The sequence below is a fragment of the Thamnophis elegans genome, chromosome 5 (genome assembly GCF_009769535.1).
Source record: "Thamnophis elegans isolate rThaEle1 chromosome 5, rThaEle1.pri, whole genome shotgun sequence".
In the NCBI taxonomy this organism is placed as follows: domain Eukaryota; kingdom Metazoa; phylum Chordata; class Lepidosauria; order Squamata; family Colubridae; genus Thamnophis; species Thamnophis elegans.
In genome coordinates, this window is record NC_045545.1 from 54328056 (window position 1) to 54472234 (window position 144179).

General features: G+C 40.2%; 1 protein-coding gene and 1 non-coding gene across 2 annotated transcripts; one reads left to right on the plus strand and one right to left on the minus strand.

Moving 5' to 3' along the window:
• Positions 1-10342: 10342 nt before the first annotated feature.
• On the minus strand, positions 10343-10415 carry TRNAK-UUU. The gene has a single exon. It is a non-coding gene; the product is annotated as a tRNA-Lys (tRNA).
• A 12376-nt stretch (positions 10416-22791) lies between these two features.
• CDK18 (cyclin dependent kinase 18) lies at positions 22792-118156 on the plus strand. Its single transcript, XM_032218893.1, has 16 exons — positions 22792-23086; positions 89269-89423; positions 99401-99540; positions 100398-100523; positions 102281-102337; positions 103284-103398; positions 103668-103762; positions 106471-106533; positions 106785-106908; positions 108069-108189; positions 108642-108739; positions 109804-109909; positions 110541-110583; positions 115012-115102; positions 116077-116154; positions 117252-118156. The coding sequence occupies exons 2-16, from the start codon at positions 89300-89302 to the stop codon at positions 117284-117286; spliced, it is 1416 nt and encodes a 471-aa protein (XP_032074784.1). The 5' UTR covers positions 22792-23086; positions 89269-89299; the 3' UTR covers positions 117287-118156.
• The last annotated feature ends 26023 nt before the right edge of the window (positions 118157-144179 follow it).

Here is a 144179-nt window from a genome sequence, read left to right on the forward strand (position 1 = left end):
GTGGGACCACCCCCAGGACCGTCTCCAAGCCGTTTGGATGTTACGACCGCGGACCGCGTGGATCCTGGCGGTTCCAGCGGTCTCCGTGCTGTTTCGCCCATATCAGCTGTTCGGCGGCGAGGAGAGGAACCTCAGCTCGGTGGCAGCGGCGTCGTTCGTTGGCGGCCTTATCGTCTGCCCCACTTCCCTACTCTGTCTGCCTGCAGTGGGGACGAGGAACGGGGGAGACCACCCTTGGACTTTACAGACCTGGATGACCCCATTGGCTCTAGGGATTCCGGTGGTTCTCGGGCTGCCTCGGCCATTTAACACTGAGGGAGCAAGTTCCATCTTGAGAACAGCGATGGTGTCCCCTGGCAATTACAACGCCTGTTCCATCTTTTTACCCTATTTATTTTTAGTGGTGTGCCTTTGGGAATTCCTTGGAGTGGTTTTACCCCCTGAAGGAAAACTTTGGACCTGGGCTGCGGGTGGACAGATGATGGCAGCATTGTGTGTTCGCACTGAACCCCCGCAGGACCTTTTGACCAACAAATTTACAGAAGAAGAGAGGGGCTATAAGACACTCCCCCATATATTCCATCTGAACTATAATTGGTCCCTAGCCACTTCAACTCTGAACATTAAGAGCCAATTTTGCCATCTGAACTCGCACCTTAAATTTTAATCAACTGCGCAATTATTTTAGTTTCTTTCTTTTCTTTCATCTTTCTCTTCTTTCTTTGTATGGGATATGCATGAGATACGTATGAGATGAATGAATGTCCCACTTTTTATTATTATATTGTTGTAAATTTCTGTGTTTTAACTCTTACGTGGGGACTGTTTGGGGGAGTGCATGGGTATGTATGATTCGGAGGACCTGCCGGGAGATGCGGGGGCCATGGGGGTGGTTGAGGGGACCAGAGACGCGGGAGAGGGTCGGGGTATTACGGTCGTAACAGGGAGGGGCAGATATGGCGGGGACTTTAGGGCAGGCCATTACCGGGGAAGGAGGGTTCCCTACATTACAGAGATCCCTCCTTCCGGCCCTATGAGTCCCACTCCGAGACCAGATGGCGCAAGTAGTCAGGACCCTGGACTCAGGCTGCTGTCGCTAAATGCCAGGTCTGTGGTACATAAAGCTCCTCTCGTCCGCGACTTAATTTTAGACGAGAGGGCAGACCTGGCATGTATTACTGAAACCTGGCTGGGCCCAGAGGGAGGAGTCCCCCTTGTAGAGCTGTGCCCAGAAGGATTTCAGGTGCTACACCAGCCGAGAGCCCAGGGAAGGGGTGGGGGTGTGGCCATTGTTATCCAGGAGTCGTTAGTTCCTCGTAGGGTCCCTGCTCCGGAGCTTGTCGGGTGTGAGTCTCTGCTGATAAAGTTGGACCTCAAGGGTCAAGTGGGTCTGCTGTTAATGTACCTGCCTCCCAACAGCGTTGCAGCAGCCCTCCCCTCGCTCCTCGAGTCGGTAGCCGAGCTGGCAATTGAGTTCCCTAGGTTGATGGTCCTGGGGGACTTTAACTTGCCATCGCTCGGTGAAAACTCTGATGGGGCGCAGGAGTTCATGGCTTCCATGACAGCCATGGGCTTGACCCAAGTAATCCGGGGCCCAACCCACTCAGCGGGTCACATGCTCGACCTCGTATTCCTCTCGGAGCAGTGGATTTGTGATCTTGGTCTGAGGGGTAACGACATCATACCCCTGTCGTGGTCAGACCACTGCCTACTGAGGCTCGACTTCCGGAGACCAAACCCCCACTGTAGGGAGGAGGAACCGACCAGGTGGTTCCGCCCCAGGCGACTTATGGAACCGTTAAGGTTCCAGACGGAGCTTGGGGTCATTCCTGATACTTTCGCCCACAGTCCGGTAGAGACTCTGGTTGCTGCTTGGCACTCGGCGGCATCGGAGGCCCTCGACCGGATTGCGCCACTACGGCCCCTCCGAGGCGGCGGATCCCGGAGACCTCCTTGGTTCACCAAGGAACTCCGGGAGATGAAGCGCCGGAGGAGATGCCTAGAGCACCGATGGAGGTCCGATAAGTCCGAATCGAACCGAGCAATGGTAACCACCAGCACCAAGGAATACACCAGGGCACTTAGGGCAGCGAAAAGATCTCACATAGCCACCTTGGTTGCGTCCGCTGAGTCCCGCCCAGCCGCCCTGTTTAGGATAACCCGCTCCCTACTAAATAAAAGGGAAGCGGGGGAACCCTTGCAGGGCAGAGCTGAGGATTATGCCCAATTCTTAGCGGACAAAATTGCTCGGTTTCGGTCGGACTTGGACTCCATCCCCGCAGTTCCAGCCGAGGCACAAGAGGATCAAGTAGACCATCTCTGGGTTGAGTTTCAGGATGTTACCCCCGGGGATGTGGACAAGGCCATGAGGGCTGTAAGTGCCTCCACCTGTGTACTGGACCCGTGTCCCTCATGGCTGGTTACTAACAGCAGTGAGGTGACACGAGGCTGGATCCAGGCGGTTGTTACCGCCTCTCTTCGGGAGGGGAACTTCCCCGCCGCACTGAAAGCGGCGGTGGTGAGACCCCTCCTAAAGAAGCCATCTCTGGATCCAGCTGTTCTTAATAACTATCGCCCAGTCTCCAACCTTCCCTTCCTTGGGAAGGTTGTTGAGAAGGTGGTGGCCTTCCAGCTCCAGTGGTCCTTGGAGGAAGCAAGCTATCTCGACCCCTTCCAGTCAGGCTTCAGACCCGGTTACAGCACAGAAACCGCTTTGGTCGCATTGACCGATGATCTCTGGAGAGCCAGAGATGGAGGACATCCCTCCATCCTGGTTCTCCTTGACCTCTCAGCGGCTTTCGATACCATCGACCATGGTATCCTTCTGCGACGACTGCGGGAGGTGGGAGTGGGAGGCACCGTGTTGCGGTGGTTCTCCTCCTACCTCTCGGACAGGTCGCAGTCGGTGTTAGTGGGGGGGCAGAGATCGTCCCCTAGGCCCCTAACATATGGGATGCCTCAGGGTTCGGTCTTATCCCCCCTACTATTCAACATCTACATGAAACCGCTGGGAGAGATCATCCGCAGGCACGGGATAAGATACCATCAATATGCAGACGATACCCAGTTGTATCTGTCCGCCCCGTGCCAACTCAATGAAGCGGCAGACGTGATGAACCGAGGCCTTGAGGCCGTTATGGACTGGATGGGGGTTAACAAGCTTGTACTCAACCCAGAAAAGACCGAGTGGCTGTTGTGCTTCCCTCCCAAAGATTCGACCAATATTCCATCACTCAGGCTGGGGGGTCAAATTTTACACCCCTCAGAGAGGGTTCGCAACTTGGGAGTCCTCCTGGATCCACAGCTATCTTTTGACCACCACCTGACGGCTGTGACCAGGGGGGCATTCGCCCAGGTTCGCCTGGTGCGCCAGTTGCGACCCTACCTGAATCGGGAGGCTCTCACAACAGTCACTCGGGCCCTTGTGACCTCTAGGCTGGAATACTGCAATGTGCTCTACATGGGGCTGCCCTTGAAGAGCATCCGGCGACTTCAGCTAGTCCAGAACGCGGCCGCGCGAGTGATTGTGGGTGCACCTCGGTTCACCCACATAACACCTATCCTCCGCGAGCTGCGCTGGCTACCTGTCGATCTCCGGATGCGCTTCAAGGTGCTACTAGTCACCCATAAAGCCCTGCATGGTAGTGGATCTGCGTACTTGAGAGACCGCCTTCTGCCAATTACCTCCCTGCGACCAATTAGATCTCATAGATTGGGCCTCCTCCGAATTCCATCGGCCAGCCAGTGCCGGCTGGCAACTACAAGGAGGAGGGCCTTCTCAGTAGTAGCCCCGACCCTTTGGAACGAGCTCCCCGTGGAGATTCGTACCCTCACCACCGTCCAGGCCTTCCGCACAGCCCTTAAGAACTGGCTAGCCCGTCAGGCCTGGGGACAAGGATAGCCGCCCCTCCCGAATGATGAATGAATGTTGCTTATTACTTTTATTATATGTGTCTACGTCATTGTTTGTATTCCCCTTCCTGATTTTATGTGAGCCGCCCTGAGTCCCCTCAGGGAAAAGGGCGGCCTACAAATGTTAATAAACATTCCAAACAAACAAACAAACAAACAAACATCCGGGTATGACTTGGACTGTTTGATGGACTCTGATACCTCTATTTCCACAAAAGTAAAAGCCTATTTAAACTACAGTGTTTCTGTATGCTGGTTTGTGTGTTCTCCAACACAACTCTCACAACATTTCACTGAACGTACTCACTCTCCCAATGGGGAGCTTACTTAACAACCTCCATTCTGGGTCATACGTTTGCTAAACATGCCTGATCTTCTAAAACATTTTAATTAGGTAGAAAATACTCATTATATTTTTAATATATGATTTGTTTTTAATCACATTTAGTTTCATTGTTTATTTAATGTATTAAAATGTGGAAGCCATTACAAAGAAGAAAATGTCAGTGAAGGCATTGAGGGTGGGGAAGGAAAGAAAAAAAACAGTTTATGCTTCAACACTCTGTCAATTATAACATCACATCTAAAGATAGAGGCCATAAAAGCATTAAATGCAGAACTGAAAAAGGTGCAGCATCATTCAGAGATTTGAAAAGTTAACAGATCTGCACCATGATAAGAATGGCAATGTATCTTGCCTTTATTCATGTGAATTGGCTACTTAAATGTACGTGCAAGAAACATGACATAACCACAAAGAAGTGATTTGCTATACTTTTGAAATACTTGCGGCTTTAATTGTGAAACCACAAGTAAGGAAATCATTCTTTGTACCAAAAGGGTATTTCCAGAAGTAGAAATCAACATGGATTTTCAGTGTTGACAGACAATATTAAAATGAGTTTATATTGTGAGGTATAAAGCATCCAGTTTATTTTGCATTACAAGGAGTAAGGGTGAGCATATATCAGAGTAGCAATAGTAATAGCACTTACATGCCACTTCATAGTTCTCTCTAAACTGTTTATTGACTCAGCATATTTTAGTGACCTTAGAAGGATGGAAGGCTGAGTCAACCTTGAACCAGTCAGAATCAAACTCCTGGCAGTGGCAGCAAGTTAGCCTGCAATGCTGCATTCTAACCACTGTGCCACCACTGCTCCTAGAATAACTCACCTCTTACTGCTTTTAATCCATAGGTTTAGACAGCAGGAAGTATGGCAGTGTCAACCATTCTAGTCCAAGTTTTCCTCCCAAAAGAAAAATGAAGGGGCCCAGAAGACAAGTATGGGCATCTAGCAAGGGAGAGGGATAAAAGAGACACTATTTCCGGCAATTTCAGAGGAGACAGTGTTGGCTTTTTTCAACAAGGACAAAAATTGCCACAACTGTTTATCAAACAAGGCATGCTCATTTTTTTCTCTGCGTGCTAGATACTAATTATTGCAAGCCCTAACAAAGCTTTGAAGGCTGTTTCACTTCAATGAAGCTTTATGTGAAGGACCCATTCATAAGCTATGTCACTGACAAAGCACTCTTCTGGGTTTTATTATATTCACCCTTCTGGGACCTGCATTCAGCCACTGGAAGCATAGGATGCTGATGTGAAATTCACTAAAGAGTTTTATTTCCCTACATGAAAAACCCCATCAAAAGAAAATTCAGCTGCTCACAGAAGTATATCTATGCTTAATTCCTGAAAGTCTGTTGTAAATAGTTTCCTATTTCTTCTTTGGGCAGTCTTCGCTTAGATCTCAGCTAATTATCAACTTGCAATTTTGTGTGTCTGTGTGAGTGTGTCTGTGTCTGTGTGTGTGTGCAATTGCAATTGATAATTAGCTAAGATAAATATTAATAATATTTAATTTATTTTCCGTTTGTAGAACAAAAGCAAAGTTTAAGTCTTATTGTTTATTGTGCCTTCAAAAGTCTCTGATTGTTCTGTAAGGGTCTGGATTCAGTCTCTCTCTAAAGCAGTTTGTCAACTTCACCATGTTTAAGATGTGTGCATTTTAACTTCCAGAATTTCCTAGCCAGAAGAAGTTGAAATCCATGTGCCTTAAAGTTGCTGAGGTTGAAAAACACTTCTCCCAAGGAATTAACATCTAAAACAAACAGATGGGTGGATGGATAGGTGGGTGGGGTGGGAGGATATATGTGTTTATGTATTTTAGATGTCACGGGAAGATAATTTTTGAACTGTTATTAATGGATGCTATGAAAAATCATTACAAAGAAATAATTATTTAAAAGGGTTCAATGATCGTTAAGTACTTTATGTGACATTAATTATTTTCCCCCAAATGTAATTTATAACATTCTGCAATAATTGTTTGAAAAGATTTCAAACAATATAGTTCATTTTAAAATTTGTTAGTGCATAGTTTATTAATTTAATGTCAAATTGAAGTTAAATTCTTGAATCCCATTTTGTGTGTAATTAAAATGCTCATTGTGAGTAAGATGTAGGAAAGGAAAGTTAATCATTTTTATTTGTGATACCAATCTTCTTTCCTGTAAGGGCTTTCTTTCACCTGTGCAGGATTATAGAACAGCAATCTGAATGGTTGAATTTTATCAGCTGTTGCAATATACTTTTCCTCTGGCTGTGTTTCCAAAACATGTTAAGCAACTACTGCTTTGTGTTCATGAAAACTAGAACTCATTATTTACAATAAAAATTGGATTCAGATTCTGCTTTCTGGAAAATCCAAACAACAGCTTCAGTAGATCTGTATGAATAGAGAAGCATACAACTTTGGCTAATGAGCCATGTGTATGATATAAAATAGTGGCAGGGAATGGTATATGATACCAAAATAGACTGGCTTTTAAGTCTGGGGAAAGGTTTTATGACCATTTTCATCAAATGCTTAGTCAATAGATGCAAATGTAGATACAGATATTTTGCTAGTATAACCTCTGGATTTTGCAAATATAATATACTGTATATGTTTTGTTTGCTCATTTAGAATAAGTTTGCAAGTGAGAGTTGTTGAACACCTGCATTGATTCATTAGCAAGTGCTGAAGAAAAGAAGAAAATAATGAACTGCAGAAAACTCCACTTACTATTATAACACTTAATCCCATGGAATTATGTAGGTAATGAAAGTAAAATATGTGTAGGCAGCAGAGAATGAATCATGGCTGCTGGTAGATTTACCTAGAGACTACATGCACTCCTGGATATCTAGTTATTACTTTCTAAATTAAGAAAGGTGTTAAATCTGCCTGCCAGCCATACTTTCTGGCTGAAATTTTGCACCATCATTCCTACAGATGTGTGGAACATGATAAGAAAAGAAACAATTTCTTTTTAGCACTGCAGATGTTTCAGGTTGATAGTTTATAATAAGTTATATAAGCTTATATAATATTTTAACTAGTTTGATTTTTTAAAAATTTTCTGGATGTAGGACTTTCAATAACGACAGCATATACTGAATAATTATCTACAACTTTTATTGGAAGTCCAGAGAACATAGCATATATATTTATTCTGCATATGCTTCTTTAGACTAGAAAGTAGAAGAAATGTAAATTGAGATTATAAAGAGTACCTCAAGATCTAGTATAAACTTGGAGAGGAAAAAAGGCACCATAATATTGCATGGAGGGTTTGTGACATCAAAGGAAAGAAGCCACCAATATCTTGCAGCTTGAGATCCAACAATACATTACATAGAATGATAAACATATACATCACAATTGGCTTTAGTAGTCCACTCCAGTAAATATTCTAGTTTATAATGGAAGTGGGTGGCTGATGATAAGTACAGGTAAGTCGTCTGTTTTCCCAAAAAAACTCAAAACAAAAGAATGAGTAAAGTCTGTTTGCGTAGCAAGAAAACAGTGTTTGCTAGACTTAGATAGGAACAGTAGGCATAGAAATGACTTTGCTTTCTGCAGAATTTTCTACAGTTCTAGATTTCTTATGGGGAAAAGAAATTGTTGAACTATAAATATTATAATCAGTTCCTTAAGCTGTATATCATATCCAGTAATACTTTTCCAAGTAAACAGATTTATTTAAGGTTCTGGTTTATTTTTCACTGCTTGGAAGTGATGTTGTTTTATTTTTTAAAAAAACCCAGAGAGGTATCTTGAATAACAGAAACAATGGGAATGGGAAACAGCTGTTGTTACCCACCTGTGGTATATTGTTCAATGGAGTCCATAGAACCTCTAAATAGGCATGGCCCTAATTGATAACACATCCACATAATCTACAATCTGTCATTTTACACATTGCAATTATCAAATCATAGTTCAAATTGCAGATATTCTGTTATAAATTTCTACCAAATGAATGAATATTCTCTTACATTTTAAATCATCAGACATTTGGAAGTATATTAATAAAGTAAATTAATAAGGCATACTGGAAGTGGTATAGAAACAATGGGTAGTAGTTTGTAGATACTGGGCAGAGACAGATTGTAAGAGTTATTTTTATCTGAAATGTTTGATGATATTTGAATAGTTGGCTATTTCTTCTGCCTTCCAGTAAATCATTCTTCCAAGCACTTTAGTTGATCATCCAAGAAAGCCCTATATGATTATTCAATTATATGAGCAAAGCACATCCTGGCTCTCCAAGAAAATTTGTTGTGTATAAGATCTAATATATTCTACATATATGTCCATACATATGTATAGAGATTCTCCATACACTGTTCTTGTCCTCCTAAGGAAAACCTACGTCTTGTTTTGTGTTGTTTTGTGTTGTTAATGTTTTCAACCATTTGTAAACTCCACAGAGTAACTGGGAATGAGATGCCATATAAATGTAATTTATTATGCTTTGTTTTGCAGTCAGCTACTACATTAAAAGTAATGCCTGTGCAAGGTTAAGAAAACCAGACACTTTGAAGGATTGGTTAAAATGATCCATTCTGGAATAATAACCAGTGTGATGAACTAATTATATTTCTCCTTTGGCACGATGAAAACAGGATGGTGGAGTTTTGAAGTCTGATGCTGTGCACATTTTTTTCACAAATAAGTTCCTGCGAACCCAACTCAGCCAATTGATGGCCAAATTTTAATGTGCACCTTTAAGCAATGTACTACAGAACAGACCACACAGAGAGTCCAGCTTTGCAGCATTATGATTAAAGAAAAATATAAAAGGCACTTCCAGTCAGTAAAACAAACACTTTTGCTAATTAGACTGAATCTTCTATGTTTCATTTAACAATCATGACTAAAGGACATAGAAAAAAACTTTAAGTTAAAAAGCAGTTATGTGATGGACTCATCCTCATGTTCCACAAACCATGGCATGAAGAGACTTTGCTAACGTTGTATTTTCAAAAGAGATGTTGTTATCTTCATGACAGTACTACAATCAGTTCAGTGGTGGGTTCCGGATCCCGTTCCAACCAGTATGGTTAGAATAGGCCCGGCGGCATCCACATGGACGCGCACAATATGCGTGCATGCATCTTACAGCCTCTGCGAGCCTCCGCGACGCTACAGCTGCTCAGCAGAGCGTGACGCAGGTGCTATATTCGCTGTGTGCATGCATGGAAGCGTGGAAGACTTAAAAGACTGGTAAGGAGCTCAGGTAAGCGGGTGGGCCCTCCAGAGCACCGTACCAGAACGGTATCCGGTGCTCCGGGCAGGCTCCAGGACGCCTGTACCGGGGCGTATCACCTGCAACCCACCACTGCATCAGTTCCACAGCCCACAAATGAGGCAGCTTAAATTTGTTTTCAGCTGCTCCAATTTTAAAAGAGCATTTTGCCTTTTCTCAATACAGATCTTGCTGTAGCTCACTGACTGTGCTGGGAATGACACATCTGCCCCATTCCTATAGACCACACAATGTGCCATAGTCATTTTGTCCTGTGCTGCAAGGGAGGTCAGCTATATGACTAAATGAACATTATTAAGTTTTATGTGTGCTCTTTATATACTTACGTTTATTGTGTTTTGAAACAGGCTAGTCCTGTTTGTTCAATCCAGGTTTAATGGTGGTTTGAAAGGCCACTAGTTTGGCCTTTAAGAATGGACCAATATTCCCTAGAAAGATTCAGATGTGTGATGCAAGATCTATTGTAAATAAAGTTTCTGGCAGGAAAGGGTTTGGAATAGGGATGGGGATGGGGATGGGATGGGACAGGACAGGACAGGACAGAAGAGTTGGAAGGAACCTTGGAGGTCTTCTAGTCCAACCCCCATCTCAGGCAGGAAACCCTATAATATCATTTCAGACAAATGGTTGTCCAGTCTCTTCTTAAGAACTTGGAACATTCACAACTTCTGGAGGCAAGTTGTTCCACTGATTAATTGTCAGAAAATTTCTTTTTAGTTCTAGGCTGAAAAAAAAACTGGATTTCATTTATTCTTTTCTAATTTTTCCTTTGAAAGGATGTATTTTTGTGCAAGATTTTTGGTGCAATTTTCTATTAAAAAATCATTCTCGCCCGAACAGGGACTTGAACCCTGGACCCTCAGATTAAAAGTCTGATGCTCTACCAACTGAGCTACCCAGGCACTCTGATGTTTGCATAGCCATACTTTCTGCCTTTTCTTTATTTTGTGGAGAGAATGGTACTATTTTGGTCACAGCCATTCATTAGCAGCATTACCATGACGTTAATATAGATTTGGGATATTCATTTTGGAAGAAGCTGAGTTCTGCCTGTTTCTCCTTTCAGCCTAAGTGATATATGTTTTATATTGCACAATTGCACATGGTGAAACAGGAGGAGATGTCTGATGGTCCACAAAACTCCCTCGCCACATTGATGATCCATCATTTGGTCTATTTCCAATTATAGATCTACCTGACTTCTGCAAAAGTGCTAAATCCATCTCCCAAAATAGCCAGCTAAAAGGTCACAGAGAGGAACATAAGGAACATGGGAATGGAAGATTCTGTTTTTACCATAGTTATAGCATTAGGACACCCGTTTTTTGCTTCCTTGATCTCATGCATCTGGTTGGGACTTGACACTTTCCCAGGAACCAGCTAGAACAAACAGAGCTCAGCCATCAGGCCAGCACAATTTATGTTGGAATACTTCTGTGCAGACTCAAGGACTCGAGGAATATAGCCACAGAAAGAATCCTGTCTTCAATAGCTGTCATAACAATCTGTGGATTCTGAAGGTATTTTCCATGCAGTAATTTGATGAGTTGCAACCATATGTAATAAAGAATGATTAAATCATGACCATTTTGATTGAAGCCTTGAAGTCAATACATAGTTATGTATGTTTGTGTGCATTTGTGTCATATTTCTTAGCATAATTCCTGGGCTTACCACATAATAAATTGATCATTAGGCTTTTATTTTGCACACAGTACCTATAATGAGTGAGAGTAGCCATTGTGTAAATTAACTTTCAATAGATAGATAATGTTCGTACTTGTGCACTGTGCTCAGATTAAGAATGCTTGAATAAGGTTTTGTTAGGGAAAATGTTAGCTATGATGTTAATTGATTGAAAGTAATTGGTGTTAATACACAATAATATATTACAAACCAAAAACCAATTTTAAAAAAATCCAGGGATGGATAGGGGTAATACAAGTAGTCCTCATCTTATGACAATATTTATGTTGCTAAGGAAGACATTTATTAAATTAGTTTTGTCCCATTTTACAACTTTTCTTGCCACAGTTAACTGAATCACTTCAGTTGTTAACAGCAATAACAATAGCACTTAGATTTATATATCGCTTCATGGTGCTTTTACAGCCCTCTCTAAGTGGTTTACAGAGTCAGAATATTGCCCCCAACAATCTGGATCCTCATTTTACCCACCTCGGAAGGATGGAAGGCTGAGTCAACCTTGAGCCTGGTGAGATTTGAACTGCCAAACTGCTGGCAGCCAGTGATCAGCACAAATAGCTTGCAGTACTGCACTCTAACCACTATGCCATCTCAGCTCTTAAATTAGTAACATGGTTGTTAAGTAAATCTGGCTTCCCCTTTGACTTTGCTTGTCAGGTCGCAAAAGGTGATCACATGACTTGGGACACTGCAACAGTAGCCAAGTGCCTGAATTTTTTTAAAAAATATTTTTTATTTTTAAACAAACAAAAACAGACAAAAACATAAAACACATACAACTTTCTTCCATTTCATATAGTGTTTAGTTTGGTTAAAAGATTTTGAGCGTCTTTTCCATGGTCACCACTTACAGTTATATATCGAATCACAAATTGTTCATTAGGTAAACATAAATGCATTATTGTTATATATCAATTTTTCAACTGTAATTATTATTCCTTAATTTTAAGCAAGATATTATAAATATTAAATCCATACGTACATCATTTTGCATCAATAGTTCGACTCCTGTTATTATTCCTACATTTTAAACAAAATATTTTATATATTGAAATCATACATACAACATCATTCCATTACATCATTCTAATCTGTTTAACAGTGCTAAATCCTTATGGTATTGCATATATATTCTATTTTTAGAATATAAAAAATTCTTCCACTTTTTCTATTACCATGATTTTTTATCTAATCATTGATAAAACAAATCCCAAACTTTGTAGAATTGTTCATCTTCTTGTTCTCTAATTTCAAATGTCAATTTACTCATTTCTGTACATTCCATAATTTGTTGAATAAAATCCTCCTGAATTGGTATTTTCTCATTTTTCCAGTTTTTTGCAAATACAATTCTAGCTGCTGTTAAAACATTTACAATCAAATATTTCAAGTCTCTATTATATATTTCTAGTATGATTCCCAATAACAAAATCTCTGGTTTAAAGTCTATATGTTTGTGTCTCATTTTCTCCAACCACCTGTGACTTTTAGTCCAATATCTTTTAGCTTCTGTGCAAGTCCACCACATGTTGTAATATGAACCCGGTGTCTGATGACATTTCCAACACTTTTCTGATTTATTTTTGAACATTCTTGCTATTCTCATTGGGGGTAGATGCCATCTGTAAAACATCTTATACAAATTTTCCTTATATGCTGTTGACATTGTCATTTTATAATTTTGAGACCACAATTTCTGCCACTTTTCTAATTCAATCCCGTGCCTACAGTTTTCCCCCCATGCTATCATAGGTTCTTTAACTTCTTCTTCTAGCTTAACCGCTAGTAAATGTCCATATAATTTTTACATTACTTTTTCATCAGTACCTGTTAAAATTTTATCTAGCTCAGTCATTTTGTCATAAAAACCTTCCTCTTTACAACCTTTATCATATCTAGATTGTATTTGCACATATGAAAACCAATTCATCCTTATTCCTTCTTGTTCCAACTCTTGCTTAGATTTAAGTTCACCCTCTGCATTCAATATTTCACCATATCTAACTGTTTGTTCCTTTTTGTATATTATTGGGTATGAAAAAGCTTCAATAGTTGATAGCCAGACTGGAATTTTTAAATAATATTGCTTTTTGATCTTTTCCCAATTTAATAGCAATGCATCCCTTAAGTAATGTCTTCTTAAATACCCCTGTTTTTTAGTTCCCTTATACCATAAAAAAGCATGCCAACCCAACAATAAGTCATGACCTTCTATAGTCAATAGTCTAGAATTCCTTAGTGTCATCCATTCTTTAAGCCACATCAAACTTGCTGCCTGGTAATATAATTCCCAATTGGGCAAGCCCATTCCTTCTCTTATTCTTGCATCTTGTAGTGATTTTAAGTTTATTCTTGCTTTTTTCCCCTGCCAAAGGTACTTCAGCACCATTTTGTTTAGACATTTGAAGTATTCTTTCCCTAATCTGATTGGAATTGTCTGGAACAAATATAGGATTCTGGGTAGAATGTTCATTTTGATTGTAGATATTCTCCCTATCATTGATAGTTGTAAATTTTCCCATTTCTTTAAATCATTCGCAATCTCTTGTTTAAGTTTATAATAATTGTTCTCTTTAAGTGCACTACATCTTGCTGTTAAATATATCCCCAAGTATTTAACCTTGTTTGTGACTTGTATCTCCAAGATTTCCGCTAATTCTTCCTTTTTTCTTGTTGATATATTCTTTGTCAAGATCTTCATTTTATCTTTGTTTATTTTCAATCCGGCTATTTTCCCACATTTCTCTATTTTTTCTATTAGTTTGAGATCTGTTTCCAATGGATCTTCAAGTCATCTGCAAATGCTTGTAATTTATATTCTTCCTTTTTAATTTTCATTCCTTTTATTTTCTTTTTTTCTCTAATATTTCTGTTTAAGATTTCTAATGTTAAGACAAAAAGTAGGGGTGATAATGGACAACCTTGTCTCATCCCTTTTTATTTCAATAGGATCTGTCGGCTCTCCATTTATCATTATCTTTGCTGATTGCTTGTGGTATATAGTTTGTATAGTTTGAGTAAATTTCTTGCCAAAACACATCTGTTCCAGTTCTAACAGCCTAAAACACCAATTCACATTGTCGAATGCTTTCTGTGCATCTAAGAACATCAGAGCCATTTGCTTTTCGGGGTGTGCCTCATAGTATTCCAAAGTGTCTAGAATTATTGTCATATTGTCTTTAATTTGTCTCTTTGGTAGAAATCAATTTTGATCAGGATGAATAAAACAGTTTAAGTATTTTTTAAGTCATTCTGCCAGTATTGAAGCAAACAATTTGTAATCTAAGTTTAGCAAAGAAATAGATCTATAGTTCTTAATTTGTAGTAGGTCAGCTTCCTCTCTTGGTAAAAGAGTTATATATGCTCTGACCAGGATTTAGGTATCTTCCTCTCTAACATCACCTCATTCATGACCTCTAGCACTGGAAGTGACAAAGATTCCTGCGGAGTCTTATAAAATTCAACTGGTAACCCCTCTGGTCCAGGAGCCTTTCCATTCTTATGTTTTTTGAGTGCTTCCGTTAGCTCCATCATAGTTATTTTACCTTCTAACATTGTTACAGTTTCTTTGGGGATCTGAGGTAAATTCGGTTCCTGCAGATATTGTCTTACTCCTGCCTCTTCTATATTCCCTTGCTCATATAGTTTACCATAATACTGTTACCATAATTTTCATCTCTTCATTTCCATAGCAAATTTGACCTTGGACATCTATTAATTGTAGTATCTTCTTATATTCTCTCGCCTTTCTCAATTTATACGCCAACTATCTGCCTGGTTTGTTTGCATTTTCAAAATAGTTCTGTTTTGCACCCCTAAATTTTTGAGCTAGTTCTTCCTTTTCCATTAACCCCATTCTGTACTCAATCATGTACATTTTTGCTTTAATATCCTTTTTTTGTGGGGCTTTCTGTAATTCTTTTTCAAGACCCTTATAATCATTGTCTAGCTCTTTAAACATTTGTCTCTTTTTTATGTTTCTCTTCCTTGTATAGTCTATTATCAGGCGTAAGCCTTCATTGTATCCCAGAGGTTCTGCATTGAAGTATCTTCCTTTCTGCTGACTTTAAAAAAGAAGGCCAATTCCTTTTCCATTTTCTGTATAAATTCTTTCTCTTTTAATATGGTGTTGCTTAACGTCCATCTAGATCTTTTCCTTTGTCCTTTCCATTTAATTATCAATGGATTGTGGTTTGCCCAAGTACTTGCTTCAATCTCAATTTCCTGTATGTCACAGGCCAGTTCTGTCGTAACCCATATCATATCAATTCTAGAGCAGGATAAATGTCTATTTGAATAAAAAGTATATTGTTTTTAGTGGGGTTTCTTTCTCTCCAAACATCTTTTAGATCTACTTTGTCCAACATTTTAAAAAAGGATTTTGGAAGGGGTTTTCTATTTATTTTGGGGTTTTTTGTGTGTTTTATCATCTTTATTCTGGTCAACAATTCCATTAAAATCTCCCATCATGCAGATATTTGCATAGTCCAAATCAATTATTTTCCTGTGTAGTTTTCTATAAAAGTCATCTTGTTTATCATTGGGAGCATAAATTGCTACTAAAAGTATTTTCTTGTTGTCAATAATTCCCACCATTAAAATTCTTCCCTCATCGTCTGTATAAATTTGTTTCACTGGGGATGTATGTTTAATATAGAAAACCACTCCTCTTTTCTTACAACTTGACAGTGAAATAAATATTTTCCCCAATTTTGGCTGTGCCAGTAGGTGCTCATATTGCTTTTGAATGTGCACTTCTTGCAGACAAATTATATCCAATTTTATTTTTTCTAATTTATGGAATATTTTCTTTCTCTTATTTGGTGAGTTAAGTTTGTTTATATTAATTGTAATCATTTTTTTCTCTTCCATGATTATATTTTATACATATGATTTATTGTTCTAGTAGATCTTGGTTCTCGTATTTCTCTGATGTCAACACCGCCTACAACTCCTTCTTCTATCACAATCCCACCTATGGCTCCTTGTTCTTTTTCAGTCTCAACTATGGGTGCCACTTGAAGTTCTGTCATTGTATCTTCTTTTCCAGCCTCATCAGCCTTCCCTCTCAGACGTTCTTCAAAGAATACTTCTGCTTTCTCAGTTGTGTCTATTCTGTGTCTTTGTCCTTGCCATACAAACATAAGACCTTCTGGTATGAGCCATCTGTAATTAACACCTTTTTAAAGTAGAATTTTAGTCAAAAATTGATATCCTCTTCTAATCTCTCTCACTTTTCTTGGAATTTGCTTCAAGACTATAATTTCTTTGCCTTTATACTCCAGCTTCCTATCTCTTGCTTTTAGCAGTATTTGTGTCTTAATTGCTTTCTTAGTGAATCTTACATGGACTTCCCTTGGGAGATTATATCGCGCTGCATATCTTGTATAAACTTGAAATTTCTTGTCTATAGTGTCTGCCATTTTCTCTTGAGTTATCTTCAAAACATCTGTCAGGATTTCTGTCATTATTTTTAGCAGATTCCCTCCTTTTTCTTATTCTATGTTTTGGAATCTTAAAAAGAATTCTGACCTTTCCATCTCTCAAACCAATATTCCAATGTTGTCTTTTTCCACCACACTCAGCCTGTTGTCCATCTCCATTTTCATATATCTTTGTTCATCTTTTTCCTTAATTTTTTTGTAGTTTATCTTCATATTTTATCATCATTTGTTGGATAGTATCAATTTTTCCATCGTTTTCAGCTGCTTTTTGCTCCATGTTTTCCGTTCTCTTTTCAATGTTCTCTGCTCTTACTTGTAACTTCTGGATTCCCTGCATAATCATCTCTAATGTGACTCCCTTTTCCTTTTCCTGCTGCAACATCGTCTGTATTGATCTTTGCCTCCTGCTGGTGAGGAGGAAGGTGTTGTCGTTGCAGAACCAGTGGTTATTACTTTTTTACTCATCTTCAAATTCTTCTGTGCTCTAATCCTAGGTATGGGAATCAATTGTCCAAGATGATCATAAAATGGTCAAAAAATATGAAATAGGGGGAAAAAATTCAAAAAAGAGACAATAATAAAAAAGATCCCAAAAAAGAAAAAACAGAGGTAGAGAAGGTCAAAGAAGGGGAAAAAGGAAAAAGAAAAAACACACTGTAAATGACTTTATCCAGTTAGATCCAATTTAAAGAAAGAAAAATATGAAAAACTATAAGGGTAGAGAAAAAGCAATTAAAAACAATCTCCAAATAAAAGAATCACAATATGAAAAAGCAAAAATTGTACATAAAAAAATATTTAGAATCCCCCTTTGTCCAATTCAATGGAGAACAAAATAGCTGGTGTCTCCCAAAAAGATGAAAGGAAACAGAAAGGAAAAAATAGCCAAAACAAAACAGAGAAGCACAACTTTCACAGGGAGAAATAGACACTGCCACCAAAAAAAGGAGAATGAAAGTTCCAAGGCTTTTCTGAGATACAATAAAATGAAGTGGGAACCTTTTCCAGCTCACACCAGGCTTTCTCAAAGTTGTTTGTCTTATTCTTTCCAAACACAATTCCAGGCACTGAGGATTTCAAAGTAAACACCTGTAGAAACAATCCTGTTCTTTTCACTATCAGTTCTTCACTTAGTAGTGTGTCCTTGAAGGAAACAACTTATCTCCAAACTTTTCATACAAGAATAAAAACAAAGTATCAAGCCTCTAGATGGCAGTGTTACTATTTTCCCACTTTCTTCTCTGCGTCTTACTTTCTACTAAAAATAAATAAAATATCCAGTAGAGAAAAAAAATACAACAATCCTTTAAGCAAAAATAAAGGTAGATGAAATTCTTAAATGCTGTATTTTAATTGTCCAAAGAGTTCAAATAAAAAGAAAGAAAGAAAGAAAGAAAGAAAGAAAGAAAGAAAGAAAGACATAAGCTATATCCGTTTAAGAAATGAACTACATTGAAAGTCCAGTCAAGCTTCCAGCAGTAAAAAGGAGAAAAAAAGAGGAAACTTTCACTTTGATTAAACATTAAATTCGCCGCTTACTCTCTTGCCAGTCAGCTTTTTAACTTAATTTTCTTCACTTAGGGTGTTCTTTCAAATAGAAGAAAAAAGTAACACTCTCACCAAAAACGACATGCTTCTCTCCTTCTCTTTACGTAGCAGAGCTGTCTGCAGTTTCAGCAACCTTCTGGCTGCCTCTTAGACACCGGCAAAGGGAGCTTTTCCTGGATCACCGGAGACTTTGAGGGGGCTCCATGATTGACAGGATATGCCCCTTCCTGTCACCGTCTCTTCGGGATGGTTTAAGCCCAGATTAGACCACCCAGTGACAAACATTCAGTGGCAGTCCTGGAGTGCAAGGAATGTCCGTCATCTCACTGCGATGCCAAACATCTCTTCCCCAAGCGCCTGAATTTTGACCATGGGGATGCTACGAAGATTGGAGGTGTGAAAAATTATCATGTCACGTTTTTCAGTAATGTTGTAATTTTGAACAGTCACTAAATGAACTGCTGTAAGTCAAGGACTATCTATAGTACCCTGTTTTTGTGTTTTGCTTGTTTTAATGGTATATACATACACACATATTGTCACATTCCAGCATTCACGTTGAATGCAAACAGAGAGTCAGTTTGTTTGGTGAAAAACTTTTATCTCTATCTAATAAACTACATGATAACCAGCACTAAATGACAATGATACAAAGGTAATCAAATCCAAGTCAGTTCTAACCAAGTTAACACCATCACCCATATATATAATCCATTACCCCACCCAGCTCCACCCACAACTCCACCCAGATGACACCCACCCACCATCACCAATCACCATGACCTCAGCCACACCCCCACTCAGTGTCATCATAGCCTCCTTCCTGGTTAGCCACATCCAAGCAAAAGAGTTACATCAGAGTAGGCAGTCGCACCCGAGTAGAAGAGTTACTTTTGAGCAGGCAGTTGCACCCAAATAGAAGAGTTAATCTGCAGAGTGGTGAGGAAAGCCTTACAGAGCCACATGCAGCTACAGGCTCCGCCAACATCAGATAGTCAACATCAACGTGGCAGCATTGGTGGCATGTAAGCATGGCAAAGAGGGCATGGCAATGGATGGGCTCCCCGGTGAATGGCAGCCTGAGGGCTGACACATATACTTTACTGTTCTGACCCCCCGGCCTGTGAATAAACCAGAACACAGGCTTGGCTGTTTGCCACTGTTCAATTACTGAGAATAACTCGTCAATAACTAATCCTTTGGCTGAGGGCCCAGGCAACTTACGTTCAATAGAGTAGCTGTGCAGCAAACCCAGATATTTCAAACAAAGCAACGCAGATAGTCCAAACGAACAGACACGGCTAGATTACACAGATTTTCTTAACTACTAATTCGAACGGTTGTTTTCTGCAAATGTCCCCTCCCAACGCCTCACTTATAATCTCTCTTGGGAGGGGCCAATCAACAACCACCTGTGCTTAATCATCTTCTGTGAGTCTGCCTAGGGAGTTGCTGCTTCCGTTTCTCAGCCCTTCTCAATTTAGCATCAGGGACAAACTGCCTTTGATCCTCCCCACTGCTCCATGCCTCAGGCGCCTCTTGGTGGCCAACCAGCCTCTCTGGTTCCTGCTTTGAGTCTGAACCCTGCCCAGGGTCCGCCACATCATCCAGGGCAGACTCATATGGTTCCTCGCTATCCGAGTCCATCAGCAGCTCAACCGGATCCTGCTGGGCCACAACAGTTTGCCATTCAGAATATCTCCTCAAACCACTGGTCACTGAATTTAGAGGGAAATTTCTTCTGAACTTAGAAAGTCATTTTTGCAGATTTGAAATGCTTTGTCCCAGCTGCCTGTTGTTTGGATACTGTTTGTTTTATCAAACATTTACAACTGATATTTGTATTCATATCGTTTCTTGTTTGGTCTTATTTATATAAGTATTCATTTCTATATATGATTGGCCCAACATTTTGTATGAGTAATTTGATATCCAAACTCTCCCAGCTGTGGGATATTATTTTTATTTATTTATTTCTCTGTATTTATTTAGCAGTCGAAGCTTACAGTGCCTTTAAATCCCGTAATCCAAAGCTGCCTTCATTTTTAGCTCTTCTCTCCAAGATGTTTTTGAACACACTCCTTTTTGTGTGAGTCTGCAAGTTCCTTTGTCTCTTGTACCTTTGCATCCATTCTTTCCAAATTATAGTCTCAAACTACCATTTCAGAGGGTGAAGATTGCTATAATTTCTAATTTCTGATTAGTAGTTTGGGCCAAAATCATTTCCTGTGACAAACTCACAAAATGTATGCCCAAACTTGTTAATGCCTTGTAGAATTACTTGTCTTAGGCTGCTTCCCGGAAATTGACTATTTTAAGTGAAACCTTTCACTTATAGCAACGTTAAGTTTTCCTGGGTAATTCATAGTGATGTTCCTGAAAGAGTTCTTGCCACATACCTCTATACAAGACCAAGGTTGGTGTAAGTTGTTAAGGCACCAGGGTAGAAATCGGGAGGTGGTGAATTTCCATGCACACACATACAAACAGAAAGGGAGGGAGGGAGAGACAGAGAGAAATGCATTTTCTTTGTTCTTGTTCATCTTAACAAGATTTAATATTAGAGAGAACAGAGCTTTCTTGTTCATGTATTCTTCTATCTTAAGACATTTTTTAGACATTTTATTAAGATTTATAGGCCGCCCTTCTCCCTGAAGGGACTCAGGGCGGCTTACAATCACAGGGAAAGGGGTGCAATACCAAAAGACAAACAGTGAGTGAGCAAAATAAAATAATAAAACACAACTTGCATTCAACAGTCAACACTCGGGCGGGTAAATTAAGAACCTATCCCCAGGCCTGCTGGGAGAGCCAGATCTTAAGGGCCGTGCGGAAGGTCTGGATGGTGGTGGGGGTACGAATCTCGACGGGGAGATCGTTCCACAGGGTCGGAGCTGCAACAGAAAAGGCTCTCCTCCGTGTAGTCGCCAGTCGACATTGACTGGCAGATGGGATCCGGAGGAGGCCCAGTCTGTGCGATCTAATTGGTCGAAGGGAGGTAATCGGCAGAAGGCGGTCTCTCAATAGCTTCTACCCTATTCCTCCAATTCAAAATGAATTTAGCAGAATTATTCTGGTACAGAAAGAAAACACTCCATTTCCTTGAGAGTAGTAACTGGCTGAAAGGTATCAGCCAAACATTTTTGATTTTAACTCTACTGATTTCTCAACTTAGTGCTTTAGATATCTTGCCATTTGAGGCAAAGGATAAAATGCCCCAACTACTACCTAATAGTAGTTTACACACACACACACACACACACACACATACACACACACACACACACAAACTTTCACATACATGAATTGAACCAATTCTATTTCAGCATTCTTCCCTATATTCTGAGTTTAGGGTACCCATGCCAACAAGCAGCATTCTCCAATACCTGGTCACAACTGAGCCCATCCATCAGACTGTACATTCTCATTCTTATTAATGAGAATCATTTTGATTCATGAGAGATTTTTATACCAATCTCTGAAAAGACTTCAGTATTGCAACTTTCAGGGTAATAAACAGGTCCTCGTGTAGTACTGGTGATGTTTTGAGTTTTGTACCCCTTTCTAATAGATGCAAATATGTTGTAAGCTGTCCAGAGTTGCTCAAGATGGGTGGCCATATAAATGTTGTAAATAAACAAACAAACAAACAAACAAACAACTAAATAAGGTCAACTGAATGTAGGTAGGCATCTTTCAAGCAAAGTTAGATAAATTAACTGGAAAGGGAATAGCAACAAAAACTGTTCTTGTGACTCAAAGTAATCCATGTGGGCTTTGATCACTCACATTCTAATTATTATTGTACTGGAGATCCTGTATCCAAATTAGGCAAGATAGCTATAGATTGGTAGTAAAGGGTTCAGATCTTTTTCTACTGTTAAGTGTGGACAGGTAAATGCCTACGGAAGTTCTCGGTCATCCAGGTCATGGTTACCCAAAGATGCTTTTTTTTTAAAGGCAACTGGGCTTTCTTAATTCTTCTTTTCCTTGAAGACCTTTCATTTCTCAACCAAGAAGCTTCTTCAGTTCTAATTAACTGGTGGGGAACGGAAATGATTTATAATCGTTGCAGCCGGTCAGTCATTAACACTCTGAGGTTCCTGGAAACCATTTGGAGGATAAATCTGTGTCCTCAAATTACCTGTCAGAGGTAGGAGAACAGGGAAAGCTCCCTTGAGACTGCATACTTCGATAAAGTGAAAGCAACCGATCTAAATCGGAGTCTGTTTAATGAAGCTCAAGGACGAGTACCTAGTTGAATCTGGGTAATTTTTTTTATCGCTTTCCATCATGATCGCTGATTAAATTACCGCCCCCTTTTCTCTAATTCGTTTTACACCACTGGGTACCATGGCATTGCTTTCCACGGCTACAGCCCTTGGAAGGCTGCATCTGTTGAATTCCTGACTTTTCTTCCCACAGCAAAACATGGCACCGTTGACACCGGAGGACAAATCCCGCGCCATCCACGCCCCCAGGCCCTTCCGCCCTCCCTGCCTCCCACCTCAGGCCACGGCGGAGAGGAGGAACCAGCGCCGCGTGAAGCCCTCTGGCCCTCTGCGGGAGGTGGCGGCAGGGTCGCTCCTCCCTCCCGAAGCGCCAGGCTCAGGTTGTGCTTGGAAACCAGAAGCCTCCAGTTCTTCTTTCTGCCCGGATGGGACCTGGCCAGGGAGCGTCATGAATTTCTGCCGGGAGGCGTGAACGTGGGACTTCGCTTCTTCTTTTTAACGCCAAAGGGGCGAGGAGGGGGGCAAAAAGCCGGCGAGGCGACTGAGAGCCCCTCTCGTCCAGTAAAGCGAGCACAGCCGCGGCTGCTTCCGCGGGGCTGTTTCCTTTCCTTTCCACGGGGTTTCGGTGTAAACCGAGCGAAGGTAAGGCGAAACGCAGCGTGAATGTAGGGGAAGAGAGGGAGGGAGGGAGAAGAGGGAGAGAGGAAGGGACTCCGTTTTCTCCGGGGCCCTCGTCGTCCCCCCGGCTTCCCCTTTGCTCCTCAGCCGTTCTTGCAAAGGAAAGTTCGGCCAAACGGGCGGCTTTAGAAAAAGCGTGGCGACCAAAAAAAACCAACAACAACTCTTGCGGCTCGACGACATCCGCGTAGCCTGGACGGACCCCTCTCGTTCTGATGAATGGTAATTCCGTGCCCCTGTTGTTGCGCCCCAGAGCTAGGTAAGAGGACCTGGGCGTGATTTTCTGTGAAAGAGAGGGAAAGATCCCCGCGTGCAGAAAGCTAGTGCGTCAGGGAGATTGTACTGGAAACTTCACCCAGGCAGCTTGTTTTCTGTGTGCATCAGAATCCTTCAAGAAATCCACTTATTAAAAACTTCAACGTTTAATCACTGCATCCCTTATGAGAACAAGATAGCACTGCTGGGTTTATCCTTAGATGTTCTGCTTTGTTCAAATCATTTCTGCCATAGAAAGAAGCCAATGGGCCTTCAGACTATGAAGATGAACTTTGTGTAGCACTGGATCTCATTTTCACCTTGCACCACCCCTCTTCCCCCCTCCCTCTGATATATTACCTGGCCTATGATTCCTTTAACCCCCCCCCCCTGGACTTTTATCAGTTTTGTACTTTGACCTTCTATAGAGGAAGCTAGCAAGGAAGGGGAAGGGAGAAAATCTTTGGGAATGTAATTAATTCAGTCGTTATTTCCCTTTTTTACCTGCTACCTGTCATATCCTAGCAGGGGATAATCCGCTGGATTTTAGTATAAGGTTTTGATCATGTAAACAATTGGCATGGCTCTAGCATCAACAGCGCCAGTATTATTATTTTTCCTGAGTAAATGAAAAATCTGTGTTTAAAATATTTATTTGACACAGTTGTTCTTCGTCATATTTGACAGGCTCCCCAAATTGGATGAGCTCCTGCATATTAGAAAGTCCTGAGCTGTCAGACTAAAACTGAAGCCAGCCAAGGATGCTTAAAGCATCTCCTTACTCCCAGAAACAAAGGAGAGTGTGAATGTTGCACATATATGAGGACAATGGTGGCATTAATTGTGAAAAGCAATGCAGAGTATCCTCCAGACTATGGGCATCAATTTTTATTTGTGGTTTTATTTATTGTTTAGTTTTATTTGTGGTGAAGTGAATTGGAACAACTGGCATGTCGCTCTGAGAGTGATGAAGTAGCTACTATGAGGATTTGAGGCTCTAATAAAGTTGAAGAGAAATATATCAGGAACCATATTTGGTATAGAGAAGACAGTGGAGCAGAGAAATATATCAGCAACCATATTTGGTGTGAAGCTTAGAAGGCAATTTTAGGGGCCCTGTAAGATACTAAAACATATAGTTACACACAATTAATTCAGAAGGTATATAGGACTACTATACAAAAATCAGAACAACAACTAGATGGCAGCAAAGAGTTAAACATTCACTGTGTCCTTTGCCATCAAACATGCTACATATTTTCTAGTCACATTTGTAATGTCCTGAACAGCAGTGTTTTTTTTTATTATTTATAAATTAGACAGCAAACCTTTTTTTCCTAAACATTTTGCTTGGTGATTTTTCAAAAACCAAGATGTTATATAGTGTTCTCTGCCTTCTTTGGAGATCAAAGAAGCAATTCTACTATTCAGAGATGATGATCTGATATAATTTGGCTTTAAACTTTGCCTTTATTTCAATCAAAATGTAAATCCAAATAAAGACGTGCTTGCTCGTATGTTTGTTTGGTTCTGTTAGTCTAGCCATTATGGCTTATAGGCCATGGTTTATGGTTTATAAGCCATAATGAGTTTATTTAAGAATCCAGTTAACTGGACTTTTTAAACAAATAGTGTAGTATAATGTATTAACTAGATCATAATAGTCCTTTTAAGACTCTGCTATCCCTCTTTATGCTTTGCAGAAATAGACATAGGCTGCAACTTTGTATATACCATTTGGAAGTAAGTTCTTTGAAACCAGTAGTGATTGCTCAAATCTAGACATGTATAGAATTGTACTTCAAAAAAGAAAGCCCTCCCTTCTTTTGTTGAAGCCCTCTTACACATGGTAGCAAATGCTGAACAGGAAGTGTTTAGTGCATGAAGAGAAGCTTGTTCCATTTGCTCAAGTATTTCATGATGGTTTGACTCGTATCCTGTCTCACTTTTCACTCTAGACTAGAGCGCATTGGATCCGATATTCTGAATGCATTTAATCTCTCCTTGAGTCCAATTAATGGAAAACTACGTAACATTTTTACATAATTGTATAATGTATTGATAAGTAGCAGCAGCCACAGTTGTACTTTGTATCTGTGAGCAGGATACCGGTACTTGAAAGATCCTGAGTGTGTCCAACATAAAAAGAAAAGCAGAATTATTAGCATTAGATCTTGGACATATGCTGATAAATAAAGGCTTATTTGTGTATTTTAATATGAAAGGTTGTTACTGTAGAATTGTTATTCTGGGGTTGGTGTTCTGACACAATAGCCCCCGTCTGCATAAAAAGATAATTCCTGTTGATCCAGCATATCATCCTTCTGACTTACTTGACTAATTCACAGGCTTTTGTGTTCCTGTTTGGGACTTTGAATTCTACATGCAATCATAGTCTTGCTTACATAATCATTGGGCGAAAGAAAAGATTTTGCCAGGGAATATGGATTCTTTTCCAACTCATTTCAATCTTTCATTCATTTCCTAAACTTATTTACAGAAGTGAAAATAACTAAATTAGAGGCTTGTTATTCTTGGCCTGGGCCTAGGATAATTAATTCTACCATCTAGGCAACTTTTGAGGCTTCAGATGTTGCTGAACTACAAATAGGATCTCAAATCGTCAGCCATGCTGACTGTTGGGCTGCTGGGAATTATAGTTCAGTTCACATCTGTTATGCTATAAGCTGCTTATATCTGCTACAGATTACTATTACTTGATGCTTTCTTTAGCATACATTTAAACATTTAAGCTATCTTTTTGTTAATGACCTGTTTGCCTTACATACACTTTCTGCTTCAATAAACTCGTGAGTTATCCCTGTAGTTATTCTCAAATACTTGTAAAGTGTTTGTGTTTCTTAGCCAATATTAGTTTCAGAGCCCCAAGAGAAAGTTGCTATCCTGAACAAATTCAGAACCAGGCTGAAATGCATAATATATCAGCAGGCAGCTTTGTACTAGCATATCTTCTGTGCAAAATACATTGAACATTCACTCTGGGGGCCACTATGCTGCCTGTGTTACAGCCAGTTAAAGTCATTTGTTCTATATTTATAGCATTATGCTTTACAAATCCATATGAGTATACACAACAGCTATTTGGGCTTTTTTTCCCTTTCATATCTGTTTGACTTCATTTTTTGCATTTTATTTACTTGGATGCAAATGGTTTAAGGATTGCAGTTAGAGGTCCCACAGCTCATTCAGAGTCCCGTTATAGTAGTTAGCGAAGTCGTTCATATGCTGTAAATAACAAAACAAGGTAACTACATGCAGTTTAAAAGGAAGGTTCAGAAATATAAGGATTTGCCAGAGGTTCCAAGCAGAGTTTTAAAATAGAAGTTGATGCTTAGGAATCAGATCTATCTTCATTCAATTCTTACTTTATTTTATTTTATTTTACCAGTGAGCGGTCAAAGGCTTTGTTACCCATTACAGTCTTTGGGAAAAAAACCATCAGAATGACAAAAATATGCATCCTCTATAAGAGAAGGCTTCTTATCCAGGCATCTAACAACTGAAATTCAAAAGCCTCTGATCCTTATATCCCTTTCAGGGTGTCTGCTGAAAACTGAAAGCCACATTTCCCACCGTTTTTAAAGTAGGAAACAAACAAAACTGCAGTGCTAATCCTACCATAAATAATTCATAGCTGTTAATTTTTTTTTTTAAAGGATAATTCCCCTACATTGAACTTCATAGCCAAAGTTTAGTGCAGCTCTTGCTCATCAAGGATGTTTACCCTCTGCTATAGCCCCTTTTGCAGTAAAAAAAAATGGTGTTAATTTACAACCTGTCTATGATAAATGGCTTATTTTTCTTGACAATGAAAGATCCCATTGAAAATACTACTGCGGCCTTGTCATTGCCTTTAGCTTTGTCAAGGCTATGCTATAAGAAGCTGGGCTTTGGTCAGCTAAGAATGCAAATAGGGGACTACATAAAAAATATATCAGCAACAGGAAGACTTTATTGTTCCAATTATTTTCCGGGCCAAATTGTCCTTCCAAATAGTACAAAAGTCCACTCACCACTATAAGTAGATCCAGTCAGTCATTAATTTAAAAATGTTTCAATCCGTAAAATATTCCATGTTGTATTGGATTGTCACCGGGGACACCTGGGTTCAAATCCTCCCTCAGTGACAGAAAGTCATTAAATGACTTTGAGTCAGCTGTTTTCTCTCAGCCCAGCCTACTTCACAGAACTGTTAGCAAAGCACTGGAGAAGAAAACACTCTATAAACAAGTTTCAGCTCCTGAACAGAAGGTAGGATATAAACGTATTAAATCGATAATTATCAGGGAGGCCCAGTTACTACAGGTTAGAAATTCCTGAATCTTTATCAACATATTTAAAGACCCAGGAAGCAAAGAAAAAATTGAGAGGGATTTCTTTCTTCCCCTTTGGGAAGATTGAGTTCCTTTTGACCTTCTCTTTTATTGAAGGGGGGGAAAAGAATTAAAAATAAAGTTTTCCCCCAAATTCATTTCTGTCTCAGCCTTCATCCCTAACATACAATACTTTCAGTGAACAATAGAACACATGTTGTGTCTGTCGTTAATCCACAAGGGTATCATAAAAATCTATAGCAAAAAAAAAAAAGGAATCTTCCTTTCATGCCTCATAAGGCTGGGTACCCTCTAACACTTTCTTGAATCCACATTTTATTTAATATTTATTTAGTAGATATATGAAAAGAGAGGGGAAGGGAGGGAGGCAGAGATGTTAGGGAGAGAACCAAGTGATAGATAATCTGTCCATATACTCAGTGAATCTGCTTCCTCAGATTTCCTTACAATGCTCTACCCTTTCTTTTGCAAAAGGAAATGAAAAACAGAATGTCTGCTCTTGATGTTGCACAGTATGTTGATTTTAGTCCTGCAAACAATTAGGTTTTGCAGAGCTATCAGTTCACTAATCAGATGCAGTATTTTTCAAAAAATTCCAAGCAAAATTCCTTTTAAGGTAGCCTTTCTCTAATTCTTGTTACTGGTGCAAATCTTACAGACTCTGTTCCAAGGCACTTGGAAACAGAAGAGAAGCTGAACATGGTTACTACTTATAAAAGACTAAATTTTAGAAGAATGAGATTGAATGGAATATCCTAGAAGGTAGCATGGATGGTCAATTAGTAAACGGGGGGGGGGGGGAACCCACCTCCATATTAAAAGATTTTGTTGAAGGACTGCTCATTAAGAACTAATTTGGGTTGGGGTGTAATGTTTAGATCTATTTCTTGTAACATAGTTTCATAATAATGTATATTAAATGCAATCAATATGAATACGTCTAGCATAAGAAGGTTAATATTGGGTGCCTTCATCAGTTGTTGCATTTTGGGGAACAAATGGAAGATAAAATTTTGAGGATTGTTTGAGGTAGAAAAGCCCTTCTCATGGAGCTCACCATCTAGAATTCCTTAGTTGGTGGGATCACAGTAGGCCCCTTCTGGCAACACAAGTGGGATGGTCCACTCCCATTGGAGAAAGACTGGTTCCACAGATATCCTGGAGCCATGGCATAAAGGGCTGATCTTCCTATATCGCAAACGCTGTCATAGATCTCATGATGCTAAAGCTTGTTAGTCCAAAGACTGCCATCATCTACCTAAATCAAAGAGTGCAATCCAGAATGATAAGGGCTATTAAACCAATATGGTTATACTGCTATCTGGGTTTCTGTGAACGATAAAAATTAATATTTATAATGATCACAGGTGCTTTATTTTTTTCAGGAATGGGACAGTAATTAAGGTCTTTAAAAGTGATGCAGTTTACTTGTCGCTATGCCACCTGCCTCACTTTATAAATGCCAATTATTTATAGAACATCACTGGAAGTAGCCATGCTTGGTGAGGCCAAATTGTGATAGTTAGTGTTCCAGTGGCCCGAGGAGAAAAAATTGTGTGGAGTTATAAAATGAGTACGAAGCAAAGGAAATAGATCGTTTTTATAGTTAAATTCCCATTTCTGCACATCTTGAAGCACCCACTTTCCTTCAATAAGACTGACATTAATTAAAAAGCACTGTAAAGAAATCATGAACAAAAGATCAAAGGGAAGACTTTGATTTAATGTTTTAAATAAAATAGAAGGAGGAATGAGCATGTGGTTCAGTAGGGTGAAAGCCATGAAATGTATCAACTAAAACACAATTTAGAATATTCTTAAGCAAAAAATATAAGGTATTAGACAAAAGAAAACAGAATGAATGGGGATACCTGCATAAAAAGAACCACTTAGAAAAAAATGACTGTTACTGTCTATCTGTCAGTAGCCATAGTAGAATATCTACACCATTGACATTGCACCAGGCTACAATCTATCAAGATATGAGAAGGCTGTGTTTGTTATTCACATGTTCCCTGTTTATGTGTACAGGAAAGAAAGAGAATTAAAATAAATAACTTCAGAGGACCAAAATGTTTAAGGGGAGCACCTAACACTCCTTTCTCCTTCCTTGCACAGATAGTTCTCAACTAACAACAGTTCATTAGTGACAGTTTGAAGTTAGAAGGGCACTTAAAAAGCAAGTTATGACCATTTTTCACACTTTTGTGTGCAGCATCCCCATGGATGACCCATGGTCATTTGATCAAAATTCAGATGCTTAGCCAACTGATTCATATTTATGACAGTTGCAGAGTCCCAGGTCATGTGATCTTTTTTGTGACGTTCTTACAAGCTAAGTCAGTGGGGAAGCCAGATTCACTTAACAACGGTGTTACTAACATCAAAACTGCAGTTATTACTTAACAATTGTGGGCAAAATTCAATTAACAACTGTCTCACCAAACAACAGAAATTTTGGGCTTAAATTTGGTCATAGGTTGAAGCCTGCTTGTACCAATAAAAGGAAGAGAAACTTTGGAAAGAGAAATGCCAGAAAGCCCTATATTTCAGAATTAGAGAAGGGTTCAGTATCTAACAAGTGGGTCCATTTTGGTCTCAAACAGATTCAACCTTTGTTTGAATAAGAGCAACCACTATCATCTGTTTGAGCATATCTCATTTGCTTCTGATGGATCTGCAGGAATTCTATGCAGGGCCATTATTTCAATGGTGATGGAGAGGGCAACAGTGATTACATTGGAGGATAGAGGTTGTTGTGCCATGCCTTCCTTGTATCCTCTGTGATGCAAGTGCTTTAGTAAATTAGTCCAATCTGTTTCAAAAGGTGGTGTCAGAGTTCCAAGTAATAGATCCACCATAAGCAAAAAAATCCAAGACAGATGCATTCCTCAAATAATAGCTTTACTGGAAATATCATTGGCACATATCTGATGAAAACCAACTCTGAGGGTGCCTTAGTTTTTACCTAATTAAAAGTAAAAGTTTTTCCTTCAATCCCAAACAATCACTCACATGGTCTAATCAAGGCAGCATCTGCTTGTCTGGTGACATCACTCCTCCTTCTTCCGGTCAGGTGTGAGAACGTCCTTGGTTCCCAAGAGAAAGCATTTTATTTTGACTACAAACTCCAACTATCTCTAATCCCTCCTCCCTATCCCTCGCTCCAGTGTAGCAGCCCTGAAGCCTCAAGGCGGCTTCAGCCAGATCAGCTTCAGGGTTGACAGGTGGATTGACTGAAAGTGCCATCTTGTCGTTCACATCAAAGAGCAAATTATCTTAGGGTACCCTTGTTTGAGCTGTGTATTGCTAACTGTCCTAAAACTTGCATTTCACAGCCTAGAAATACAAACTCAGCAGAATTTCCAGTGCTGTACTATGGTCACTCAAGGGAGATACTTCAGCACAATGTATTTTCACTCAAACTGTTCCCTCTCCCTTTCGTCAAAAATCAGCATGAAGCTTCTGCCAGCTTTAGAACACTGAGAACAGGCCAGGAACACTAGGAGACCATCTGTCCTTCCTCCAAATGAGCAGGAGGAGACTTCCCAAAAAATGGAACTGGAACAGTAATCTCGCACCTGAGCTGCTGAGCTGGAGTTACAAAAAAGATCTTTGTCCCCACTTCACACACATACAAGAAAATAAAGATCTCATCCCTTGTTCCTATCCAAATGTTCAGCACATGCTGCACGTTATATCATTGGTGAAGGAAAGCAACACTGTGCAAAGGCTCTATTTGTTCTCTTTCTACTGTCTATGATGCAGGAAAGATAATTATCTTTGTCTACGATGCAGGAAAGATAATGCAATGACATTTTTGCAAGAAGGTGCTTTTCACAGTAGCTCTAACCATAACTGTAGTTTGTGGTGAAGACTGTCTCTGTGTGGGTGTTGAGTATGGGAATATAATTCTGTAGCTTGCATGAGCTGAGATGCAGCATCTCAGACCGGGTTCAGTGAAAATTCAAGACAGCTTTTTTTTCCGCAAAAATTATGAAATTGATTAGAGATTGGATTTGTTAATAAGATTGCCTATATTATTTCCACAGCATAATTATTTCCTCTTAGCCAGGAACTAGGAGGTAACAAAGCAAGAGCAAAGCCAATGGAAAAAGAGACTGCCCACAATACCCAAAATTGCATGGACAAAAGTCTAATGTTATTGTTTCAGATACAGTAAACTGCTAGCCTTCACAGTAAACTAATATCATAAGAATGGCAAATCCAGGGGCAATTCAAAGAAGGGATAGAGAAAGAAAATTATTTCAGGAGTACAATTTAAATAAAGTACTCACCACTGTCTGCTATAGCAATATAGCTGATAGTAGATCACTGTGGATAGCACTAAATTTTTCCTCTTCAAGAGTTATTTTATAACCCTAACTTGTGCTTCTTTTTTTTAAAAAAAAAAGTGCATATTTTTCTCTGGGTTTTGATGTGGTTGGTGGAGCATCTTAGCTTTTAGCGTTTGTCATATTGTAGACAGTAGATATTTCATTGCTTTCAATTTCATTTTAGTGGACTATCTTGATCTTTATTTAATTGCTGTTGTCAGGCACTAAGAATTTTCATCATTATGTACAATTATAATAACTCTTATTGTGTGAGGCATTACATTGTGCTAAATGGTTTAAGGTTTGTTGTTTTTTTAATCCATCTTAAAATTTTCATGAAAGGCTGAAATAAAAAAAGCTATGAATCCTGACATGGTTAAAAACATATTCTAACAGATCTATTGAAATTACAACTGTAGAATTTCCAGATAGAATGGCCCAATTGTAATTCTGGACTATCTGAAGAGGACCGTGTCAGGGAAGACTGTTCTAACACCATCTTTTAACATAATAATTCAGAATAATTTCTGAAAAGATTAGACACTGTTTGTTTTTTTTAAATTAGGGCTAGCATTTCTATATATAGATGAATAACCTCCTTATCCAAATAGGTGAAGCTGGGAAAGCCTGCAGTCTCTGCTTCTGGAATTCTTGTTAGTACATTCCTAAAAGCTCTTTTCTGAATCTCATGGCCAGATAGAAGGCAGACATAAGAAAGGTCCACAAGTAGCATTGCAGAGCTACTATCAAACTTCCTTGAAAGGGATGCATTGGGGGATTTCCCCCCCCCCCCCCCAGAGCTTCTTTCTTTGCAGCCTCTGGCCAGAGGTGACCCATTTTCAGAATGATGTTTCTCTTGTCAGATCTCCCATGGTATCAAAGTTGGTTCCACTCTGTTCTGTTTTCAGAAAGTTATCATGGTGACAAACAGGAAGAGACAATTCAGACTTGAATTGTTTATTTATTTTGCTAGTCTAATCATATCTGAGCAACTTACAGACATACAATCAGTAGTAAGATTAAAACAATATAAAATAACTCCATAACAACAATTAGAACAAAATCCTCATCACTGAGAACTAACCTGCAGAAATGCCATCCAGAATTGCTTAGATGATATGGACAGAGTATAAATATAATCCATAAATTAAAAAAAAACCTTACATATTCAACCTCAGGAGGATGCAAGATAAATGGCACTGGATAGAACTCTGAGGATGTGAGAAGGGAAGAAGATGGTGTTTGGGTGGTTTTTTTTAAAACCTCTTATTATTGTGGTTTGGCTTGGTCCTGTTACTCAGTTCTTAGAACTGAAGTTGTTCTTGGATGAAAAGTGAAACATCTTCAAGAAAAAAAACAAAAGTCCAAATTGCCTTTTGAAAAAACACTTTTGGGACAACCATGACCTGGATGACTGAGAATCTCCATAGACAAGAGCAGCAATTACATAATTTATTTCAAAGATTCCACAGGATTGAGGAAAATGTGCTCAATATCCCATGAACTGCTCAATTCATTCATTTCATTTATAGAAAGGATTTCAAAGCTTACATTTTACACTGCAGAAGTTCCACTTACTATAAGAGGAAAATTATTTTCATACTGTCCTAACTCCTTGTGTTTTCCATTCAGTGTATCGTGAAATTTTGGTATGAAAGAGGTATGAATTTTGGGGTTAGCCTTATGTATATTACCATAATTATATATATTTTAGAACTGGTTTCTATGGCTATAATCATGAAAATCTATAATGAAGAAAATGGTTTAGATTTCTCATTCCACAACGTGTATTTAAAGAAGTGTGTTAGGAAGCAGCCATAATATAAATCAAGTCTTTTGGGTAAGATGGTCCTCACTAAATGACCACTCCTTCAATAACCATTCAAACTTACAATGGCACAGATTAAGTAGTACTTATGACCAGTCCTCAGAATTCTGGCTGTTGCAATATTCTTGAGGTCATGGGATAATCATTTGCAACCTTCTTTGCTGGTTTCCTATGAGCAAAGGTGATGAGGAAGCCATCAGGAGGTTCCAAATGGCAACCACATTATATCTTTGTTTAATGGTCAGTGGTTATTTCCTTAATGCCAACTGGAAGTGCCAGAATTTCCATCGCTAAGTGAAATAGCCATGTAACATTGTGCTTTACAACCATGGAAATCCCAGTCCCAGTTAGACTTTATTATGGAGTAACAGATGCAAACTGAAAATAAATGCTAAAAAGGTAGAGCAAGCAGATAAATTAATGCACTTTTGGGAAATGTTTAATAGAGATAGGAAAACAAATGGAAAGTTTTATCATGCAAATGCTAGAAGAAAGTAGTGGATAATCTGTGGTGTCTTGTAATGAAATAATGTATGTGGAAAGAAGTGAAAATCGTTGGCTGTTAAAGTTTTGAAAGATCCTTAAGTAGAAAAAACAATGACTAGAAAACAAGCTCTGGGACTAACATGATGGAGTTTAAAAGTAAGATTGTTAAAAGTTCAGAAAAGAATACGGAGTTGGCTTATTTGATCAAGGTCAAAATAGAAAATCTTTTTTCTCTTGCTGGACTTTTGCAGATAAAAAACAAATGCTGAGGTTTTGGGCTTTTGTTTTTGTTAAGAGATAAGTTATCAATTTGCTGGTGTCTAGGGGTGAGGAGATTATTTGTGTTAGGAGATGTGATAAGATATTAAAATTGCTTTTACTTGCTGAGACGAAGGGGAAATTGCTACTTTTTTCTTTTTCTTTTTTCTCTTTTCTATCCTTTTTGCTTTTTTGCTTTTTTCTTTTTTTTAGTCCTTTATTTTTGCAGTTTGTAGAGGTTTTTTTTTCTATTTGCAGTTCTTAAGAAAATTATTTTTAGAAACAAGTGGATAGGGGATATGGAACATGAGCATGAACACAGGACAACTCAGCATGGTAAAAGATGAGGTGAATCAATGCACATTGATATCCTAGGTATCAGCAAATTGAAATAGACTGGAATTGGACACATTCAGTTAAAAGATCATACCTTGCACTGTTTAGGACACACACAAAAAGCAAAGGAGTGTTGTTGTTTTCATAGTCAACGAGGATATAGGAAGGACAGTGCAATGAAGTTTAAGATCAAGCCACTGATTCAGCAGAAATGGGAAGGTTGATTAATTATATAGTCAAGTTAAATCTGCGATTAAAAGAAGAATAAGATGTTGCTCAGTGAAATGCAGCCAGAGATTTCTTATCAGTAAGGTTGTGCTAAATGCAGGATGAGTTTATCTGCTCTATTTACAATCTGCCCCATGGCTTTATTTGCCACCCAACACACACAAACCAGCTACCCTTCATATCAGATTCCTTTATTTTAATTATTATCCCAATACATAGAAGATTCTAATGCAACATTGCCTCAGTTCTCAAGCATTAAGGGAAAATGCCCTGTACTTTCACATGGTTTGAAAAGCGGGAGGGGGGCGGGGAGTGATGTTAAAATAATTAAGCAAATTTAACTATAATATATTTTACACAAATCTTCTCTAGACATTATTTTATTAAAAAAAACATTTGACAGTTGTAACAGTGAAAATTACTCTCAGAAGCATCATTACAGTATTTATTTTTCCAAAGTTTACCTTGATATATAACAGATTGCATGTTTATTTATAAACTCCTTTATTGGAACATAATTATTTTGTTTATAAATTTGTCAATTTTTTCATTTTGAATTTTCCCAATGTTGTTATTTCTTTGTTTCATTGTGCAGGAACAGTTATAATTGTCTTCACTTGTTATAGAGGAATGAAGAAATAATGTAGGCAAAGGTATACATGAACTATAGCAGAACTGTTAAGAGATTATAAATGAGAAAGTAAAAGGCAACTCAGTCCCGGGAAATGAGGAAGCATGAGAAAGAGACTCAAAATAATCATGTCTTGATTCTGTATTTTATAAGAGGGGGACAAAGGAACATTCTGCCTGGTTTTCAACATTTTATACCCTATAACCATGATGGCGAACCTATGGCACATGTGCCACAGGTGGCACGCAGAGCCATATTTGCCAGCACAGCAGCCCTCAGCTCCGACCTGTGCGCCAGCCAGCTAATTTTCGGCCTTCTGGAGGGCCTCTGGGGAGGGGCTATTTTTGCCCTCCAGAGCCTGGGTAGGGCAAAAACTCCCAACCCATCCAAGGGGGTTATGCGCGCATGCACGGGGGGTTGCATACACATGCGCAGATGAATGAGCCATGCATGTGCATGATGTGGCACATGCACACGTGCAATAGTGCGCATACACACAATTTTGGAATGCCTTTAGAAAAAGGTTAGCCATTACTGCCCTATAACAATGTTTCTGAACCTCAGCAAATTTAACCTGTGTGGATTTCACCTCCTTGAATTCCAAACCCAAATGATCAGTCACATGACCCAATGGCAGCATCCGCAGGTCTGGTGACATCACTCCTCCTTCCTCCGGCCAGGTGTGAGAACATCCTTGGTTCCCAGGGGAAAGTATTTTATTTTGACTACACAGCCCCAACTATTTCTAATCCCCCACCCTATTCCTCACTCCAGTGTGGCAACACTGAAAGTCCAAGGTGGCTTCAGCCAGGTCAGCTTCAGGGTTGGCACACTGACCTGTTGCTTTTCTCTCCAAAGAGATCACTGAATGGATGAGTAGAAAGTGAACATGCACTGGGACAAGCTAGAGGTCTTGTCCATATGCCCAGTTGCTTTATAATCAACATGCTGATTAAGCATTGAGTGCAACCGGTGTCCACAATTGCTTCAACTTCCCCTTTCATCCCCGTTTCGGATACTTGGAGGTTGACTTGGAAGGCGAAGGGGCGGATGGGTGCACTAACCACGTTTTCTGAAAAGAGAAACGTGGCGCTCCCAACAGAAACTTGGCACTCCCAACAGACCAGTGGCTCAGCACTAACCAGGATATCCTAACGATGGGAAATGCATTAGCCTGGAAGGGGTCAAAACTGTACGTCCCCGCAGGATTGAGGCTGGAAGTTCTACAGCAAAGCCATGATGCGAAACTAGGTGACCACTTTGGATTCCTAAAAATGCTCCACCTTGCCAGGCGTCAATTTTAGTGGCCAAGGATGAAATCAGAGGTGAAGATTATGTAAAAAGCTGTGCTACTTGCGCAATGATGAAAACACGACCGGGGAAGCCACCTGCACTACTACAACGAGTGGCCAGTCCTAGCCGACCATGGGAAGATATTGCAATGGACCTCATCGTCGAACTCCCAGACAGGAGTGGAAATAGAGTAATCTGGGCAGTTAATGATTTGTTTTCCAAGCAGGCACATTTCATTGCTTGCTCAGGGCTGCCGTCCGCAAAAAAATTAGCGAAAATGTTTGTGAAACACATTTATCGCCTGCACGGGGTGCCTAAGAGGATCATTTCAGACCACGGAGTTCAGTTCACCCCCAAGTTCTGGAGAGAGTTCCTGAGATCCATCAGGTCCACACAAGGACTCAGCTCAATGTTTCATCCCAGCACCAACGGTGCAGCGCAGAAGGCCAATGTGATGGTGGAACAATACATCCAGTGTTATGTGGACTATCAGCAAGACAACTGGTCGGACTTGCTACCCTTTATCAAAGGGTAAAGGAAGGGAAAACACACTTGTAATTCTCTGGATAAATTTAATAAGTTCTCAGAATTCTCAGTGGGAGGAAAGAAGGAGCTGTGTCATCATATCATGTTATTAAGTACTAATAGTGCTATTAAGATACTGTCTCTTCAGATAATTTACATGGTCATGGAAAGCAGTGAAGTTGCACTGATTGGTCCTCCAGCAATCTAGCCTTTAATTTCTAAGATTGTCTTTAGGCCCATAAGTAGCATTTTTGTTGTTTTGAAGTCTGTCACAAATGTACAAACCCAATGAAAAAAACATGCAATACATCGAGAGCAGGCTTCCCCAGCTGACATTTTCTAGTTGTACTAGAAATATAACCCAGAGAAGATACCATAACCATGCTGGCTGGTATTGTATTTGGATTTTTGGATTTTATTACATTTATATGCCGCCCTTTTCCCCAAGGGGACTCAGGGCAGCTCACAATTCAAATCAGGGGGAAGGGGGTACAGACAAAAAATAAAAGACGGAACATAATAATACATAATTTAAAAACACACAGCAGTCATACCATTCGAGACGGGGGGCAACAGCTCTTTAGCCCCAGGCCTGTCGGAACAGCCAGGTTTTAAGGGCTTTGCGGAAGGCCTGGAAGGTGGTGAGGGTTCGAATCTCCACGGGGAGCTCGTTCCAGAGGGTCGGAGCAGCCACAGAGAAGGCTCTCCTCCGGGTAGTCGCCAGTCGGCATTGGCCGGCGGATGGAATTCGGAGGAGGCCTAATCTGTGGGATCTAATCAGTCTATTGGAGGTAATTGGCAGCAGGTGGTCTCTCAAGTACCCAGGTCCAATACCATGAAGGGCTTTATAAGTGATGACTAGCGCCGTAGAAATACTATTAGAAGAGAATATATGTAATGTAGGGTTGAACTGCGGAGTCCTTGGTACCCTCTAAGCTTGATTATTTGCTTGCAGATAATAAGCAGAAAACAATACCCTAATCAAGAAACTACCAAAGAGAAAACAATATCTCCACTGGTACTGACAGGGCAAACTACGGTCTATAAGCAGAGTGCAATCCCCACTCCCTTCTAGTGCTGAAGGGAGTCAGTTCAACTCCACAGTTCAACTCTGAGCTACATATATTCTCTTCTACTGATATTTTCTACAAATTGTAAAGGTTGCAGTCCCAACATTTTTGAGGAAATTGAAGAAAACTACACTGCAGCAACCTTTTTATCTGTAGACTACTTTAAATAACTTTTGGTCATATACATTTTCTGGTAAAGGTCCATATTTTAAAACATTGTCAGCCTCCAATAAGTCATGCAGGACATTTCTGATGCTATGTGCAAGGGCAAACCCATTCAGCTATTCCCTCTGGCAGCGTGAGGGAAGTTTCTCATATGAATAGGTGCTTTGTCATCTCTTGGAAGTAAAATGATATCAATATGAAATGTTGGTGGCATGATCTGGGGATGTTGAGGATCTTGAGAATGCAGAGATGTGCTTAGGAGCCATATGGGGTCTGGAAACCATGAATCACCACCTCTGGAAACCATGGATCACCACTTTTTGGAAGGCAGTAATTTCCATGTACCCAGTAGGTATGAAAAAACATCCTACAATTCAGTAATAATACTGCTTATATTATACTCATTAGAAGTCACTCTCCTCCTGTATAAAGCCTTTGGGAATAACTGAGCAGTATGCAATTATCTAGTCTACATGAAGATAGCAACTAAGATCTTAGCACATTATCACAACACCACTAATTATATAAATTAATCACTCATAATAGGGGGTAGGGCGGATTAAGAATTTAACACAAAATCAATACTGGCTGCATTGTAAGTTCTTCAAATTGGTTTTCCTCATGTACGTTTTCATAAGGCTGAAAATGCTCCCAAGAGATCTTCCAACATTTCAAAATTGAGAAAAGGCATCTATTTTCAAATACTGTCTCTCCTCCTACAGCACCATTATTTGATGGATCCAGTGGCTTCTCTAGTCACCAGCTTTACAAACCAAGGACTGAGGCAAGAACACAGGGGAGGTATTAATTTACCTTCCCTACCGGTTCGCAAATGCGAGCACAAACGCTGGAAGGCTCACTTAGCTCGCATGTGTCACGCATGCACATGCACATGCATTTTGCCTAAAAAGGGGGCCTAAATGGGATGCCTTAGAGCCAGGGTAAGTGGGCGGGGCCACCCGCAATTTCCGCTATTGGTTCAGACAAACCGGTAAGAACTGACAGAATGTCACCTCTGCAACAACGGCTGCGGACAGTAGTAGGAAAGGTGCAGTAATGCTCTTGCCCAAAGGCCCCCAAAAGAAATTTCATTTCAAACTGGGGAAAATGGTATTTTCTGATAGGAATCGTTTTCTTTCCCTAAAGATAAAAAATGGTTTGGATAAAAGCATTTCCTTTTTTTTTAAATCCAAAATTATTTTTAAAAAAGACAGACCATCCTTTCTGACTCTCATTCACAAGATTAGTCAAACTTTGGGACTTGAGGTTGTATAGAATAAATAGCTTAATTTTGTTCCACAAAAAGGAAGCTCTTGTCCTCAGTTATTTAAACACGACTTTCCAGTCCTGCAGCTTTCTGTTTGCTGTGCCTTTGCACTTCCCTTTGGCTAAAAAAGCCTAGGATTAAAACAAACATTTCAGTTTTCATCACAGGCCAGTCAAGGTTCTGCCCTACTATCACCACAATCTCTGTCAAGGATTATACAGATTACTGAGAAGTTGAGTTTATTTCATGCCTCCTCCTTTGAAGTCTTGTGAGGAAATCAACTCAGCAGGGGCAGAACAAATAATGTTAATTAGGCTTTTCTTTCTTAAAGACCTAGGGAGATTTTTAAAAATGTACTTTTTTCTGACTTTCTTCCAAGAATCTCAAGGTACTAAAAATGCTTTTGAGAATGCAATCATAAAATTAGAACTCAACGATATAAAGCATAAAAAATAAAAGTGATACTCATTTCAGTATATAAAGCACAAATAAACTTTAATAAAATCATGGGAACAGATTGAATCTTAGGTTAGTCAGAAGCACGCTGCATTCTTATCATATAAATAAGGAAAACAATATATAGTGATCTTTCAGTACTTAATTTGTTTATTTAGAAAATGTATATACAAGCAGTCCTTGACTTACAACAGTGTGTTTAGTGACTGTTCAAAGTTAACCATTTTTCACGCTATTGCAGCATTTCTGTGGTCACAAGATCAAAATTTGGACATTTGGCAACTGATTTATATTTATGACAATTGCAGTGTTCCGGGGATATGTGATCATTTTTTGCGACCTTCTGACAAGCAAAGTCAATGGGAAGTGAGTTTCATTTTATAACCATGTTACTAACTTAATAACTGCAGTGAGAAACTTAAAAACTGTCAAGAAAGGTCATAAAATGGGGCAAAACTCACTTAACAGATATCTCGCTTAGCAACAGAAGTGTTGGGCTCAATTGTGGTCGTTAGCCAAGGACTACCTATAGACACCTCTAACTCTGAGCAACAAACAATCCATACCAAAAGAATGTTAAAACACCCTCATAAATCAATGGGAGTAATACAATGGAAGCAAAGATAATAATTCGTTAAAAACAAACACAGATATATTGAAATCCCTAACATCCCGGTTCAATTTAAATATCCTAGGCTGGATTTCACAAACGGGATTTCAAGATGGGTTGGATTAAAATAACATAATGCTCAGCCAGCACTAAATTGATGAAAAATCAGGAAGACGTCACCTTGGGGAGACCTATTACATTAGTTACAATGTAACTTCTAAATTATTCTTTAAAATAAAGTATTAATGAATAAAATAACCAAAGGGGGGGAAGAATCATCTTTCTTCATTGCTCATCATAGAGCAGTGGTTCCCAAACTTGGCAACTTTAAGACTTGTGGACTTCAACTCCCAGAGCAAAGTTGCTACAAAATGATTGGTCTGAATGGTTAAAATTAGAAAATTCAAGAATAATTGTGGCAACAGTACTTAAGTTTGCTAATTGTATATGTAAACAACATTGAATCAGCTTTTGAAAACAACACATTGATCAGTAGAATTCTGGGAGTTGAAGTCCACAAGTCTTAAAGTTGCCAAGTTTGGAAACCACTGTCATAGAGCATCTGTAGTACAACACTAAGAACATTCCAGAAGTAGATGTCGTCAGTCACATTAAAGAGCAATGTGATACCCTTTAATCCTGCATACCACCTATTTAAGAATTACCTACCTAAAAGTAGATCCAAACAAGCATAGATGAGCTTAATTTAAGCTAAACATGCATAGGGTAACAAGTCCAGATGCCTTGAAAAAAATTTTTTAATTCCTTCTGCATTAAAAATCCCATTGGCAGCAGTGAAGGTAGATTGGAATTTTGGTACCAAGGTTACAATCTGATGCTTTTTCCAAAGCTTCTAAGTATGCTTATCATAGCTGGGGTAGTAGCTTAAATCTGGAAAGAGGGCATTATAGTCTAACCAGGAATCAGCAACCTGTGGCTCTGGAGCCACATGTGGCTCTTTGATCCCTCTGCTGTGGCTCCCTGCCACTGGTCGGCTCCATAATTGATAGGGCTTTCGGTTAGGACAGGAAGGATGCCACGCTAGGAGGAGACTCTATGGTAGGAGAACCAGACTTCCAGTCAGCAGAGGAAAAAGGATGCTGCGCCAGGAGGAGACTATGATCGGGGAACCGGACTTCCGGTTGGCTCAAGAATTGAACAGTGGGGAGCTTCTGGTTAGGACCTTTGTGGCTCTTTCAGTGTTTAAGGTTGCCAACCCCTGGTCTAAACAAAGTGCATACTTTTGAAGTGTATGAACTAAAATTTCATCATAAAGGCACTTCCATGCCAGCTTTCTTTCCACTCTGGAGATGTAACCAAAATTCAAAACCTTCAAACTGCACAACAAAGGAAAAAAGAACTACAAACTGCAAGCCCTCTAGTGCTTAGCACATGCTCCTTCTTTGGCAGAGAGAAGGACAAAGCAGACAGAACGCTTGTCAATTTCATTTCTGCAAAGAATGGACAAGGCTGCGCATGACACTGCCTTTCACTATTCTTTTCCTCTCTTTCCCTTCTTCCTATATTTCTTGCTGTGCTTGCAGAATATACAGAAATCTCCGGCTGCTGTGACTGCCAAAAAGATCTTGAGGTGAAACACAGCTGCCTTGCAAATATCCTAATATTTTCTTTTTCTTTTTGGGTGTTTTGTTAATATTTACTAATCATCAAGGCATCTTTATGTGTAACCATCTATATTAACCAGGGATGGTATTCACTTACCTTCCCTACCAGTTCGCAAACCGTCTCTACGCATGCGCTCAGCCTTCTACTCATGTGCTTTTAGCTAAAAAAGGGCCTAAATGGGATGTCATAGAACCTAGGTGGGCGCGGCCACCAACGATTTCCACTTCTGGTTCAGGCAAATCGGTCCGAACTGATAAAATTCCACCTCTGATATTAACCCCGACAAGACCGAGTGGCTATTGATGCTCCCTCCCAAAGATGGTCCAGCTATTCCATCCCTCAGCCTGGGGGGTGAAATTATATGCCCCTCACAGAGGGCTCGCAATTTGGAGGTCCTCCTGGATCCACAGCTGACTTTAGAACATCATCTGTTGGCTGTGACCAGGGGGACCTTTGCCCAGGTTCACCTGGTGCACCAATTGCGGTCCTACCTGGACTGGGAGGCCCTTCGGATAGTCACTCACGCCCTCGTCACCTCAAGACTGGATTACTGTAACACGCTCTACATGGGGCTGCCCTTGAAGAGTGTTCAAAGACTTCAGCTTGTCTAGAACGCAGCCACGCGAGCGATTGTGGGTGCACCTCGGTACACCCACGTTACACCTATCCTCCGCGAGCTGCACTGGCTGCCTATTGGTCTCCGGACACTCTTCAAGGTGTTAGTCGTTACTTTTAAAGCCCTACATGGTAATGGACCTGGGTACTTGAGAGACCGCCTCCTGCCAGTTACCTCCCAAAGACCTATTAAATCCCACAGATTAGGCCTCCTCCAAATTCCATCTGCCGGCCAATGTCGGCTGGCGACCCCTCGGGGGAGGGCCTTCTCTGTGGCTGCTCCGGCCCTCTGGAACGATCTCCCCGTGGAGATCCGGACCCTTACCACCCTTCCGGCCTTCCGAAAAGCAGTTAAGACCTGGCTGTTCCGGCAGGCCTGGGGCTGTTGAACTATCCAGCCCCATTCGAGGTAATGGCTATTGTAGAATTTTAAAATTGTTGTTTTTATTTTATTTTTTGTATCCCCTCCCTTTTTTATTGTGAGCCGCCCTGAGTCTCTCGGGAATAGGGCGGCATACAAACTCAATAAAACTAAAAACTAACTAACTAACTGTTCAATCCATCTTCATTTCAATTGATTATGTGTCATTAAATTGATATCACCTATTAATACAATTTTTTTTCTGGGATGAACCTTCCTCAGACTGGTCTTTCAGGTCTTCTAATAGTGCACCCATAATTTCTGAGTTGACTTCAACATCTTGCTGCTGGTTATTTTCTTTTTCCCTTTCCTAATATTAGAGATATCCCAAAGGAGTTAGGCCTTTGCATAATGTGATAATTTGATCCTGTTCATTTGGACCTCACATGAGAACTCTGGGTTGATCGGTTTCGGTTATCCATTTGTTTTTTGTTTGTTGGTTGGTTTGCTAGCTATGATATTTTCAGGACTCTTCTCAAAACCATAAATACCTTTTCTATCCTGCTTTTCAAAATCTAATTTTCACATCCATAGCAAAAACCACTCCTAACTTCATCCTGATCTTTGTGGCCATGGACACATCAGACATCCAAATATTTTGCAAGACCTTTATTACTATTTTACCAAGAAAGATGCTAGACTGCAGCATCTTTCTTGACTACTAATTGTTTTAGTGTTTTAGTGAATCCTAAAAGGCAGAAGCTATCCACCACTTCAGTGTCTTCATCATCAGTTTTAACACTGGTTGCTAGAACTTCTGTCATTACATTGTTCTTCTGTATATTTAATCTTACTCACCTTTTTCATTGTGACCCTTGCCTTTACTACTACAGTTTGCAGATAGTTTATATTTTCAGTTATAACAGTAGTATCATCAGCATGCTAGGATTCATTATTGATCTTATTCCTCCAGTTTTAAAAAACAAGACCGTCTTTTCCAAGCCAGCTTCTCTCACTATAGATTCAAGATATAGGGAATCTATATACAAATAAGGGGAGAGTCTTCAGCTTTGCCTCATTCTTTTGCCAACCAAGTATCAGTATGTTTCACCATATTCTGTCCAGGGTTTCTAAATTGGGATTTGTCATAGTTATTGTCAGCCTCACCTATACGCATATTAATTATCTGTATTGTGTTATTGTATTCTATACAATAGAATAAGACTTCTACAATAAAACTTCACATAGACTATAAGAAGGAGACATAACCTAGGAAATAAATATATATATTGGAATATATACAGTATTAGTGTACTTGTAATAACACCATCACAATATATGAATTAAATGCATTGTAATCCAGCTCTTAAAGAAACATGAACTGACAGATTATTTGAAGTCATTATTGACCTACTCTTAGGCTATTGTGGAGAACCCTGTGCTGAATGCAATTAAAGTATTGCTGACACAACTCATTCAGAGAAGGTCACCTCCAATAATTGGTTCCACTATCAAATTGTTCTTATTTTTTTTCTAGCATTACATTCATGTAACTGAAATCCATTATACTGTGTCCTGTTCTCTGGGATGATAAAGGACAGGTATTGACTTTCTTCTATGTGACATTTATTAAGGTGCTTGGAAACTGCCCTCATCTCTTCCTTCAGTTCTCTTTTCTTAGATTTTAATATCAAGATAGGTATCACTCATTTGCCTGTATATCATATGCCCACACATTTTATTTTTTTCCCCTACATGAAGAACTTTGCCTTTATTCACATTAAATTTTGCCCTCCCCAGGCTCCAAGAAAGCCATGCACGCATGCACAGGGCAGCAGGGAGGGTCACACATGCATGTATTAAATTATGGGGGTCGGCATGTGTGCATGCTTTTGGCACCCGAAGTGGAAAGGTTTGCCATCACTGGCATATAGCAACAGCATTTATACACCACTTCACAGTGTTTTTACAACTCTCTCTGAGCAGTTTACAGAGCCAGCATGTTGTCCCCAACAACAATCTGGATCCTCATTTTACCCACCTTGGAAGGGTGGAAGGCTGAGCCTTTGCAGGCAGCCAGCAAGCAGCAGGCAGCAGAAGTAGCCTGCAGTACTGCATTCCAACCACTGCACCACCGTGGCTCTTGTAATATGAAAAATTAGTACCAAAATATGAATAAGAGTGTACCATCACATCGTTAGATTCAAATCCTGGTATTAAATGTACATGGCCCAGGCCCTAAGAGAGTATTAGAATAATACAGTAGTACAGAGAAAGTGATCAGCTGAATGCAGTGTCATCTGAACACAAAAACTCATTTAACATCAGTTTTTGGAATATGGATTGTAACAGCATACAGTGTCTATTCTTTCACACAAAATAGTGTTGGTCATGCCAAGATTAATCAGATTTCAGGAGTATTCAAGAATTGTGGGTAAATGGAAATACTAGAAGAGTTCATTTGAAGAAACGATTTATTCTGCCATGATAACTTTTTTAATCAGCCTTAAAATGGTTTTAAGTTTCAATCAGGCAACAGCAATGTGAGAGATGCTTGAACTTTGTTTCTTCTAGTTTATATAGTTGTTATTTACCTAGCTACCTTGTTTGCTCTCAATGTAACCGATGCTAGAAGTCTGATTTTGAAAGCAGCTATGGCAGTTATTTTCCAGCTGACAAAAGAACAGATCATTTACTTCCTCTTCAGGAGGTTAATGCAGTCAATCAGGAATAAAAGTTTCTCCAGGGATAATTAAAAATGATCCTCCTAGATTGTCCATCCAGCACAGTGTAGCTGTGTCTCCATGGAATTATTAGCCAAAACTAATGGAACAACTATTGTAAATTGAATTAGATAGAAAGAGCTTTAATTTATGATGTGGCCCGTATTTGATAAGCTATAGTTTTTTATGCTGCTCAGTGGTGGAAATATTTCATATATTGTTATTATCACTATATTTTTATCCCACTTTTTAAAAAATTATTTTGGCCAACTCAAGACAGCAAAAATGCATAATATTCCTGCCTCTGATTTTTCCCACAACAACAGCCCTGTGAAGTACGTGGAGTGACTGGCCCAAAGTCATCCAATTGGTTTCATACCTAAAGGAAGTTTAGAACTCACCATCTCCTAGTTTCTAAGTCAGCACCTATATTTGCTACTTGATGATTACAACCTTAAGGAGTAAAGGTAAAGGTAAAGGTTCCCCTAACACATATGTGCTAGTTGTTCCTGATTCTGGGAGGCAATGCTCATCTCTGTTTCAAACCCAAAGAGTGAGCACTGTCCAAAGATGTCTCCATGGTCATGTGGCCAGTATGACTAAATGGCGAAGGTGCATGGAACGCTGTTACCTTCCCACCAAAGGTGGTTCCTATTTTTCTACTTGCATTTTTATGTGCTTTCAAACTGCTAGGTTGGCAGAAGCTGGGACTAGTAATGGGAGCTAACTCTGCTACCTGGTGCTAGGGATTTGAACTGTCGAACTGTAGACCTTTCAGATCGACAAGGTCAGCGTCTTAGCCACTGAGCCACCATGTCCCTATTCCTTTAAGGAATAGTACTTCCTTAATATCTCACTGCATGTCAAATAGCACAAAAGCAGACAAATAGAGGACATTAATCAGGCATTATCTGTGTATATTGAAGAGAGTAAAATTGCACTTATTAAGCAAGTTCTGTATAATAATTTGAACCTATACTTTAAAAGAATATAAACCATGCCAGGGATTTGAAACAGACAGAATATCAGTCACACCTAATCTCTACATAATCAGCACATTAGTTTCCTTAGACACTATTTTATTATGGCAATTAGCATTTGTAAAGTTATATTTGCTCTAGTGTTAAAAGACCTTTGATCTTTCAGTACCATCTGTCTTTCGATTAGGGCACTATATTTTTATTTATTTGCTTAGTATAGTTATCTTTTACCTTTCTTCCTTCATGAAACTGAAAATTATCAGTATCAGAAGTCTAGGGTCAAATTTGCTTTTAGCTTCATTGAGATGGATGCTTTGTGGTCTGTTGTGATCCATATTTTGTTCTATTAACAGCCTTTGAGATAAATTCAAATCATTTTAAATATGCCAGCTTTCCTTTCGTTTCCCTTTATGCAGTTTATCCCCCACCTCATTCCAGATGGTCTCTAGAGTAGGGATCGCCAACCTTGTCAAGTTTAAGACTTGTGGACTTCAACTCCCAAAGCTTCAACTCCAAGCTTTGCTGGCTGAGGAATTGTGGGAGTTGAAGTCCACAAATCTTAAACTTGCCAAGGTTGGAGACCCCCGGTCTAGACAGTTTATATATACTTCCTTCTTATAGTCAATACAACAGGATATTCTGCATTCTTATGACAAATGTAGAATATGCTTGGTTGGAATTTCTCATCAGTAAAACGTATTCCATAAACTTTAACATAAATAATGGCACTATTGTTATTACAAAATCCAATAGAGTACAAAGAAGGTGGTGGAAATGCAGTGTGCTCATAGGAAAAGTAATATTCATGCCATGATCTTGGAGTGAGGAAAAGGTGAGTAAGTACATCAGAACATTCCTGTTTCAGTTGTATAATAATTGGAGAGTTCAATGTTGTGATGCTTCCTGGTGGTGGTAATATACTTACTTTTTAGGGGAGCAAAAAGTAAGCTGTGCACAAGGAACCAAGTTATTTATCTGGAGATTATGTCATGCTTCTTCCCGTATTGCTTTTCAAGAATATTCTTAGTGCTCAAATATTCTTTCTCTCTTATATTCTGCAAAAGCTTTAGCAATATTATCAGGTTATTAAAAATCAGTTTGGCCCTAAATGGTAAATCCTACATTGTTTATCTTTCTACAATTTTAAAGTTTATTTTAAAAAATCATACAAATAAAAATTCTTTGCTGCTTGTTGGCTCTGTTATGCATCCTGTTTTCAAAACTCTGTGCCTTCTTATTGTACAAGAAAGTCACTTTTTAAATGGTCCATTTGAGGGGCTGTATAATCTAAGTCATGCTAAGAAATGTAAGAAACCAGACAAGCAGAGGACTTAAACATTTTTCATCAATATTGTCTCTACTAAAATGAGATATATTTAAATTGCATATGTATAAATATGTACCCACAGATATTTGCTTGTTTTAAAATTTCCCATAAACTTTAACATAAACAACAGCATTATTATTATCATCTCATATGTCAGTGATCATCTGACTCTTCAAACATCTCGTAATATAACAACCATTGTCCAGATGTTACTTAAACAGATTTCCTCTATTTGAGAAACTATCTGAAAATACAGACATAGATGCAGGGTATCTCAGGGTATGCTGAGTATACTCAGTAAAGGTTAAATGAAAGAGTATCTGAGTCTTAATTTCTTTTATTTGCTTGCTTTACATCATTTGATTCCACTGCAGTTTGAAATAACACAGACAGAGCTTCACCACAATGGGATTTAGATGGCTGTCCTTTTGGTTACTGCACCAGCCTATGAAAAAAATGTATTATTTCTTCCTTGGTTGCAAATCTGGTTAATTTACCCATGACAAACAATATTTTACTACAATTCTTGCAGTTTGGTTTACACTAACACAGTGGGTCTCAACCTTCCTAATGCCGCGACCCTTTAATACAGTTCCTCATGTTGTGGTGACCCCCAACCATAACATTATTTTATGTTTTCTGTATTTTCCCCAAATATATGTGTTTTCCGATGGTCTTAGGCAACCCCTGTGAAAGGGTTGTTCGACCCCCCCAAAGGGGTGTCGACTCACAGGTTGAGAACCACTGCACTAACATCACAATGCGTTTTCAACCTTTGGCCTTTAATGGAAGATCAGGATTAATGATTCCTTGCTTGCAGGTGAGACTACTCCCATCTTTCCTGGAAGCACTGAGCAAAATGCCACATTGCAGACAAGAATATAAATATTGAAAATCTGGGATATCTTCCTTAAATGTCTATTCCTTGCCCAGCTCAATGACTGCAGCATTTTTCCAGGGGGCAGAAATACTTACAAATGACTCCTTTGCTTCCAGTAATTTATTGAGCATCTTCTTTTCTTTCAAAATACACTAAGGAATTCAGCCATTTTTCTTTCTTTTAAACTTTGAACATAATAGAATCCATCTGTACAAACGGGAGATTCTCACAGCCTCATTTAATATACAATATATGGTATGATATTGTTTCAATGGATATGTGTGAGAGGGGAAACGAGGTTATACTAGTAGGTTTTGTCTCCTGACCTTTAAACAGGAGAAAAGGCTTTTTAGATAGAGAATCTTGCTAACTTCTACTTCCACGCATTTCCTGTTTTCTTCCACAAAGAGCAGAGCCAGGAGAGGATCATTAAGTTGCAGGAAATACAGTACAATGTGTTTTTAACATAAGGATAGTTACCAATAATTTTCTTTTGTTTCTTTCTCTATTAAAAGTAATACTTAAGTATTAAACAAAAAATACAGCCAAGTGGCAGCCTAGTCATAAATGCCAAGTGAAGGCTGAACCACTTCCTATACTAGATATTGAGCACTCTTGAAATCTCAAGACAGCTAAGAGCATCAAGAGGCTCACTGTGTTGTAAGTGCTTATGCTGTTTCCATTTCTGTTTTGTGAATTATATCATCTGGCTAACAAGGCACTCAGGCTGAAATGGTCATAATAAGTATTTGGTGAGGAATTCCTGTTTCTGTGATGGAGGTAGAAATGCATATATATGGAGAAGGAGGTGTGTAATCTCCCTAACAGCATTTGGGAACTGGAAATATAGGGACTGATTTGTGTCAAAATGTGTTTCATAATTCTGTATGTGCATGTATGTATATGCACAATCCAAGTTAGAAGAGGGAACAGCCCTAAATTTTAGCTAGCATATAATAAGCAAAGCAATTGTTGTTTCTGGTCTGCTGCTATTTATCATCGCAAAAGATTTGTCAAAGCTTTGATGAATAATAGAGATCAATAACTGTTGGCCCATCTGATAATGACCATGGTGTATGTAAGATTGTAGGAGAAGTGAAATATAAAGACCATAATTTACAAATGATAAGAATGAAAGAAAAATAGGCATGCTGCTATATGTCTGAGGAAGTAAGACAAAGGAAAAATATAATAGATGTGAATGCCAAAAAAGTTGAATAGGTGTCATTTAGGTTGCTGTAACTTCGCATGTAAGTTGGATTCAATATGTTAATGATAGTTGCATAATGATTATGTCAAGTATTCTGTAATTTTTTGAATAAATGTAAAAGTATTTTATTTTACATGATTGGATAAATGTGAACAAGACCAGAAAAAGTGATTGAGTGGAGACCAAATAATAAAGTAGAAAAATGTGGGATAGACAGCATCACCACCAGGTGGATTCGTAACTGGCTGACCAACCGCACTCAACGTGTAGTCCTTAATGGAACTGCATCTACATGGAGGGAAATATGCAGGGGACTACCCCAAAGCTCTGTTTTAGGCCCAGTACTCTTCAACATCTTGCATCAATGATTTGGATGAGGGAATAAATGGGAAACTCATCAAATTTGCAGATGACACCAAGCTGGCAGGAATAGACAACACTCCAGAAGATAGGCTTAAGATACAGAAGGTTTTTGACAAACTTGAACATTGGGCACTATCTAATAAAATGAAATTCATTGGTGAAAAGAGTAAGGTTCTACATTTAGGCAAGAAAAACGAAATGCACAGGTACAGTATAGGTGGTACCTTGCTCAATAGTAGTAACTGTGAAAGGGATCTTGGAGTCCTAGTGGACAACCATTTAAATATGAGCCAGCAGTGTGTAGCAGCTGTCAAAAAAGCCAATACAGTTCTAGGCTGCATAAACACGTGACCCGACAAATGCGTGCCCGACAACAGCGCGCCGACAAAACCGTGGCGATAAAATCATCACGTCGACAGCGCGCCCACAAAGGTGCACCGACAAAAGACCACCAACAGAAGCGCGATTAGGGTTAAGTTAAGGGTTGGGGTTGGGGTTAGGGTTAGGGTTCTTACGTTGTTTGTTGATGGCGCGCTTCTGTCGGCGCTCTTTTGTCGGCGCACCTATGTGGGTGCGATTTTGACATCGTGGTTTTCTCGCCGCGGTTTTGTTGGTGCACTTTTGTCATGCGCGCATTTGTCGGTGAACCCCATAAACAGAGGGATAGAATCAAGATCATGTGAAGTGTTAATACCATTTTATGATGCCTTGATAAAGCCACACTTGGAATACTGTATTCAGTTTTGGTCACCACGATGTAGAAAAGATGTGGAGACTCTAGAAAGAGTACAGAGAAGAGCAACAAAGATGATTAAGGGACTGGAGGCTAAAACATATGAAGAACAGTTGCAGGAACAGGGTATGTCTAGTTTAATGAAAAGAAGGACTAGGAGAGACATGATAGCAGTGTTCCAATATCTCAGGGGTTGCCACAAAGAAGAGGGAGTCAAACTATTCTCCAAAGCACTTAAGGGCAGAACAAGAAGCAATGGGTGGAAACTAATCAAGGAGAGAAGCAACTTAGAACTGAGGAGAAATTTCCTGACAGTTAGAACAATTAATCAGTGGAACAGCTTGCCTCCAGAAGTTGTGAATGCCCCAACACTGGAAGTTTTTAAGAAGATGGTACAGAGGTTCCTGCCTAGGCAGGGGGTTGGACTAGAAGACCTCCAAGGTCCCTTTCAACTCTGCTATTGTAATAGGGATAGTGGAATAGGCGTTGCTTAGAAATACTGTAGGTGTGTACATGGTTTAAATATATGTTTATAAAACAAAAGATGATTGACCTATTCTTTCCTATTGTTAATATTGATATGAGTGAAAATGGAAATAGAAGAAAAATGAAAGAAACTAAAGTGAAAGTAGAATAGCAGGAAGAGGAAATCTGAGTCATCTGTTAATAAGTATTAGAAAATAGAATAATCTCAACAGAATGGATGGAGAGTGAATATAAAGGATAGGAATATGGAAGTTGCTTGGGGGGGAAAAGAAACAGTTATGTATTAAATGCAACACAAATGTGTAGAGTTTTACTGATGTAAAGTATCAAAAAGGATGATTTTTAGAATGATATCATGAAAGGTTTTATATATATATATATATATATATATATATATATATATATATATATATATATATATATATAAGAAAAATTAATATAAATTAATACAAAAATTAATATGATTGCGGCAAAATAATGAGAAGAAAGAAGTACTATATAATATGTATACAGAGGAAAAATAATTGCAAATTACATAAACAGAACAAGGAATAGTTAAGATTAAAAGGGGTAGAGATAATGCAGAACAATTTAGTTAGAAATCATAATTGTTTTGGAAGTGAATGAAGAGGGCTTAAAATAAAACATCTAGCAGAATGAATGGGATTCAAATGAAAGCAATGAATGATTTGGGCTGAAAATGAAGTGTGGGAATGCTGAAAAAATAATGTTGAAGACTTGTATTGGAATGATAATAGAAGAATAGAATGAAAAAGAATGCTATAATTGTACTGGAGAAATCGTTGTTAAACAAAGTTGGAAATGTTGTGGGAAGATTGAAATATAGTATGACCATAGATGATATAACAGGAGAAATGTTAGAAAATGCTGTGCAACTTGTTTAATATATGTGTGGAGACAAAGTGGCTTGTAATCTGAACTTTGGGTATCCAGATAATATAGGAAAAAAAGAAAGAAAGAGAGAAAGAAAGAGGGAGGGAGGAAGATGAAGAACAAGAAGCAACCATTCTTAGTCCCATTCCCCTAGTTTTGTTCAAATGATATGCAGAATGTTTGATCTTGGAGAGAATAACAGAGATGGCAGGGACCTTGGAGGTTTTCTAGTTCAACCCCTTGCTCACCCTAAACCATTTGGAACAAATGGCTGTCCAATCTCTTCTTAAAAAAACACCAGTGTTGGAGCACCCACAACTGAAGGCAAGCTGTTCCCCGTTAATTGTTCTGTCAGGAAATGTCTCCTTGTTTCTAAGTTGGTTCTTTTCTTGATTAATTTCCATTCATCGTTTCTTGTCCTGCTTTGGAGATGCAGGTGCTTTGGAGAATAGGTTGACCCCCTGTTCTTTGTGGCAGCCCCTCAAATATTGGAACACTACAGTGGTGGGTTCTGGATGCTGGTGCAACCGGTACGGTGCAATGGGGCCCTGTGTCCACCACACGAACGTGTGCACACACATGCGCGGAGCGCGTACATGCATATTTACCATCTGCGATGCTCCATGACGCCTCCCTGACTCTCCAGCTGCACGGAAGCCCCAAAGAACTCAAATGCAGCTAAGGACGGCGGGTGGGCCCTCTGGAGCACCATACCGGAATGGTACCCATTGCTCCCGGCAGGCACCGGTACGGGGTATACTGGTCGTAACCCACCACTGGAACACTGCTGTCAGGTCACCCCTGCAAACCTATGTAAACCAAGGAATATAAGCCTCCTCACCAGCTCAGTCAGCCCAAGGACAGCCCTGCCAAGAGAACTGCAAAATAGAGAAACCCCTAAATTACTTCGTCCATCAATTGATTACTTCAGCATTCCATCTTCTTTATCAGATTCCTCAGACATGCTGCCCATTTTGTCTAACAATAGAACAAACCGCAGGTAAAATAACAGGGACCTACCTAACTTCACCTGATTGACCAACAAATCAGATCCATAGGATTTCTCACATTGTAACTCTCCACTTCTGTAAAAATCCTTGGTTTTCCATTTTTTAGGGTCCCTCTTTCTTGAATCATTAAATTGCTGTCAATTTCTCCTCTGTTTTGTGCTCCTTTCTTCAGCAAAATTTACAAGAGTATAAAATGTATTTAGAATTCTACCTTTTCAGTTTTGGAAATTCTACAAACTCCTAAATGTATATACCGTATCTCTGCAGAAACTAGACAAAAGAATTACGCAAGCATCAAATAACCCCTTCTAAAATCAGCTGTTGAACAGTATGTAAAATAACTTGACCTTTATAAAGAAAGTTGGATAGTTCATTCAGGGCATAGAATTAGAATTTATCTTAGGAATTTACATTACAAAACAAGCAGAGCTCTGAGCATTCCTCATTTTCTTCTTCTATTTTTTGCTTTTGGGGGGGCATGAACTCAGCTTAGATAACCCGCTTGTCTTAATTGTTAATTGCAGTTTCTTCTTATGTTTTAAATCTTGCTGTCTGTACCTTAATTGCTTGTTTCCACATGATAAAATAAAATAACTAACAGCCTGAAAGCCATTGTTGAAAATGCTAGAAACTGTTTCACAAAAGAAGAATCATTCTTTTCTCTTAATTGTTAATTTTTGTGACACTAGGGATTCTCTTAGCTGTGCGTGGGATGGAGCATGACAGAGATGTCAAGATCATGGAAGCTTTAATTAAAAATAAAGGGGGGGGATGGCTGCATTCAGCCATATTCCAAATGTCAGTGGATATCAAGTTTGGAAGTTAGAGTTTACCAAACTTGAATTTTTCCATACTCAACCATATTACTTTCAGTGAGACATTTAAGTATGCTAAACCTCCAGAATAGGCTGCTGGGAAGAGTGATCTTGGGCTTCTCCTCCAAAGAAACTTTCAATCCAGTCGATTCAAAGCTGTCTGCATCCCACTTTCAGGGTTCCAAGTAACAGACCCAAAGCAATCAAAACTCTGAGGAGGATCTCCTCAAAGTATGGATTTATTAGGAATGTCATATTGGCACAGCTGGTGAAAAGCCAACTCTGAAGGACCCGGAGTTTTCCCCACCCAAATCAAATCTATCAAAGTCCATCACATGGCCCAATCAAGTCGTAGTCCCAGCTCTGGCTGGCTCTTGTCCACTCCCCTCCAACACCTGGTAGAGTGTCCTTGGCTTCCAGGGGAAAGAATGTTATTTTGGCTACACATCCCCCCAGCTATCTCTATCTCTCCCCCACCCCCATCCCACGTTCCCACAGCTTCAACCGGCTTGACTGTGGCAGCCCTGAAGATGTTCTCAAACATGACTTCAGGTCTGACACCCACCCTTTCATTTCTTCCACTTTACCAGAATGAGAATAATCCAGAAGCCAGAGATTTAAATCAAGAATATCATTGTATTTACATAATAACAATATCAGTAACAGCAGGAACACTGGGGATGATTGGGTGGCATTGATACACTTGTGATACTTTATTACTTTTTAGTTTGGGTTTTGTTCAGTTTTGCTTTATTTGTTTGGTTTTGCTTAAAATTGTGAAAAGATATTTTTAGCTGTTTCTATTGGAAAATGAGTTAAATGTTGCAGGCTACAAAAATATAAATAATCAATCCTGTAACATGAGGAGCCGTAAGATGTGTAATATAAAACAAATAATTTGTTTGAACTGAATTTATTCAGTTGAATAAAAAATTATTCATCTGGTTAAATCTTCTGATAGAAACTGCTATACTGCGTAGCTTGGTGGCGATATACTGATTATAGCTGAAGGCATGTGAGCCATACAAAATGCTGACACAACCAACTTCTTTTCAGCTTGACAAGACCCTCTCTGAAAAGCATACAATATTGCTATTGAACTATCAGATTATGACTTGACAAAGTGGTAATTCATTGTACTGTATCCAGCCAGAGATAACACAATATGCCATTTATTTTTTTCATTTCTGTTTTTCACTACTTATAACCCGGGTTACAGTGGGTAGGGGATTGAAGCAGAATTGGCAAAAAGTGTAGGAATGTCATTTTAATGCTTTTCCTTTCAGTTGCTCCAACTATAATAAAGTTCTCAAAATACAGGAATGTAGATTCCAGGTGAATGTTGCAGGAGGGCAAGGCGGAGGAGATAGGTTGAACAGTAGAAGTGATCGCCTAATGATATGGTGAGCTGCGCTTCATTGCACCTATCTCAATAAAACCTAAACAACCATCTGTGGACTTCCACACTAAATGAATAGCTGGGCTTGATAAAGTAAATAGTCATTTCTAACTCTGTGGCTTCATGTTCCTGGTAACTCTTACTGTATTTGTGTTCCTAGGACTTTAAAGAAATCAAAATAAAGTTGTGTTGTCTTAGAAAAAAGCACTTCCTTTGCTGTTTCCAGATATAAACACATATTCTGTTATTCTGTTACTAATTACTGACTCTTGTTTGGGGCTATCTATGTACACTTCTGTAGACTCATTTCTGGGAATCGTGCAAGTCTTTATCATTGCCGTGTAAAGCAAATGCCTTCCTCATTTTATTTGCCAATCAGCTCATAAGGGAGGAGAGCCATAAAACATCTGCTCGGTTTTTTTATTTCTCTTTTGAACAGGTGAGAAAGGTTGTAATTTGCCGATAGTGAATAATTGGCACAAATAATAAATCTCATGGAAGTTGAAGATTGAAGAGCCAGGAATCTAAAATAGAAGAACAAAGTGTGTACATACAACACCTTTTAATGCTTGCTTAAGAATGAAATTTTATATTTGCTATGTATCTGATAGAATGCTTATGAGGTTTGTGCCACAATATTGTTCTTAAATTTTTGAGGTGTCACAGAACTATAGAATGAGGAGGGGTGTACATGGCCAACAGTTTTTACCTGATTATTTCCTCTTGCCACCTGTTGCGGGATTCTAAAATGTATTTATCATGCTTGGCATTTCTTTGTGATGATATGCACAATCATTAGTATAGGAAATCCATTCAGTCCATTTGTAATATAAAGCTTAGAGGAAAAGGGTGGGAGGAGGGATGTAATCATTCTGTAAGCAATTTTCCTAAATTATATTTGGCAGTTTTAAGAAAATCTACTGCAGCCCAAGAAGAGGTGTTGACAAGAAAAGTTCCCATTTAAAGATCAGAAGTAGTCTGTCACCATCTTTTCAGACTAATACATTTTATTAAAAGGCATAAAACATTAAGGAACTGCAACTCACTTCATCATATACCGAGTTAGGGTTAAGGTTAGAGTTAGGAGTGGTTACCTGAAGTTGTATGGGGCTATTGATGAGGTGGCAGATTCAGCATGTCCAGAAGTTTTGAAAGTATGTATATTTAAACATTTGGTGAGTTAAAATAGTGCCTGGTCATATAGATAAGTAAATCTCAGATGGGCACATTGCGCAGGGGGTAGGGGGGTAGAGGACAATTGCAGCAGTGACTGATAGCAAACAATTTTTTAGACTTAGTCTTCCATGGTACATGTTTGTGTCATGTGTGCTATTCTTTTTTCTTTGTCCAGTGCAACAAGCATTCTAATATATTCCATGGGAATGTCAGTATTATTACTTGGCTTTTTAATGATTATTATACAATAGGAAACTTCAATTAATTATGATAGTCCTTAGCCTGACTATCCTAAAAGTGGCATCAACTACTTTGTTAGTTAGCATAACTACACAACGCTGGAATTTTATTTTCTTCTATTATAATTTCTTAATGCTGCTTGTATGTTTTGCTATTCAGAATGCCAAACTACTATTTGGAAAACAGTTTCTCAGTCACAGCATTTCAGAAACTAAATTGTCCTCTGAGATGAATTAGGTTTTTTTTTTCAGCAAGCCAATTTAAGATTGAAAATGATGTACAAGAGAGCAGAACAAGAACAGATTTTGTTCAGCTGATGATGAATCAAAGGAACTCACCAGGCCTGGCAAGTAGACATTAGGGGCATTGAGAATCAAGACACATTGACAAAGTGAGTTTTACAGAAGAACCTGGTTTTTTTTTCTGAGATTCATCGTTGGCAGAGTATAAAATTTCATTTTGGGATTTATGGGCAGAAAGATAATGCATGAAAGTTACATTATTTACCTCCTCCTGTAATGCGGAGGCAGAGCTTAGGTTGCTTAGGGGGGAAAACTCAGTGCAAGGCTTTCTTTTCAAGTTATAATGATTGTTTTAATGAGAGAATAGAGATGATTGACAGTTGTTTGAAATTAATCCAGAGGAAGATAAAGGTTTTCTGTACTTTATTGGTAACCTGTTCTACAGACAAATAACAATAAAATCCAATAGTGTGCAGACTGAGAGAAAAGAAGGAAACTCAAATGAAGTAATGCAATTAGGAACAGGAGGCTAGGAGGAAAATACACAGAGGGAAAAATGATAAAGTTTTATCCTTAAACACATATGACTAAGCATTGTAGATCCCCACAGTATGGATTGTATTGAAGTGTGGAGAGATAGGTGGGTGGCAGAGGTGGGTTTCAGCTGGTATGAACTGGTACAGGCGTACCGGTTGGTGAAATTTAGCGTGCCTTAGCGTACCCATTCGTCCGGCCCCGACAAGCCCACACGGCATGCGCTGCCCTCTTTTTGATAGCTGCCTCGTTTCCAACGAAGGTGGTGGGGAATTCATGCAAAGGGAGGAAATCACATGGATTCCCCACCCCATTCATTGGATATGAGGCAGCTGTCAGAGAAAATAGCAGTGTGTGCCTGTGGGCTTGTCCAACAAATCCTCGCCTCCTGTTCCTTCTTTGCCTGTTTGAAGAAGTCATGCGGGGCGCACTCCCCTTTGACAGTGGCCTCGTTTCCAATTGGGGGATTCATGGAGAGAGAGGAAAAAGATGGATTTCTTTCTCCATAGTGAGGGGAAGGAGTATCCAGGATGGGTTGACTTTATCCTCTCATTGATTGGACTGAGTCATCAGAGCTCTTGGTATAAGCCTCTGGTCCACCAGGCTCCACCCAGTTTTTAGACTCAGTCCACTCAAATGGATGGTTGACCATCCTGGATCTCCAACAGGTTGAAGATATTCAAGAAAGAAAAGGAGGGAAAATCCCAGTGTCTCCCTCCTACAGCATCCCAGGAGAGCTGGCAACTCCCTGGACTGTAAGGATCAGCCAAAAGCCCCCCAGGGGGCGGCCCGCCACCCAGGCTTCTGAGTGACACAAGCAACACTCAGAAAGGAATTTGCCGGGCGAGCAGGAGATGGAGGGCAGAAGCCTCTGGCAGGCACGCCCGGCTGCAAGGACGCCAGCAGCACCAGAGACTTCCCCAAGAGCCGCAGATCGAGAGAAGGGACAAGCGAGGATGGCGCGGAGCCCCCCCACCCCCTGGAAGGGAGCCTTGCAAACGCAGAGTGCCCGCCCCATTGGTTTGTGACCCACCTCATTGGAGGGGGCTCACGGGCAGAGCAAGGACTCCAGCGGCATGGGAAGTGAAGAAAACGGCAGCGGAGACGCCCGCAGCTCTTCGGAGCACAAGCCGCCCAGCCAGAAGATTCAAAAGGGGTGCCTTCATCTCCTGGCAAAGGCGCCATCTTGAAGCCATAAGGGACCACGTGTTCCAAGATGGCAGCGCCCAGAGGCAACAGGAGACTGGCAGGACACAGGCAAGAACAGCCGGCAATCCCACCAGGTTAGTGACCATCCCTCAGGCGGCCCAGAGAAGGGGGGAGGAAAAGCCGAGACAAAAAGAACCACCTCTCCCCCAGGGCAGAGCTGGAAGCAGGGGGAGGGGAGGAAAGGCAGAGGCAAAAAGAAGCACCTCTCCCCCAGGGCAGAGCTGGAAGCAGGGGGGGGGGTGTCACAAGCCTCCCAAGCCATTTAAATAGGAAAGGAGGAGGCATTAAAGCCTGGAACAGATTTGCAAGAGGGCAATTGGCCTCAAATCCATCCCACCCCAGGGAAAGAAAAGAAAGGCTCCTGGAGGCCCTACAGCAGGTGGGACTGCAGGGGAGACAACCATTTGCAGGCAAGAATCCCCTTTGACACCCCTAGTCCTTGGGGTCTCCCTCAGAGGTTGCAATCCCCCTCCCCCATGCTGCCTCCCTGAGATCAGCCTCTGCCCCCCCCAAGGCAGGCAGGGCCCCCCAGCCAGCAAGCTCCCACAGGGGCCCCCAATTTTCAGACATAATGATGCAGGCATTCCAGCAACGCCTGACATTGCTGCAGCAGCCACAAATGCTGCCTCAGTGGCATCCTCACCTAGGATACCAGAAGGGCTGGAAACCCAGGGGGAGGACTGCTTTAGCTCCTCAGCCTTATCACGGGAGGAGAGTGAGCTGGATTGTGAGAAGGGGGAAGTCAGGGATGACGAACTATCCAATGACATAGGCTTGCCCCCTCCTAAGCTGACCTTCACCGGGTTGTTCCAGCCTTTGTATATATAAATCACTCCTTTTTAAGGGTTAAGCAGCCGCCAGGCTTGGGAACAGAGCAGCAGAGGCATCATCCCAGCAGCAGGGGTTTTCTGCGGAAACCAGGTTTGAGGAGCAGGCCATTGAGACCGACACAGTGCCAACTCCCAGGGCCTTTCTTGAATCGGTCAAGTTCCAAGGGGCCACTCCCACGTTGGGGCCCACGCTCACATCCACAGACAAGGCTTTCTTCAATGTGGATCAAGACATGGAGGGGGTGCTATCCCACCCACCAGGGGCGCCCCGGCATTGGCACTGCATACACCCCCGATTTTGCCAGGGGAACCTGAGCAGGCTCTGACGTTGGAAGACAGGAAGGCAGACCTCACCCTCCGAAGAGGCACCAGGCAGCCGCCTGGGCGGTGAAGGCTGCCACCACCGCCTCATTGTTCAACAGGTCTCCTCTGCTCTGGCTGCAGGAGCTGCAACAACGCATCCCCATTACCAAGGTCAGAGCGCACCAGGACATCAATAAGCTGGGGGCAGTCATCCAATCTGCGGCGGATGCCTCATTGTCTGCAGCCAGGTTTGCCTCCAGGGCAATTGCTCCACGGTTGCATCTCGCAGGCTCCTGTGGCTGAGACAGTGGCAGGCGGAGGTTCACCACAGGTGGCGCCTGGCATCCACTCCTTTCACAGGAGATGTCCTTTTCGGACCCGCTCTGGACCCCTATCTGGTCGAAAATAAGGACTAGAGAAAGGGACTCCCCACAGCCCCTAAGAGGGGACAGTTCAGGATGGTGCCTTTCTCCAGACAGCCCTGTTCCCAGGGACAAGACTTCGGGACCTCCTTCTGGGGTCAGGATCCCTTCAGGGGTTCAGAGGCGGGGTACACAGGTGCCAGGCATTACCAGGAGGCTCTTCCGGCAGGCAGAGATGCCAAGATAGGCAGCAGAGGGGCAGGCAGCGGAAGCGGCTCTCCCGAGGGGGCAGAGGATGTGTCAGGGGGATGCCCCTCCCACAAAAACTAAGGCCAGAACCAAGTCACCGCCCCCCATGGGGGGGTGGTTGGCATACTTTGCCGACTGTTGCGACCATGCCTCATCAGATAAATAGGTTCAGAACACCATGAGGCACAGCCTGGCTCTGGAACTCCTGTCTAAACCCCCAGGGTTTTTCCGGAGCTGCCCGGTTTCAAATAACTCAGCACGGAGATTACTGATGCAGGAGGCTATACAACTCCTGCTGGACATGGAGTCATCCAGCCAGTGCCTCTAGACAGCAGGGCCAAGGGCATTACACCATCCCTTTCGTAATCCCCAAGGTATCAGGGGGTTGGAGGGCAATTCTGGATCTGAAGCGGTGGGACCGCTTCAATCATTACAGGAGGTTCAAAATGCATTCCCTCCACTCCATCTTGGAGGGAATCAGACAGGGAGACTTCCTCACTTTTATAGACCCCACAGAGGCCTATTTACACATTCCTATCATTAGGGATCACAGGAGGTTTTTCAGGTTCTGCTACCTGGGGCAGCATTTCCACAACCAGGCCTTGCCCTTCGGCCGGTATTCCTCCCCGCAAGAATTCACTAAGGTAATGGCTGCCTTAGCAGCGAGCTGGAGGCAGATTCCAGTTAGGATTCCAGGCCACCTAGATGACCTGCTCATACAGTCATCCTCCTTTCAAGGGACATTAGAGGATCTAGATATCACCTTGCCATTCCTGAGGGAGCACGGGTTCTCGGGGAATCCGGTTAAAAGCCAACTCTACTCTTCCACTAGGTTCATTCACCTAGGGGCTCTGATAGACTCAGTGGCAGGTAAAGTATTCCTGTCACCCGAAAGACAGTGCTCACTAAGACGACTAGTCATCCAGGTAATCAAGGGAGACGGGGTGCCTTTAGCCACATGGTCTAGATGGTTAGACACCATGGTCTCACCTTTGGCATTATTCCTTGGGCCCGTCTCTACATCAGAGACATACAAGGGTTCCCTTGCCATTCCAGCAAAGGCACAGGAGCTACTCCCACCTACAAGACCAGATAGCGCAGGGACAGTGGAACCAGACAGAAATGACTCACAATATCAACTGGTTGGAACGCAGGGCAGTTCGCTTGACTCTAGAAAAATTTCACCACTCTGTCAAGGACAGACACATTCCAGCCCCCCACAGACAATATTGCATCCAAGGCCTACTTAAACAGACAGGGGGAGACCAAGTCGAAGGCCCTCATGCAGGAGGCCAAAAGGCCGGGTCAGAACATATAGCGGGGGTGGACAACATCAGAGCCAATTGGCTCAGCCGGGCAGAAGTGGACAACTCGGAGTGGAGATTGCACCCAGCGATCTTCAGAGAGGTGATGGACCACTTCAGCCACCTGGAAGTCGAGCTATTTGCCACCCCCCACAACACCCAGCTCCCAAGGTTTATGCCAGGTACCAAGCCAGGAGTCAGAAGGGGCGGACGCCCTCCTCCCCTGGCTTTGGGGACTGCTCTACGCTTACTCACCCTTGCCCCTGATTCCCAGGGTCATCCAAAAATTCTTGGGAGGGGGCAGAGGTGGTACTGGTTGCCCCCTACTGGCCCAGGAGGCCATGGTTGGCAGACCTTCAGTCGCTATTGGGGGACAGAGTGCAGAGGATTCCTCAGGATAGGCTCTCCCTCAGCAGGGGTCACTGGAACACCCGGAACCCCAATGGCTCCAATTGACCACTTGGCGGTTGAGCGGAGCATCCTGAAGGAGGAAAGACTTTCCATCAAGGGGATAGAGCCCTTAGTGCTCAGATTTCTTCAGGCAGGCCTGGACAAGGGGTTAGACCCTAACACGTTTAGGAGATAAGTCTCGGCCATTTTCTCAGCGCTTCTATGCAGTAGAGCCCAGGCACTCAGTCAACAACCTTTGGCAAGGCAGTTTCTGAAGGGGGCATCCAACCTCACACCACCCACAATACACAGGTGCCCTTCCTGGGTTTTGCATAAAGTGCTGGACGCATTAAGGGGGCTCCATTTGAACCATTGCGAACAATGTCTCTAAAGTTTTTAACCCTCAAGGTGGTGTTCCTAGTGGCCATCAAATCTGCCAGGCGGACATCACAGCTGCAGGCCCTGTCCGTGGAGGACAACCTCTGCATCTTTCACCAGGACAGAGAGGTGCCGCAGTTGGACCTAAGGTCATTCCTAAGGTGGGTTCATGTTTCCACAAATTACAGGACCTGGGTGTGCCCAATTTCTGTCTGGACCCTGCTTACCCCCTAGAGAAGAAGTGGCACACCCTAGACAGAACCTTACCAAAGAGAAAGTCCGAGGCCCGGTTGGTCTCCTACCAACCGGGGTCTCTGAGTAAAAAGGTGACTTCCACCACAATAGGCAGATGGTGAGGATCTGCATTGCTATAGCCTACCAATCCCAGGGCATGCAGGCACCAAGCCCCATCACAGCACATTCCACACGAAGTGCAGCCACCTTGGCATCCTGGGCTACACAGGCCTCATTGACGGAGACATGTAGGGCAGCCGTAGGGTCTTCTTCCTCACCCTTCATGAGGAACTACAAGCTGGACACCTTTGCCTCAGTGGAGGCTTTGTTTGAGCGCAGGGTACTACAGACTGTCCACAGGGCAGGGGAGACATCTCACCAGGCTTAGTTTGGCCAGGGGTCTTCAACTTATTACCCACCCTAGGGACATTTGGCTTTGGTATGTCTCATCCTGGATACTCCTCCCCCTCACTATGGAGAAAGGGTGTTGGTACTTACCTGATACGCCTCTTCTCATAGTGGGGGGGGAGTATCCAGACCCCCCCTGTCATGATAAGGTAACATTTACTATGTTGTAGGTTGTAATAACATGATCAAAGTAGGACTCAATAAAAAGTAGAAACCTTAACAAGGTCTGGAGTGGATGGTTCAACGAGTCGGATAGAGTTCTTCGTCTACAAACTGGGTGGAGCCTGGTGGACCAGAGGCTTATACCAAGAGCTCTGATGACTCAGTCCAATCAACGAGAGGATAAAGTCAACCCATCCTGGATACTCCCCCCCACACTATGAGAAGAGGCGTATCAGGTAACGCCCTTTTCCCCTCCCCCAATTGGAAACGAGGCAGCTGTGAAAGACAAGGGAGTGTGCCCCATGAGGCTTCTTCAAACAGCAGAAGAAGGAACAGGAGGGAAGTTCCACATAGAGCTTTCAGCTGAACTCCCCTCCTGTTCCTTCTTCTGCTGTTTGAAGAAGCCACAGGGGGGGTGTGTGCTCCCTTGTCTTTCACAGCTGCCTCATTCCCAATTGGGGGGATCCATGGAGAGAGAGGAAAAAGATGGATTTCATTTCCCCTCCCCCAATTTGAAATGAGGCAGCTGTCAAAGACAAGGTAGTGTGCCTCGTGTGGCTTCTTCAAACAGCAGATGAAGGAACGGGGAGGAGTTCCACAAGGGGCTTTTCAAACAGCCGAACTCCCCTCCTGTTCCTCAGGCAGGCTGGATCGGGAGCGCGTGCCAGGTTGTGTTGCTCCTCCTGCCGCTGCTGCGGTCGGCACAACTCTCATGAGGGGAAGAGAAAAAAAATAATAAAAGGGTCAGTGGCGGCAGGACCGGCCCATCATGGAGTGACTCACCCTGCTCCCCCATCCGGCAAAGTTTTTTTTTCCCCTCAGCTCGGCTCTTTTTCATTCTTTCCTTCCTTCCCTCAGCACATACCAAAGCGCTGCCCCTGCTAAGCTGCCCTCACTGCCGCCATGCCCCCTCTGCGTGTCTGGCTGCCAGCCTGAAGGGGAGGAAGTGATGGTGATGCGAGGTGGCTAGTGGAGGCATCTTAGCTCCTGGGCTGACTGTGGGTTGCGCTGCTCAGCGGGCAGTTCCCTGACTCTCATGCTGCCACCATGCCACCTCAGCAGCAGCAGCTCCCACCCGCAGAACCGAGATGGGGAAGAAGATCGAGAGACATGGAGCCACAGACTCCCCCCTTTCCCCTACCCCACAGCTCTCCTCCTTGAGTGGGACCAGGGCGCGTGCAGGGTGAGTGGAGTTTGCAACCAACTTTAAAATGAATGGGGCTGTTTGTGACTAAATGGGGCAGAGAACATAGAGGGATGCAAGGGAACAGGGAGGTAATCTAGTCCAACCCCTTCCCAAGGCAGGAGTCCTTACACTTTTTTCTCTTTGAGAGCTGTCAGTGGCAGACATGAGGGAAATAGTGTGTGTGTGTGTGTGTGTGTGTGAGAGAGAGAGAGAGAGAGAGAGAGAGAGAGAGAGAGAGAAAGAATGAGAAAGAAAGAAGGAAAGAGAGTTGGAGAGAGAGACAAGGAAGGAAGGAAAGAAAGAAAATAAGTGGGGGAGTGAGACACTAAGTAAGTGAGTGAGTGAGAGAGAGAGAAAGAAAGAAAAGAAAGAAAGAAAGAAAGAAAGAAAGAAAGAAAGAAAGAAAGAAAGAAAGAAAGAAAGAAAAAGAAAGAAAGCTTATGATCACAATTTGGTTGCTAAGCAAGAGTGTTGTTAAGTGAGTTTCACCAAATTTCCAACTTGGCCGTGCCCACCCGGTCACATGACCCCCAAGCCACTCCTACCCAGTCACATGACCACTGAGCCACTCCCACAAAACACACCACACCTACAGAATAGGTTCTAAAAATTTTTGAAACCCACCACTGATGGGTGAGTGGTTGAGTGGGTGGTTAGATGGATGGGTGGAAAATAGATTTGGTCAGTTTGGTCTAATTGTTAAGGCACCAGCCTAGATAGTGGGAGACCATGAGATCTAGCTCTGCCTTAACCATGAAAGCCAGCTGGGTGGCCTTGGGTTAATTCTCTCTCAATCTAACTCATCTCACAGGGTTATCACTGTAGGAAAAATAGGAAACCACAAGTATGTCGGATATGTTCACTGCCTTGAGTTATTTGTAAAAATATTAAAGGGGGATACAAAGAGATAGATCAGTGGTAATCAACCTGGTCCCTACCGCCCACTAGTGGCCGTTCCAGCTTTCATGGTGGGCGGTAGGGATTTTGTCTGATACTGAAGCACTTTCCTTTTTTAAAATTTAATTGACTTTTTAAAAAAAATTCATAGCATTATTCAAAAACATTTTCATTAGATTTTCATAAAATTCCCCATGACAATTTAAATTTCTGAAAATATATTATATGTATTACCGGTGCATAAGTTTAGTTCACGTTACATAAGTGAAACTAAATGGCGCTATAGTGCGACCACAAACGAAAGAGCCTCATCCCAGAATCGCTTGCACATTTCCCTCCACCCCACCCTACTGTAACAGACAAGCAGAGCTGATAGCTGACGCCCCCTTCCACAAACCCAATCCACGCTGCGCGAGAGGCATGCGCAGACAACGATACACGGCACAGGGTCTTTTGTTTGCGGTCGCACTAGTCAGTACTGTTGTGTATTGAAGAAAGTCCTCGCTGTTACGAATGACAGCTCGGAAGCAGCCAGGCGCGTCTTAGCCAATCAGACGCGCCTGTCAGTTGCCGAGCTGTCATCCGCGCGAGCTGTAACACGAGCCTGCTGCCTGCTGCATAAAAGGCAAGCCGTTTTAACAGTTAACTGTCTTGTTAGAGCAATCACCTTGCTGATTGCTACATTGTTTCAGCTGCCTCAGCTGCTGCCGCCTAGCTGGCTTTCACTTGTTACATTGTTGCGAGTTACTGTTACAAATCCTTCAGCTTCTGAATAAACGGTTACAGTGTTTCACAAGAACCTGCCTGGTTTCTTAAGTTATAATACTGGCGACGAAGACTGGGGACCTGTAACCTGAAGAAAATCAACTGCAAATTTGTTCTCTCAGTTGTTTAGAGTTCTCCTCACCGTCATGGCTGGTATGCCTACTTTTGCACCTTTTGGAGTCGGAGGTGAGACTTGGGAAGCATTCCTTGAAAGGTTTGAGTGCTTTCTGATCGCAAATAACCGCCAGGGTTATTCTCAAGCGCGAAAGTGCGGGTTTTTCCTTACAGCTTGCGGTCCGGAAATGTTTGCCACCGCAAGGTCTTTTGCCGCCCCAAGAGCGGTTTATGACCTCTCCTGGCAAGAGCTCACAGATGGGCTTCAGGCTTACTATGCCCCTACCCCCTCCCAAATAGCCAGACGTTTTGCTTACCGCAGGCGCATCCAAAAGCCTGCAGAGAATGTCAACCAGTTTTTGCAAGCTTTAAGAGTTGCTGCAGCACAGTGCGATTTTCCTGACTTAGAGGCTAACCTTGCAGAACAATTTGTCTGTGGCTTAAAAGACATTTTCCTCAGACGCCGGCTTTTGGGCAAGCCTAAAGTCACGTTAGTTTATGCCATAGATGAGGCTCGCGCTGCGGAGTTGGCAGATTCGTCATCCAGCGAGATAGAACGTTACCTCGCGCAGATGACAGTTGCTGGCAGTTTACCAACGGGTCAAGCCTCAACTGCCTTGGTCCCTCCTCCACTACAACAGCCAATGTACATCACCAATTTAATTGATGAGCTTGCCCCTCTTCCAGACTATTTACTTAATTTACAGGTGGACAGGATTGGGGCACAGCCCCGCAGACAGCAACCGCGTCAGCAGCAGTCTATCAGCCATCCACTTTCCAATTCAAATGCCTGTTTTAGCTGCGGTGGTCCGCATGCCAGGGCTTCCTGCCCCTTTAAGGCTGTAGAGTGCCGCCGTTGCGGGAAAAAAGGACATTTGGCCAAAGTTTGTAGAGCTGCTCAGCCTGTTACAGCTGCATCGTCTGCTCCTCCACCTCCTTATGGGACAGCTGCTTCAAACAGGAGTCCTCAGCCCCGCGCGTCTGCTCAGCGACAGGATGATTGCTTCAACGTCAAGCAAGCTGGCCTGCCGCTTCCTGATGTCTCCATCAATTCTTCCTCAGAGGATACGAACAAGATAATTGTCACTCCATTGATCGAAGGTCAACCTTGCAACATGGAAGTAGACTCTGGAGCTTCCAAATCCTTGTTATCTTGGGACAAATTTTCTCTTTTGTGCCCCCATGTTAAACGCTGTGACCTTTCTCCTCCTGACTCTATCCTAAAGGACTATCAGGGGTCTAGCATTTCTATTGTTGGTTCCTATAATGTCAGAGTTTCTTATGGGCAGCATTGTACAACTTTGCCTGTTTTAATTGTTCTTAAGCCCTTGCCATCCATTCTAGGTTTGGAATGGTTCAGTCCACTGGGTCTCTCAATACATGGAATTCATTCCATGACAGACACTTCTGCTGATGTGGCATTAGTTTTGTCAGATTACGCTGACATTTTTGATGGCCAGCTGGGCCGGTACAAGGGTAACCCTATCTCTCTCAACTTGGATCCCCAGGTTGCTCCCATCAGACTGAAGGCCCGCAGGGTGCCTTTTGCTTTAAGGCGCAAGGTTGAAGCTGAGCTCAACAAGCTCGTGGCACAGGGCATACTGGAGCCTGTCGACCATTCACCGTGGGAGACCCCAATTGTCATTCCGGTGAAGCCCGACGGCTCCATTAGGGTCTGTGCCGACTACAAATCCACCATCAACCTCGCCTTGCAAGCAAACCCATATCCAGTCCCTGTTGTACAACATCTGCTCCATTCCCTGGGGCAGGGTTGTATTTTTGCCAAACTGGATATGGCGCAAGCCTACCAGCAGCTTCCTGTGGATGACGATGCGGCGGCTGCCCAAACCATCGTCACCCACCGGGGGGCTTTCCGTTGTCGCCGCCTACAATTCGGCGTATCCGTTGCCCCGGGGATTTTCCAGAGTCTCATGGAGCGGTTGCTCCATGGGCTCCCTGGAGTGGTACCATATTTTGATGACGTCCTGATCGCTGCAAACAGCCGATCAGACCTCATCAAAGTTCTAAGGAAAGTCCTCGACCGTTTCAGGGGCGCGGGACTTAAATTGAAACGCAGCAAGTGTTTCTTTGCTGTTCCCCAAGTGGAATTTCTGGGCTTCACAATTGACACCCAGGGAATTCACCCTACCCCTTCAAAATTGGCAGCTATCAGGGACGCACCTGCTCCAACTTCCAAGGCGCAGCTACAATCGTTCCTGGGGCTTTTAAATTTTTATGCACCTTTCATTCCACACAAGGCATCACTGGCCGAGCCCCTGCATCGGTTGCTTGACCGATCAGCGCCTTGGCAATGGGGCAGCCGCGAAGCACAAGCGTTCGCAGCTGTCAAATCCCTGCTGATGTCAGATGCAGTCTTAGTCCAATACAGTGACAAGATGCCTCTGACTCTAGCGTGTGATGCCTCGCCCGTGGGTTTGGGAGCCGTTCTGAGCCATGTCCTGCCCAATGGTTCAGAAGCTCCCATAGCTTTTTACTCCCGGACACTGTCATCAGCAGAGAGGAATTACAGCCAAATTGACAAGGAGGCTCTGGCTGCAGTGTCAGGAATTAAAAAATTCCACGATTACTTATACGGGCGGCATTTCACCTTGTTCACAGACCATAAGCCACTCCTTGGGCTTTTGGCAGGTGATAAGCCGACCCCTCCTATTCTATCCCCAAGGATGACCCGATGGACGGAATTCTTAGCGGCGTACTCCTACGCCTTACGCTACCGTCCGGGCAAGCAGATAGGGCATGCAGATGCCCTGAGTCGCTGCCCACTTCCATTGAAGGAAGTCAAACCAGTTCCTTGCCTTTCAGTTTTGGCAATTGCAGAGCTAGAATTGCCTTTGTCTGCTACAGACATAGCAGCCCACTCTCGGTCTGACCCTACTTTGGCAAAACTTCTTAATTGGGTCCTGAGAGGTTGGCCTTCTGGTACATTACCACCTCAATTCAAACATTTTAAAAACAGACAAGCAGAGCTTTCAATTCATTCCGGCTGCCTGTTGTGGGGCGACCGTGTGGTCATCCCAACGGTCCTTCAACAACAGATTTTGCAACGCCTTCATGAAAGTCATCCTGGGGTCAGTAGAATGAAAGCTCTTGCTCGCAGTTTTGTTTGGTGGCCAGGGTTAGATGCTGACATTGAAGCCTGGGTTGCCAAATGCGAGACATGCCAACAGTCCCAGCCTTCTCCTCCTTCCTCTCCCTCCCGGGAATGGGAGATGCCTCGAGGGCCTTGGTCTAGGTTACATATTGATTTCGCTGGTCCATTCCATGGGCAGGTTTTCCTTATTGTTGTGGATGCGTACTCTCGATGGGTGGAAGTATTGCTAATGCACTCCACCACATCTGACAGCACTGTGCGAGCTTTGCGACGGTTGTTCGCAACCCATGGGTTGCCAGACACAGTGGTGTCTGACAACGGCCCGCAATTTACAGCCACAACTTTTCAAACTTTCCTGGCTGAACTAGGGGTACGACATGCGCTGGTTGCCCCTTACCACCCGGCAAGCAATGGCCGAGCGGAAAGGGCGGTTAGATCGGCCAAGAAGGCTTTGGGCCGGCTAAACCGTGGTGACTGGCAGGCTAGGGTGGATGCTTACTTATTGGCACAGCATTCCACACCTTGCCCACTGACACAGAAGAGCCCCGCGGAGATGTTGATGGGCAGGCGCCTGCGGACCACCCTGGATAGATTGCATCCCGTCTATTCAGGAATTCAGTCTGGCAACCTGGGGCCTCCAACCCCATCCCGTTCTTTCCAACTGGGGGATCTAGTTTGGGCTAGAAATTATGGAGGGGACTTGAGATGGGTTCCAGCAGTTATATCGCAAATAACAGGACCCGTTTCCTATAGGGTTCACTTATCCGATGGATCCTCATGGCGAAGACACCTGGATCAATTGAGGAAACGGAAGACAGCAGCCGTAGCTTCTCAAGCGGATGTTCAAGGGTTTCAACCGCAAGTTCAACAAAATCTAGCCTGTGTAAATGCTCCTCCCATTCCAAGGGTTCCAGATCCTTATATACATAGCCCAAACCCCTCAGAGGCGGACTACCAGCCTCATGCCCATCCAGCATCATCTGCCACCATGTCTCATCCACACAGTTCACCTCTGAGTTGTGCAATTCCTCCACAATTACCACAAGGACATCGTTGCCAGGATCCGCCTGCAATAGAATTAAGGCGGTCCGAGCGAATCCGTCGTTCCCCTGCTTATTTAAAAGACTACGCGTGCTTGCGCACAGCTGGGGGGGAAGAAGTGTTGTGTATTGAAGAAAGTCCTCGCTGTTACGAATGACAGCTCGGAAGCAGCCAGGCGCGTCTTAGCCAATCAGACGCGCCTGTCAGTTGCCGAGCTGTCATCCGCGCGAGCTGTAACACGAGCCTGCTGCCTGCTGCATAAAAGGCAAGCCGTTTTAACAGTTAACTGTCTTGTTAGAGCAATCACCTTGCTGATTGCTACATTGTTTCAGCTGCCTCAGCTGCTGCCGCCTAGCCGGCTTTCACTTGTTACATTGTTGCGAGTTACTGTTACAAATCCTTCAGCTTCTGAATAAACGGTTACAGTGTTTCACAAGAACCTGCCTGGTTTCTTAAGTTATAATAAGTACGCAGTTAGATTTGTGAGAGTGAGCACGTGGCTACAATTTCAAACAAAATATTGTGAAATATTGTGAGCCCATGTCTCAAAAAAAGAAATACGCTGATGGCTATTTGGCAGAGTATCTGAAGATAGGTTTCATAGAATCTGTTGTAAATAAACAGCATCCAATGTGTTTATTGTGTCACAAAACATTATCCAATGAGGCAATGAAGCCAAGTCGATTACGAGGACATCTTTCTACAAAGCATTCAAATGATAAGGACAAGCAGAATATTTTCAGGAAATATATAAAAAAATTCAAAATCGTTCAACAATCATTGCATCATTTAAGAAACAACATGCAGTGAATGAAGATGGATTAATTGCCACTTATCGCATTTCACAATTAATTGCAAAAAGTGGTAAAAGCTATAATATTGGAGAAACTGTAATAATACTCTCTATAAAAGAATTTATCTCAACAGCAATGCATCAGGATATACCTGAAATTTTAAAAACATTGCCCCTAAGCGATAGCACAGTAAAGCGACAAATTGAAGAAATGGCAGTTAATGTTGAAAAACAACGTATAAGTATTTTCCAAAACTCTTCATTTTCCATGCAATTGGACGAGGCTACCATTGCAGATAATAATGCTTTATTGATGGTGTATGTATGTTATTTTGATGAAAACAATACATTACGAGAAGAAATGCTATTCGCAATAAATCTCATTTCAGATACAAAAGGGTTATCTATATTTAATACTGTGAAATCATACTTTACAAAAAAAATAATATTCATTTGAATAATATTATTGCATGCACTACTGATGGAGCACCATCAATGGTAGGTCGCTATCATGGATTTTTTGCTTATTTGAAGGAAGCAGTGCCAAATGTTTTATGTATTCATTGTGTGGTACACAGACAACATCTTGTAGGAAAACATCTAAGTACAAGTCTCCATTTATCATTAACTATAATAATTCGAGCCGTAAACAAGATCAAATCCAATGCAAAAAATGATACAGTTTCGACAGCTTTGCCAGGACAATAATGAAGATTTTATTACATTACTTTTGCACACAGAAGTTTGGTGGCTCTCAAAGGCTACATCTTTGGCTCGTTTTGTAGCATTATATGATAGTGTCATACAATTTTTTGAAAGTAATAATGAGACCAATCTGTGTCAACAGTTAAAAACAGTAAAGAATGATGCCTTTTATTTTGCAGATATTTTCAAGAGATTTAATGATGTCAATTTGCAGCTTCAAGGAGCTAATAAAACTCTTATAGGTTGCCAAAGTATTGTGTCATTATTTATTGACAAACTTGAACTACTTCATTATAATCTATTGAAGAGAGCATTTCATCAGTTTCCTGAATTATCATCTATAAAAGATGATAATGTAACTCCAGAGGATATTGACAGATTCAGTAGCCACCTCAACGAACTTAAATTGGACATGGAAAAATGATTTGAAGATATGTTGAAATTGAAGGTGTATGACTGGATGAAAAATCCTTTACCGCAAATATTGAAGAGGCTGATACAACTTGCCAAGAAGAACTGTTAGAAATTAGATATGATGAAGAAAGCAAACATAAATTCGAAAGTGGTGTATATGAAAACATATGGCAAAATTTAAAAATGCCTGTCTTATATCCAATTATGTGGAAAATAATATTCAGTTTATTGATACCTTTCCCTACCTCATATCTTGTGGAATCAGGCTTTAGTGCTTTTAATCATATTATTACCAAAGAAAGAAACCGTCTGAATATTTCCGAAAGAGAAGACCTTCATTTGTTCCTTACAAAAATTGAGCCAGATATCCAGTATTTAGTTTTGCAGCATCAGCCTCAGGGATCTCATTAATAATTTAATTAATTAAATGTAATTTCATCAGACTTCATGCGTCTATGTATGCAAAGTATAAATAAAAAGATAGATTTAACTACAGTAAGTTGTTTTATAAAGATTTATTCTGCCAAACTTAACAAAAGTCCGACATAAAGTATTTGGTAAGTAATTATTACATGCTTTAACTTGCTGTAACTCTGCTTTATAAATTTTATAAAGTAAAGTTACTTCCCTACTTTATAAATCACCATTACTGTGGAAAATTTTACTACTAACAGAGGTACAAAAGTGGGCAGTAGATATAAAAAGATTGACTACCACTGAGATAGATGATAGATGGATGATAGGTAGGCAGGCAGATAGGCAGGCAGGCAGGCCAGCATAAATGGCTCTGACTCCTAAGCCAGGGGTAACTTTTCTGATCACTTCAAGTCAGGCCCTCTGAAATGTTTCTCATGAGCTCAGATAGTTTCCATTTTTTTATTCTCTTTCTTGAAAGAGTTTTAAGTTCCAAGCAACCTTGCTAGTTATTTTTAAGATGAAGCCAATGGACTTTTCCAGCAGAAAAAAAAATGAATTATTAAAGGGCCAACAGAGGTCATTCACATTTGTCTCCTGGTTGGCACAATCATGTCTAATATTGCTGTTGGGTGCCATATCTGTTCCGCATCAGGCAGTATGTTTAGGAATGCTGGTTTTGTCATATTTAGCTTCAGTCATCATAGTGCCAACTCTGGTTTGTGGTATCATCATGAAGATAAATTTGCCGAGAATAGGATTTCCTGTCCTGATCCAGATAGTTTTAAAAGAATGGTGCCCAACAGCAAGAGGAAGATATCCAATGTCTTCCTCTGTTTGCATCCTCTCCTCTTTTTTTTCTCAATATCAGTAACTATGTCTTCTCCGCCACCACCTAATTTCAGCATCTGTGTACAGATTGGCAAAGCTGAACAACATGGTACTAATGAACCTCCTGGAAATTGAGTTAAATGTGCATGAGGGGCAACTCTTGAGTCCCAGGCAAACAGCTGTTTTGTGACCTTTCAGCTAAAGATCCAAAGCAGACACAACCTTGCATATAATTGTGCACAATGAAATCTGACCTTGACCTCATTAGACAAGTGTTTTAACAACCAGACAGCACATCTATTAAAAAGCTAGAAGCTAGCTGCAATTTATTACAGTTCTTGGAACACAGCTTGGAGCAGGATAAATGCTTATTCTTGTGGGAAACGAATGGGCAGGAACGGCAACATCCATTTCGAATTGTGGACATTTTAATTGGAGTTTCCTATGAAAATAATCAGATGGTCCCAGTGTAGTTAAAAGAAATTGATTGTGTTTTTGAGAGTCAAAAAGTCATAAAGATAATGAATGCAGAATTGTCAAGCAATAACAGCAACAAGAGCTAATAATATCCTGCGATTTCTCAGATCTTTTTATCTTGTCTCACTTCCTCTCCAAATTGTTATATTTAGTAAAATATAACAAATTGGTCATACGAAGAGAAATCTTTTGTCACCTGCAATTTCCATATTACCCTTAATAGAAGCCATTGGGTCAAGTCAAGAATCTTTGGACTTGAAAGAGGCAGAATCTTACATTTCAGACAGAAGAGATGGGAGAATAAGAAATGGAGTAAAATCCCAAATTTACTGATTTGTCTATCTCTAAAACAACTCATTAGCTATATTACACTGGATTGGATTGCACAGAATTACCAAATTCCATCATGCCACTTTTAAGAGTGTGGATTTATCTTCAGAATTTTGCTTCATTTGATCCACTTGAAAAAATACAGTCTGTGCAGGAGAACACAAACTTTTCTATATTAGAGGAACAGAAGATGTCATGTTGGTCAGTGCTAAATAAATCAACCGGGAAACCACAACATCTTGAATTTCATGGAAGAAGAGTTGGTTATATGAATAATAAATAAGTAATAATCTTTCACTGTGGATTCAGATGAATATATAAGTTGATAACACCCATTTGTAAAATATACTAAAATACTATTGTTGGTAGTAAGATACTTACCAGATTTTGGTAAGTAAAAAAAGTAATGAAGTGTGAATTAATTAATGGATATCGGCATGTTAGTCCATGAAAGCTATAATATACTAAATTTGTTCCTTACACAGCAATGTTTGCTAATCAAAAGTATTCTGAACTTTCGGTCAAAAAGTTGACAGCTTTTTGTTGCACAGGTGCATGTTTTCAGGCTCTGGCCACTTTCTGGATTGCCTTAATTGCACAGTGATTATATCATCAACCAGGCGAAGGAATTTATTATTTTTCCTGGCTGTTTATACAATGTTAATCCATGTGACATTGCTTCAGAAAGGCATTCTTTTCATGAGTGTCAACTTGAGCTTATTGTTGTGTTAGATCAAATAAGCTTTTCCTCTGCACAGCCATGCAGAACTTGATCTGAGTACTAACTTGGCTTACCTCCAGTCTTCTGTGGAGTGGGTACGGGAATAAGCAGTGATGGGCAGTAAAGCAGAACTAATATGGAACTACATCTTGCATCTTTGTTATGGTGTGGGCAGCCTTGGTATTTGGAACACATACAATAGGTTCTAGGGCTGCAGCAAAGGTACTTTCTTTGAATTCTCAGATGCCAAAGAAAAGGATGTAGGGGATGAAGCAGAAACAGTCTCTGCCAATTTCTTTCCGGATAAATTTCAGGCTCCCTGGTAAGATAATATCAAGGGACTTGATTCATCGATTAAATGTCAACCAACAAACAATGAAATATTGCCAGTAGAATATGATAATAAAATAATCAAATTTTAATCTAAAACCAGAGCAATATAGAAAACATTTTTATGAAAATGTAATAACCATAATTAAGCTAAAAGTATTCAGAATTCTATTTCAACTGACCTCTAGAGACCATCTATCTGACTTGGAGAGGCGTTGTGCCAGAGAAATTCTTCCTCCTGGCCTGATCCTCAGAAATGCGGAATTGCCAGTATATTTTCTCAGGAACTATCTAAGAAAAATCACTACATTAGTTCGATTTTGATTTATGATAGCTGGTTTTCTTCTAGACCAACCAGATTCTTATCAGGATGATATGGTTCAGATGATTTAAAGCAATATAATAAAGTGTGTCCTAAGACTGGAAATGTGCTAATAGCACTAATGTATGTACTAAATGTATTAATAGTGGATTACTGGTCCGTCTCTTGTTCATATATATTTTGATATGTGGAACTACTTGATGTGCCATTCTGTGGATATTAGTGCCACTTTTCTGAGCAAGATTGGAACAGGGTATTGCCTACAGAGCAAGCTGAGTTATGTAAAACGTTCCTGTTAATTACCTAGCAATCTGAAATATTTAAGATTCAGGAGCAGACAATTCAGAATTGAGCCTAGTCAGGAGAGTTAAATGTTTGATTTCAAAGGAGATCATCCCTTATGGCATAGTTGGATAGGAATATATGGAGTACAATATACGCACATGAACTTCCAGTAGAAGAGAATACGTGAATTTCTGTTGTAAATATATGCATTTTTATTTCTGTTTTTGCTAGTAATATAACTACTGCCCTCAGCATCAAATTACATAATACTCCTATATTATGAGAGTATTTTTAGGGTAAATATAGTCAGGTTTGTAAGCAATCTGCAAATTAAAACATGATATTAAAATAACTATAAATAACACTTATTTATTTATACAGCAAAGGTGCTACCTGATACCCAAATGGCTATGGATGGCTTACAATATAACAAAACAAAATAAAATTAACACAGTACAAGATGTATATCCAGCCATTCACCAAAAAGACCTGCAAAAGGTATGCCATAGGTCAGGGCTCCTGGCCCACAGGCTGCATGCATCATGCACGGGCCACGCCCTTGCCTGGGGGGGGGGGGGAGTCCTGATATGTCACATGATGACACTGTGATGAAGTGAGTTTGACACCCCTGCCATAGGGGCTCCATTCATGCTACCCCAAAGCTTGGGACAACAGCCAAATCTTCAAGGCCTTCTGGAACATTATTAGTCTGTGAGTTACACAAATCTTGAAGGGTTTTTTTTTTTGCCTAAAATAGTTTCCACTTATGTTGAATAAAGAAGTAGTCAGAAAAGCCTAAAAATATGTTCCTGTAGATGGTCAAATAAAATATTTTATTCCACTTAATGGTTAATTCATACTGAGGGAAGAGAGATATTTTTCTGGAGTCAACGTTTAAGAAAATTATGTGTTTTAGAACATAGTATCCCCCCCCCCCCCCGCTTCATAACATTTTGAAGTCGTTTCCTGTGCCACTGGCAGCCTTACCACCAGGGCTTTAATTATTTCCCATCTAAAAAATTGCCATATGGTGGAAATAACCATGCAGTACCAGTTTTTGCACAATTGAATTCTAGGGTTTCTAAGAAACAAAGGGCTGTTCGAGTCCTTAGATAGTGGTGTGTCTAATAAAAAAGAGAAATTAGAAAATGCATTTTGGATCCCTTAGCAAATGCCTACATTTTGGAGTACCACAAGAGCTGGAAAAATAGCACACACAAACACACCAATATACGCACACAAGCCTACAGCATGTTGGTGACACTGACAGATAATCTTTTAAGCTTTTTCAGTGCAAACATTTTAACCCAAATGTTCTGTTGCCATGGTGAACAATGAATGCTGAATCTGACCTCAACAATCTGGAATGTGATCTTCATTTGTGCACATATCCCATCATGGGATCATACTGGATAACAAATTACAGCTTTGCCCAACACTTAATGTCCTTTGTGCATCATAATAAGAGTGGGGAGAACAATTGTTAGCATCTTAGAGAACCTCCGTCCTTTAGAAAGTGGAATTAGTCTGATTAAGAAACTTCAGTGGACGTCTGTTGCATGTTTAAAGGATAAATGTCCGTTGAACATAACAATTTTTTACTAATGGTAAAAAGTAAGTCAGTTGTACTTCTGGACTCTCTCTTCTTCCCTCCCTCCCTCCCTCCCTCCCTCGCTCTCGGTCTCTGTCTCTCCCTCCTCTCTCTCTCCTCTCTCTCTCTCTCTCTCTCTCTCTCTCTCTCTCTCTCTCTCTCTCCCTCTCTCTCTCTGCAGATTATCTTCTTACTCAGAAAGATTTAGTAGAATGCTGGACAAAGTATTCAAAGGTTATGGAATGGGTGAGGAGAAAGACCAGAAAGAAGTATTTTGTATACCAAAGAATCCTTGAAAGAAAAACTACATACATGTGTCTGAATAAATGATATTATGTTTCCTTCAAAAAGCTCTGAGTGCACTTTGAGCATTCCTCTGAATACAAGCACCTTTTTTTACCTCAACTTTGGTTGATTTTACAGCTATTAACCTAATTTCAATAACCAACACCCTGGTTACGTCCAACTTTAATGGTATCAGCTTTTGCATATTTGCATTTAAGATAGATTGGCCTTGAAGATAATATGGATGCTGCAGTGTGTGCAGGATGCAGTGGCTTTAAAGGGTAGGAATTCAGATTTGCTCTGTGTTAGAATAAGTCGAGGAACTTGCTGTCCATGGTTGATCCAGGACTAGTAATTGGTTTATTAATGGGAGACTACCACAAAATCCCAAGGCAGAAATTTGAAGCAATATTGCTGAAGAAGGCAGTGACAAACCTCTCTATTTAGGTGGTATGAAAATTGTAGGTCAACAGGTGTCAAACTGGACTTCAGAGACTTTTCTTGTTATATTTATTATACTGAGAGTCCTGTTCTAATTGGTAAAAAGGAAGATTCAATCTGGGCTCTCATTTAGCTGCAGCTGCTAGGCTCACTCTTCTAGTTTACAAGACAGTGATTTGATCATTAAAAGAAAGGTTTGCTTGGAATAAGAAATTCTACTTTTCACATAGCTCCTCTGAATTGTTATACCTATTGAGCTAGTTTATACTCTGTTTGTCTGCTCAATTTATTCCTCTAGTAGCAAGACTTTCTTGGTTTATAAGTCAAGATTGCAAGGCAGAATACTAAATACTTGATGCTGAGAGACACTTCTGGAATAGGGAAGGGGATGATTTCCTGTATGTTGATATATATGGATGCAGTGAATTTATATAAAGAAATTAATATAAGAAAACTTTGGAATTCAGTTTAGCTCATTGCAGAAACTGTTTAAGTTCGGCTTTATATAATTATGCCTCTGGGAGAAAGCAGAATATCAGCAAGGGTGATAAATTACACCTACTCCTTAATTAAAAATTGTATCAAGAAAGGTGGCACATTTTTCACCAATGTGAAATCTATCTATAGCAAGATCATGTAGCGTAGAGTTTATTTTGAGACTTGAAGATTGGGGGCAGTATACAAATATTGTAAAATAAATAAGCATATTACTGACTTCTGGGAGTGAGTTATATATCATTAGATCCATTTTTGGATAGAATACAGAATAGAATAGAGAGTAACAATGTTGCAAGAGAGGTCTTTGGAGGTCTTTTACTATTACTACCTGCTTGAGCAGGAGACTTTATACCCAAGATGGCGACCCTATGGCACGTGTGCCAGAGGTGGCATGCAGACCCCTCTGTGTGGGCACATGCACTGTCGCTAGCTGTACTTCTGTGCACTAGCCAGCTGATACGGTGCACATGCACACACAGCCAATTGCTCTCTTCCGGCTTCCATTGCACACATGTGCAAAGGTCAGCTGGCCAGCTGTACGCATGCACACCGGCCAGCTACTCTCTTCTGAGTTTCAGTGCTCCGGCACCCATACTCCTGTTTCTACACTCAGTGCCGAAAAGGTTAACCATCACTTCCTTATATCATTCTGGTCTGTCCAGAAGCCTGTCCACTCTCTTCTTAAAAACCTCCAGTGATGGAGCACCCAAAGTTCTGGAGGAAAGCTATTCCAGTGATTGATTGTTTTCACTGCCAGGAAATTTCTCCTTAATTCTAGGTTAAATCTCTCTTTATTAAGCTTTCATATGTTACTTCTTGTCATGCCCTAAAATGCTTTGGAGACTATGTCAGCTCCTTCCTCTCAGTGGTAGCCTCTCAAATATTGGAAGATTGCTATCATTAGACTAGACACACCCAGTTCCTGCAACCCTTCATGACTGGAAATATCACTGTTGATACTTCCCAGTTTCCTTGGAGTGAACAAAAATATAGTAATTGATATACAAGTGGGTTTTGAACAGGTAAAATAGAACACACAAAAAGGAAAATAGACAGAACACTGTAGTTAAAGAGAATTAACTTATTCAGCATAAATATGTGCCTTCTTTACATGTTTTCTGTGGTCTTTGCATTTTTGAGTACCATATAAGACAATTGCATGTGGTACAGCTTCCTTGATATTTTGGAAATTCTGCTCATCCCCTTTTCAGTTATTTAATATCATACCTGCACACTGAAGTTCATCTATCCACAAAGCAAACAAGAATAAATTTCTAGGTACTGAATTGCTTCCATTATTACTTTTTATATTTTAGTCTGCTTTAAATTCCTCATGTAATGCAGCTTATTCTATACAAATAGATCTGCTTTTTATAAGTTGAAAGGGCCGTGACAAAACTATTTCCACCTGAAAATATGTGAATGGGAAAATACAGTGTAAGGAATAATTGAATAACAATGAAACACTACAGAATTTAAAGAAGGTGCCAGATATCCAGAGAAATAAAGAAAAGGGTGATGTACACGCCAAGAAAAGCCTAGCAAAATAGTCTGTTCCCAACAAAACCTGTTTCCATCAACAGTCCCCTAAGGGGTGGTTCTGTCTGTTTGCAGCTGCATCGCTGAACGTCCGCAAGAACCAGCAGAAAGAAAGAATGTAATTACAATGGAAATAAACAGTGCTGTGTGCTCAGTGCAGTTATGCTCATTTTAGCAACTGGCCAAATAGAGCTACTCTTTGAGGCCGAGGCCAAGGAGTTTTTAGCATTGTTATGTCCTGGAAACAGTCTGCAGGCTGTTAAATGGTATGTCTCTGTACTGCAAATTTCAAACAGAGGCTGGATGGACCTCAGTCAGAAATGCTGTAGTACAAACCTTTTAAGTTCACCTTCATGGCTGTAGTGGATCTTGGAATGAGCAGAGGGTTGCACTCAGATATCTTCCTATTGTGTGATATATGGTGTGGAGTATTAGATTGGAGAAGTGGATATTAGGTAAAATCACCTTTAGCCCTGAAAACCCACTGGTGACCAAGGGGTAGTCACTCTCCTTTGTCCAATTTAACTCACAGGGCTGTTGTACTGATGTTAAATTGAAAGGAAATTCTTTTGTAAGCTGAGTTGTAAGCTCCTCAAAGAAAGTTGGATACATGCTTAACAAACCAATAAAGGTCCACGTATACACACAAATATATATAAAATAAAAAGAAAGAGAACATATCATAAACCCCATAAAGGCAAAAAAAAGAAAAGGATCACCCTGAGAATTTTTAGCTCAGGACAGAATTGGAATGGCTCCATAGGCGACACATTCAACAAATCTGTTCTGGACGAGTGGCCTTATCATTAAACACAGCCAGGGCAGCTTATCATTTTTTCCATCAAAGGCCATATGACATTTCTTACACTGTGAAGGTTTCAAAAGCTCATGCTTGGTACAATTTGCAGAATAATGGTGGGTGTATTTTAATCAAAGGCTGCAAGGATTACAGTAAAAACACCAGTGCAACAAAATACGATAACATGGATTGCTTGTTATATGATGTCAGATTTAACACAGCTTTTGTGGACGATGGGAGTTGGAGTAAAGAAATAATTCCTGAAACTGAAAGCTGGTTTAGTGTATTCAGTTAGAAAATTGAAGACTTGCAGGCAAATAGGGCTGATCCAAGTCTGTAAGGGCATATGGATTACTCTCCGTCATCCTGTTCTCCCAAACTTTGAGGGAAATGATCTTTTGCACAGTCAGTAGAGATCTTATTAAAATACTGGATTCAGATCAGTATCTGTGCTGTGAAAGACTGTGGGAAGTAAGCACAGGAGTTATTAGGTCTACTTCTTATATTGTAAATATGTTTGGTGTAAAATCTGCTAATTATCAAGTCTTTGCCTGCCTGCCTGCCTATCCCAAGAGTGCTACCAAAATAGATACAGCTCCCAGCTTTTTAAAGTGGGGAGTGGGGAGGGGAGTTTTGATGGCACTCAGAAGGACAGATGCAGCCCAGTCAGGGAATCTAAAATTCACTCTTCTGTGTTTAAATCTAAATGGCATGCTTTGACACATGCACACAAAAGGTCTCCCAAACTATTCATGTAAAGGGCTTTCCAGAAGGATGGCAGGGATAAGGCTAACCTTATCTCAGGGGAAGTGATGTTCCAGAGGGTGGGGCCCATGGTGGAAAAGAGACGTTGAAGAGATCCTTCGTCTTTAAGTTATAGGTAATATTTGAGTTGCCTGCTGACAAAAGTGCGTATAGTCAAGGTTATGGTTTTCCCAGTTGCAATGTATGGCTGTGAAAGTTGGACCTTAAGAAAGGCTGCATACCAAAGAATTGAGACCATTGAACTATGGTGATGGAGAAGACTCCTGCAAGTCCCTTGGACTGCAAGGCGATCAAACCGGTCAGTCATAGAGGAGATCAACCCTGACTGCTCTTTAGAAGGCCAGATCCTGAAGATGAAACTCAAATACTTTGGCCACTTAATGAGAAGGAAAGAGTCACTGGAGAAATTTAGTTCTTTCTTTACCTAGGAAGGATAGCTTTATCTGGCAACCTTCCTTTTACCTTGGCATGTGTGATAGATAAGATTCCTAGAACTTTGCTTGTAAATAAAGAATTACAATACTGAAAAAGAGAAAAGAGCAAATAATGCCCTAAAGTGAATACCAATAAATAGCTATTAAGGAAAAATTAAGAGATCTCAGGCAGATGAGCTCTGCTACTCAAAGGATAGAACACAAATAATTACTAGTGACAAGGATTATAATCAGCTGATACATCTAAGCAATTCAAATATTATTGTTTTATTAATATTGTTAGTTGCGAAGTCATGTCCAACCCATCGCAACCCCATGGACAATGTTCCTCCAGACCTTCCTGTCTTCTACTATCTTCTGGAGTCCAATTAAGCTCACGCCTATTGCTTTGGTGACTCCATCCAGCCACCTCATTCTCTGCCGTCCCCTTCTTCTTTTGCCCTCAATCGTTCCCAGCATTTGGTTCTTCTGTGTGGTTTGGATTAAGTACAATATGTGTGCACCTGAACAGTAAACCAACATACTACATGATACTGTAGCTTTCATGCAATCAGGCTAGAGAAAGCTTATTGTCAGTTTTTAACAAATGTCCTAAAACATTCAATCGTTAAGGTATGGTTAAGATAGGCAATGTATTCATATGGTTAAGATAAGCAATAGGCGCCACCCCATCCCCAATAGTGTGCAGTAGATTTCATTTATTACCACTTATTTAAAAACTGCTGTGCTTCTTAAAATAAACTATTAAATTAAATGGAACACAGGCTTCTATGAAGAAGCTCCCAGCATTGTCTTTTTTTGCCATGCCCTTGAGCGCACCTGGGAGTGTCAAGAGCAAAGAGGGTGTTGGCTGACCAAGCCCATCATGGAAGATGTTATCTGAAGGTTGATCTCCCATAGAAATTCTTTTGTGAATGAATTCACAAGGTCTCAGAACTGTAATTGTGTCCATGATCCAAAAATCTTGCACACCCTGGTCTGAGTGCTCTTAGTTTCATAATACATTCTCCCAACAGATCCTTGATCTTTTTTCCTTCTTGGTTTAGCTGTTGTTCTATTTGCCATTCCCATAAAGCACACTAAGCAGTTTTAATGTGTTTGTCCTTTTAAAGTCTATCAAAATAAACTTAGATGCAGGTTACATAAACAATAAGAATATAATAAGAACCTCCTGGATCCGATCAAAGGTCCAGCATCCTGTTTTTCAAAGTAGTTGACCATTTGAAGATATATTTTTTCTTCTACTACTGCCATGCTGTATGAAGCAAGACATGTCTTATAAACCTATAACAGTCCTAAAGCCTTACATTAACATGGTTTTACTTCATTGATATATTTAACTCCCTTTTAAATCCATTGAAGTTACTTGGCAGTAAATTCCGTAAGTGTATTATGTATTTTTTTTAAAGCTACTTTCTTTTCTGAGTCTTAAAAATTTTGCCAGCTTCATTGGGTAAATCACTGGCTGTCTTCCTAATTTAATGTATTTATAGTCATTTTGTGTTTTGTGTTTATATTTTTGCTCCGTTTTATTAGTTTTTCTTGTTTGTTATATTATTGCTTTACCTTAGTATTGCCAGAATTTGTTCTTTTGAGAATAAGAGCTTCACATTTGAAATGTATCTTTGCTTTTTATAGCTGTTCTGATTCTGCTAATTAACCATTCTGGCATCTGTTGGACTTCGTCATATATTTTCTAACTTAGAATGTTTTTTCCAGCTGAGTGCTTGTTATTGTGGTCTTGGTTTCCTTAAAATGCCTTGAAAAAATTGAACATTTTGACCCTTTCCCTCTAACTGGTTCCCCCATGCCTTGGAAATTTAGTATGAAATTAAATGTGTATGCAGTTGAGAATTTTTCCTCTTAATATGGATCCAAATGCCTAACATTGCTTGCATTCTCGGTCAGGTGCAGGGTACCTTCCCCTTTTTAGTTCCATGACTACCTATTCTGTGGCCCAGCCTTTTATTATACGTTTGGGACACAACTCATTCACTTACCTAGCCACCATAAGGTTAATTGATGTTCTATTCATCTATATGATTTTTTTCCTGACATAGTTCAGCTTGCAGAAAACAACCACAAGAAAACATTGGTATATTATTGTTCTTCAAATATTTCAGCACTGTTGTACGCTATTTCAGCAGATCAGCATTTGCAATGAAGACGTCCATGTAGACAACCTGTGAAGAACAACTCTCTATTTAACAATATCCACTCCAAGTCCAGATTTTAGAAGGGATAGTAAGGACACACAAAACTTTAGCATCTGGACTGCAGCTGGAACAAATAACATATACCCAGTTTTTAAATGTGCATCTAAGCCACCACATGAAAATATCCCACACCTAGGAATTGGATGTGTGTGCATTTTTTTCCTTATGACAGGTTGCATGAAGTAAGCATTTTGTTTTCACTGAAGAAAAATGTACAGTATTTATTCCCTGCATAATAAAATGTAAGGATAGAGAGAAAGTGGTTTAAGTAATGGTGCTGAGCTTGCAAAAGATTGCAGAAAACCTTTCTTAAATGCAGTTGCCCTTATTAACACCTGAACCATTCCTTTTGTGAAACCAAAGTTAATTAACAGAAACACAAAATACATAGTTGTGGTTGCTGTTAAGTCTAATAATATTTCTTCACTGAAGGATTGGGTGGGGTGTTGTTGTTTTAGCCATTTTCTACTCACAGTTACCGTAGGTATTTCTGAGCTGAAACAAAATTGCCCAGATAATACACTTTGGGGGTGTATTTATCCCTGCTTATCCATGAATCCAGTTCTAGATTTCTGTAATCCTTTTAGTCATGTACTGTACTGTTGTTTTTAGGGTGACTTTCTTCAGAAAAAGCCTAGAAAATTGGTTTTTTTTTTTAGAATCTAGGTAATCTGAATAAAAATGAGTGGATTTATTTATTTATTTGGCTTTACATAGCTAAAAGAAAAAGATAATGCCTCTTAATATTTCTTAAACTTCCATAGACTACAAAATTAGTCCCAAACAATTTTTATGGGCATAATAAAAATTCTGAATTATTTATCATTTATTAGTAGTCAAATTAATTTCTCCTAAAATTTATTTACCTAAAGCTAGATTATAAATACAAAGAAATTTATAGGACAGCTATCTGATGTTGTAACTACCTATATTCAAAAACATTATCTTTGCAAACTTGGACTAGAGGAAATGGGCAAGACTGGTGAAGAGATTTATCTTTGTTACATTAAAACTAAACTAGCAGTTTTATTACGTTTTAGCAGTGTCTTGTCTTACAGAATTTATTTTATTTACATACTATGGGTAGAATTCAAGAATCTTTGTCTTTTTGAGAATGTGATCTATTAATGCCATTATATCTGGTTTGCATGCAAAAAAAATCTACTTTTGTTCTCTTGCATCTTCAGAAAACCCTCACTATACTGACAAAACTAGGTTAGATGAATCAGAATAAGGCAGAATAAATTCCAAACCCTGAATATAATGTATTTATTCTTCTACGTGGGAAAGACTTTTTACCAGTGGATTTACTAATGACCTTATTATGGTAACTTTGAGTTAAATGAAAAATTGATAAGATAGATTTTGAAAAACCAAGCAGAAGCTGAGGAAGGACACAGCATTCAATACTAAAATTTATTTTTCATGGTATAAAGCAGGTGGAGCACTTAGTCTTTCCTGAAAAGCTGGAAGATTGAAAACCTACCTCCTCCCTTGTCTTTAAGATACCAAAAATAATTGCAAACAACAACTTTGATATGTTCACTGTCTTGTCAGAATTTATATATAAAGCATAATAGTATGCAAAAGTATTTCTTCATTTAAACTAATTATCATTAATGTTTGAAAATGTTGCCAATCCAATTTGCAAAATAGTTTCCTGTAAACCAAGATTCAAGAAAAGTTTATTTATGAATTTTGATCCATTCAGTACTTCTATTCAACAAGTAATTATTCCTGAATAAAGAGGGGCTATTACACTGAAAGAATTGGGGATGGGCAAGGAATTACTGGAAGTCTTTAAAAGTATGGCTCCCAGTATGCTTTGAGATATAATTAAAGATGCTGGTTATTGCTTACAAAGCCCGTCGTGGCCCAGGACTATAATATTTGCAGGACTGCCTAACTATTTCTGCTCATTCCACATGGTCTCACGGGATGGGCATATTCTAGGCTCAATCTTGCAGCAATGTTATCTGATGGGACCTGGGAAACAAGCCTTTTCTGATGCAGTGCCTGCCCTTTCAAACAATTTCCCCCCTGAGACTTGGATAGCCCTGACCCTGTTAGCCTTCAGGAAAGCTTTACAAAATCAACTTTTCCCAGGGTATTGGCCCAGGATAATAGATGAGCCCAACATCCGAGAAACGGAATGTATGATTGGTGATCCTCATCTCTATATGGTTGTTATGTTGGCTTTTGTGTTATAGTTTTTATATGCAATATTCTTTGGGGGGCTTTATTTTATGCATGCTGCCCAGAGTCATGATTATGTGGGTTGGGCAGCGTTATACATCTTATAAGTAAATAAGTAAATGAAAGGTCACAAAGAGTACAAGTTTTTAAATAAAAATGCATAGAAAGTCCTACTACATGTTGCTTTGGTGGATCTTTCTAAAAGTGGCTTTTCACACTTATGGTAGCCTCTACCAAATATCAAAAATGACTGATATATTTCGCCAGATATTGATGAACTACATTAACAGATCCCATTAGGACTTATCAAAGTATTTATATTTAAGGAAAAATAATGATTATAATTTTAAAAAATGTATTCCAATGGTATTTTTTGTCCCCCATTATAAGAAGTCATGGATAGTCCTTCTTTAAAAAAATATTACTTAAAGTTTAAGAAAACTGATGTAAAGCATAAGCTCATCCTTTTTTCAATGATCAGATCAAATTCTGAATATATGCTACTTGTCAACCCTGAAGCCATTTTGGAGCATCTTCAGGGCTGCCACAGCAAAACTGGTTGGAGCTATGGGAATGGGAGAGGAGAGGAGAGATAGCTGGGGACTTGTAGCCAAAATAAAATTATTTCTTCTGGGAACCAAGGACATTCTCACCAAGTGCTGGCGAGGCATGGACTGAAACCAACGGGAGTTGGGACTGTGACCTGGTTGGACCATGTGATGGACATGTGAACATGTGGAAAGAACTTTGATTTTTAATTTGGGTGGGGAAAACTTCAAGACCTTCAGAGTTGGGTTTTCATTAGATGTGCAAATATGGCATGCCTAATAAATTTGGACTTTGAAGAACCTCTTGGCCTTGGAGTTTTGATTGCATTGGGTCTGTTACTTGGGACCCTGACACTACCATTGTGTCTGTTTCGACACAGTAAACTGAATCCATCTTTTAATGTGTGAATCCCTGCTGATTGAAATGCAAGAGGGAATTATTCCATTTGCCGTGAGTGTGATTTCAGGGGAAATCAGAATTTCATTTTCTATATCTCTGGTTGCACTTTTGTGAATAAACTGGGAGCCATCATTTTGCTTTTGTTTCCTATTAGATCCTGCTGTTGACTTGCTCTACGAAATAAAATGAACAAAATGAAAACGTTCAAGCGCCGCTTTTCCCTCTCAGTTCCCAGGACAGAGACTATTGAGGAATCCCTGGCAGAATTTACAGAGCAGTTCAATCAGCTCAACAACAGGAAAAATGAAGGTAACAAGTTGAGAGGGGGGACAACAGAATTGAAATGTAAAGTGGGTAATCTAGGGTGTCTAAAGCCATTTCAAAAACTAAACAGCTGAAGTCCTCAGATTACAGAGATCACCTCATGGGAGCAGGGCCTTGTTGTTAGCCATCACAATCTATGAAGTGCAAGATGTTTCAAAGTCAAAACATCTTGAGCTTGAAATAGCTATTTTGACTGTTCAGAAAATGTTGTTTCAGTGTTGAAAAGAAAGCATTCTGTTCTGAGGTAATTTCAAGTTGAATGTTTTAGCCATAAGAAACAACCTTGAAGTGGTCTTAGCTCAACAACACATCTGTGTCTGACAGTTTTGTTTTGAGTTTGAACCAAGCATTTAGGCCTGTGATGGCGAACCTATGGCACACATGCTACAGGTGGCACACAGAGCTTCTCTGTGGGCATGTAAGCCGTTGCCCAGCTTAGCGCCACCACGCATGCATGTGCACCTCCCACCAGCGAACTGATCTTCAGGTCTCTGTCACGCATGCGGGAGACGCATATGCATGTGTGGGCAGGTTGATGGAGTGCAGGGGAGGTATGCCCCCCCGCGACCTATTTTTGATCCCAGGAGGCTTCAGGGAGGCCTGCTAGCCCAAAATGGGTTGCAGGGGGGGTGCACACACATGCATGTGGGAAAGGTGGAGGAGCATATAGATATGCAGGGGGAGGGGTGCACAGAGGCACACATTGCACTATGGGTGTGGGCACACGCACACCTTTCAGCGCATGAGGACAAAAAGGTTAGCCTTCACTGATTTAGGCTGTTTCAACTGACCAATTATTTCAAATAGGACTATTTGTTCCAGTTGGGAAACATGGCACATTTCCTGTTTTGTGCACACCTCTCTATTCTGAGGTAGTGAACCAGGACACCATGGCTGATTTACTTGTTTGAAGACACATTTCTGTGGCATCTTGTGGCCCTACAAGACAGTTCACAAAATGAAATGCCATATAACTAATTTAAAAAATAACAAAGTTAAAGCAGAAAGTTAAAGATCAGTTTTTAAAGAGGGGGGAATTATGGAATAACCTCTCCAAGTGGTTTCCTTTCATATGAGAAGACTCATGGATGTGCCTGGGAAGCACCTCGATGGTAAGATACAGTTCAAGGTATAGCTGAGATTCTACAATAGTTCTCTCCCATTTTGTTTATATAAATTTATTTGTATAAATTCATGAGTTATATTTGAATGTGAGAATAGAAGAAACGGATAGTTCAAAGCTATTCAGTATCTACATAATATTGTAATATTGGAAAAAGCAATCTTCAGTCAAGATCTAATATGACAAGTTTTGTGATTTATACATAATACATCTGTTGTTGAGAGGACAATCTTGTACCTTTTTCAAGTTTTGTGTTAAATATTTATTAATTGAATATATAGGTTTGGTTATATTTAGACATTTCAGTAAACCTTTAAATTCATTCTTTCATTGAACTCTAATCTTCCCATTAAGGATTGGTTGGTTGATTATGCCCTCAATTCAATGTCAACTCTTAGTGTCCACCTACCTAGATTTTCTCCAGGAGGATTTATCCCCAACATTACTCCTTCAGATCTTCCTTGCAACTATAATTGAGGCAATTCACATTGCTATTCATTGTCCTTCTCTTTCTTTCCATATTTCCCAGAATGATAAACTTCTCCACAAAATTAAGCTTTCATATGATATCTCCAGAGTATGATAATTTTAGCCTAGTCATTTGTGTGTTAAGTAAGAGCGCTGTTTAATTGTTCAATAATTCATTTGTTTGCTTTCTTAGCTATGTTTTTCTGGTATCCACAGGAGAAAATTGCCTTAAATGTTACCTCTCTGTTATTCACGTTTGTGCCAGCAGCACCTATTAATAAACTAAAAAGAAGAAAATTTGTACAAATAATTATCACTAAGCTTCTATAATAATGCAATGTTACAGAGGAATTCCTTCAGACTCTATACAAAAAGTGTAAAACAAAATTGTTTCTCTGCCAGCCGGTAATTGCATGTTAAGTTGTTTTAATTATATATTATATATTATATTATATATATTATTTTTATTCTAGTTTTTATATTTTGTAATTCCCTCTTGGATTGTTTTGAAGAATAGGATATATACAGTATGTTTAAATCAGTTAACCTAGCAATTGCCAACCTAGCAATTCAGAAGCATATAAAAATGCAAATAGGAAAATAGGGACCGCCTTTGGTGGGAAGGTAACAGTGTTCTGTGCGCCTTCAGCATTTGGTCAAGCTGGCCACATGACCACAGAGACGTCTTCGAACAGCGCTGGCTCTTTGGCTTTGAAACAGAGATGAGTAGCACCCCCTAGAGTTGGGAACGACTAGCACATATGTGCAAGGGGAACCTTTACCTTTACCTTTATTCTTTCAGATAATCTCATTTGACTAAGATAATGTGCACAGAAAAAGCTGAGAACATACAAAAGGAAAATCAAATAATTTTCTGACTGGGCACAAGGAGTTCCAGGCAGTGTCACCTTGGATTTGGCACAGCCTGCTGGTGTAATTCTGGTGATGTAGGGTTTTTTTCCAGAATTGCCAATCATTTATGAAAGCTATGCCTTCGATTTTTCCTTTCAATGGACCTTCTGCTGTCTTAATTCCATATGGAAAAGCTACTTGTCATCTGGCTGCTCATGATTCACACACAGTTAGAGAACTTTGAGATCCATAAAACAAAGCTTGGCGACCGGAACAGCAATTTGACGACTGGAACAGCAATCTCTTTTCTGTAAAATCTCAGAATCAACTTGGACAAGTTGTAAAGATTGTTTAGGCCTCTCTTTGTTTTTGTCCCTCGTCCCACCCTCTGTTCTCTGCAGATGAGCCATAAAGGAAGATATTGCTATCAGTTCAAATTTTCTCATTGATAAAGTTATTGGAGAACAAGAAGTCATCTTCTTCTTCTTCCTAGCGTATTTCCACAAGTGCAGGGTCCGCTTTTCGGAGTACAAGCAGAAATGGGTAGAAAATTGAATAGGCCATATTTAAAGGATATTTTTGTGGCGTTTCATCTTTAGAATTGAGCAGAAATGTTAATGCTTAACCAAGTAATTAAGACTTCTGATTCAAGCAAAGCAAGGAGTCTCTGGCCTAGTTCCCCAGGAGATCAAAGCTCACTTTTTGCAGAGGCAGTATTTAAATATATTGATAAAAGAGGGAGGCTCATCAAAGGCAAAGGAATGTTTGTGATTTCCCTTTTAATTTACTTTGATACCTTATGTGCCCTCATTATACGCTGAGTCATAGGCCTTCTGTGGTTCACATTAAAAGTGAAACAGAATGGAACAGGTCTCTGCAATGTACTCCCAGCGGCTGCCTTCAAGTCCACTTAATCCTTTGGCCAAAATGGTTAAGATGCAAACACATCCCAAGTTTGTTACATCATCTATGGATTTTAGCAGAAGATAATGTTGTTTCTCTTATTCTGTACTCTCTCCTTTCTTGTTTATTCAGATAGTCCTCCCTTGTCAACTGCCTCGTTCACCAACTGTTTAAAGTGAAGCAAAAAAAAATAGGCTTACGACTGATCCTCACTGTCGCAATGTCCTTACAGTCACATGATTGCCATTTGGGAGCTTTGCAACTGGCATGCATTTATGACATTCACTGAGTCCCCTGGTCACATGATTGCCTTTTGCAAATTTCACTGCCAGGTTCTGGACAAGTAGTCAGTGGAGAAGCTGGTGGTGAAACTATAAGTTGCTGTCATGTGATGTCTCACTTTTTCTCTCTCTCTCCTTTTTAAAGTAATTTTATTCAAGATTCCAGATGCAAAGATAACATACTAATACAAACTAATAAAAATATTAAAAGTAAAGAAAAAGGGAAGTGCAAAGAGATAGAAAAAATTGCAGTCATTAAATAAGGGCTACCTGTACTACTTCATAAGACAGCTAGATATACAATTCCTCCAGATCAATTGCCTTCTAGGTTTTGACCATATATGTGTATTCAGATTTTGTTCTGAATCTGTTGCAATACATTCCTGAGACATACACTATATTCAGGAAACCTAGGTCAACAGGATTTTTCCCTTTGTTTTTGCATACTAGTAGAAACTCTGTGCCACACATCTGATGCCGGTATTAACCTTTTCACTGCTCTGCCTGCCCCTCATACATCCATGGAATCTAGAAACTCATCAGTTTTTAGATTATGGCTGAAATGGCTTCCCCAAATTTGTCATTCTAAAATGCAGATTATATATTTTCTGTATGCTGTTCTTACATCGAACATTTCAGGAATGGTTTTGCTTCTTCAAATAGATGGAGCAAACCAACATAGGAGAACAAGTTACTTTTAAGTTAGTTTGCAGATTTTTTTTAGTCTTATGAGATGAGTTAATCAAGGCAGACTATTGTTTTAAGCTATGCAATAGTTGCAGATTTATTAGAATTTGGACAACTCTCCAAGTTGTAGATTGAAAATCATGCTTGCCATGGGAGGTAACTCTCAGCTGGTGGAATTGTAAGCCGCAAGCCAAGCCTAGGAGGGGGGCATGTTTTAGACAAATTAAACATTGCATTTTTGTTTGCTTAGAAATCCACATGCTGATATTTGGCCTTTTCATACTATGCCTTACATTTCCGTGATAAATAAAGCAGGCAGAGCCAAAGGCAGCTGTAGGAATTGGGAGGGGGGATGGAGAGAGAGAAACTTTATTTAGAGCTGAGTTCAAACGTGTTTTTTTGATCCAGCAGTTTTTCCCCCCTCTCATTTAATCTGTTGACTTTATGATGCACTTCTTAAACTAATATTGTATTGTCAGTACATAGACAGCATTGTTCTTGTGCCCATCCTAGGTTACTTCTAGACAAACAAGGCTAATAAATAAATAAATTTTAGAAGTTGATATCCTTCAAAGAAATCAATGTAACTGGAATTCTCTTTTCATAAAAGTTTCAGATAAAAATGGAAGTGGCAGCACTTTGCTGTCTAAAACAGTATGGCAATGGAAAAATCAAACAGAACCATTAGAGAGAGGGAAAATGTAAAAGTATGGTTGGCTGTATTCATCACATTAAAAACTGTAATTAACAATATAACAGAATAACAGGGTTTCCAGGTACCTTGGAGGTCTTCTAGTCCAACCCCCTGCTCAGGCAGGAAGCCGTATACCTGGGATGGCTAACCTGTGGCATGTGTGCCAGAAGTGGCACCCAGAGCCCTCTGTGCTGGCATGCACGCCATTGCTCTAGGTAAGTTCTCCATGGTGTTTCTTTCATGAGCTTCTGCTTCCCTGCAAATGATGAAACAGAAGAAAAAGATCTTATTTCTCGCTGCGCTGCCACTGGCCAACTGATCTTCAGGTCTCTGCTGTGCATGTGTGCATGTCTGCGCATGCGGACATACAGTTTGGGCATGCAGGGCCATGGAGTTTGGGCAGTCGGTGTCTAAAAGGTTCACCATCACTGCCCTATACCATTTCAGACAAAGAAGAACATTCCAAGAAGACTTGGAAAGTCAACTCTTACATTAGTATTAAAATCACACTGTCATCATTTGAAGCTAAGAGGACTTGATAGGCCAACATTCAGTGGCTACTCAAAATGGTTTCTAGTATTGTTACCATAATCTACATTTTGTGCACTTATTTCATCTTTTCCTCCTTCATGAAGAAGGAGTAGAAAAAGTCATAGGTGAACAAGGAATACAATTCTGGACTTTATCTCCCCATTCTTTGAATGAATCAGATAATTGTGCACTAAACCCTCCAAAGCCGTGCATAAAGAGCCATATTTGTTTTTTTAAAAAACAATATTCAGTCCTTGGCATCTCCAGGTAGGGGACTCAAAAATATTTCTGTTACAAAATTCTGGAAAACATCTTCCAGTATATTTTAAGAACAATGGACCAATGCTTTGATATTTCTTAGAAATGGCCTAGAATTTAAGACCCTGGATCCCAAGAATGTATTTATAAATACTGCAGTTGGGAAAACTAGTACAAGTAATGTATATTTTTGCCACTAATGACATTTCTTGGGACTACTTTAATGCAAACATGTACTCCAGAAAAATCTTTTTTTTTCCCTAGGAACTATTGCTATGATGCTTTTGCACAACATGAAACAAATAAGATTTGCCCACAAGAATTCATTTCAGCTCTTGAGCTCATTTCTGTTCAGCTGAGCCAAATATTTATTTCATAGAACATAAATCAATGGCCTTCCTGCTTCAGGATATCATGTGCATTCCACTTCATGCTCATCGCAGCATTTCCATTCTGCATTTATTTACTGTTTCAGGAGTTTGCATGATACAGGTGGTCCTCACATAATGTTGGTGATTGGGACAGGAATTTCCATCACTAAGCAATGCAGTCATAAAATGGACATCACATGACCATTGTCCAATTTTGGCCATTGTTGGACAAAAATCATGGGTTGTTAAGCAAGTACCATTCATTCCACTCCATCACAACTTCTGATAATTACTAAACAAGTGGTTGCCAACGAAAAACTACCTGTACTATTATTACTTTTTTATCTGAACCTTTTCTGCTTCTTACTAGAGTTCTGACAAAGTCACATCCTTTGGGCAGAAGAGCAAGAGCAGTATAATGAGTGCATATGATGTAATGTTTAAGGTATTGGCCTAGGTAGGACTTAGGAGACCCAGGTTCTAATTCAGCCTCAACCAGGGGACCATGAAAAGTACCTGAGCTACCTTGGTTTCTCCACCCAGCACTATCACAGTGCTGCTGACATGGAAATAAAATGAAGGAAGATCCCTTGTAAACCCTTGAAGTCTTGAAGGAAAGGCAAGAAGTAATTCTAAGAAAAAAAACAAGCACAAAGGATAATACCACCACCACCCCGTGTTTTTCTTCCATCTTTGTGTAAAAAACAAGAGTTACAGATGTATACTTTACTCAGCTGAGACCTTCACCAGCCCTCCTTTGGTTCTCTACTGATACTTTTCAGTTGCCTGTTGTTTAAATTAGTGTTTACACGTAAATACTTTTTCACCTGCACTAAAATTATTAAAGTAGATTTGTACAATCAAATTATATACTGGATTAAGTAAAAACATTTCACACGAAGCATAAAATTATAAAAAGCACTGTGCTGGATTAGACTAAAGAACTGTTTGTCTGCTAGGTTGGCATCCATTCATTTACTCAATTTAATGGCTACCCAGCTGCATAAGAGTCTGGGTGGCTTATTTGATTTTTAAAAAGAAATTTTAACCTGTATTTGAAATCTTTCTTTAAAAATATCTAGAAAAATTAGGGGTTTTGTTTTTGTTTTCTGATCATTTTCCCACCATTAATAGCATTATATATCTATGCAAAGAGCTTATATAAATATGTTACCAAGATAATAAGGATGTCAGCATTCCAAATATCAACCAGAATTAAATCAGAGTTCAAGACATTACTTTCATCAAAGTTCCAATTTAATAAGACAGACATGTTGGTACATCTGTGGAAACCCAAATCTGAAGGCTTCCTGGGTTTCCACCCTGTTGAAAGTTCATGAACTTGTCCCCACACCTACAAGTCCATCACTTGGTCCAATCTTCCTCTGCCACATTGGCATTTCCATCCATCTAGTTTGGGTCAGATGTAGAGGGGCAGAGAGAAAGAATGATCTTGATTTCTAGAAAGGATTTTTTTATTTTGAAAACAAACACATTCTACTCCTATCTCGTCCCAATTCCCCACTAATGAAACAGCATAGTAAAGAAAGAGAGAGAGAGTGTGGCAGGCCAAAGATCCTAAAAGGAATATGACTGCAGGCCTGACAAAGGGATCTATAAACCAAAATATATGAGCAAAAGTTAAAAGATCAGAATACGTTTAATGTACAAAAGAGATGGATGATGGGAGATGTGATTGCAATCTTTTAATATTTGAAGGATTCTCACCTTGAAGAGGGGGTGGCTATATTCTGTGCAAGAGAGCAGAACCAGAATCAATGCTTTAAACTAGGCGTGTCCAAACTTTAATACTTGTAGACTCCATGCTGGCTGGGGAATTCAGGAGTTAAAGTGCACAAATCTTACAGTTGCCAAATTTGGAGAGCCTTGGTTTAAACTAAAAGGAAGTAAATCCAGCCTTAGTTCTTCAGTGGGTGAATAATCATCTCTCAGAGATCCTTTAGAAGTAGATCAGGGGTGGTATACACTTACCTTCGCTACCGGTTCACATATGTAATCCTTCCACGCATGCGCTTTTGTTGAAAAAAAATGGTCTAAATGGGATGCCATAGAGCCGGGCATGGGTGGGCGGAGTCACCCTCGATTTCCGCTACCAGTTCAGGTGATTCGGTTGAATACCGCCTCTGTAGTAGATCCTGCACCAAATTGTGTACACCTGCATTTATCTTTTCTGTCCGTTGTAAAAGAGTCTGATACTATCTTGAAGAAGGGTTTGGAATAAGCAAGTGGTACAGCTCTGTTAGGAGAGTTATAATTATGAAACCTTCTTTTAGTTGAATACTTTTCATAGAAATGCCTCTGCCAATTCTGAAGATTTTATTTAATGGAGTCCTTCAGTAAAAAGATGAGGAGTTTTGCTGAACTCCCCTTTGGATCTCCCGTCTCCTAACAACAGCCATCAAACTGTGAACCGTGGAGAAGTAGTTACACATGGAAGGCTCCTTTCTTTCAGATCTCATTTTACATTTGTGGCTCAACAACACTTCAGAACTACTTTCTCAAGAGATCACTTATATTTCTCAGAGACGCTCATTTTTTTTTCCTCAATGCCATAACCAGTTATCAAGTGAAGAGGTAGATATGGAACCAGTGCATACACTTGAAAAACCATTTGAAAAAAAACCTTTGAACCTCTCACAAATATAAGGAAATAGTCATTCAAGTCACTTAAAGCAGCAGAAGTCTGAAAAGGGGGCTGTTCTAATGACAAGCAGAGAAGTTATTGAAGTATGCACAGCTAATATTTAATTTAATCCCTTACATTTTAACAAATTACATGACAACGATCCTATTTGACTCAGGTCCTCAGCTAGAATTGAAAAGTTTGGATATGGGATGGTTGTCTCAGCAGCTTGGAAATTGCTACATTAATTTACAGGTGGCTTTTCCATCTTCTCCTAGAGAAAAGGCCGGGATTCAGTATGGAATGATCCCTGCCTGTCCTTTACATCATGAACCTTAGGCAATTTCATTGTGTTTCACATGGGATCTCTGATATCTGATTCTCAAAAACACCCCCCTAAATACTGAAATAGGGGATATGAATGTACTTTTTCTTTGTACATAATCCCCACAGTTAAAGCAGTTCCAAACTACCCGAAACCATGAAGACATTTATATAGCATACTAGCCAATAACGCAGTGTTGCCCGGGTATTTATTTATAGAGAGAAAATGTCCAAACCAAATGTAATTTCTAATGTTGGATTTTCCCCCTTATCAGAGGGAGCCCCCTTGTGGAGTATTGTGAAGCCGTTACCATGGTGACTCCACTGCGCTGTACAATAGAAGCCAGTACGGCAGTACGGCACAACAGGCTATATCTTAACAGAACACACACCCCGAGGGATGTAAAATACTTCCACAGTATTTTTCTCCAGAGACTAAGTCATCTGTGTACCAAGAGCACCGAAGGATTGCAGTCAGAAATTGGGATCTTCACTTTCAAAATGACAGTTTAATATTCTAATTGTATGTATACATGTGAGCATACAGACATGTGCACATATGCCAAAATCAAATTGAGATAGAGGTTTGCAAATGCGGAACATTTTGTATAATGTGTAATGTTGTTTGGCCTCTAAGGGTTTTTAAACAAAGTTGGGGGATTTTGTTTGTTTGTCTCTCCTTTATGATATATACTTTACCTGCTGATTTAAATTTTTAAACTTGCTCTCGGTTGCTTTGCATTTATGTCAGCCACACACTGTCCCTGGTATTGCCAGTCTCTATGGTCACCTAGTAAATTGCTATTTATTCTTCCTTTCTGATCAGATATGGCACAAGGACATTTACATCTAACTCACCTGAATAGGGATATCCGAATGCAGCCCAGTTCTGCCTCACCTTTGGAAGGTCGGTCCCCGACTTCTGTGCATTATCGAAATGGCAACCAGCGCCGCTTTTCTATGGAGGTAACCCACAAACTAATAGACAAGCTTTGCCCAGTGGCAGAAATGATGCTGATGGAGTTCTGGGAGATGGCTCCTCCCTTTAAACATAGCAAGATAAACTCGCAAGCTTGACACCGAAGGGAGCTGACCTCAAATATCAGTGGCCTATCTAGTTTTCTCTTAACCTGAGGTATATTTTGTTAGATAATAATTGTGTATATGTTCAAGTCTAGAAGCTGCTCTCACAATAGCTAATGCTAGATTTAACCTGGGATTTATTAAAGCTGTATTGTATCATTTCGTAGTTGGATCCCACTATCCAGTTTGGAAGATCTTATCATATGTGTGATGCAGAGGTGGGTTGCTACCAGTTCGCACTGGTTTGGGCGAACCGGTAGCAGAATGTTTGCCTGGGTCGTAGAACCACCAGCAATCCAGGCTGGCCACAGCTCTGAACTGGTTCCCCGGTCGCTGCAGCATGGTTTTTTTTGGCGTTTTTAATGTTCTGCGCATGCACAGACCTATTTACAGACAACTGCGAATGCCTGCAGAGCCGAGGTGGCACAGTGGTTAGGGTGCAATACTGAAGGCCACTACAGCTGACTGTTATCTGCAGTTCAGCGGTTCTAATCTCACCACCTCAAGGTTAACTCAGCCTTCCATCCTTCCGAGGTAGGTGAAATGAGGACCCAGACTGTGGGGGGCGATATGCTGACTCTGTAAACCGCTTAGAGAGGGCTGAAAGCCCTATGAAGCGGTATATAAGTCTAACTGCTATTGCTATAGAGTGTGCGTACAAGCAAAGCGTGCGTGCACTGAACCGACAGTAACACCGGCAGCAACCTACCCCTGGTGTGATGTGTTATTTTTCTTCCCAGGATGTCAGCAAGCGTCTCTCTCTGCCCATGGATATTAACCTGCCCCCAGAATTCCTCCAAAAACTAGAAATGGAAAATCCAGAGATTTCTAAGCCTCTCAGCAGGACGTCACGGCGGGCATCACTGGTGAGTCTCAAGAACTCTTAAGAGGTTTCACAGTTTGGCCCAGAGTTTTGCGTTTCGGTTGTAATGTCATCAGATGGTACATCATCACTGCAAACACTGGCTAGAGATTTGCTTAGAGCAAGGGGGTCAAACTCACATCGCCCTGGTGACATATCATGACTTTTTCCCCTTTGCTAAACTGGGTGGCCAGTGTATGATGCATCTGACCCAAAGGCCGCAAATTTAACACCCTTGGCTTAGAGTTTCTCTCAATTCTTACAGTTTCAGCTTAACAAAAAAGGTTTAAATGTTTTCACAGTAATGTAGGATAATGATGTTAATAGTTTTCCTTTCTGATACAGGTAGTTCTTATGTGCAACTGACTCATTTAACTATCATTCATAGTAATGACAATGATGAAAAAGTAACTTTGCAATCAGCCCTTGAATTTATGATCTTTGCAGGTTTGTAAAGCCAAGGAAGGCTGAAGGACAGAAACACAGTCACAGTTTCTTAGTGAACATTTCACTTAATGATCAAGTTGCCAGTTCCAATTGTGGTTGCTAAACAAAAACTGCCTGAAATAGAGTATCAGTTTCACCAAGAGATGAAAAATTCTAGTTCTAATCCAGCTAGTAACACTTTTTTTATTGAATTGAGAATGAGATACTTCTTAAAATCTTGTTGTTGTTATTGTTGTTGTTATTTAAAAAGTGTGTCTTTACCACCACCTGCTGTTGAATAGTAAAATGGGAAATATGAACCAAGCATCTTTAATGCTTCCACATAGAAAACCTTTTAGTAGCCTGGAAGGATTTATCCATATCTCATCTTCATTACTGCTATCACTGGTGAGTTCCTAGCAGTTCGGACCAGTTCAGCCGAACCGGTAGTGATTTGGCAGCCTAGGTTGCTGGAACTGGCAGCAACCCAGACGTGCCACGTCCCCAAACCTGTTGTCCGGGTGGCGCTATAGGCACCACCATCTTGTTTTCTGCTACTGTGCATGCGCAGAACAATTTTTATTGTACTGCACATGTGTGCGAAGCCCATGACGCACACACAAGCGAACCACCAGTAGTGACTGCCAGAACCCACCCCTGACTGCTATATATTGTTTTGCAAACATACACCATATTTGCTGAATAAAATTCAACCTAAACCCAGTGGATAATGTTTATTTTTCAAGCATTATAATATTCTATGGGAATAGAATCTGTGAATGGGCAAAGCCATTTGTGCCTTCTAGTGCCACACAAAGGGTATGGGGAATATCTGGCGAATTAGTCTGGTTGCCTTGACTCCTGGATCAATATGTTTATATTTCAAAAGCAAAGGAGAGAATCACCCACACAATCCTCACTTTTAATTGATGCATGTGCTGACCAAAGACCATTTGAGAAGTAAATATGAGAAATATTGCTTGCTGCAAAACACCCCAAGTAAATACAAGAATGTGAGCAGTCTTGTTTTAAGCTCCGCAGTGGAAAAGAAGCAAGATTCTTGAAAGTCAAAGAACTGGTTCTTACCAGCAATTGACTGGTGACTCTGCATGATAACTGATGCTGAGCTGCACGTTCAAGGACCTGCCTTCATTTATTTCCCAGAGAATTCATTTTAAGCAATATATTGTTACAGAATGGTTATGTGGGTAAGCTTCTCCTGGAAATCAGTCCAATGGGCTAGACTTCTTAATAGATATGTGTTGACTTGTGTTGTGAGTTTCTTAATATTGCATTTTGTACTGATACTTCTCTCCCTTTTTTTTTTTACGGTAGTCAGACATTGGGTTTGGCAAAATGGAAACCTACGTTAAACTGGAAAAGTTGGGAGAGGTAAGAATAATCTCAAAGAACGATCAGTCCCATGCATCATCTTTTTCAAGCTCCTATTGTATTTTTGTGATAATTTTCACTTTTCCAATCTGCTTTGGGAGACTGGCATTTGAAATATAGGAGCTCAAATATTTAAAATCTCTCTAATTCTGAGCTGAATTTAAACACTATAGGATTTATGTGCACTAAAAAAAATACTGTTGGGCCTTAGAGCAGGGGTCACCAGCTTTGCTGGCTGAGGAATTCTGGGAATTGAAGTCCACTAGTCTTCAAGTGGCTAAAGTTGGAGACCCCGGCCTTAGAGCATATCATTAGAATTTATTACATCCATTCCTTTATATTTTATATAACATATTTTTCCTTTTATTCATGCCTTTTGGCATTTATTCCTTTTAGAGTCCAAGTTGCAGTTCACATGGCATGCTTATCACCAGATGACACAAAGATTTTGACCTCTGCCACTCATCGTGTCCATTCAGAGTATGCTTCCTAAATTAAGTGTACTTTCTATATTAGAATGGACAGGACGAAAAAAATAGCAAAATTGGTTTTGTGGTCTGGTCTAGAAACTAGGAACCTGTGAGTTCTAGGCCCCCTTTAAAAAAGAAAGATGGCTGAGTGAACTTGGGCCAGTCACTTCCTCTCAGCCCATCCTACTTCACAGGATCTTTGTTGTGGGAAAATAAGACAGGAAGGAGTATTAGATATGTTCGCCACTTTGAGTTGACCAAATTTTTTTTTTAAATGTGGGGGGGGGGGGGGAATCCAACAATAATAAAGTAGATCCAGCCTTTCTGTGGAATTTGTTTGGCAAATGGTGACAATGGAGAATTTTTTTTAATCCAAATTTTTAAAAGTTTAAGGAGTGAATTAAGTTAAGGAGGCCCAGAATGAGAAAGAGAAAGATGTAAAATATATTGCATTTTTTGCTACTTTTGTTTCCCAGGGCACTTATGCTACTGTATTTAAAGGACGCAGCAAACTCACCAAGAATCTCGTAGCGCTGAAGGAGATCAGGTTGGAACATGAAGAAGGGGCACCTTGCACTGCTATACGGGAAGGTAAGATGCAGGCTTGGGGTTTCCAGACCCCTGTTAGCAATATATACCAACTATTTTTCTAGATCCATTCCTAAGAATTCATATGTTGTCAATTTTCACTAACATTGTTCTTCCAGGTGCCTTAGTTTACATGTCCCATACTTTGTCCTCAAGTTTCCTGGGAATTATGTAACTGGTAGTCCAACCGATCTGTCTGGATGAGCCTGTGATTCCAACTCACAGCTCCTTCAGATGATGTGTGATTGATATGGCTATGCTTTGTCTTACAGTTTCCTTACTGAAGAATCTAAAGCATGCCAACATTGTGACTCTCCACGATATCATTCACACAAAATGCTCCCTCACTCTTGTTTTTGAATATCTGGTAAGTCTACAGATCTCATTCTAAGAGAAAGAATACCTGGCTAAGGCACCTTGCATGATAGCTTGCCTGGAGTACATCAGTAACGTTCTGAGTGATAATGAGGTTCTTGGTTTTCTTTTAATCAATAGCATCCATTAGAAAATGTTCTCTGGAGAATGTTCACTTATTGTTCTCAGACATTGTTTAATTGTACTCCAGGTAGCACAGATAGCAATTTTGTTTACTCAGTCATACAGTTGCAAGAAAAAGTATGTGAATCCCTTGGGATTGCGTGGAGTTTTGCATGAATTGGGCATAAAATGTGCTCTGAACTTCATCTAAGTCACAACAATAGAAAAACACAGTCTGCTGAAAATAATACTACACAAACATTAGATGTTGCCATGGTTTAATTGAACATAACATGTAAACATTCACAGTGCAGGGAGGAAAATGTATGTGAGCCCCTAGCCTAATGACTTCTCCAAGAGCTAATTGGAGCCAGGAGTAAGCCAACCTTGACTCAAATCAGTGTGATGATATTGGATGTGTTGCTGACAGCTGTCCTGCCCTTTAAAAAAACACACCTGTTTTGGGTTTACTGGTTGCAAGAAGCACTGTCTAATGTGAACCATGCCTTGCAGAAAAGAGCTCTCAGATGACCTACAATCAAGAATTGATGACTTGCATGAAGCTGGAAAGGGTTACAAAAGTATCTCCAAAAGCCTTGATGTTTATGTGTCCACGGTAAGACAGACTGTCTACAAATAGAGAAAGTTTAGCACTGTTGCTACTCTCCCTAGGCGTGATTGTCCTGTAAAAATGACTGCAAGAGCACAGCACAGAATACTTCATGAGGTAAAGAAGAATCCTAGAGTGTCAGCTAAAGACCTACAGAAATCTCTGGCACATGCTAACATTTTTGTTGACATATCTACAATAAGGAAAACATTAAACAAGAATGGAGTACATGGGAGGACACCACGGAGGAAACCATTGCTGTCCCAAAAAAATATTGCAGCACATTTGAAGTTTGCAAAAAAGCACCTGGATGTTCCACAGCACTACTGGCAAAATATACTGTGGACAGATGAAACCAAAATTGAGTTGTTTGGGAAAAACACACAACACTATGTCTGGAGAAAAAAAGGCACAGCACACCAACATCAAAACCTCATCCCCACATTAAAACATGGCAGAAGGAGCATCATGGTTTGGGGCTGCTTTGCTGCCTCAGGGCCTGGACTGGTTGTTGTTATTGATAGGACAATGAATTCCAGGGTTTATCAAGACATTTTGCAGGAAAACGTACAACCATCTGTCTGCCAACTGAAGCTCCGCAGAGGATGGGTGATGCAACAGGACAATGACCCAAAACATACAAGTAATTCAACAAAAAAAATGGCTTCAACAGCACAGAATATGCCTTCTGGAGTGACCCAGGCAGAGTCCTGATCTCAACCCGATTGAAATGCTGTGGCATGACCTTAAGAGAGCAATTCACACCAGACATCCCAAGAATATTGCTACACTGGAACAGTTTTGTGAAGAGGAGTGGTCCAAAATTACTCCTGATCGTTGTGCAGGTCTGATCTGCAACTACAGGAAACATTTGGTTGAGGTTATTGCTACCAAAGGAGGGTCAACCAGTTATTAAGTCCAATGGTTCACATACTTTTTCCTCCCTGCACTGTGAATGTTTACATGTTATGTTCAATTAAACCATGGCAACATCTAATGTATTATATTCAGCAGACTATGTTTTTCTATTATTGTGACTTAGATGAAGTTCAGAGCACATTTTATGACCAATTCATGCAAAACTCCACATAATCCCAAGGGGTTCACATACTTTTTCTTGCAACTGTAGTATATACTCAGTCCTATTGCATTTGCCAAGCCTTTTAGAAAAGGTGAATAGAGTTGCCCTAAATAGTAATTGCAAATTATGTGTTCATAAGAGAAAGCAGAAAGAAATGACATTTTCTTAGCACTAGCAAAATATGGTTTAGGGTTGGGAAAAAAATTTTGTTAAGAGGAAAATGAATAGGTTAATAATGTTCAATTGCTTAATATACTACAATTTTAGTAAAAGGAGGATTTCAGGCATTTTGTTTGTGAGGCTTCTTGCGCTAAGTAGTTTGCATTTAAGGTCTGTAGTAGTGGATCTGGAGGAAGTTGAGAAAAGTAAGGGGCCTGCATGCCTAGTTTGGGTTGTTGGGGTGGAGGTTTTAAGATTAGGTTTTGAGATTAGAGAATTAATATTTATGTGAATGATTTGTAGAGCTGTTGTGCAGAGATATTTGTATCCAGATGACACACTGTTTAAGATGAAATGTTTGTATGTTGAAAAATAAAAAACCTTTTATAAAAAAACCCAAAACATTTGGGAAAACTTGAATTTTCTGAAACAGATGTGCTTATCAGGAAACATTTAAATAGCATCTGTATTGCGTATGTTTGCTAGCTTTGTATCTCCTGTAACAGTTACTTGTGCCTGCATATTCATTTTACACGATGCAAAAATATCTGAAAAGATTGCATTGTTCAGAGTTGTATAATAAGCCTTAATATAATCTATGTTTTGTTGGAGGTAATAATTAATTGTAAACATATCTTGTTCTTCTGAAGTCCTGGGAAACATCATTTGATTTTCTAATACTGAAGAAATTGTGGGCATCTCATTCCTCATAGCAAGTTATACCCTCAGGATATGCTTATCTTTGCAGGACAGCGACCTGAAACAGTACCTAGATAACTGTGGGAATCTGATGAGCATGTACAATGTGAAGGTGAGTAGACAGATAGATGGATAGAAAGATTGGCCTTTGCAAAGGCTTCTCTTGGAAAATAAACATATGAGAGAATTGTGCATGCTTTCTCTATTTAATGTCCTGGAAATATATTGGATTATTCTTTCCATAATTCCCAACACTTGGTCATTAGCATATCTGGAAGGCATCTGGTTCAGAAATCTGTGTTTCCTAAAAACAAACTGTGAATGTTACCAATTATTTCTTCTCTGATCTTCTCTTGCTTCAAGATTTTCATGTTCCAGCTGCTTCGTGGTTTGTCCTACTGCCATCAGCATAAGATCCTACACAGAGATCTCAAGCCACAGAATCTGCTTATTAATGGAAAAGGAGAACTAAAACTTGCTGACTTTGGTAGGTTGGTGAATGAGACCATCTCCTTGGCTTTCAGAGTAATGACATTTATTTATTTGGCAAATTAATATGACCATCCATCTCACATAATGTGACTCTGGGCAGCATACAAACACAGCGACAATTAAAACAACATAGCCAATCTTAAAATACTGAACACAACCCCCCAAAAAAGCATGGAAAAGCAAAGAACATAGGAAATAATAATTAGCTATGTCACACTACCACCTAGCAGGATCCCCATGGGTTCCCTAAGGTTTTTTTGGGGGGAATTTTATGTGTTGGCCTTCAGAACAGATTTGTTTATTTATTTATTTTTATTTTATTTTATTTATATTGCTGCATATTCGCCCATGGCGACTCAAGGCAGCTTACAGAATATAAAACCACATTTAAAACAATAAAAACTAAGAAAAAGAATCAAATAAATTAATATAGTACAATATAACAAAACCACCTCCCACCCACCCCCTGCCCTGGCGACAGCAGATCACACAAGTCATTTAATGGGCTCCATCTCACACTGGGTTCCCCAGGCCTGCTGGCAGAACCAGGTCTTCGAGGAGTATTAGAGTGGGGCCATTCTAATCTCGGGGGGGGGGATGATGTTCCAGAAAGAGGGAGCCACCACAGAGAAGGTCCTCCTTCTGGGTCCCACCAGGTGTATCTCCCTCAGGGATGGGACCCGCAACATTTCCTGCCCTCCCTGTTCTGATGGGTTGGGTAGATGTGGCCGGCAAGAGACGGTCCCTCAGATAACTTGGTCCCAAGCCATGATGTTTTGATGGATACTTTTAATATTAGGGTCACACATCTCAAGAAACTTCCCCCATTTTTTCTCTAATATTTTCCTGTATATCATTTACAAGTGAACTGGACTTTTATCCAAGTTATGAGATTGTACGAACCTTTTTTTTTTTAGAAGCATCTTGTAGTTGTTTTATTACTGAGAACAAGTGCCATTGAATTTAATGAACTTAGTTCTCTAAGTGAATCAATCAAACTAAATGGCTCATGCAGAACTGTGATGTCCACCACTGTTCTAAGCATTGAGTTTCTTTGTAAAAACAGGTTTGTTTTATCTAAAACAAATATGGGTTTAATATAAGTCTTAATTAATAGCTGTAGCTGAATCTCACTGGCATTTATTTTATCCTCAGGTCTAGCCAGAGCCAAGTCTGTCCCAACAAAGACATATTCCAATGAAGTGGTCACATTATGGTACCGACCTCCTGATGTCCTACTAGGATCTACAGAATATTCCACTCCCATAGACATGTGGTAAGCCCTAATGTCTGTGCATGGGTAGAAATGATTGTTCTTCCTAGAGTTCCTTTTAAAATTAGGAAATTGTAGTTTGGCTAACCTCAATACACACTTTTTCCAAATTCCACAGCATGCTGAAAGCAAAGCTTTTATAATGTTACAGACCATCTTCTAAATAAGATGGCAGTGCAGTTTGCAAGTACCCACTTAGCAGAATGAAACTCTCAGGGGAAAGATGTTACAGAGGGTGGAAGAAATTAGATTTTTGCAACTCATTCCTTCATGCTCCTTGAAACCTTTCTTGTCTGGTTAGCAATTCAATATGAAAAGCAATCACTCTTGCCTGATCTTCTGGGGTCATTCAGGATTCAGCATCCTTTTCAGAGTCTGAATTAATCAGAGGTAGACAAGGCAACCTAAGAGGCAGCACATTGCTCCATTCGACTTCATAAGACTTCTCCTTTTAGGGGCGTGGGTTGCATACACTATGAAATGGTCACAGGACGTCCAATGTTCCCAGGATCCACTGTGAAAGAAGAACTTAATTTAATATTCAGAATGTTGGGTGAGTCTTCTTCATTATGTTTCTGAATTGAACAGAAGATAATGCAATATTTTTTTTAAAAAATGACAATATATAAATGAGCAGGGGAAGGTTAGAGCATATGGAACTCTGCCCAAGGAACAGTGCTATAGCAAGACAACCCAAATGATTGCCTTCAGGTTTTATTTTACCAAAGAGATACACTTGTGTAATTAACTCCATATTCATGCTTTGTGTTCTCAGAAAATCATGAATATTATTGCATAATATTATTATATAAGCAATTGTTGCCACAGAAATAAAACAGAGATAAAAACTGTAAGTATTGGAATAAGAAAACATGGACTGCAGGAGTTATAGGAAACGAGTTCTATTCTTCTTTTCAAAGAAGGCAGGTGTCATAGCAAAATGATGGATAAATTTGGAGCGGGGGCACAATTTGTCAGACTCATTGTGTGGTGTTTCTTACTGAAAGGATCTCAGGATGGTAGAAATAGTAAATCCATATCCATAACCATTACTATTAAATGTTAACCATTAGTCATTATCAACCTGTGCTAATCTAGCACATATTTAGTGTTGCCAATTGAATGCAGTATTTTTCAACCTTGGTTACATGAAGGTGTGTGGAATTCTCCAGCACATCTTCAAGTGCCAAGGTTGAATAAACATTGTGTTCTGCTTTCCCTGAATTTCTACATTGCCCTACCCTACATAGGAATTTCTTAGTTTTGGTTTTATTATTTGAAATTTTCAGGGATCTAAATCCCATGATAGGTAGATATAGAACATCTCATGCCAAGGTGGCGCAGTGGTTAAATGCAGCACTGCAGGCTACTGCTAGATCATCAGGTCAGCGGTTCAAATCTCACCGGCTCAGGGTTGACTCAGCCTTCCATCCTTCCGAGGTGGGTAAAATGAGGACCCAGATTGTTGGGGGCAATATGCTGACTCTCTGTAAACCGCTTAGAGAGGCCTGAAAGGCCTATAAAGCGGTATATAAGTCTACTGCTATTGCTCATGCCAATCTGCATGTAAATCTAGAAAAAATGTTAATCTGATCCTTTTTTTTTTTTTACTTGCAGGAACTCCTACAGAAGAATCTTGGCCAGGCATCACATCCAATGAGGAGTTCAAAGCTTACCAGTTCACACAATATCGAGCCCAACCCTTGATCAATCATGCACCCAGGTAGAGGCAGAATCAAGGAGGGGCCAATTTATTATGGATCAAAGCTGTTGTTTGCAAGTACTGCGAGGGGCAAAATATCAGCAGTCCTCTTAGAAATAACAAAAGAAAGCAACACCGAGAATAAATGATGATATAAAGAACTCTTGTAAAATGTGGTTGATTGTCTGCACTGCCCTCAGTAAACACAGAGGAATTTTCTCTGTCCCAATGCAACATATTTCATTCTTATTGTCCCCAAGATTGGGGAAATGAGGGACTTTCTTTTCTGGAGCTGCCACTAGATGGCAGTAGTGCTTTGAATTTCAAACTGCAAAGGTAAAGGCTAGGCTTTTTTACTGCACTGTGTCATCTCTAACTTAAGAAAGAACTCAAATTGCCAAAAAAAAAAAAATATTTTTAAGTAGCTTCTGCAGTCTGCTATCCTCCTGGCATATTGGACTATGGTTTCCACCATCAGCACCTAACGGGGCCATACAGAATTCAAACTTTGGGGAAATTGATCTGGGTCATTTTTCTTTGAAACTGGCCCTTTTAATCAGAGCTGGAGTCACCTGTTCAGGTGTTTGTCCTGCAGTAAGAGCCAGCTGCTTGAAGAGTCTCTCAAATGTAACAATGCTTTCTTCTCTTGCAGGCTGGACACAGAAGGAATTGATCTTTTGACAAACTTTCTCCTGGTAGGTGACTTTGCCTGCTAAGCCTGATATCAGAAATGCCACATCCCAACCCTCAGATACTTCACCCCTACTTCCCACGTGCTGAAGGGAGTCAGTATCTTTGGTTTCCTCCCTGGGAATTTGTTACGGCGGAGCCATTTGTTAGGGCACGTGAAGCGTTGCCCTGTCAGCTCCAGGGCACATGCACGCACTGGCCAGCTGACTTCGGCCTTCTTTTTCTGTTGTTTTTCACCTTCTAAAGCCTTCAGGAGAGTGAAAAACAACCCTACGGGAAACCCGGAAGTCTGTTCCTGAACTTCCAGATTGCCCGTAGGGCCATTTTCCGCCCTCCAGAGGTTTTAGGAAAGCCTCCTGAAGTCTCCAGAGGGCCTCCGGGGCAGCGGGGGATGCTGTTTTCACCCTCCCAAGGCTCCTAGAAAGCCTCTAGAGCCTGGGGAGGGCGCAAAATGGGTCCATCATGCACCAAAAATATAGGGGAGGGAAGCAATCACGCCTGTGCATGATGGGGGTTGGGCGCATAGCATTATGGGTGTGGGCATACAAACGCACAACCCCCTGCGCTCCTCCCCCTCCCGCATTTGGCAGGCAATGGGGAAAAGATTATCTATCACTGCTGTAAGTGAAAGACGCTAAGATTCTTAGTGCTAAGTTCTATAAATTGGTGCTGAAAATAGTATGGATAGTGTTGGCCTCGCCTCACTTTGACCAAATAACCTTTGTCTCAATATGATTTTATTTTATCATCTTGTTTCTGAAGTATGAGTAAGTACCATTGTTTAAAGGAAGAACGCATGTTGCACAAGGCAAATTGATGACAGTTTTGTTTCAAAGTAAACAATAACAGCGCTATTTCAAATCCTAAATCAGGTTACCGATCATTTAAGAAATTTATTTGCTTGATTTTTCTAGTGAATTCTAAACATTTCCTTGATTTTCCTGAGTAATTTTCACAAAACTGCATCTTCTTGCTGCATTCTCAGCCTTTCCTTCTTCCTGACATTTGAATGATCTTCTCTGAATCACTGTTTCTAAATGTTCTTGTTTCACATTGAAGAAGACAAAAACATCCATTTAAAATGCACTGGGTATGGTAATGATTCCATATCTAGGTCTTTATATTTCATTATTTATGCAAAGGAAGCCATGTTGAGCAATTAAAGAAAATATTTTATAAATATCAGTTGCAAAATTCTCTCAGGCTAAATATTAATCAGAGTGTATTTGGGGGTATGGGAATGCATGTGTAGAAAGGGGGAAAGGGTTGAGAAAGAACCATAGAGTGCTAAACTCCAAATTCTGAATTTAGGCAGTTTTAAACTGAATTGTAGGAAGCTGTGGCCAGTTCAGTTTGATTGGTTTCTAGATCTTTATGGAGGTTTAAAGTTGCACCTAAAAGTGTTAAAAGAGAAAAACAGCTGATGGCTAGTTCCCACTTGATAAATATTTATTACAATATTTATAGCCCATCCCATTTCTAATGTAGCTTGTGTGGGATACAAAAAAAGGAAAAATATATCCACCCACGTAACACCTATCCTCCGCGAGCTGCACTGTCTGCCTATTGGTCTCCGGATACGTTTCAAGGCGCTAGTCGTCACTTATAAAGCCCTTCATGGTATTGGACCTGGGTACTTGAGAGACCGCCTGCTGCCAATTACCTCCACTAGACCGATTAGATCCCACAGATTAGACCTCCTCCGAATTCCATCCGCCGGCCAGTGTCGACTGGCGACTACCCGGAGGAGAACCTTCTCTGTGGCTGCTCTGACCCTCTGGAACGAACTCCCCGTGGAGATTCGAACCCTCACCACCCTCCAGGCCTTCCGCAAAGCCCTTAAAACCTGGCTGTTCTGACAGGCCTGGGGCTAAAGAGCTGTTGCCCCCGTCTCGAATGGTATGACTGTTGTGTGTTTTAAATTATGCATTGTTATGCTTTGTTTTTTAAATTTTTTGTCTGTATCCCCCTTCCCTGGTTTGAGTTGTGAGCCGCCCTGAGTCCCCTTCGGGGGAAAAGGGCGGCATATAAATATAATAAACTGAACTGAACTGAATTGAAATAAAAATACTAGTAAAAAATATGTTACATCACAGAGGCAAGCAGATTAATCTAAGGGCCAAACTTGCCTTGAAATAAAATTGCTTTGATCTGTTTATGGAGTTCCAACAAGGTTGGAGTCAGGGGTGATTTTCACTGACCTTCCCTACCAGTTTGCAAATATGTGTGCCCCCGTGTGTCCACATATGCGCCCAGCCTTTCGTTCATGCGCTTTGCTCAAAAAGCATCCCTAAATAGGATGAAATACAGCCAGGGTGGGCAGCGAACAGTCCAAACTGGTAGAATACCACATCTGGTTAGAGTCCTCTTTTATCTGTATGAAAAAGGGTATTTCAAGAAGGAAGACCATCACTGAGAAAGCCTGGCATCTGGCTCATGCCCTATAAAATTTACAAGGGAGAAACCTCCACACTGTGACCAAATAGATGGGCAGATTTGATTCGCAGGGGTGTCAAACTGGTGGGCCATGTCTCATGTGTAGGCCACGCCACCCTAGCTCCATGAAGGGGAAAAAGTCACAAAATGTCATATGATGGCAATGTGACGTGGCAAATTTGACACCCGTGCAGTAAAGCATTGCCTGATTTATCCCAATGCTGCATCATGAAGAGCTTTAAAATATTGACCAGTGCATCAATTGCATCTGAAAGCCAACTGACAGCTAATGCAGCCACTTCAAAAGAGGCATTATTCTGGCCTGACAGGATTGTCCCATCAAAAACCACTACATTTCATACCAGTGAGCTGCAGCTTTGGATCATCTCCAAAGGCAACTCTACATGGCGCGTGTAGCCATACTCCTACTACTACTACAATGGTGGTCATGGTGTGAGTGATCATCATCAATGACTAACTGGCACACCAGCCAAAGTTGGGCAACAGCTCCCCTGCCCACATCTCCTGCCTGCTGTTTAAGCAGCATCTGAGAGTCCTGGAGAACTCATGAATCAACACTTTCAGAGAGATTGTGATCCCCTTCATGAGTAACTATCAGAGTCAGTATTACAAGACTGGGTAGATATCTATTGACAGATGGCAAACTGTCCTGGAGGAATTTAATCTGAACTGTTAAAGAGGTATCCTATGTTTTTAAAAAATCAATAGGTATATTAGGCTACAAAGCCATTTGAAACCAAGCTAGCATTGCCTAGTGCTCAGAAGATATTTCAATTCTCAAGTGGAGCATACATCTGTTTCAGCTTGGAAATGGTACATTTGAGTAATCCAACAGCCATAAGCTACTTTGAATTGAATCATTTATTCATAGTAGTGACTCTCAAATGCACAAGTACCACAGTATGCAACTCAGAACAGGCCTGGCATACAGCATTATAAGACCGATATTTGGGCTGAGTCCATTGGGAACATAATTCATTTATCCACTTTGCCATGTGGGTATAGTAGTTTTACTTCAGCTTTCAGGCAGATACAGCATGAGTAAAAATGACACGGCTGGCAAGTTCAGATCAAAATAATTGCTATTACTACATGCTGTGGCAAAGATGGGGTAGAATGAGGTTTATCCAGAATGATGCTACTTTAACCATCAAGTTTCAAGGTTGCACTCCACAGCACTTCTGGATCCTAGTCAACTAGCCCTGTTTCACAGATATTATAAGAGATGAAATGAGTTTAATAATCCCAGTGGAACTGGGGGATACAGTTTGGAGCTCCCATCAGAACCACTAATGCCACTATAATTGGTCAGGAAACAAACAACTCAAGCGATAAGATTGGCAGTTTCAGAAAAACAGAAATAGCTGGTTTATTTTAAATAAAAAAGTTTTCTTCAAAGAAACATAAAATGTCTAATCATTCCAGTGAACAGGCATAAATGTCCCTCCATGGTAAGTCTGATCTATGATGCTACCAAGTTTCAGATTTGTTGATTATTGTATTGTTCTATTCTGTGTCTGCTGCCAAGATTCTTTTGTCCTGTTCTGGCTTTTGTAGGCGATGTTGTTTGGCTCTGCAGTAATTGCTTGACTTCCCTGTACTGAGCCAAAACTAAAATAAAGCCATACATTTTCTAAGGTACAGTTGTTTTGCATGACTGCAGACTGAAGAAACCAGACAGGATGCAATTTTCCGGAAGAATTTGGGAGTCATAGGTTTGACAGACTTAAAACAAATGGTCCAACTTGTACAACACCTTCACTAATATCCAAAGGACATTAGGAAAAATTGTATTGTTTGCAAAATAACGCTTCGTTTTATGTTTTCTAGTAATAGTTTGCATCTGACATCGGGCTATTCAACCAATCATTTATGATTCAATTATTTAAAAAACTACTAACAATGAATCAGCATCTGGGAACAATGTATAAAATCACTCTACAAATGTGGACTCAAGTCTTTTTTTCCCCCTCAAGTATGAAGCCAAACAACGTATTTCTGCTGAATCAGCTCTGCGACATCCCTACTTTATGATCTTAGATGAACGAGTCCACCTCCTTCCTGAGAGTAAGCATACAATGGGAACATTGTGACATAAAATGACTTAATAATAGTTCCAAAGTATGAATGAAGACAATTGTTTTGTATTAAATGTAAGCCCTTTCCCTGATCCTTTCAAAGCACCTTTTATTTCAAGCAATTAGTCACAGTAAAGTTTTAAAAGTATCATACAGGAAGTCCCCAACTTACAGCAGTTCATTTGGTGACTGTTCAAAGTTACAACAGCATTGGAAAAAAGCATCCTAAGGCCATTTTTCACAGTTACGACCTTTGCAGCATCTCCATTATCATATGATCAAAATTCAGATGCTTGGCAACGGATTCATATTTATGGCCATTGCTGTGTCCCAGGGGTCATGGATCCTCTTTTGTGACCTTGTCACAAACAAAGTCAATGCAGAGGCCAGATTCACTTAACAACCGGATTACTAGTTTATCAGCTGCAATGATTCACTTAACAACTGTGGCAAGAAAGGTTGTAAAATGGGGCAAAACTCACTTAACAAATGTCTCGCTTAACACAAATTTGGGCTCAATGGTGGTTGTAAGTCAAGGACTACCTATACTTCCCTAACAGGAACTAAGATATGGCTTCCTGTACAGCACAGCTGCATTTTATTGTTTGTAGATGTTCTGCTTCTCACTGTCACTGAGAATAGATCTGAATTTTAGTCTCACAAAGCCAGAATCCAAGCATTTAAAATAAATGTGTAAAATATTTTAAAAGGCAGAAGTGGGAGAAATAAAATAAAATAAAAATTCCATTTTTCAAGAGTGAGGAAAATGGTACTAGCAGAACTTTGAAAACATAAATAGCATCCAGTGGATACCAGGAACACTAATCTAATAAATTTTCTACAGCTGTCCTTACTTATAGACATCCATCCACTGCAATCAATTGGGTCGCGCACACAGAATGGCAAGTGACCTCTGAGAGATCCAATCCGTGACTTCTGTTTCCATTTCCTTCCCTTTTCTAGCTGCCTCCATCTTTTCTTTGAAGGAAATTCAACTTCAAAAGGACCCTGGCTGCCGAGGCTCAAGTTTCCAGCATGTTGGTAGGTACCAACTTCTTCTGGAAAACAGTTTGATGAAAGGTTCTGCAGAAATCTCTTGTTTTCTATATTTTTCTGATTGGAACAGTGGAAAGCACTAGTTCATAGCAGTCAGCTATCCAAATATGTTCTAAGGATCAGGTCTCATGACATAGAGATGGTGGTCTGTACCGTTGTTCTAAAAAAAAAAAAAAAAAGAGCATGTGTTTCCCATCTATATACCTTGCTAGTTATATATGATGATTCACAGGTGAGATAGTCATAGCACATGATAGCTCATAAAACCCAGGTAAATGAATATAAGGAATCCCAGAAGGTGGTGTATGTGAAAGTGAGAAATTTCTGGCCCTCCAAATATTGCTGTAGTTTAACTTTCAGCGGACTCAGCTGCCATAGCAAGATAAATCAAACTGGAGGTGGGGTCCTACCGGTTCAGACTGGTTCAGCCAAGTAAGTAATAACTCGGCCTGTGACACCCCCGAACTGGTTCTCTTGGCAGCGCCATAGGTGGCACCATCTTGTTTTTTGCTTCTGCGCGTGCGCATCAATTTTTTAGCACTTTGCATGTGTGCATAGCATGCATCAAGCGCACACCCAGTGCATCCCTGAGCAAACCGGCAGTAGCAGCAGCCGGAATCCATCCCTAACTGGAAGGTAAGATTTGACAATATTTTGCCAGAAGCCATGCCTATTTTCAGGAGCCAGAGACAGGAAGTAAACATTCTTCCCACATACTTTTGGGGACTCAAACAAACTAGTGGTGTTTTTTCTAATCATATCCAGCATACGTGCTTTATATGCCTTGTAGTATTCTTTGTATTTGAAAGTGACACTTTTTAAAGGATTTCCACAAAATTCTGAAGTTTGACCTGCAGTCAAACAAGGCCTCAAATAAGAAAGCAAACTTTTGTGATGATTTTATGATTGGTACTATGGATACATCAATAATATCAATGATAAAATGTATGTTATAATATATTACATGTATAAAGTAGAGGAAGGAATCAGGATGAAATCTCCTTTTAATCTCATCTTCCAAGTCACAGATTTTGTCCATGGTCCTTCGATCATCTAATTTTTCTCCTTCCCTACTTCTACAGCTCGAGGAAAGAATAGGCGGCAAAGCATATTTTAAGCCTCTTTGTTCATTCATCCAAACACTGAGAAGATGGAAGCACTGAGAAGAGAGAGGACCACTGGATCCCAGATAGTCCATCCCAGAAAAATAAGGGGTGGCATCTACTGTATAAGAGCTGTCTTGCAATCTCAGGCATGCAGTGTAGCTGTTTCTCAAAATCCCACCTCTTTCTCCAGTGAGAAAGGAAAAGAGAGACATTGTAAAGCCTTGACAAGCTCCCATTCTTCATACAGCAATTGGAATATACCACCTGGGCAAGAATCTGAATCAGATGGTGAGTGGCCTCTGAAACACTGAGGCTGCTATTCTACATGGAAGCAATCCAGTCGTGGAATCCACATCAGCTTTGCTTCTCCAATGTCTTATCATAACCAATGTTTTGAATTCCATTATTTTCCACATCATGAGATGGTTTATATGATGTCTTTCGGATATGATCAATATGAAGTAACAGTGGAAAGCACTGGTTTTTATGCAAATCCCTCTCCCTCTGCCTTTGCACTGAAAAAAAGAAACATGAAGGTTTAACAAGGGCAACTACAATAACAATTTAAAAATCAGTTTTCTTTGAGTTACCTTTGCTTTTTTTTTTAAAGAAATGTTCTGAATTCTAAAAGGTAACAACATTCAGGAGAAAGGATGGCATAAGGAAGGAATGTGTGTTGATAGATTTTCTTAGGCCCTTATTATTTAGACATAGCAAAGCATATACTAAGTTTAAGTTTACTCACAAGATTTCAACTAGCAGACCCTGACTTAAATCAGTCATGTTCTCTAGATATGTTTCCAGAAGCCAGGTACATATGAAAATTGTATTTCAGCATAGGTAGTGAGCATAAGTTTGAAAGAAGCATATACAAAAGCTGAAATCAATTCATAAAAAAGATTAGACAGTACTTGAATCTTTAACTAGGTTGACTCTAAAACTGAAAAAAACCCTTGATTTTTTTTTGCCCTTTATATTTCTGTATTCCTGTACTGAATCGTCTCAGTATGGTTGCTATATGAAGATACAGATGTTCTTTATTATTTGTTCCTGTCACAACAGAAACATGCTTTAAAGTTACAAAGCATCCTTGGTAAACTTGCCATGTCCTTTGTGACCCTAGTGCAAACAAAAAAATTCTACACTCCTATGTGCATTTATGCTTTTCTCAATATTATTATGCTAGCAAACCTATTCCCTAGTAAGTATGTGTAGCACTTCAGATGAATCCCCTTAAATCTATGGGAAGTAAGGGCTGCTGATCTATTTTTATTCCTGAGGTCAGCCAATTCACTAGAGGGATGGTAGAACTGGAATGAAAAAGCTTGAAACCAATTTCTCCTACCACTCAAAAGATGTTATGCAACTGTTCCACTTTCTTAATGAATGTTATATGTTAAAACAAAAGTTGTAAGAAATGATGGGAAAGGATGTGATATAAGGACATTAATTTTTGGTCAAACACATGCAAAAACCTAAGTTATAAGTGAAGATGCAAGGTGAATGTGCAATAAAACCTAACTAGAAACATTTTTATGAGTAAATCAAAGTGCTTTGAGACTGAGAGTAGCTAGCATTACCAAAACCTTTCTTTTTCTTTTTTTTTTCCTAATAGAAAAAGGATGAAAGAATTTGTGAATAAACACCAAGTGTTTCCAAGTGGAATACAACATTTTCTAGGTCAGTGGTCCCCAACCCCCGGTCCGCGGACCGGTGCCGGGCCGTGGAGTACCTGGCACCGGGCCGCGCAGCGGCCGGGGGCCATGATCGCTGCAGCGGCCGGGGGCCATGATCCCTGCTGCCTCTTCACCCACACGCGCAGCCTGAGATCAACCCCGGGACTCGAACCCGAGAGCCGCCTCTCCGGTCCAAACCCCACTCCCACCCCGGCCGGCCGCCCAGCCGCCTTGGTGGCCCGTGGAGACAGAGCGCGTTCGGTTCGCCGCTACCTGGGGGCGCCGTCCCCATGACGTCACCGCGGAGTCCTCGCCTCCTTCCCTGGCGAGGCTTTCTCCCCGCCAGCCAATCAGAGGCCAGTCCCCGGGCAAGCGGGGACAAGTTGCTGGCCGGTCGAAGCAGAAGCGGGAGATTGGAGGGGGGGGAGAGAGAGAGAGCGAGAGAGCGAGCGCTGGGCGGGTGGCAGCGCGTTCCACAGCGGACTAGGCGCGCCACGGGCTGCCAACCCCCCCCCCCACACACACACACATACACACACTGCCTCTCTGGCAATTGGCTGCCCAGGAAGGGAGCGGGGAGCTTTCACAGATAGGAACGTGATGGGGTTTGTTTTCTTCCCCCACTCCTGAGCCCCTTTTTTTTTTTTTGCTTGCCTTCTGGGGTCTCCGCCGTGGAGCAGCCGAGGTCAGATGGGGAGGCGGGGAGAGAGAGAGAGAGAGGGAGAGAGAGATGGGCGGGTGGCAGCTGTCTGTGAAACATCTTCCCCTCCCCACCTCCTGGGCAGCCAATTGCCAGAGAGGCACGGTGGGGGTGGTGGGGGTGGTGGGGGTGGAAGGAAATAAAAAGAGAAGTTGCCCTTTCATTTTGCAATCTCTCTCTACGACCTTGTTTCATTCTCTTCCCTTTTGTTTCGTCCTCATTTCTCAATCTCAGCAACTTTAACACTTTTGGACTTCAACTCCCCAAATTGCCCAGCCAGCTAGAATAGATAGATAGATGGTGGATAGGTGATTGATAGATAGAGAGGGATGGATGGATGGATGGATGGATAAATAGATAAATAGATAGATAGATGATAGATAGATAGAGGATATATACACATACACTCATACACACATACATACACAGAGAGAGACAGAGACAGAGACAGAGACAGACATGGATGGATAGATATCACAGAAGTGAGTACACCCCCTCACATTTTATCAATATTTAAGTATATCTTGCAGCAGTTTAGACATTAATGGCTGGGGGCCATGATCGCTGCAGAAAAACGCCCCCCCACCCCTGCGCACGCTCAGCGGGCCACGGTAAAATTATCAAAGGCTGACTGGTCCGCGGCGATAAAAAGGTTGGGGACCACTGTTCTAGGTATATTCCTCCTCATGAATGAGCCAGGGCAATTGCACAATAAAAGCCTTGTTTCAAAGCACCCAAAGTAGCAGATTGTGTAATCAGTTCAGGTATCTGTGTGATGCGCCTCAAGATTATAGTATTTCTTCTGCATAGCCTAAAGAAAAGCAGTGGGTAACCTGGTTCCTATTAATACCATTGTGCACAAGACCTCTCCCCGATACTTCCCCCTCCCCAGCAAGTTCCTTATCTTTGCGTTTTATAATATTTTAATTAAAACTGAGTTCAGCTGAAAATGGGCATATGGCAAAATGAATATTAGCCTCAGGGCCCCACAAGCATTTTTAGAAAATAGCAGCTCTCATTGCCTTCAGCACAATGCTTTATTTGAACTTGTGCCCATCGGCTCAGAAGAATCCAGAATGGAAACAAGCAATGATGGAGGGGTCAAAAAGTGGTGTCGAAATAAAATTACCTTTTGATAAATCTATTGTTTATGATTTCCACACTGACAAGATAGATATTTTGTTGCTACATGCTCCTGAGATTGCCGTATGCCCATCATGATTTCCCATCTCTCCTCTAGAAAATTATTCTTCAATGCTTTAGTTTTAACAGCTGTTCAATTAAAAGGTTTAATTGAGTGGCCATTTGCCATTTGTGCAGTAATCATTCAAAATTTGTTGTTCTCTTTTTGTTTTTTGTTTCTTCATTTTGAAGGAAAAAGTAAGGAAGAATCCACTTGGGTAACAGATTCCAGAAGAAGCACCAAATTAGAGCCACCAACCTCTGTATCAGTGGTGGGATTCAAAAATTTTATTGTGAACATGAAGCTTGGTGGGCGTGGCATGGCTTGATGGGCATGGCAGGGGAAAGATACTGTAAAATCTCCATTTCCTCCCAATCAGCCAGAACTCAGTAGGCAGAGAATATATGGGGCAGGGGCAGTCAGAGGTAGTATTTACTGGTTCACCGAACTACTCAGAATTTCCGCTACCAGTTCTCCAAAACTGGTCAGAACCTGCTGAATACCACCTCTGCTCTGTATGAGATCCAATTCTGATGGGAATGAAGGAAAAGACGTTGATCTTTCACTTTGAAAATGTTTTGAGGATCAATGATTCCCTTTTGTAAATCAAAGATAAAATATATCTAGATTTTCTTAAGAAAAGGTGTTGCACAGAAATAGATTGATCTAATCAGCAATGAATTCGCAATGGTCTGAATACTTGTAGTAAAGAACTGCCTAGCTACTTAAACTATTATGTGACTTTCAGCCTTTCTTCTCTTATCATTAGTGTGCTTGCTTCCTCACTCAGCCATAATACCCTGGTGACAAAAGAAACCATAACTGACCCACTTCCCTTTCTTTGCAATTTCTATACATCTAATCCACTGAGAACCTATAATGCCAGCAGATCCCTTGCAACCACAGGCTTAAGCCATCAAAGCTCCCTTGTCTATTTCCTTCCTGCCAATAACACACAATCATTTCTCTTAAATGTTGTTTTGTGTTTTACCACTTTCTCCCCCATAATTCCCCACTTGGGTACTGCTTCCAAAATGCCCATTTTTAAAATCAGGTCTCTGCTTCCCAGGCCACTTCTCACTTTATCCCTTTCGCTTCATCAGCTCTTAACTTATGTATGCAGCATTCCTTTTCTATTCAGTTTCTCAACACTAGGAAATGCATTTTATGGATAATATCTTGTTTATATCTTCTATCAATTTATCACAAATCTGTTCATCAGGTTTTCTTTTTGATTCCCCTTAATCCACTGCTTATTTTTAGCCATCATGGCTCTAGCTCTTGTTTCCCTGCAGGGCTATTTCCTAACACTAAGTCCTCAGGGAGCCTTAATTCCTGAAAGAAATTTCTTCCCATTCCATCACAGAAGAAGCTGACAATATTTGATCACGTGGGTTCTGTTTCATTCATTGCTGTCGCTGAACCAGTCAGTATTATTTTAATTCCTTCCAATACTAGGCTTTAATGGCCCAATTTTTCTCCGTTTGGCTATTCTAAGATAAATTAGATAGTCTCATTATCGCTCAGTTACATGGAGGAGTAGGTTGCTGTGGGTTCTCAGGTTTGGGAGAACCTCTAGCTAAGATTCTGTGCAGTTCAGGGAATCCCCCCAAATCCCACTCCTGGCTGGCCCCACCCACCCTACCCCTTTCAGGAGTCCCCATGCAGCCTGTTTTGGATGCAGGTAAGTGCAGGGCACGCACAGAGGTTCGGGAAAGCAAAAAATGGGCCTACCGGAAGTTTGGGAAGAGCCTTTGGATCATGGGGAGGCCATTTTCACTCTCATGAAGGCTCGGAGCCCATGGAGGGCAAAAACGCCCATCCCCCTGCCATGATGCAGGAGGCCAGCTAGGCCACGCCCACCACAGCCACACCCATCCAGCAACTGGATGGGCAGAGAACCTCTTGCTAAAAGTTTTGAAGCCCACCCCTGGTTACATGATTTTGGAAGTTTCAGGAAATATCTTGCATATAATTAAAATTAAAAGAAAATAGCAATAGCAGTTAGACTTATATACCGCTTCATAGGGCTTTCAGCTCTCTCTAAGCGGTTTACAGAGTCAGCATATCGCCCCCACAATCTGGGTCCTCATTTCACCCACCTCGGAAGGATGGAAGGCTGAGTCAACCTTGAGCCGGTGAGATTAGAACCGCTGAACTGCAGATAATAGTCAGCTGAAGTGGCCTGCAGTACTGCACCCTAACCACTGCGCCACCTCGGCTCCTAGAAAAAATATTTAAAACATCATATCAACAGACAAGGTCTCCCTCCCCAGGATCTACAGAGCAGCAAGGTAGTTGTGCTCTGGCACGCCAATTATGTTACTAAAAACCAAAAGAAAACTGTCAAGCTGAAGAGCTTGCTTGGGACTTAAGAGCAAATCCACCCAGCCTCCCTGCCCAGTAATCATTCCCTCTCGTGTTATCTCAGTGGTTTTCCACAGCTGACAGCTATATTCCGCAAGGCTATTTTTGCTAATATAGATGCTGCATCCAAACAGACTTGGAAGGGACCTTATGGGTCATCTAGTCCAACCCCCTGCCGAAACAGCAGACCCTACATCTGCCTCTACCTACGATTGAACTCACAACCTCCTGATTGTGAGGCAAGCGCTCCACCTCTAGGCCACAGCTTCCACAGTCTATGCCACAGCAGTTGCCTGTACTATGCCAGCATTCTCAAGGCCCCAGTGGATTCTGCCTGTTTCTTCAGTCCTATCTGGGCACCAAGGAAACACAGATCTCTGGCTTTCACTGCCAGGTTTTTTTTTAATGGTTTGGTCAGCTGGTTAATCTTGGGAGTGAAAGACCCAGAAATTGACTAGCCCATCTCTGATCATCTCATCTTTTCACTTAAAATGGAGGTGAAAATAGACTGGTTTCTTGTGCTTCTGTAGCCTGTATGATTGACAATTCTTTTCCCAATGGCGGCTGTTCCAAGGAAGTCCTGGGGCTTTTCTCCCTCTGTTTACATCTATTCTTAGGATAAGTTTCAGCTGTCACACCATTTGGAATGACTAAGTCCTTCCTCAGATGCCACTCTTACCCACCGGTTGAATCTCAGCTACCAGATCTGGAAACCAGACTATGGTTCTTTGTTGCTATATACCAGTGGTGGGTTTCAAAAATTTTGGAACCTCTTCTGTAGATATGGCCTGCTTTCCAGGTCCACTGGTGGAACCTCTTCTAACCGGTTCGGTAGATTTGACGAACCGGTTCTACCGAACTGGTGCGAACCGGTAGGAATCCACCTCTGCTATATAAAGGTTATTAGGCTGACCAGATGACCCCCACTTTCAAAGAATAAAAATAGCAAAGTACAGTCAGTCAGCAGAAGAATGGGAAGGGGTGGAGAGAGGGAGGAAGAGGGGGTAACATAGTACATGTCAACTGGAGATATCCCCGACTGGACTGGAATTTCAGCCAAAGAAACCACCATTCATGCATCTTAGAATGAGATGCCTTTAAACTGGAGAGGCAGCATAAATGCATTTTGGACATGTGATGAAGGTATTCTGTGTGGGCAGCAAGATTTAGATGGCATATTTCCTGTCAGCTTTGAGAGGGAATAGGAACACCATAAACAACTGTGGTTGTGGAATAAACCAGTGGTGGGTTTCGGATCCCATTCCAATCAGTATGGTTGGAACGGGCCCAGCGTTGCCCACATGGATGTGTACGGTGCATGTGCACACGCGTGCAGTGCATGCATGTGTCATACCTGCCAGCAACACCTCCGCAAGCTTCCACAACACTCCAGCTGCTCGACGGAGCATCACACAGGTGCTGTATGCGCCATGTGCATGCACGGAAGCACCAGAGGGTTTAAATGACAGGTAGGGAGCTAGAGCGGGCAGGTGGGCCCTCCGGCGTACCATACCAGAACGGTACCCGGTGCTCCAGGCAGGGTCGGGTATGCCCGTACCAGGGCATTCCGCCTGCAACCCACCACTGGAATAAGCCTAATTTCGTCTTGAATGAAGGAGCCGGGTTATTGGGATGAGCATCATGAAGTTAGAAAGCTTTCAATTTTATATGATAAATTTTCAGAAATCAGCAAGGAAAGAAATGTCTTTTTTTTTCTTTCTCATTCTTCAGAAATCTCTCTTGCATGTAATTCTGCAATTAATTGTTAAATGAATCGTGAAATACATCTTTACCAGCTTTTTCCTTCACATTATACAAATGAAGTAGAACTTAATGTTTGTTTTTTTCTGAGCCAGCATATTAGAGTATATTAACAGTTATTTGATATATCCTGGAATAAATACTTTGACCGATTAAAACCATAACTATAACTGTTTACCCAGTGTCACATTCACTTTTTAGAGTTCCATACAAAAGAATGTTTGATAAGTATTGAGAGGAAAGCAGTAATTTGAGTACTGGATTTTGCTGGCAAAAGTTAAGACATTTACCTGGAGCTTTTTTTTTTTAGACAAAACGTTTGCATAAGAAATGGATTCAGTAAAGCATTTAATCACATGCTAATATTTTGCACCTAGACTGACATATGGAAATTACTATGCCTAAATACCATAGCAGTTTGGTGTGTTACTATTCCTAGGATGAAACATTAGATAATCATTGCCTGTTTACAATCATTATTTATTCATAGCTTTTTTTGCCCTGCTTGTTAGCCAGAAAAACTGCCAGCAGCACAGTAAAACAAGACAGGGCTTGCTGCAACCTTGTACGGTAATCACAGCATAGAAAATGGGTTGGGAAGGATAAGAGAGAAAGGAGATTCATACTCAGTTATTAAAATTATAAAATTCTTACAAAGGCCAGATTAAAACAATTATATGAGGTGGCATCCAATGGAGTATTTATTTCCCATTCCTTCCTGTTTTGATCAAATGGCTCTATCTTTGTGTCAGATTCTATTGGTGCATGTTTCCCCTTCCTTGGCATTAAGATTACTTAAAATAGATTACAGTGCCAAATGTTTTCTTAGTGTACATTTTAACATTTGCTTCCTCTATTAACACACTTATAACAATTTTGAAGACAACAGGACTTCCTTCAGTACACAATGGCATTGTACTATAGTTATTTAAACTCATATATTTCCTTATCCTTCCACTGTTATAGCATTCAGTCAATATATTCTCAGATTTAACACAGTTGTGAATCTTATTGAATTTAATTTTATACCTCTTTTCACCTGAGGGTTTAACAAAAAATTGCAGTCAATTACATCAAAATTACTTGGGAACAGATTTAGCTTTTGCTAATAGTCACTATGGTGAAGAGAATTGCATGATCAGAATCTAATAACATGTCCAGAAAAATACATCTTTGGGGGGGGGGGGGAACTGCAGGCTTTCCATTCATCTCCTTTCTGGATGCATGTAATTGCAGAAACATACAACTGAGCTGTGATGTGAATTAAGGCATTAAATTAGAGCTGCATGTATGCATAAATCAAGGATAGTTTTTGTTAGCAATTATCCTGCATGATTGCAGGGTTTGCAGAGTTTTGCACTGCTGTTTCCTGGTATTCACAATGCATGAGCCAATGAGGAGTCCAATTCCTTCAGAAAGTGTCTAGTATCCCATGATCCCCTGAGCCAAAACATCTAACGTGAAGAATTATAAAATTGGGAAAGACATTTTAGGCCATTTCATCCATTATTTCTGTCTTGTAAGGTATTAGAATCCTGTCTGTTTTATCTAAGCCATTGATGAAAATCTTGAATATTTCAAGGCTTATAGTTGTGGCAGCCTAACCCACTTGATAGTTCTATCAAATTGGAATACTCCTTAAGTACAATTTTCACTCCGGCTATCAACAGTTAATTGATATGATATTCTGCCACACTTTACTTGTTGTTATTCACATCAGGTGTTTTGTAAAGGTATTTCAGCAGCTTTCCCACAATTCATTAAAGAGGGTACACAATTTTTTAAAATGAGGTAAAATTAAGATGATAAAGATTCATACTTTTTCATTCTGATGAAGATTCAAATGCATGGTGATGTCTCATAATCCTAGCATGTGTAAGAAGTTTAGAGAGTAACATGTATGATCTGTTCCGGATTTGACCCAGATATCAATGATAGACAAGTATATCATTTCTTTCTCTTTGCCCTTCTTGAAGTTAGGGTAAAGGCAACATTTGCTCTCTAGTCAGGTGGCATTTCACCAGTTTTCCAGATTTCTCAAAGTTAGACTATTAGAATATGGCCAGAACACATCCTAGTTTCATCAGTGACCTGGGATACAGTTCATCTAGTGCTGGCAGTTTAAACTTATTCAGAGTAGAGAGAGATGCTCTGATCATGATTTCACCCATCACTGACTTCTTCCCAATGATCAAAAGCACAACAGTAGTGGTGGCTGAGGCTCTAGAGTCAATCCACTTGTGAAGTGTATTCTGGACTGCCAGTTGGAGCAATGGGTTCTGTAATGGAGAGGCTTCCTTGATCAACTACTCTTCCTCACCAGATCGTTTTGTTTTGTTCTCCTTTGTTTTTGGAAAACTAGGTTGGCAAAATAAAATAACTAAGAGAATGTTGGTGTTTTCCTGATCCAACTGACAGGGTGGAATTAGTTTACTCTATATAAATCTAGATCTGTTTTTGATTAAATGTAACCTCCATGAGGTTACTTGATTGTGTTAATTAACTCCCTTTTTGTGTGATCACAATATGCTAAAAGTTCTAGTTAAATGCTTTTTAAAAGTTCTAGTTAAATGCTTTTGGGAACAGGATTGTTGGGACTTGGTCATTTGGAACAAAGCACCAGTGTTTGCTTAGTTGAAGCTGTGAAAGCAAACTTAACCTTGACCCATGGAATTCTTTATCCATGCACACCAGCAAATTCACTGAACTTTCCATCATTCTCCTTCACTAGGACTTTCAAATGAACAAAAAACCCCAGTGACCTATGCTGTTTAAATTCCTAACCTTGCTCACTGAAGACACATGTAGAATTTACATAATCCCAGGGCAAAAATCTTCAGCAAGACTTTACATTCAATTGAGAAATACAAAGTTATAGTTACCATCTCACTAAACACACATGAACCAAATATATTCCTTATTTGGATCACATGTGGAGAAAGGTTCACCTTGTCACTTTGTTTTAAAACATATAGGCCCTGCTATCCAAAAAGCTAGCAGCCTAACTTAAAACAGGAATGCTTGTGACATATTTCTGCAAAAGTGACAATTACACATCTTGTTTAAACAGTGTAGAGGAAACATTGTTTAGGCCTTGTACCATTTTTTTTTCTTTTCATTTTAGGATGTTATTGGCAAAAACAAATGGAAGAACACAATCAATAGACTGAGCTCAGTTTTCCTTGTAGTATAGAGTCTGTTTTAAATATAAAGAAATATGTTTCTGTATTTGTTGCTTCAGCAATTCTCTTTTAAAGAGTTGGGGGGGGGGTGTTGTTAATGAAAAACAGTTAAAAAAACCATTTGACAGTTCTGCAGGATCTGCTGAAGCAACTCCTGGAAAGCAAAGCTGGATCTATAATAGTGCACCATCTAGCAAAGAATGTGGTCATTTTTCTTCCAAAGCTAGTTGGGCTTAAAGTACTTCATTCCTCCTGAAAAGATTTTTCCTATGGGTCTTAGAGTGAGGCATTACCCAAACTTTCTCAGAAGCTGAAATTTGTTCCTTTGTTCCTTGTTCTTTCATTGAGCAGCCTTGGTGGTTTCATGAAGAAATTACCAGAATGACCTGGCAGTTTATTAGACCTTTCCTAGTTACTAATGTCTGCTTGAGATTACCCTTTTGTTCTAGCAAATTTCAGTACATATATTTTCTATTCAGCCAAGTGATACTATCAGCAAATATTTGGTGTTCTTATTTATGCAGTTTAAATAATTATTCCCCTGTATCTGCTCACTCATGTGACTTGGCAGATGGAATTTCTGATGATGTCTTTCTGCTGGACCATATGCACACTGCCCTTTCCTTTAGGTCTTGCAAACTTGCAAACCAGAAAGACTTCAGGGGGGAAAGAGGCTGACATTTTCTAGCAGAGGTGGTAATACATATTGAAATATCTTAAGATTCACATTTTCAGTTTTGCCTATGATTGGAGTCCTTCTACCTTGGCTGCTCTAATTATTCTTAAAAAATGTGGTATACAAATTAATCCAATTAGCCAGTCACTAAACACAGTGAAACTTTAATTAGAATTGTTTGGTTGATTTGTTGTTGCACAATTGCCCTACCTTGTTCATGATGTACATCAAGACAATATTGTTTCCACTAGTAATTTTCCTATTGAATTCTTCCTTACAAAGAAATAAATCTTCCAAATAGACAGATCCTGTTATTATTACTCAAAACAACATTATTTACATTCTCATGTAATTTGATAATGGAGTGAGAAATCAGCTACCTACCAGAAGTTGCTGAAACATGATTTGTACCATCCTTGACCACAAGGGCAGTAAAAAGAATTTGCTTAACAACATCTAGAGTGCCATCAATCCCCTACCCCTTCTATGCACCTGTTAACTTGGGAATTGGCCCATCAGAATCATCCCATGCACTTGTAATATTCTGCAGACCAAAATCCAACATATGGTTATACACGGAACTATGTTTTACATTGTCCATTCCCGTGTTGCAGAAAACAACATATAAATGATTTAGGCTATATTTCTGTAGTCCCTGATCAGCAAGTACCTCCCATTTAAATTCGAGTAATTTTGAATTGGATGGACATGGGTTTGAAATATGAACTAGTATCAGAATGATAATGCTTTTATAATGTACTTGGGATCTGACCTGTACAATTACCTGTCTTCATCATTGTATGATTATTCCCCCAGATTATTCCTTCCTTTCAACCTTTTTTGTGCAAAGGCACACTTTTTTCATGAAAAAAATCACGAGGCACACCACCATTAGAAAATGTTAAAAAAATTTAACTCTGTGCCTATATTGACTATATATAAAGTAATTCTCCCATGGCACACCTTACACTATGTCACGGCACACTAGTGTGCCACGGCACAGTGGTTGAAAAACACTGGTCTACAACACCCAATATTTCTAGTCAACACAAGGATGAGAATCGAAGCTTAACATATGGAATTCCCCAATTTGAGGAAAACTGCACTAGCACATTCTCTGTTTGCAATAAACTTCAGATAAGTCTGTTTCCAAGACAACATTTGCCTTTTCATACATAAAAATAGAAAACACACCTTTCTTACATACATTTTTAGTCATATTTTAATGCTAAAGAGGAAATAGATACAGAAAGTAAATCTAGAGAATCATTCTGGGCATGTCTTGTGGAAATAAATCCTAACTAATTAGGTAGTTGATTGCCAACCAAATGAGTCATCCAACTGCTTTCAAACCTATCAAATTTTGTACTTGATGCAGTCTTAACATGAAAATTTTGTTCAGTATTCATTGTTTCTTTGGTACTCAATGCACAAGCTAGAACTTGTTGGTGTTGGCTACATCCATGGCTACATGGAAAAAAATATTTGGTACTCGTCATTTTTGGTACTCATCACACCTCTGGAACCAATTCACGATGAGTACCGAGATACCATTGTAATTCCAATTCCATCTCTTATCTTCATCCACAAACTGGTAGGCTTTGCAGATACCTGCCCATTTATTTGATTTTAAATGTCTAACTTGTACATTTAATGTTTACAATTGCAACATTTCTTTTCCAATATCCCTTTCATTTTCAAATCCAATCACACTTCTTAAATTTAGTCCATGTTTCTGTTCTTTTTCATAAGGCTTCCAGAAATCAAAGGGCTGTCCTGCTTGTCTTGTACTGGTTCAAGGGAAGCAATATCCAGTCTGCTCTTTTTAAAAAGTTGCTCTTTCATTATGGTATTGGTACTACCACCTAAGTAGTACCAATATCACAGGCATTACCCCAAATATGAAACTGAGTTTGCAAGGCAACCCCAGTATCTTCAAGCAATAACTTTTGCTTTTTTCATTTTTGATTACTGTCTGTAACATCCAGTGATGGATTTGGGGAGAGATCAGTGGTGGGATTCAAATTTTTTTACTACTGGTTCTGTGGGTATGGCTTGATGGGCGTGGCAAGGGAAGGATACTGCAAAATCTCCATTTCTTCCCGATCAGCTGGGACTCGGGAGGCAGAGAATAGATGGGGGCAGAGCCAGTCAGAGGAGTTATTTACTGGTTCTCTGAACTACTCAAAATTTCCACTACCCATTCTCCAGAACTGGTCAGAACCTGCTACCATCTCTGGGAGAGATGCTCAGCTCCCACTCAGCATGACCAGAAAAGCCCTCAAGTGTAGCAAGACTGCTTTATTACATCTACCAGTAATTAAGCAATAGCCAGAACTCTTTTTTATATCACTAAATCCAGTATTTAAAATTATCTAATTCTGTGAGTGTTGACCATGTATTCCTAAATCATGAAACTTGAGGAGACTTCAGCAAGTAAAAAGTTGCCTTCCCCATATTTTTCTGAAATATCTGATATTCTTCCTTTCCTTGGTCAGATTCTTACCCTCACTTTAAAAAACAAAATTAAAATGTGACCTTGAAGCTTGTTGGTGGTTCTTTAAAAAAAAACCTGCTCACTTATTTACTGAAAATCTAACACAAGGGGAGAGCGTGCCAGCAGGCTGAGGTGCAGTACATGATTTCAGCAGGGTAATTCCTTATCAGCTGACACCAGATTCAAAGCCATGTGGAGTTTTCAAGGTCCTGTCCTAAAACAGTCTGATTGCCCAGGGCAAAGTAATTGGCCTCCATTGGGTCATTTTAGCTCCCTAGCCTAAAACTATTTCTTTTTCAGGTACAATGGGGTTAGAGTGTGACTCTACTAACCCAGGCAAAATTTGTGTATCATACTGTGGTCCTTTTGATGAAAACAGGATTTAAAAAACCTAATGGAGTCTGCTAATGGAAAATCAAAACCTGAGTGGCTGCATCTGTATCAGCCTTGCATCCTGTGTTCTAGGCAATGTGTGGAATATACCCCTAAACCTAAGCTTGTCTCCTGCTTGATGTCATCTTGCAGTAAAAAAAAATCCATATTATTTATTGCCCATTTCTAAACGTAGTAGTTGTGAAGTTCATGTATTCAACTCGGCAATGTATACATTCCTATAAAAAGGTTTGGGCATGACTCATCTTGAAAATACTGATAATATATGGAAACTTGATATTATTGTACAAATAAAAGACAAGTGTAAAGGTGATTATTTTATCAAACTTTTGCCAGGTAAAGCAGTACTGATTTTCTAAGAGAAAGTTTTTAAATAAACTGAAAGGGTGACAAGGATAAAGGTAGCATTCATGCTTGCCTGAATGTGTGCCTCCACAATGTTTTATAACTGGTAGTTTGAGAGCTTCTTTGCCTACAGCATGGATTGTTGTGTTTATTACTTTATTCAAGCTTACCTTGCAAAAGTACTACTGAAAATGAAGTTTGCAAAATAAGGGGCTGTTAAGAACAGAGATTTTGTTTTGAAAGATAGAAAGATACAATATCAGTTGCTAGTGTGTTTTGATTTTCATTTAGAAAGCTTGATTCCCTTTTTCGTGGGATGAAACTCCTTTTAAGATAATTGCTTTATGTAACTCCAATGTTGTTCAAGTTATGTATAGTTTGTATAGTTATGGAAAATACTTCATCAATAAAGTGATAGTGATCTCTCCCTCTCTTTCTCTCTCTCTGAAATAAATTATTATTATTATTATTATTATTATTGTTATTGTTATTATTTGGTTAATCTTCGGTGAGATTTACAGCCTTTGGGGCTGGTTGGTAGCTCAATAGCTCGAGTCCTAACTAAGGACCTAGGAACTGTTAAGGGAATGTCGGAAGATATAAGCTGTTCCAAGTAGGGTGGTTTTTTGTAGAATCAGAATATTTATATTATCAGAATGTTTATTATTATTATTATTATTATTATTATTATTATTATTATTATATTGTTTTGGTTAATGAAAACTTACCAAATGTAAAACAAAACTTAGAAAAAGAATGAAACATCATTTTCTGTTGGTTGAAGTGCCTGCCTTTTTTTTTCTTTCTAGTATTCATTTTTAGAATTGATATTTGCAAGCTGGGTTGCTTGAAGTATGATTTAGAAAGTCAGCCAGATCGCTATTAAATATTAAAGCCTGCTTTTTAATATTTTAGAGCTAAATACTGCAGTCACAGAAGCAGAGTGACAACTAACAGAGCAAAGTTGCTACAAAATGATTGGTCTGAATGGTTAAAATTAGAAAATTCAAGAATAATTGTGGCAACAGTACTTAAATTTGCTAATTGTATATGTAAACAACATTGAATCAGCTTTTGAAAACAACACATTGATCAGTGAAATTCTACAGAGCACAAGTGATGATCTATACAGCCATGATGGCCAACCTATGGTGGCATAGGGAGCCATATTTGGTGGCATGCCAGCTGATTTTTTGGAGGGCCAGGTGAGGCCATTTTTGTCCTTCCAAGGCTTTGGAGGCTGGGGAGGGTGAAAAAATGGCACCAGGGGGCCAACCGGTAGTTCATTCCCGAACTTCCTGTTGGGCCATTTTTTGTCCTCCCCAGGCTTCAGGAAAGCCGCTGGCAATTTTGGCACAACATAAGAAAAAGGTTCACCATCACTGCTATAGAGTAACAAATAAAATAGGTACATTAAAAAAATTGGAGGAATAGGAGCTTTCCAAAAATATCACAAAGTTCAATTTTATGTTTTATAAAAATCATTGCAGTATTCCATAGACACAATCGTCTAAAAATACTTGGTTTTCGGCAAGAAAGCATATCCTGGAGTTTTACCGAGTTCAGTATAACTAGTGATCTAGTAAGTGTTCTAGTAAGAAACTGCAGCATTGCAGTGATCATTTAGTTCCTTTATTTATTATGTGTTTGTTTAATAAATTTATATGCTGCCCATCTCCATAATATGGCAACTTTGGGAGGCTTAGACTGAGTAAATAGCACAACCTTTTAAATACAGGAATCAGAGAATCAGGCATGGGCACATGGATAAATTTAATTCATACAGTTTTCTACAACTGTTTAATCCAATTTCTGTCTTCTTGATAAAGTGCTTGATCTCATTTGGGGAAGGCTACTGTTCATGATAAAATGCATGTGTTACATTTGAAAGGTCTCAGATTCTCAGAACTTCAAAAATGGCTGGGAAAAACTCTTGATTGAAATAATGCTGAGTTATTGTTAAGCCATGCAATAACTTAATGACCTAATTCCATATAAGACAGCTTATTCATTCCTTTTAAGACTCATTCAGATTTAATTCAAGGTTTTATTGAAATGTAGGACAGAATTCAGCCAAATCTTAGGAAACCCATTAAATTTTAGTTACCTCTTATGTTTTATAATAAATCTCTTAAACCACCCCTTTACATTCCTCCTACTGAAATATCTTTTACATTGAAGACAAATTCAGTGGGAGTGTTCGATACAGAGTGTCACATTAAGTCAGTGGTTGGTTCATTTGGGGTTTAGCAAATTGTGTGAACCAATGGTGGGATTCAAAAAAATTTACTACCAGTTCTGTGGGCGTGGCTTGGTGGATGTGGCATGACTTGGTGGGCAAGGCTTGGTGGAATGGCAGGGGAAGGATACTGTAAAATTTCCATTCCCACCCTACTCCAGGGTAAGGTTACTGCAAAATCCCCATTTCCTCCCAATCAGCTGGGACTTGGGAGGCAGAGAATAGATGGGCAGGACCAGTCAGAGGTGGTATTTACCCATTCTCCAGAAGTGGTCAGAACCTGCTGAATACCACCTCTGATGTGAACCCCAGTAATGTTTTACTAAGTAAAACATGGTTTGCAACAATTTATCAAAATCTGAAGCAGATTACAATTTAAAGCAAGGATCATTGTTCTAGATGCCAAGTTTACACTTCTATTAGAAAAAAATATATTCATGAGCTATACATGTTGTAACAAGGATGCAGCTTTCACAGTATGAATCATACATAGAAAATGAAATGTGACAAATAATTGTTTGCAAAACAGGTTTGGCTTCAAGTTTGACCCAATGATTTAGTATCAACAGCTTTACAATAGAGAATCAAAGGGAATAACACTATTGCAAGCAAAACCTCAAGCATGATCAGGACAGAGAGATGTTCAGAGTAATCTTTTGCTATGCTTCAACATACCCACACTAAATTTTTTCACTGAGTTGTAGTCTTGCTTATATTGTCAGATGGGAGTCACCATCCAAAATTCAGTCATTCAGAGATTTTAATCATCTGAGCAGAATTCTCTCACCTTACAGATGCAAATCCTATCTAGAGGGCACATGTTTACTTTTTCATGTTAATTGATTGTCTGGATTGTGCTATCTCTTAACTTTTGAAGGCATCTACTTTGTATCTTCAGCCAACTTTTCCAAAAGGCAAACTCCCTGTGGTGGCTGTATCTGAGAATGAATTTCAAACCAATATATTATTGCATTTTATGATCCTTCTGCAACCAGAAGATTGAATTAGAGTTGAGAAATAAGGATTAAAGTTTGGTACAAAATGGCAAGGAACTTAAATTCGAGGAGTGGGGTTGTGGTTGCATTGGCCATAACCAAAATAAGTTAGACACAGAATAAATAAGATCCTTGGAGACATTAAATATATAGATTAAAGGAAATGACAAGAATGTGTATTAGACAGCTTGATATAAATAAAGAAAATTAGGACGCATGGAGGAAAGAGAGCAATGAAAACTCTGAAAGGAAACTGTTAAAATGTATAGAGATGTGAATGAAAACATAGTCTAATGCTAAACAGCATCCATCCACATGCTTTCCTTCCATCAAGGCAAGAGAAAGGAATGTAATTGATAGGGAAACTGCTGCCCATCTCCAACTACTTTTTACAATGAGCATCACAGTCAATAGTATTGCTCCCCTCATAGAAAGTAGTGCAGGTCACTTTCAAGACTGTGATTAGTTTTCCTGTTTCAAGCCTAGGCTGGAGAAAAAGCAGTTCCATGCATTATAAATGTTCACCACCATCCCATCCAGCCAACCCTGAATCAGAAGGCCCTGCAGCCATGCATATTGCCAAATGTAATGCTGTCAAATGTAGGGTATTCTATTTTGATTAAGAAATCTTGAAACCCACAACTTTCAACTCAAAAAGTAACATACCTTTTGCTGAATTCAGGGGAGCTTCTGGCCCAATGTTTTGTGCTTTCCTGTAGAATCCCCTACTTTGGGCTATTGAGGGACCATTGAATGGGAGGGGGAAAAACAGAAGGAAAATATAATTCACTGGTATGCAATGAGAAGGGAGAAATTGGGGATCTCAAATTGATTTTTTTTTTACTCTTCGCCCCCATCTCTTCCAATCTCACAAAGGTCCTATATTATCCAATAACTTCCATTTCAGAAACCAAAGGCTAAAGCCAGAAGGTGCAGCAGACAGAATTGTTGCTGAAGAAACAGCAAGTGACTGTGCATTCACAAAAACTGACGAGTGACAAGCCTACTTTACTGAGGCAGGAATTTACATAAATGCTGCAGAGGCTTTTATTCTGTGTACCAAAGGGCTGAGCTGCTAGCTCTGAGCAACCTCCACCACAGGACACTAGAAGATACGTTCCATTGAGTTCAATTCCTTAGTGTTGTTTTAAGGTTATTCTTCTACCTGGGTAATACTATCTGTATGATGATCGTTTTCCTAGTGCAAGCAGTAAAATAAATTGCTGTGGTCTGTTTGCATGTAAAGCTTGATATTATTTCTTATTGGATGCCTGGGAGGAGAATTTGCCCCTTAGAGAATCCCTGCTGGTTGGAAACTTGGCAGCAGGTTTGTTTAAATTTTAAAGGAGCTGGAAGGATTCTGCTTGGGAGATCTGTGACCAGAACCTCAAAGCCAGAAGAGTTCTTGTGTTAAAGCTCGAGCCGAGCTTGTGACATAGATATGGGGGAGGTGGCAGGCAGAAGTCTACTGGTAAAATAAAGGTTTAACCTGGAAGATAATAATGGAGAACAAAACAACACGTTTTCCCTCTAAAATGGACAAAGTCCATGATGGCCTTTTTACAGCCGTGAGAGTAATGTGCTTTCAATTCCTTAAATATGTTTTAATTTTCCAGGGGCATTTCTAAACCCAGAACCTGTTGGCTGTAAGATGGTTCTTGCTTACCTGCTTGAAGGATTCAGAGAGGATTGTCCCAGAATGTTGTTGGATAGATTCATATCAGGGCTATGTGTGAAGTCCAGATGCTGCCTTCCAATTCCACCTGCTCTGGAGTACTTTCATTCCTTCTGAACCAACTGAATTGTCTTTTGAGATTGCACAATAGCTCTGAAGGGCAATAACACAATCCTTGGGAAAGATATGTTTGCTTTTAAGGGATTACAGAGGCACATTACCTTCATGCTACTGCACTATTTAAAGTATTTTTCAGACTGAATCAAAGATGCTGCAAGCCCATCTATATTCTTTGTGAATATAAAGAACACTCAAGGTGGCTCACAGTTAAAACACAAATACGACAATAAATTCAGTGTAAGCTACGTATATTAAAAAAGGATAAATTAAAATATGCATTAATAATGGCATTTAGGCTTATATACTGCCCCATAGTGCTTTACAGCACTGTTTGGGCAGTTTACAATGTAAGCATTATTTGTTTATTGTCTTTGTCCTCATTTTACTGACCTCGGAAGCATGGAAGGCTTGAGCCCCATCAGGATTGAACTCCAGGCTGTGGGCAGAGTTTGCCTGCAATACTGCATTTTAGCCACTGTGCCATCAGGACTTTTTAAAATTAAATTGTGGTCCTGTTAAAGAGATGCATCTTGGCCATAGACTTGGTTACTCACAACTTCCAAGCAAATGCACTTCATGCAAATCCAGGATAAGATCAGTTCTCATGTGGCAAATAAATTAATCCATGGTAGCAGGGACATCTTCAGTAGTGCTCTCTTCCTGATCTTAATGCTGTGATGTGTGTGTGTGTGTGAGATTTGGCCAGGCAGTTCACAAGCTTTGGTAAGCATTCCAAGGACAATTTTAGCTCAACTTTCATACGCTTGATTATCTTACAATAATTTGAATGTGGGTGGGGGTTGTTATTGGTTTGTATTATATTCAATAGTATCTAAACCCATGAGAATTTTCACTACTCAGGCCACTGAGATTCATACTTCTACCTTAGAATATAAGCCAAAGAACTAGTTTCCTTACAGTACACCAATAAATATGAAAAATGCATGCCAATACATAATGGCTTCCTTAGTAGGAAATGAAAAAGTGTTTGTTTGTTTGTTTTTAATTGGAATCACCTGTGTGGAAAATAGCTCCCCTTGGAATTTTCTTGAAATTGCATAAAATCTTAATGTGCTTTAATATAATCTTATACAAAAAGTTCTAAATTTACATAGTTTTATGTTTTCTACATTTCAGCTTTTATTGCACTTGTTGTATACAACCATATTAACTCTGGAAAAACAGTATTAAGACAATATTATCTATTGTCAAGGGACCATTATGATCTCTATTTCAAAGAGAACATTTATAAGGTACTGCTTGGTATAATGCTTACCCCCACTTAACTCAGAGCAGCACACCCCAAACTCAGGAAGAACTAATTTTTGTGTAAAGTTTTGGAAAGTGTAAATATGTTTACTTATATCTATAACTGAGAGTTATTCAAAACAATGTAGCATCTATTAAAACAGGAAGCCATATGGGTAGTCCTTGACTTATGATGGTAATTTAGTCTGAAATTATGGGTTTAGGTCATGCCAGTTGTTAAGCGAGTCAACACCTGACCATGTCCAATTTTATAACCTTTCTCATTAATTGAATAACATGGTCATCTAGTAAAAGCATTAATTACTGTGACACAACCATGGGCCAATTCCAATGGCCATAAATGCAGACCAGTTACCAAGTAACCAAAATGCAGTCACATGACCAGAGGGCAGGTGCCCTTCAGAACATGATCATCAGCTCCTTTTGGAGATCCGTCATAACTTGGAACAATCTGTCAGGGTTCCAATGAAACAATAAAAAAACAAAACACTAATCCTGGTTTAAATGCTTCTTTATCACACTGGTACTAAGTGATAATAGCAGCCATCGCCTCAGCTGTTTGGCTGAGATCCAATGCCAACCCGAACCGAGAGACACATGAGGCTCCAGTGAGGGGCCAACAGTCCAAGGGCAACGAAGATTAGCCAGATTATGGTAGGAACCCAGCATACCTATGTGGCAGCCTTGGACATCACGGACAACGAGGCTGACACAATCATTGAGCAATTGGTTGTAACTTGAAGACCACCTGTACCAGCACAAATTGAGCAAAAAGTGGCCTGTTTTCACTCATTTCTAGCCTCCCCAGCCCCCAGGAGCACTCTGCAAGGCTCCTAAAGGCTATGCACGGCCATTTTGGTGAAGGAGGTGGGGTTTCAGAAGACAAAAAAATGCTGTATTCAGTGTATAAGAAGCACCCAGATTTTCAGCTTCTTTTTTGAGGGAAAAAGGTGCGTCTTATACTCTGAAAAATATGGTAGCTGTGATTTTTACTTAATGTGCACTTATATCTAAGCATAGAATAGGCAAAACAATTTTATGAAACACAATGTAAAGTAATAACAGCAATAAAGCAACATAAGGTAAAGGTTCCCCTCCCACATATGTGTTAGTCGTTCCCGACTAGGGGACAGTGCTCATCTCCATTTCAAAGCCGAAGAGCCAGCACTGTTCGAAAATGTCTCGGTGGTCATGTGGGGGGCATGACTAAACACCGAAGGTGCACAGAACGCTGTTACTTTCCCACCAAAGGCGGTTCCCATTTTTCTACTTGCATTTTTACATGCTTTCAAACTGCTAGGTTGGTAGAAGCTGGGACAAGTAATGGGAGCTCACTCCGTTATGCGGCACTAGAGATTCACACCGCCAAAGTGCCAACCTTACTGATCAACAAGCTCAGCATCTTAGCCACCACGTCCCCCTGAAACATAGTAATCTCTATATTATAATATAAAGATTATAATATAATCTATACTATAAACTATAATATAATAATCTATATAAGACATTCCTAACCAGCACAAATAGTAACATACAACTATATTGAGTAACGATAAAATTCTTCCAGCTTCATAAGATCCTGAGCAAAGGGCCTTTTTAACTTTTAGGAGATTAGACTCTAGATGCAATTGAACACAGAGTCAATTCTAGGAAGTAAGAGCTAAATCGGAAAAAGCTGTACAGTGTGACATGGTCATTTGATCAGCAGGACAAACTAATTGATCTTGATTGCATAACTGAGCTGAGCACACAGGAAGATGATTTATAATTAAGTTATTTTAATAATAGTGTCCTGTACACATGGCCCAGGAAGCTATTTAAACTTAAAATACCTAGTTATCATAGGGATTGGCCAAAGGAGATTCAAAACAGATCTAGAGCCACACAAAATGTACTATTTTTGAACTTCAACTAGAGGTTGGTGAATGGCTGCCAGCTATCTACAACAGTCCAGGCATGCATCTTGCAGTTAATTCTGTATACAATATCTATCCAAGTATCTGGTGAAATAATCGCAAGTGAATTTTAATTTAGAGCAAAAAAAAAAAGATAGCATGAAGAGGTTAGATTCATAATTTCCTTGCTTGCTTCTTAGGCAAATAATCATTTTCAGCAAAGCTTATCCAGATAATAGGAGTATCAGTTCAACAGTGTAAATCTTTATCAAAATTTATACTCATAACAGTATTTTTACCTCACCCCAATCTTTTTATATTAAAGCCTCTACATCTATATATGCAGTCACAAAACTTTATTTAAGGAATCTGAAATACACCTTATGACCTGTGTACTCCCTCTATAACTAAAGCATTTGGAACTTTTGTTTTGTTTGCATTTGTTTGTTTGCTTCCTTCAAGTCAATATTGAGTTCTGGTGATTGCTTGGACAAATCCTTGCAGTTTTATTGACAAGATTTTTTAGAAATAGTTTACTATTGCCTGCTTCTTGGAGCTGAGTAAGTGTTGTTCTGTGGTTAAGGTGAGACTAAAACTCACATCTCCTAGTTTCTAGTCTGGTGTCTTAATCATTAGCCAAAACTGGCCCTACTTAGGTGGCAATTATGTGTGAAATATATACTGACCCAGTAGAGGTCTGGAAATAAAAGGATGCAGGTGTATATTCAAGGTAGCTTTGTGCTGCCTCATTTCTACCTTAATTTTTTAGTTTTTTTTTTTTAAAAAAATAGCCAAAATTTTCATGTGGAACTAACTTTTCTGAACCAAACCAGATAATATTTCCTCAGTTCCTTTAAGGATATGCCATCTTTATCCACATGGACTCTAGTTACAAACATATCAGTTTGACATAGTTAATACGGAGTTAGCACAGATGATACTTGACATGTTAATATGGAGATAAGCAACAGCTGTTTGCTTCTTAGCAGCATGTTCTCTGCTAAAACAATCTTCTGTTTCACAGCACCAATCACATTCCCCAGTTTCCTTCTAATGCCATCTGATATGTTGAAAAACCTATCTGCTTTTCATCATTGTAACAGAAAGACAAATTAGGCAGAAAGAAAGAAAGATAAAACATATGAAGAACGGTTACAGGAACTGGGCATGGCTAGTCTAGTGAAGAGAAGGACCAGGGGAGACATGATAGCAGTGTTCCAATATTTGAGGGGCTGCCACAGAGAGCAGGGGGGTCAAGCTATTTTCCAAAGCACCTGAAGGCCAGGCAAGGAATAATGGATGGAAACTGAACAAGGAGAGATTCAACTTGGAAATAAGGAGAAATTTTCTGACAGTGAGAACAGGGACAGGGTGCATGGGCATACATGCATGCATGGTGGTCACGTGCACATGTGGGGGTGAATGCAGGGATTGTGCATGCATGCATGGGTGCGGGAGGAATGCAGGAGGTCGTACACACATGCACAGGGGTGGGGGGCTTACATGTGCATTGCATTGTGGGTGGGTGTGCATGCTTTTAGCATGCAGCAACAAAAAGGTTAGCCATCTCTGGTGTAGGGCTTCCTGCTTGGGTGGGAGTTGGACTAGATGACCTACAAGGTCCCTCCCAACTCTGTTAATCTGCAATCTGCAATATTAAGGGTTGTATACAGAAATCAACCACCTAACTTTTTGATATAACTTTCAGACTTGCTTAATTTTCTGCAACTAGCAGTACAGAATTATAGATTGTACAACATTGTTAGAAAATTCATGATCAGTATTTGAAACATGGGAGCATTTGCTCCTTTGTATAGTATCTCCAATTGTACAGCAAGATGACTGACTGAGTTGCATCAGCTCCCCTTCAATGCTTCAGTGAGGTGAAATATCTTGGCAGGTTTAATTGAAGCTCTTCATTGAATTGAAGTGCCTCCCACAAACCTAATGCATATGTATGCATGTACACTTCATTTTATAAAAAGAGAAGTCTTTGTGCCTGTTAATTAACACTTCTAATATTATTGCTACATTTCCCAGAGGGATGCCTTTGGTAATCTGATGCAGGAAAAGGGGGGGAGGGAATCTTCTTCTACATTTATTATAGCAAAATAAATTCTGGCCAAGAATTTGCATTACCTGCTGCATCCTCTGTTACCCTAAGCTGGACATATTATGGCCTGGGAAGAAGAAAGATAACAGTAAATGAGAGGAAAAAGATGCAAAATGAACTGACAATGATTATTACAATTTTAACATTAACCATTCACCAAGTGTCCCCAATTACATACTTAATATATCTTGGCTAATTAATTAAACTAATTAATATATGTATGATTTTCCTTTATCCTCAATTAAATCACAGGTAGAACTGAAACTTTTGATGAATTATCTCAACACTTTCTCACTGTAGGCTCCCTTTGATGCGTTGTTAGTCAAGAATGATCATTTTCAACACAGGTAGTTCTTGACTTAAAATTAGGCCAGAATTTCTACTGCTAAGCAAAACAGTTAAGTGACTCACACCTGATTTTATGACCTTTTTGCTATAGTTAAGCAAATGGTTGCAGTTGTTAAGTGAATCATGTGGTCTTTAAGTGAATACAGCTTCCCCCATTTGCTTGTCAGAAGCTGGCTGGGATGGTTGCAAATGACCCTAAGCTGCTGTAACCATTGTACATATGTGCCAATTGCCAAGCACCCAAATTTTGATTACAGTATTTTTCAGAGTCCAAGACACACAGGAGTATAAGACGCACCAAGATTTTGAAGAGGCAATTTAAAAAAAAAAAAGGTTTTGCACTCTGCAGACCTCCCCAAAATGCCCCATTTTTCATGAAAACAGGCCCGTTTTTTTTTCTCAAAAAAAAGGGCATGCATAGCCTTTAGGAGGCTTCCAGAGTGCTCCTGGGGGTTGTGGGGGCAAAAATGAGCAAAAAACGACCCATTTTTTACTCAGTTTTGTGCTCCCTAGCCCCCAGGAGCTTTTAAATCTGTTTCTTTTCTCTATTTTTAATTTTAATTTTTATTTTTAGAATTGTATTCTGTAAGCTGCCCGGAGTCCTTCGGGATTGGGCGGTATATAAATTCATTAAATTTCAATTTCAGGAGCACTCTGGAAGCCTCCTAAAGGCTATGCACGGCCATTTTTGCAAAGGGGGTGGGGTTTCAGGAAGCCAAAAATGCTGTATTCAGTGTATAAGACACACCCAGATTTTCACCCTCTTTTTTGTGGGAAAAAGGTGCATCTTATGCGCCGAAAAATATGGTACATGATTTTGAAGTTGCTACAACAGCATAATTGTGAGGACTGGCTGTAAGTCACTTTTTCAGTGTTGTTGTAACTGAATGATTATCAAAAGAATAGTTGAAAGGTGAGAACTCTGCTCTAGAAGAATCTTAGGAAACTGAAATATTATCCATTGTTTTTCTCAGAAATGCCCTTTTTTCCCCATATAAAACACAGAAATATATTGTTAAAAATATATCACAAGATGAAAAAAATTAACCTCAGACATATTACGAACGATTTACAATAGAGTTGATAGGATAGATAAAATAGATTCAGGAATAGAACTGGCAGGAGGTTTTGTTTGTTTTGTAAATTTGCAAAACAAATTTATCTTTTATTGGATTTTCATTTTTTACCTACCATGAACAATATCTGGTTTATTGGTTTATTCAACTGGTATGCTATATAACATTGTCAACCTCTAAGAGTACTATGGGGTTGAGCAGTGTGCAGTTGATTAAATGAGCAAACTAACCAACATTTGGGAGTTATGTGGTGTTTCTTGTCAGTTGGGCTGTTTTAAACTGAGATTGAGTAGAAGGTCCAGCCCTTTGAGGTAGACCAGGTCAAGAAACAGACACTGCAGGAATTCCATGAAAGTTACTTTATTTTTTGATTTATTATTAACAAACTCTTGAA

Bases quoted from the DNA above. Each gene is read 5' to 3' on its own strand.
- CDK18 (XM_032218893.1), top strand. From the start codon at position 89,300: ATGAACAAAATGAAAACGTTCAAGCGCCGCTTTTCCCTCTCAGTTCCC. The intron at 110,584-115,011 runs GTAGGTGACTTT...TTCCCCCTCAAG, and splicing joins TTTTGACAAACTTTCTCCTG to TATGAAGCCAAACAACGTAT. The intron at 116,155-117,251 runs GTAGGTACCAAC...CTACTTCTACAG, and splicing joins CTCAAGTTTCCAGCATGTTG to CTCGAGGAAAGAATAGGCGG.